At 45.3% G+C, this 117,949-nt stretch overlaps 1 protein-coding gene, 2 long non-coding RNA genes and 1 pseudogene across 4 annotated transcripts; 3 read left to right on the forward strand and 1 right to left on the reverse strand.

Annotated features, from left to right (window-relative positions):
• Window positions 1–777: 777 nt before the first annotated feature.
• On the forward strand, window positions 778–16,369 carry LOC129626207 (uncharacterized). The gene is made up of 3 exons (XR_008701826.1): window positions 778–839; window positions 10,968–11,123; window positions 14,026–16,369. It is a non-coding gene; the product is annotated as an uncharacterized LOC129626207 (long non-coding RNA).
• A 4,914-nt stretch (window positions 16,370–21,283) lies between these two features.
• ITIH5 (inter-alpha-trypsin inhibitor heavy chain 5) lies at window positions 21,284–112,519 on the reverse strand. Its single transcript, XM_055543502.1, has 14 exons — window positions 112,330–112,519; window positions 95,373–95,417; window positions 81,886–82,049; window positions 80,584–80,685; window positions 78,321–78,571; window positions 62,163–62,332; window positions 61,336–61,452; window positions 43,160–43,328; window positions 38,434–38,743; window positions 37,056–37,621; window positions 33,309–33,362; window positions 31,208–31,324; window positions 29,055–29,432; window positions 21,284–26,934 (listed from the first exon to the last, which is right to left on the reverse strand). Exons 1-14 carry the CDS (start codon window positions 112,417–112,419, stop codon window positions 26,645–26,647), a joined length of 2,823 nt encoding a protein of 940 aa, XP_055399477.1. The 5' UTR covers window positions 112,420–112,519; the 3' UTR covers window positions 21,284–26,644.
• On the forward strand, window positions 64,829–65,713 carry LOC129625443 (dynein light chain 1, cytoplasmic-like; annotated as a pseudogene).
• LOC129625340 (uncharacterized) lies at window positions 72,247–74,568 on the forward strand. Of its 2 annotated transcripts, XR_008701357.1 has the most exons (4): window positions 72,247–72,314; window positions 72,614–72,781; window positions 73,935–74,153; window positions 74,447–74,568. It is a non-coding gene; the product is annotated as an uncharacterized LOC129625340 (long non-coding RNA). The 2 variants fall into 2 exon arrangements; XR_008701356.1 differs by having other exon boundaries at window positions 72,280–72,781.
• Window positions 112,520–117,949: the final 5,430 nt, after the last annotated feature.

The raw sequence follows: 117,949 nt of genomic DNA on the forward strand, positions 1-117,949 counted from the left end.
TGATGCAAGTTTATACCAACTATCTATTCATGGATAGCATTTTTTTTTTCTTGCATCCTTAGTTGACAATTAACAGCTATGTGATTGATTAAACAGTGAGAAACTGTTTATGCTAGTAGGCTAGACAACCATTTCACTCCCTCTATATTTTTTAAAGCAAATATTGAAGTTCACTTTTGAGGATAACACCTGAGTGCTGAGACAGTTGCTCTCTTGGGAGAGACCCACATGGCGTGTCCTATGACCCCGTGCAAATAGTGTGTGTGTGTGGGTAGCTGGTGGTGAGCACTCAATAAGACCATATAGAAAGAACAGGATGAAAGTCTGACATAAATTCTCCCCCTTGTGTAAGGATAAAACTGTCTATTATATTCAGATGCAGGCTGAACTGAATCAAGTCTTGTTTCTTTGTGGCCCATGATTATCTCTGTAGATATGCCCCTTGGGGTTGCAGTCATTCATCATCCAAAGGACATGGAGACTTCATTCCTCCCTAAAATAAGATTAATTCTGGATATGGCTGGTCCTCTGCCCTCCTGTCTTAGACACACATCCTGCCGGCCACGGAGGCAGGCGTGGAGGATGCTGTCCATTCCGTTACCATGACACCAGGCAGTGTTTCCAAAACACAGTCTTCCTGCTTTCTGGGCAAGCCGATTTGGATGGTTTTCCCTGCATGATGCTAGTCAGGCTGGAAAGGGCTCAAGGGCCCTTGGGGATTGCTATGCTGATCTTTGTGTGTGAAAGTTTAACTCCGGCTCAAGCCAGGCTTGTACAGAAGCACAGGCTCAAGATCGAAAGGAGATGATCATGGAGACAGACACGGGGTTGAACGGAAGGTATTGAATGCATTGACTCTCTCCCTTCTTTCCTTTTCTTTGTGGGGAGGGCTGAGTGTCTCAGCTGCAGGGTTTGCGTGTCCGTGAGATCCAGGCAGCTGCAGAGAGCAGGGTGAGAAAACGAAAGATGAGAAGCAGGCAGGGAGCTGATGACTAGACGGCAGGCAATGGCTAACTTCCACAGCTCAAGGTTTGAGGCTTTTCTACCAAAGAACAAAAAAGATTTCAGGAACATGATTTGTTCATAAATTTTATTACTATTTCTATTCGTTTAATTGGAGGATAATTGCTTTACAGTGTTGTGTTAATGACTGCTGTACAGCCACAGGAATCAGCTATATGTATACATATATCCCCTCCAGCTTGAGCCTCCCTCCCACCCACCCTGATCCCACCTTTCTAAGTCATCACAGGGCACCAAGCTGTCCCACTAGCTATCTGTTCTACACAGGAAGGTATAAGGGAACGTAATCCAAACTCAAGTTTAAGGAGAGCTTTCTGCTTCTCGGCAATGGCAAAACACCGCCATCTGGGGCTTGTCTATGTCACTGAAAAGAGGATTCCTCCCGTCGTAATTGGAGCATGGTGAGGCAGCTTGGAATCTGCATGTGGGCTCAGACCTTACTTAAATCACCAGTTTTATCAGAGTAGCAAGTATCCAGGCAACAAAACTCACTAACTGCATATACTCAGAACCAGAAACAACATTGCCTTGGGCTGAGAGGGGTCCTCCTGCTGGTGACTCAGCAGACCAAGGGGCATCTGTGAAGACAGGTCACCCCACGGCCACTTCCACCGCTGCTGTCACGGGCTGTGCTTAGTCGCTCAGTCCTGTCCGACTCTTTGTGACCTCATGGACTGCAGGGCACCAGGCTCCTCTGTCCATGGGATTCTCCAGGCCAGAATACTGAGTGGGTTGCCATGGCCTCCTCCAGGGGATCTTCCCGACCCAGGGATCAAACCCAGGTCTCCCACATTGCAGGTGGATTCTTTACCACCTGAGCCACCAGGGACAGGCACCCCTTCTCAGGCTGTTTTTGAGGAGCCTCCATACTGCTTTTCGTAGAGGCTATACCATATTGCCATACAACTCTGGGAGTTGGTGATGGACAGGGAGGCCTGGCGTGCTGCGATTCATGGGGTCGCAAAGAGTCAGACACGACTGAGTGACTGATCTGATCTGATACCATATTGCGTTCCCACTGTGTGTGAGGGTTCCAAATCCTCCACGCCCCTGCCAACACTTGCTTTTTGTTGTGGTGGGGGTTGTTGTTTTGCTAATAGCCATCCCAATAGGTGTGAGACAGTCTCTCACTGTGGTTCTGTTTAAGATACTTTTTTAATTTGGATCCTTTTCTAAAGTCTTTAATGAATTTATTGCGATACTGCTTCTGTTTTATGTTTTGGTTTTTTGGCTGTGAGGCATTTGGGATCTTATAGCTCCCTGACCAGGGAACAAACCCGCACCCCCTGCATCGGAAGGCAAAGTCTTAACCACAGGACTGCCAGGAAGTCCCTTGATTTGCAACCATGTATGATGGACATATTTTTGTTCTTTTGACATGGTGGATTATTCCTGTGCCTTCACAATATGTTTTGATAACCTGCAAATCCAATTCAGAAGAAATAGATTGTGAACATTCCCATTTTTCACAATAGTTTTTGAGATAAAATTCAATATCTTGATACCAAAAGGGCCAAGTCAGTAACTATTATCGGCAGTAAGTATTCTCCTACTTTCCTGAAAGTCTGAGCCCCCTGTCACCCCACTGCTCACTTCAGGGCCTTCGACGCTGAGATCTTACAAATAAAGAGTTTTCATTTCAGTTGCCGTGTTGCCTTTTATTAATTGAGGAAGGTTTATAAAGCTTAAAGGAAATCAGCCCTGAATATTCACTGGAAGGCCTGATGCTGAAGCTGAAGCTCCAATACTTTGACCATCTGATGAGAAGAGCCAGCCCTTCGGAAAAGACCCTGATGCCAGGAAAAGTTGAAGGCAAGAGGAGAAGGGGGCAACAGAGAATGAGATGGTTGGATGGCATCACCGACTCAATGGACACGAGTTTGAGCAAGCTCTGGGAGATGGTGAAGGACAGGAAAGCCTGGTATGCTGCAGTCCATGGGGTTGCAAATAGTCGGTCTTGACTTAGCAACTGAGCAACAACAAGAATAAAGCTTAGCGGAGTGCTGTTGGTCATTCATAAAGTCCATCCACTCATTGCACTGAAGACTTCATTTGTGCAAAATAAGTCTTCCTTCCTTGGTTTAGCACGATCTCAATTGCTTTTTAAGGATTGTTGGTGAAACTGGAGAGAAAGTTCCAGTGCCAGATTCCATTTCACTTAAGCAAAGAAAATCAGATTAAAATAATGAATGACACTCCAGGAACTGTGAGGCTTCCTGGGGCAGCGAGTGACTGTCCATAGGGTCTTAGCCTGAGACCCCCTCTGTGGCATAAATAGGGATGCATTTCATCGCAGCTAAGCGTCAGGAAATATGCTTTTAATTATCACTTAAGATGTAACCTGTCAGAGGTCTTAGTATCACTTGTTTTTAATGAGAATTGATTTTCAGATTGCATTACCCTGAAAGCCAAGGATAATGGAAACCCCTGGTTCTTTCCTGAGACCTTTAGTCACCACATGTTCCTTCGTCGATCTCGCCGGCATCGCCAGCCCCTAGACATCTGATCTGCCCACATGGGGCCCGGGCAGAGGGGCCAGCTTGTTAGCCTTAAAGTGATTCTGATGAATGAGATTCTACAAAGCTGAGCCTGGCTCACGAGTCTTGCTGCAAAGTGAGTGAGCCCCAGGGAAAACTAAAGAGGGGTTGAATTTTTCACTGTGGTCCACAGGCTGGCCTCGCTGATGCAAGATGCTGGGCAGAAATCATGTATTGATGGAGAACCCGTTCGTCTGAGTGAGGCCTACCTCTGCATAGACCTTCGCACTGGTATCCTAACCTTTTCTGAAATGGCTGAGCAAGCCCTGAAAGGCACACCAGGAGGATGTGCAGAAAGGCAGCGAGAGGAAGGACGAGATACCTGGTTATCTGGTTCCCAAACCTAAGTCATGCCCATACCGTCTACCACCGTCCTGTTCTTCTTGCCATAAACTGGTACTGTCTTTACAATGATTTACTTAATGTTTTCCCTTAAGTTGACTCAGAAAACTTTATGGACTTAATTTGCAAAGAACATCAACATTGAAAACAGATTAGTCTTCCGCGTTTGGCAATAGAACCTTTTCAGTTACAAAAGGATATTATTGCCTGCTGTTGGTTTTCCTTGTGATGTTTGCTTGTGATTTCTTTGTTAACATGGATATTTGAGAGGTGTTAATGGCAGAGTAATGTGATCTAGTTCCTTCTCTTTTTCATTGTCAGAATCAAAAAGATTGGAAGAGAATTGGATGGGGAGTAACTTTCTCACCCTTCAACACTGCATTATTGCTTTATGTGTATAAGACCTAAAAGAATGGTGGCATGTGTCCGTCTGTTTGGGAAATGATGGTAGAATGCATTCATGATTATGTGCAGATCAGGTAGGAAGATGATGCAGAGGGAAACTGGAGGAAGGGCGGAAGAAAGGAGACAAAAAAAAAGCAAAAGCAAGCAGGCTCTGGCTTCTTTCCACTAATAGAGAAACATAGTGATGAAAAGAAAAATGATCAGATTTAACATCAGTCTTAGCCAAGTCTCTCTGTGTTCTTTCACTCAATCCATGTGTATTAATCACCTCCCACATACCAGTCACCATGCCGTGTACTCTGGAGCCATGAGGACAAAACCCGGTGTCATGCAGGATTCAGTTCCGCAGAAAACAGGTGCGTGCAGAGCTGTGGCAGCTACTAGGAAGCCACCTGCCTCAGATTCTGGGGACCAGCAACAGCAACGGAGAGAAGGAGGTCCCTGGCGTGTCGCCCTGATGGAGTATTCTAACATCGAGGGGAAGAGAAAGTAATCCCAGCCAAACCAGAGCATTTGGGAAAATAGAACGCAATGCCACGGCCGCTTAGGCCTCCTGACTTTCTGGGTCAGTGGGAAGGTATTGTTCCTGCTGCACTGTGGTTTGCTGACTGTAGAAGGGGGAATATCAGTGTTGGACACCAGGTGGCACTGGCCATTAAATTTCCAAAGCTCAGAAGCAGTGATGGCTCAGTCATCTGCAGAGATGTGGATGGGCTTAGAAACTGTCATCCAGAATGAAGTAAGTCAAGAAGACAAAAACAAATTCATATATTAGCGCATAGAGTTGGACACGACTGAGCGACTGAACTGAACTGAATTGAAACTAAAAAATGGTATAGATGAACCTATTTGCAAAGCAGAAATAGAGACACAGAGAACAAATGAATGGACAACAACAGGGGAGGGGTGGGATGAACTGGGAGACTGGGATTGACACATACTTGTTATTGTTCAGTAGCTCAGTCATGTCCGACTCTTTGCGACCCCATGAATCGCAGCACGCCAGGCCTCCCTGTCCATCACCAACTCCTGGAGTTCACTCAAACTCACATCCATTGAGTCGGTGATGCCATCCATCCATCTCATCCTCTGTCATCCCCTTCTCCTCCTGCCTTCAATCTTTTCCAGAATCAGGGTCTTGTCCAGTGAGTCAGCTCTTTGCATCAGATGGCCAAAGTATTGGAGGTTCAGCTCCAGCATCAGTCCTTCCAATGAACACCCAGGTCTGATCTCCTTTAGGATGGACTGGTTGGATCTCCTTGCAGTCCAAGGGACTCTCAAGAGTCTTCTCCAACACCACAGCTCAAAAGCTCAATTCTTCAGCGTTCAGTCTTTTGACAACATGTGGTCCACTGGAGAAGGGAATGGCAAACCACTTCAGCATTCTTGCCTTGCGAACGCCATGAACAGTATGAAAAGGCAAAAAGATATGACACTACAGACACTATGTATAAAATAGATAACTAATGAGAACATAGTGTGTAACACAGGGAACTCTCCTCAACACTTTGTGGTGATCTACATGGGAAGGACACCCAAAAAAGAGGGAGTTATAGGGAATATATGTGCACATATATTAATAGCTAATTCACGTCACTGAACAGCAGAAACTAACACAGTATTGAAAAGCAACTGTCCTCCAATTTAAAAAAGAAAAAGTCGAGCTTAGGACTCACCAAAAGTTTTGCTGAACAGCCTGCCCAGTGTGATTCCCACAGATGTCTCCTGGGTGGGTATTAGTGGCTCCTATTGGGCTCATCCTGGCCTTCAGGTGACTCTCTCTGAGCCAGGCTTGCTGACCGTGGCGTCTGAGCAGGTGGCCACCAGCCTGGTTCTACTCTTCCTGGGCTGGACCAAGGTAAGAATTCAGGGGATATTCCTGGTAGTTCTGTGGGGTGTTGTTCACAGGAGTGGCGAGGTCAGGAGCCAGGGTCAGGTTTCGGTCTGGCCGACTCTGAGCTGTTCAAGAACTGATGATAGTTGTCCAACCTGCCTCTCACACCTGAGCCATTTCTCTGGTCTTCCAGGGGAACAGAACCTGGCCCTCTGCTTGCATCTTAAAGCAGCTTTGGCCAAACACTTATTGGGCAGAAAATAAACCTCAGCAGAGTCCCCTTGAGGCTGGGAGGATTTTACAGATTCATGACTTAGCTCTGTGATCTCCACTTGAAAAATCGAGAGTTGATTTCAAGCAACTGTCCCCAAAGTGTCCCTCCTCCCTTGGCCATATATAATTGTGCATGTGTGCTCAGTCATGTCCAATTATTTGCGACCCCATGAACTGTAGCCTGTAGCCAGGCTCCTCTGTCCATGGGGATTCTCCAGGCAAGGACACTGGAGTGGGTTGCCATGCCCTCCTCCAGGGGATCTTCCCAACCCAGGAATCAAAGCGGGGTCTCCTGCATTCCAGGCTGACTCTTTACCATCTGAGCTACCAGGGAAGCCCATATAATTGTCAACCATATGCTAATAATGATTTTTCCTTCATGTTTCCTAATAGTGAGGAAACACAAGTGGGTCTCCAGTGTTCAGGAGATGCCCAAACTAAGTTCACAGCTCTGCGGGAAAAGCCAGGTCACCTTGATGCTCATTTCCTGGCTCTTGACCAAGGCTTGCTTAGAGTTCTGACCACTTCATAAGGTACATTCCTCCCCAGGTGACTCAGTGCTAGAGTCCAATGCAAGAAACGAAGAAGATGTGGGTTTGATCCCTGGGTTGGGAAGATCCCTGGAGTAGGAAATGGCAACCCACTCCAATATTCTTGCCTGGGAACTTCCATGGGCAAAGGAGACTGGTGGGCTACAGTCCATGGGGTTGTAAAGAGTCAGTTATGACTGAGCATGTACGCATCCCTCTTAACAAACAGGGTCAAACCTTAATAGTGTTGCCATCTTGTAGAACTCTTAAAACATTAATTGCCGCACTAGTGGTCTCCATCCAAGGTTAAGGAAATCTAGTGGACCCTGTGTCTACTGCTAAGTCACTTCAGTCGTGTCTGGCTATATGTGACCCCAGAGATGGCAGCCCACCAGGCTCCCCCGCCCCTGGGATTCTCCAGGCAAGAACACTGGAGTGGGTTGCCATTTCCTTCTCCAATGCATGAAAGGGAAAAGTGAAAGTGAAGTCTCTCAGTCGTGTCCGACTCTTAGCGACCCCATGGACTGCAGCCTACCAGGCTCCTCCATCCATGGGATTTTCCAGGCAAGAGTACTGGAGTGGGGTGCCATTGCCTTCTCCAGACCCTGTGTCTGAGACCTGCCTAAAGGTTTTCTAGTTTTGGTGGATAAGACAGGAACCCACGCTTCCTCATTCTTTCCTGAAGACTTTCTTCCCATGGTTAGTTGCCTAGAATGTTGTCTGATTACTTTTTCCATGAATGGCATGGATCTAGGAATGTAGAGACTAAGTTATAATGATATGCAATAGACTGAATTGTGTCTGCACAGATTTCCAATGCTGAAGCCCTCACCTCCAGCCTTTAAAGTAAAGAAGGATTTAATGTCATGAGGCTGGAGCCCTGATTTAATTGGATTAACACCCTAAAAAGGGGTGACACCAGAGAGCTCTCTCTCGCTCTCTGTCCTTCATATGAAGATATAGCAAAGAGGTTGCAGTCTGCAAGCCAGGAAGTGGGTGTTTGCTAGGGTCCAAATTGGCCAGCACCTCGATCTGGGAGCCCCAGCCTCCAGAACTGTGAGAAATAAGTGCCTGCTGGTTAAGCCCCTTAGTCTTCTGTAGTTTGTAATGATGGCCAGAGCTGACAAAGACACCATACAACAAAATCAGGAAGTCTCAATGCTGCATATGAGAAATAAGCAGGGGTTTCATGGAGGCATTACAACTATAAGAACAGGGGCTTCCTTGGTGGTTCAGGGGTAAAGAATTCCACCCCAATATTCTTACCTGGGAAATCTCATGGACAGAGGAGCCTGGCAAGCTACAGTCCATGGGGGTCTCAAAAGAATCGGACACGACTCAGCGACTAAATCACCACCACCATAAGAACAAAACCGAGACAGGGGTTCAGTGTCGTTGCTTATATGATAGAAAGGGTGAGGTCAATGGCAAGTTCAGCGCAGGTGGCAGGGGTCCTATCCATTCCACTCTTGTCAATTACAGCACCAGAGGGGATTGGTTTCAGCCGCCGATTAGCAGACAAAGGGTCAGCTCAGTCCTGTTAACCGCACTCGTGTTTTCTCCCGCTGGCAGGAGTCGCCTTTTGAACAATGTGTGGGGATAAAGTGTCTGCCCTAGAATTCAGGGCAGGAGTGCAGCATTCACTCTCATCCTTGGAGAGGAGCCTTCTAACTCTCTGGCATATAGTCCAGGGCATTGCACACTTTTTACTCCCAGCAGAGCAGAAAGATAGAAACATGATGAGATTTCCCGCACACCCTGCAAAGCCCAAGAGTCTCATGGCAACCAGGCAGGCTCATGGCATCAGAAGCCAAGTAAACAGGAAAAAAAAGATCACTTAGGAGAGAGCCAGAGAAGGCAATGGCACCCCACTCCAGTACTCCTGCCTGGAAAATCCCATGGACGGAGGAGCCTGGTGGGCTGCAGTCCATGGGGTCGCTGAGGGTCGGACATGACTGAGCGACTTCACTTTCACTTTTCACTTTTCACTTTCATGTATTGGAGAAGGAAATGGCAACCCACTCCAGTGTTCTTGCCTGGAGAATCCCAGGGACGGGGGAGCCTGGTGGGCTGCTGTCTATGGGGTCACACAGAGTCGGACATGACTGAAGTGACTTAGTATAGTATAGTATAGTATAGGAGAGAGCTGGCCACTCTGTGTGTGTATTAGTTGCTCAGTCATGTCCAACTCTTTGCAACCTCATGAACTGTAGTCTGCCAGGCTCCTCTGTCCATGGGATTCTCCAGGCAAGAATACTGGAGTGGATTGCCATTCCCTTCTCCAGAGGATCTTCCCAACTTAGGGACTGAACTCTGGTCTCCTGAATCGCAGGCAGATTTTTTACCATTTGAGCTACAGAGAAGTCCTAACTGTCCTAAGGCCACTTCTTGGATAAATCCAAGTCTTTCTTGTCTTATTTATAAAAACTAGTGTCAGAACCAGTATTCTAACTTTGTTGTCATTGTTCAGTCACTAAGTCGTGTCTGACTCTTTGCAACCCCATGAACTGCAGCATGCCAGGCTCCCATGTCCTTCATTATCTCCCAGAGTTTGTTCAAATTCATGTTTATTGAGTCAGGGATGATATTCTAACCATTTCATCCTCTGTCGTCCCCTTGTCCTCCCACCCTCAATCTTTCCCAGCATATGGGTCTTTTCCGATGAGTTGGTGCTTTACGTCAGGTGGCCAAAATATCAGAGCTTCATCGTCATAATTTCAAGGGGGGTTGCTTTGTAGAAGAATCCAGTTGCTTGGCTATTTATTGGATATGTAACTATCTTTTTTTAATATTTAGTATATGCCGCCTACAGCCCCAGATTCTCTCTGTGCATCAGCTCCTTGACTCTTCTCAACCACTGGGAGGCAGTCACTACGATCTCCATTTTACACAGGAGGGAACTTTAGAGGGTCTTTGTGGATCTTCCTGAGGCCACGTGGTCAGTTACAGCCCAGAGGACCAGGTCTTTTGGTGCGCGCTGATTGCTCTTCTCAATTTGTCACCTTGTCTTTCTTGAGGGTCAGAGAGACATTCATAGGAGAGGGACAGGATCCCTCCCACACTTCGTCACAACCAAAAAAAATCCAATAATACAGGACTATGGAGACCCAATCCTTTTTCTCAATTTTGGCTAAAGAGCCTGAATCTTGCTTCAAAGAATACACTTTCCTGTTGTTTACGGGCATGGCTTACCTAAACTGTCAGAAGAGGTGTTTCATTCCTTCTAGATAAACTCCTGGGAAAAAATCTCTTTTGAAAACATTTTCCCCTTAAAGGACCCCAAAAAGATTTTAAAAGTCAAAAAGAAATGGATCCTTTGTGGTCTTATTTTCCAAGGTATTCTCTCTTCTTTTTTTTTTTAACAGTGAAAGTGTATTATTTTGCAATCAGATAACAGTTGTGCTTTGTTTGTAATTGAAAATGGAGGACTTCCAGCCCAAAGGCCAACGGGAGCACAGAGGGGCATTTTGCACTGTGTCCTCTCAAATCTCTCTCCCATCCCACTCCTCCTCTTGGAGAACTTGTTTCATGGAATGTTCCTTTCGACGCTCTTCCAGTGAGGAGGTTAATGCAATGTCTCCCAAAGAACAAAGCACTTTTACACTCATTATCTATTGCCAGCTACCCACAAGTGAAGCAAAGTCCTTCTCAACAGTTGGCAACTTTAATAAAAGACTAGAAAGCTGAATATATTTGCATTTATTTTATTTTGTTTATGGGCCATATCATGCAGCATGTAGGATCTTTGTTCCTTGACTAGGAATCTAACTTGTGCCCTCTGCACTGGAAGCTTGGAGTCTTAACCACTGGACAACCAGGGATGTCCCTTGCAATAATTTTAGAAGTAATTTTGGAGTGTTCTACTACTCATCTCACAAACCCACCTCAACCTAGTAACTTCCTCCTTCTTTGAAAAAAAAAAAAGGTGTAAAATTGTTGAAGCAATGGTATGAACAGTGGTCCATTTTGATTACTTTGAATTACAATAAATTCTGGTCATTTTAAAAAGGTTTCTGTCTTCAGGGTTTACCTTCTTGCTGTGAGAGAGGCCAGTAGGTGTCCTGGGTGTGTAGATGGGAAAAGGAGGTGATGGACACAGTGCCTGCCTTGCGTCAACACAGACCATCCTGCAATCAGTCACATGATCCCTGGAGTGTGTCAACCTGAGCATGTCTTCAGGTAGGAAATTAAATATATGTGTGTATATATTTAATTTATATATATGCTGTATGGCTTATGTATAAACACTTTTGTGACATGAAGAAACATGGGAGCAGATATAAAGGATGCATGTGGTAAATAGCAGGAGGAGAAGAAGAAGAGAGAGAAGAAGGAAGAAGAGGGAAGAAAAAAAGGAGGGAAGAGAGAGGAATCAGTTAACCCTATCCCACCCTACAGAGAAGCTAGGCATTTCTTTTGATAATTAAAACTAACATATTTTGGGCTCTGTATTCCACTTGTGCTTTTTCTCTTTGCTTCCTTCTTCTTAAGAATCTTTTCGTTGGTACCCAACCCTCTTGTTGGTACCCAAGGCCCCTCTCCTGAGGGACCTGGGCTACCCTTTCATCTGCAGATATTCGCCAGTGATTGGCCGAGCTAAACCCCGAGTCACAGACATCTAGGAGCCTGTGAGCCCCCGGGCCTCACCCCGTCCCCAGCCGGCTGTGCCGCTGACCAGGATCCAGCGCATCCTGGCGCCAGTCTGGGACGTCCCACAGCCGTGGCCTGGCCTTGATGCCCAGCCGGCCTCCCCTCTTTGCTTTGGAGCCCCATAGGGTTTTGTTCTTCAGCTTGGAAACCACTCAAGGCTGTTTTTTTTTTTTTTTAATTGTGGTAAAGTACAGAGAACATAACATTTACCGTTTAGTTTGTATGTTATTCTTTTAACGTAGTTAGAGTCTCTAAGCTAACATTATTGAAAAGTTTTACATCCATGTCTACAAATGTTTTGTCTACAATTCTCTCATTGGGCAATTTGTCAGGTTTTTCTATCAATGTTGTGCTCACTATTTTTTTTTTAATTGCAGCAAAAACCACACAGCACTTTGGGTGACGATATATTGGTGAGGGGTCATCAGTTGTAACAAGTGTCCCGCTCTGGTGGGGGCGCTGATCGTGGGGGAGGCAAGGGTATAGGGGGCAGCAAGTCTGTGGGGAATCCCTGAACCTTCTCTCCACTTGGCTGTGAACCTAAAATTGCTCTAAGTCTAGCCTATTAAAAAAACACATGACATGAAATTGGCCACCTTAGTCACCTTTAAGTGTGCAGTTCCGCGGCGTTGAATACATGTACAGTGTTGTGATGCCTATCTCCAGGGCTCTCTGTACACATTAGGACACTCTGGACACATTAAACAGCAGTCCCCGCCCCTCTTCCCCTTTCCCAGACCCTGGTAACCACCAAGCTACTTTCTCTTCCTGTGATTTTATTTTCCATACGTCATATAAGTGGACTCTACAGTATTTGTCTTCTCATGGCTGTTTTATTTCACTCGGCCTAAGGTCCCCAATGGCACCCCACTCCAGTACTCTTGCCTGGAAAATCCCATGGACGGAGGAGCCGGGTGGGCTGCCGTCCATGGGGTCACAAAGAGTCGGACAGGACTGAGCGACTTCACTTTCACTTTTCACTTTCCTGCATTGGAGAAGGAAATGGCAACCACTCCAGTGTTCTTGCCTGGAGAATCCCAGGGACGGGGGAGCCTGGTGGGCTGCCGTCTATGGGGTCGCACAGAGTCGGTCACGACTGAGGCGACTTACAGCAGCAGCAGCAGCAAGGTCCTCAAGGTTCATCCCTGTTGCAGCCAGTATCAGGACGTCCCTTTCAAAGGCTGAATCTTATTCTAGGAAATGGGCGGGCCACACTTTGCTCATCCATTCATCCATCAATGAACACTCAGGTGGCTTCCATCTCTGGCTTATTGTAAATAATGCTTTAGAGTACTAATATCTCTTCAAGTCTCTGTTTTGATCACTTTTTAGCACAAATTTTACTTTTCAGCAAATTTCAATTATATGATACAATGTTATCAACTATAGTCACCATTTTACACATTAGATCCTCAGACTTTATTCATCTTATAGCTGAAAATTTGTACCTTTACCAAACTTTCCCAATTTCCTGCCTCCGGCCCCCAGCTACCTCTGTCCCTGGCAACCACTTTTCTACTTTCTGTTTCTATGAAAACTTTTTTTTTCAATTCCACATGTAAATGATACCATGCAGTATTTGTCTTTCTTTGCCTGGCTCATTTCACTTAGCTCTCCAGGTTTGACCATGTTGTTGCAAATACAAGATTTCCTTCTTGTTCAGGGCAGAAGAATAATCCTGTGTGTGTGTGTGTGTATGTGAGTACCACATTTTCTTTATCCACTCACCCCTACAAATCCGGAAGTGGGATTTCTGGATAACTTGGTAGTTCTTCTACATTTGCCCCTTTTTAAATGTATAATTCAGTGGTATTAGGTACAGTCACCTTTTTGTGCATGGATACTGAAGATTTGTGGATCAAGCACACGAGTACTGGTTTTACCCAGCAGGGCAGCCGCCCCACCTCCAGGCCTAGAAAAAGAACCCTGGGGTGTTTCTTAGGTGGGCTTCTCACTGGCCTCCCTTCCAGCCTCTGGTCACCCACTGTGGTTCCAGCGCAGCCCTTCTGTACTCCGGCCCTTCTGCTCCCCCTCCAGCCGGGTCCCTCCTGGCCATGCGCTCTCCCCCCACCCCCACTAGCCCCGCAGACCCCATTTGTCACCAGACCAGCGCTGAGCAGCCTGACCTGAGCACAGTCAGCCTCTCGCTGCCCCTCTGGAAGTGCAGAAAGCCCCTCCCTGGACCCCCAGCAGCCTGCCTCGCCCACCCCTCCGGGCTGTCTGCTCTCCGTGTGACGCTAAAGTTTCCGGGCCAGGCGGGGAGCAGGCGGGGGTGGGGAAAGTGCCCGGGGTTTATCAGGGTTCATCTGACTGTCTCACAGCAGGCGCCGCGCTGCCAGCATCCGCGCGACTTGGGTTTCAACCGTTTGCTCCGCTGGACACCTCGCCGCCCCCTCGTCTCCGCGCATAATAAGCCTCATTCTTTCCACAGCAGCGGCCCCCGGGACCTCCCGCGCGGGGACCCCGGCTCTGCGGGACCTGCTCGCGGCTCTTCTCGCCTTTCTGCAGTCGGTTCAGCGGAAACCCGAGCTGTCGGGCAGGGGAGCCCAGCCTGGCTCCTGCCGGGGGTGAGAACGCCGCCGGGCCTCCCAGACTCTGTGGCCAAGGGCGGGTCGGCGAGTCTCAGCTTCCACCGTGACCCCAGAAGCAAGAAAGAACAGGCTCCCCTCTCTTGACCTTGCAGAGAGGGCTTGGGAACCTTTAGTCTAAATGTGAAAGTCCCACGGAGAAAAGGAGTTGCAGAGCTGGTGGGAAAACACAATTCTAAGTATTTTTCTTTGTTTGTTTTTGTTTTTTTTTCTTTGATATTTTTATTTATTCAATTTATTTTTAGCCAGTTATGACATTGTAATGGTCCCTTGGACAGCAAGGAGATCAAATCAGTCCGTCCTAAAGGAAATCAACCCTGAATATTCGCTGGAAGGACTGATGCTGAAGCTGAAGCTCCAATAGTTGGGCCACCTGATGCGAAGATCCAACTCATTGGAAAAGGCCCTGATGCTGGGAAAGATTGAAGGCAGGAGGAGAAGGGGGCAACAGAGGATGAGATAGTTGGATGGCATCAGTGACTCAGTGGACATGAGTTTGAGCAAACTCTGGGAGGTAGTGAAGGACAGGGAAGCTTGGTGTGCTACAGATCATGGGGTGGCAAAGAGTCGGAGATGACTTAGCGGCTGAACAACAACTTAACATTGTAGATAAAAGAGAATACAACAAAAGGGTCTGTAAGTACAATTTGACATTCAAAATCCTTAATATCCATTATTTATCAGTCTCTTCAGTGCCCCCCCCCCCCCCCCACAGCAGGGGTTTGTCATACTGGCGCATCTTGGCTCAATATTAACTCCGACTAATAAACAGTAACTGCTGTTAACCAGAACAATGAAAGACTTTTCATAATATAAAAATTGGATTTTGTGATTCAAAACTTATATTGTCTCCTTTGAGCATCAGTAGTTATATTTGATACTTTTTTTTCTCTAGAATTAGGCACTGCTCCCTCAAAGGGACCGGCAGTTAGGAGCAGACCAGGGTAGGGAGGGTCATTTAAGGACCCGTCCTGGATTAATCAGAGTGAAATCAGAGCACCAGGTACTCAGGCTTGACTGGAGTTTGACACTTGAACGTGACTGCAAGCGGCCTTCTGCTTTGAAGAGCTTTAGTAAAATGTTAACCCAGAAGTGAGCTTCTTTTTTTTTTGGAGAGGGGGAGGGAAACAGATTTCATATTTTAGCTTTCCTATTTGATCACATGCTCAGAAGTGCCCTTGACTCCAAAGATGTTAAACATGAAGGTGTTGTGAACTGTTGGCTTATTCTGTACAGGCTATTGATCCATTTGGTTTTTAATTGCATGTATGTTAGACAGCTTTCTATGTGAATATACATGACATAATACATCGCTCGTTTCATTAATAACAGCTGTAAACTGAGGTATTAATTAATATGCCCTTGGTGGCTGTTTTCTTTTTTTAGGTCTTTTTTTTTTCCCCCCAATGTGGACCATTTTAAAAGTCTTTATTGAATTTCTTACAATATTGCTTGTTTCATGTTTTGGTTTTTGGCCTCGAGGCATGTGGGATCTTAGCTTCCCGACCAGGGATTGAATCCGTACCCCCTGCACTGAAAAGCAAAGTCTCAAGCCACTGAAAGTCCTCTGATGGTCCTTTGCTGCTGCTACTGCTAAGTTGCTTCAGTTGTGTCCGACTCTGTGCAACCCCATGGACTGCAGCCCACCAGGCTCCTCTGTCCATGATGGTCCTTTAGTAGTATCTAAAGAAAAGATGGCCAGTTCTTAGTATCTATTGTTATTGTTACTAATTATCTATTGTACTATGTATTATCTATTGTTACTAATTATCTATTGTTATTAGTAACAATATATTGTTACTAATTATCTATTGTTTCTTAGTATCTTTATTGTTAATAGAAAGCGGTAACATCCTGTACATGCAACTTCGAATTTCTGTGAATGCTGCTGCTGCTGCTAAGTCGCATTACTCGTGTCCGACTCTGTGCGACCCCATAGACGGCAGCCCACCAGGCTCCCCCGTCCCTGGGATTCTCCAGGCAAGAACACTGGAGTGGGTTGCCATTTCCTTAAATTCATAAAAGTAAAATGAAAGAAAAATCTAGCCGTTGTGACCTGTCAAGAGGCTTTTGGTTCTCTAATGAGTGGCAAGTTGCAGCCGCACTTCTCCAGCCTTTCCCCACTCGTCCTCCGGACTCTAGGACGGACGTGTCTGTAGCAGAAACAGCTGTGGGTGACGATGGGCACGGGCAAGCGGATCAGGCAGTGGCGATAGGACCTAAATGCCCTCATGGGTCTCAGGCCGTGTGGTGGGGGTGGGGGGGAGTAACCCAGGCAAAGGGCAGGGAAGCAAGAGGGGGCGAGGTGGAAAGAGAAGCCAGCGCTTGCCAGCAGGACCTGCGGAGAGCCTCATCCAGTTGTGCGTGGCCCACGTGATCCGCCCGATGAAGGATGTGCACGTGAGGTTGGGCAGGGACCCGGGAGACTTCTTTCCCAGGTCTTTGACCTCCGGGCCAGGGGAGTACTCCCAGCAGAGCACCTCCCACAGTCCGCTTCTCCAGCCCACAGACTCTGATCTGAGTCTGTGTCGGCTCTTTGGTTTCTTCCTCTCTGCATGTCAGCCTCGCTTATCGCCTCTGTGGGCACGCCGCCGAGTGTCTGACAGAGAAAAGGGAGGTTCCCGGTGCTTCCACCGCCTCAGCCCGAGTCTCTCTCCGCCAGGTGCGGCCAGAGGCTCATTAATCACGTCAAGGGCTGCATTGTCTGCGCCTCTCCCAAGGAAGACGAGTGACATTTAACAGCCACCGGATGTACACATGAGTCCTGTCTCCATTTCTGTGAATTTAAGTGGCTGGGGGGTGGGGTGGGACCCCCTTCTCCAGAGGGCTCTCCTTGCCCCAACTCCCCAGATGTGTGTCTATGACCTTCGCACGGAGGGCAGTTTGTTTCAGGGAGCTACTTGACTGCGAGATGTTTTCTAAGATGTCGTTTCTAAAGAACAGAGAGAAAGATGAACTTGGAGCAACCCTGTATCTCCAGCCCATATAATTCCCAGCCCACTTCAAGCCCAGACCGGCGGCAAAAGCCATGAAAAGCCCTTTCCATGAAAGGGACACCGGCTTTTAGAGAGAAAAAGCAATCTTGAAACCAGTGCATTCAGAGACATGTAAAAGAGCCCCCCTTCCCCAGCCTTACTTCTTGCCCTGTGATGCTCAGCCGATACACACAGGTGGGATCCTGCTCCTGTGGTCCAGCATCCTGGCTGTCTGTGGAAGCTGCTCCCGATTGGTCCAGAACATCTCAGGATCATGAGAAGAGCAGAGTTCCTGCATCCAGGCTAAGCCCAGATATTAGCGCTGTGATGAGGGCTGGTCAGGCCGTCTCCCTGAAATTTTAGTTCCTTTACACAATTTATTTCCTTGCCTTTATAATGTTTTTATTATGAATGTTATTGTATAAAATACTCCTAGACATTTCGCCCTTCTTTCCTCACCTGTTTTGTGCAACCCAGATCGAATGCCAGCACCTCTTCTACTCAGGTGTCTTCTTTTTAAAACCCCTTCCCACCCGCATTTTTTCCCTGAATATTTTAAGGACAGACTGCTGCCTGTGTCCGTAACTAATTACATACAAAGTTATCTCTAGGGCAGGCTAGGGAGGGCCCTCTGTCCCCTCCACATGGTTAGCGCCCACTTCCATGAGTCCAACGAATGAATAAGTGAATGTACTTGCTTTGAAGCATTTTCTCTTCTGGGAAATTTGCAGGAACAATTTAAAGTGTTATTGTCTTTCAATAATATACACAATTTTATCCTATATTTTCATCACAAGGTCTTAAAGTCTTATTTTTTTTTCTCCACATTTTCTACCTTTCCATTTATTGCCCAACCTCAAAATTGGGACATAATATCTAATTTAAAGTTTCTTGCAAAAGCTGCACAAATAGTATTTATACCTTGAGAATTCATTAATACAAGCATCATTACTTACAAAGTCTTACCCTGATGTCACACAAGTGAATGTTCCTTGGTTCTTTGTCTCATCACAACAAAGATTTGGAGCAACGGACATTAAAGCCCTCAGTGCGTCACAGCTCTAGGGTCTTGGATAAACCGTGCTATAGCTCTTAGGCAAATCAGTGTTACAGCTCTATTTTATTTAGAAGATAGCAGGAGAGTGAGAGAGAGAGAGAGAGAGAGAAAGAAAAGAGCGCATGCACGCGGGAGACAGAGTCCATCAGAAAGCGCTTTGCTCCTTTTATATGTTTTTTCCTCCACCTGGGCCTGCCCTGTGCAAATTGGGGTTAGCCAGGAGTGCTGTTTGTTCTGCCTGAAGTCTTCACTCTGGTCGTCGGACCTTCCTTTGACCTTCCTTGTCTTTTAGCCATCGCCATTTTGGACTCCTTTTCCCTATTCTACCTACCTAACATTCCCCCCTCAAGAGATGGGAGGCCCAATTCTTTGGGAATAGGGGCGTCCAGGTCTTTCTGGCTACTTCCTGCTTAAAGTCTTATTACATTTTCCAGGCCAGGACAATGAAGAGATCAAAAGGATAAATAGTTACTTCCAACTTAGGAGAACGTTTAGTTTATAGAATATTCCTAGAATCCAGCCTTTTCCAAAAGCAAATACACTTCAGGTTGGAGCTGAGCCTTCAGACATACTGTTTCTGCTTTCCCCTGGAAAGTTTGTTTCCTTTATAACATTCCATAACAGGTAGATGGGTTATGTTATCTTCAGGAGGAAGGATCCTAGCGCCTGAGAAGACTTTGGGTAGGAAATGTCCCAGATGGAGCAGTGTGTGTCTACCATACAGACATTTATTCACACTCAAGTTATCTGCAATGCTGTATTTTCTACATCACCCCATACATTTCAAACAAAGTGTATTCATTTCAAAAAATCACACACATTTAGGATGCATTTCGTACTTATACTACAATGAAGTGACTTAATTGATGCATTGATAAACTTAGGACCTGCGATTTTCATCTTTTTATAAGTAGACATTCCCAGTGAGCAATCAGGACATGGAGTCTTCACTTACACAAACACAGCTGTTGTTTTGAAAAAATAATATGGTTAACAGAGAATTTTCAGGAAGAACTCTGTGTCAATAAAAATAAATGTTGAATTGGTCTAGGAAATGTACCAAAGACACACACACACACACACACACACACACACACACGCACGCACACACATAGACATTTCCACCTTTATTTGCAACAATCAAAATTTTAAAATATTGTGCCAGAACTTCTTCCCGTCCTCCCAAATCTCAAATCTCTCTAATATATATACAGACACTTTGAATATGGCTTCCTTGATGGCCCAGTTGGTAAAGAATCCGCCTGCAATGCAGATGTGGGTTCAATCTCTGGGTTGGGAAACTCCCTTGGAGGAGGAAATGGCAACCCATTCAAGTATTCTTGCCTGGGAAATCCCATGGACGGAGGAGCCTGGTGGGCTACAGTCCATCATGTTGAAAAGAGTCAGATACGACTTAGTGACTAAACCACCAACCACTTTGAACATGGAAAGTTTGTTTTTACTCCTGAATTTGAGCTGATGCCAGAATAACAGAAGGGAAGTGTTCTCAAGTCCACGTCAAGTCAGATGCTGAGACCAAGAAGTGAGACTGTGAAGAGGGAGTGGGGACTATAAAGGACCAGTATGGGGACTTGCCTGGTGGTCCTGGGGTTAGGGCTCCACACATCCACTGCAGGGCCACTGCAAAGGGTCTGATTGCTGGTCAGAGAAAGCCACATGGCTTGGCCAAAAAACAGAAAAAAAAATTAAAAAGGACCAGTATGACCTTGGGGAACATCCACAGGTTGGTAGGAGGAAAGACAAGTAGCAAAGGAGACTAGGAAGAAATTCTAATCAGCTAAGAGAAACAATGGGATCTAACATTTTAAAAAAGAGGAAGAGGTCGACATGGTCACGTGGTAGAGGCTGGAGATACCCATCACAGGAACTGGACATCAGAAGCGGTAACGTGACATGTAAGACAAGGTTTAATGAATGTGGTGAAGACAGAAGCTAAATTTGATGACTTCAGCAACTAGGAGGTGAAAAAACAAGGGTTCAGGACTTCCTGGTGGTCCAGTGGTTAAGACCTCGTCTTCCAACGCAGGGGGTGCGGGTTGGATCCCTGCTCAGAGGGCTAAGATCCCACATGCCTTGTGGCCAAAAAACCAAAACACAAAACAGAAGTAATATTGTAACAAATTAAATAAAGACTTTAAAAATGATCCCTGTAAAAAAAAAATCTTAATAAAAGAGGGTTCAAACATCGACCGTTAGCACAAGCTTGACAGTGAAATAAGAGACCAGCAGGAAGCCCCGTGGAGCCCGGCCAGCGACAAGCACTGGAGGAGACTTCTGGAAGGATACCCAAGAGGGAAGAGCCTCTGGGGAGTAAGAGTCTAGAGATTCTAGAAAGACAAGGAGTCACTGAGACAAGTGCGCGGAGGGAGTGAGAAGAATGGAGCCCAGAAGAAGGCGGACCGTTACACGGGGAGATGGAGATGTGATGAGACACAGCAATAATGGAGGGAGCGCCCACTACAGTTTCCTTGGCATAAAAGGGGGCAAATTTCTGTGGAGAGCTGTGGAGTGAGGAAGTCTAGAAAGCTGAAGCAGAACACAGGCGCCATGGAGGCCGATGCGCTTCAAGGAAAACAGATTAAGTTTTGCTAAAATCCAGCAGGAACCGGCTGGTTGAAGTGACCTATGGCAGAACTCTGTGATTTCCCGGTGCATCCATACCTGGGGGCACAAGTGAAGGATGCGGGGCTGGAGACAGACCCAGCCAGGGTGCAGGGAGAGAGGAGTCTGCAGGTTCACCCAGCATCATCCACTGTGGGGTCTCAGTAACCCCCGAATCTACAGGGCACTGGTCAAAACTGAAACTGAACGGAATAGGAAGATGACTTCAAGTCATAAGTCGTCCCCAGCTGCTTAACATTACAGAAAAGATATTTCCTGTGGGAGCCTCTGAATATGCACTTCTTCCTTGCAGCTGAATACACTCCACCTTTGGAATGTTTTCCCCACCTCCTTCCTCCCTTCACAGCTGGGCCTCTGCAGAGTTCTTTGGCAGGATTTCCATGCCATCAGAAGATAAAGATCATGGGATGTGAGTACGTTACCTTGTTCAGTCCCTTCATTAGAGACGAAGCCAGAGCCAAAGCCGGGAGAGGTTGAGTTCATGCCCTTGAGATAAGGAGTTGGCTGGTTTTCTGTTTAACACAGCCTCCCAGTGATGTCTCACTCCTTCGGTAGGTCTGCTCTGGTTCTGATTCAGAATCTAACATCTAAGCAAGATCTGGCAGGACCTGAGGAACTGGAGGTAGCAATGCCAGAACCACAATCGACAAATGCCCTGAGCCAGTGGAAGAAGTACTGAGCAAGGTGATGGGCAGTTTGGGCAGGCGAATGACCCAAGAAGAAGGCGATAAAAGGGTTGGGATGCCCACACCCCTGGAAGGTAAGGGACTGACGCTTAAGGCACTTCTCTATGAATTTGACTGTTTTATAAAAGGTCAGAGATGGCTGATATACATTGGCTGTTTCATATAGCAGTTTGCCCTGTTTCCACATGATTCTTCCAGCATCAAGTCACTTGCTCGATTTACATATATTTCTATGGAATTCAGAAATTCTTACAAACAGTGTGGTTAGAATCAACAAGTTTTATTCTCTCTAGTCATTTCCCCTCAAAACAAATACACCAGGGTGTTGTTTGTTTTTAGATGTTATTATTTTACAGATTTTTTGTGGAAGGAAAATGCTTCTTGAAGGTGAACTAGCTCGTGCCCTACTTGTTATTTCAAACTGAACAGAATAAATATTTAAAGTCACAATTCTAAGTGTTTGCTTAGCTGTGTTATTTTATTTGCTGTTTACTTTAGTTGGATCATGCATGAATGGATCCAAGAGTCCTGTGGATTTAGTAATAACATTGTTTGTATACATTCGGGGCAGCTTGAAGGAAAGAAAAGGAATTCGCATCTTAAATGAGTCAGAGTCTCAGTCAGCTCAGGTTGCTCTATCAAGAACACCATAGAGGCTTCCCTAGTGGTTGAAGATCCACCTGCCAATGCAGGTGACACGGGTCCGATCCTCAAGCTGGGAAGATCCCACATGCCTCGGAGCAACGAAGCCCATGCACCGCAACTACTGAGCCTGTGCTCTAGAGCTCTCAAGCTGCAGCTACTGAAGCCCACATGCCCCAGACCCTGTGCTCCACAACAAGAGAAACTACCACGGTGAGAAGCCCGCACACCACAGTGAAGGGAGACCCCGCTTGCCACAACTAGAGAAAGCCTGCTCGCAGCAATGAAGAACATGCACAGCCAAAAATAAACAAATATATCTTAAAAAAAAAAGAAAGAATGCCATAGACAATGTGGCTTAGACAACTGACATTTATTTCTCCCAATTTTGGAGGATGGGAAATCCAAGATCAAGGTGCCAGCTGACTTGGGTGTCTGATAGGAGCCCAGTTCTTGATTTTAGAAGGTGTTCCTTCTAGTGCTCACAGGGTGGAGAACAGAAAAATCATCTCATGTCTCACTAATCCCGTCACAAAGGGCTTCCCTGGTGGCTCTGGTAAAAAATCTGTCTTCAATGCAAGAGACTCAGGTTTGATCCCTGGCTCAGGAAGATCCCCTGGAGAAGGAAATGGCAACCCACTCCAGTATTCTTGGCCAAAGAATCCCATGGACAGAGGAGCCTGGTGGGCTACAGTCCATGGGATCACAAGGGTCGGGCGCGACTGAGCGACTAAACCACCAGCCACCAATCCCATCACAAGGGCTCCGTCCTCACGCCCTCCAGCATCCCCCCTTCCTTCCCCTGCGCCCCACCTCCTAGTGCCATCACCTTGGGGTTTGATTTAGGCTTCAGCATATGAATTTGGAGGGAAACAGACTTTCTGCCCATAGCATTCAGCACAGCCAAGATACAAACGTAAAGAAAACGAAATCTGTCCCTAGGCCACCTGCGGGGACACATGATTCAACTAAGGATCTAATGTTTCATCTGATAGAAACAGAGATGATCTCTCCCATTCCAGAGACCAGCACTGAACGCTCCCCAGGGTGATGGAGGTTCAGGAAGGGTTGTCCTCCTGACACATATGCCCTGGATCCTAAACTAGTAAACCAGAGAAAAGGCAAACAGAAGATAAAGCATCTAATGAGTACAGAACTTCAGCCCGTTTTATTCAGGGAATGTGAAACTACATCTACTACTACTAAGTCGCTTCAGTCATGTCCGACTCTGTGTGACCCCACGGACTGCAGCCTACCAGGCTTCTCCATCCATGAGATTCTCCAGGCAAGAACACTGGAGTGGGTTGCCATTTCCTTCTCCAATGCATGAAAGTGGAAAGTGAAAGTGAAGTCCCTCAGTCGTGTCCGACTCTTAGCGACCCCATGGACTGCAGCCTACCAGGCTCCTCCATCCATGGGATTTTCTGGGCAACAGTACTGGAGACCCTTAAAGACAACACATGGAGATGCCTCTCTTTTTCAGATGAGGGTGGGGATTAGGAACCCAGGGGTGGATACTTTCTAGAGAGCCCAACCTAGCAACAGTGAGGACTCATTGACATTAGTGATGTCGTAACTTGAGGTTTAAACCCTCATTATCACAACAGACTTCTCAAGCTCATTGAACTGCTCATTGAGTATCCCTGATCCCAACTTATTTTTACATGCTCAAGGACAATAAATGACTGTCCAGACGACAACATTGTGTCAAAGCTAATGAATGCATTCTGGAGACTCAGCCTGGTCCTGCTCTAGGTCTCGTATGATGTGGGGGAAACCGCCCACCTGCCTCCATGTCCCCCCCAGAACAGAATCCCTCCTTGCCACTGCATTTACAGTAAGTCCTCTACATACAGACCTTCAAGTTGTGAGCTTGTGCGCCTTCAAAGATTCACACGTGCTTCTGTATGCCAGCTGTACTACTGTGCTTTTCAAGGTACTATTCTGTAAGATGAAAAATGTCTCATTTCTTTAAAAATTAGTTTTAAAATTAATTTTATTGGAGTATAGTTGCTTTATTTTTTGTGTTTGTTTTTTATGTATTATTTGCATGAAAAGCATTATAAATCTATTACAGTACAGTCCTATACAGCCAACTATGTAGGTTGGGTACCTGGGCTAACTTTGTTGGACTCACCTGGACTGATGAACAAACTGGACTTACAAATGCCCTCTCAGGATGGAACTCGTTTGTACATAGGGGGCTTAAGTTTATTTGAAAAGATCTTGCTCTTCACGACACACCTGACCAACAGAAAATATGACATTTTTTCGATCAAGTTTAAAAGAAAAAAAAACCTGAAGTATGACTTTGGTGTGGAGTTTGGGGCCCACAAATCTCATAGTCTCTGGCTGAAACAGAAAATGTCCTGGTACATACTTTTTGCAAAAAAAAAAAAAAAAAGGATATACAATGGAAGAGAAGAAAGAAAAGTGGGATGTGTCTAAAGTAAAAATGTTAAAATGAAAGTTTAACCTAATACTTTTGCAAAATGGATTTTTTTTTCCCCCTGAATAGGAGAGTAAGGGAGGGGCGTCTCATTGTAGTAGCTAGTCCTGTAGGAATAGCTTCTCGTCTTGTCTGCAGCTGAGGCCACGCCTGGAACACAGAGCCTGGAACACAACCCCGGGGCCGCAGGGTCGTCTGCCCAGCTGGGGCTGAGGTCTACAGAACAGGAAGGACCCTGCAGAGCCTGCCCAGGCCCCTGCCGGCCTGCCTCCTGCTCCTCCTCTCCTTCTGAAATATGGAATCAGCTGTCGGCGGCCTGGACTGGTGCGCTCACACTGCGGGCACGACAATAGGCAGCTGAGTTGAGTCAAAAATAACAGCTGCCTGCTCTGGTCTGGTGGGTTCCCAGAGTGGAGAGGCACGGAGACTCTGAGACACAACCGACCACCGCCCCCAGCCCCCAGCCCCCGGCTCAGCCCGGCACTGCCTTCACCTCCTGCAGTCGCCTGGTCCACAGAAACACGGGCAGGTCGATTTGCTGCTCACATGTTTCCCACGGGAGGGCCAAGATGATGAACAATTTTCTTAACTCTGATTTCTCTCCAAGTGCTTCCGGCTTCCACATGGCACGGAAGTTCTAGAGTCACTCCCTCCTGGACGGGACCTCCATGAAACCAGCACAAAAGCCTTTATTCTATTCAGTCTGCCATTAAAATATTCCATTTCTCTGACCCAAGTCTTTCCTCCCTCGCTGTTGGCTGGCAGGCCCTCTGTGTCCATGTGCGCTCCAACTGCTGTGAGGGTCAGACTTACAGGATGACCTCTGTGGTCCAGAGAAGACCAAGCAGAGCACAAGCTGGGGGCAAGAAAAGAGATCCCGAGACCACTACCCACCTCCCAGCCCCTTGATGACGCAGCAGGCTTCACAGCTCCCGTGAGGAGGGTGATGTCACTGACTTCTGAGATCACCCCCGACCCCTGACTGTAACCTGTCCTGACAGAATCAGATCTGTCGCCAGCCCCTCGCTCATACTGACTTCCAGCCTCTGTGTCTGGGATGTGGGCCCCTTAGATCTGTAAGTCCATCGTCCATGCTTCCTGCTGAGAGTTTGATCCCTGTAGGTCGGCTCTGTGCTGATCCAATCCCTCCCCCTCCCAGTTCTGCCGGAGCCTGCCTCATCTCCTCCTGGGGACCTCGAGCGAACCAGGCTGAAAGCAGGACCAGGCTGGAAGAGCCAAGTGGAAGATTCATCATGCAGCTGGCCGGCACTCCAGCTCCGAGACGGGCCAGTGAAACACTCCCACGTGGGCCGCGCTGTGTATTATCAGCTTTCCGGAATAAATAGAATCTCACCAGCAAAAGATAAGGGGTTTACAGAGCCTGTTAGAAGAATGTTGGTATCTGGAATGCAGCGTTTCTATTTTGAATCGATTTTTTTTTTTAAATGAAAACAAATTTTCAAGGGCAAGACATCACGGCAGAATAAAATCCTCTGCTAAAGCCAGGTCAAGTGGTTTACAATGATCCAGTCTGTGTGCTGTGTGCAATACCAGGGGGTGGTGAGGCCAGGGAAAGGCTCCCCTGAGGCAGAGGTTGGCCACATGTCTGGTGGACGCAGCCAGGCTAGGAGGAGAGATCCCTAAGCATTAGTATGAGGCGCAGAGAAGAGTGCCCGAACTTGGCCATTTCCACAGAGAAAACAGACCAGACCTTCCTTCATCAGTCACCTTAGGGTCAGCGGTGAGATGGACAAGCCAGCTGGGACAAGATAGAGACTTGCTTTTAGCTGTGACTGGTCCCTTGGTGCCACCATCTTTCACTACTGGAGATGAGGGAGAGGGAGGAGAGGGGGAAAATCCCATCCTCCCTTCAAGGTCCTGACCCCACTCTCGTTTCAAGCAGACGGCAGACCTCCCTGCCACTAGGGCTGAGGTCAGGGTGCTGGCTACCACCCAAGAACCAGACCACGGGGTCCCCTGCCATGCACTCCTGTGTCACGGCTGCTGCTGTCAGAGTCCCCGGGAGAGGCCCGGGCCGAAGGCGGTCTCCGAGTCGAAAGGATGGGCCGCCAGGTAGCCCTTGTACTCCCCGTCGATCAGGCCGGCAGCGTTGTTCCGGGCAAACCAGCAGTCCACCTGCTCCTCCCCGTTGTAGATCCTCCTCTGCTTCCAGACCACCGGGACCTGGCGACCTTTCACCTCAAGGACGGCCTCAGACCTCTCTCCTGCCTCGGGAACCGGAGGATGGGCAGGGCTCTTGCTGAGCCCTATGAGTCTGGCCTCCTGGTTCAGGAATTGACCTGAGAGGGCACAAAAGACATCAGGTCTAGGTCAAGCGCAAGCAATGCAAATTCAATTTGGGGGCTGGTGACCGACATATGCCCAGGTGTGACCCAGAGGAAGGAGATTATGACATCATTGTCAAGGTGATGCCTGCGATCCTGGGCTGGACCCCCCCAGAGGCACCTGCACCAGGGTCCAGAGGGGTGTAGGGAGGAGAGACCTGAGGCTATGTTCATCTCAGCCTCCACTTCTGGGAGCCAACACAGGAAAGATGCCCCGCCTGCAAACAGAGATTCCCCGGGGGGCGGGGGGCATCCCTGGTGGTCCAGCAGCTAAGACTCCGCGCTCCCAATGCAGGAAGCCTGGGTTCGATCCCTGGTCAGGGAACTAGATCCCAAATGCTGCCATTAAGACCTGGTGCAGCTAAATAAATATTTAAATAAACAAAACCAGGGGCTTCCCTGGTGGCTCAGTGGTAAAGAATCCGCCTGCCGATGCAGGAGACATTGGTTTAATCCCGGATCCAGGAAGATCCTGCATACCTCAGACCAAGTAAGCCTGTGCTCCACAACTATCGAGCCTGTGCTCTAAAGCCCGGGAGCGGCAACTCCTGTAGCCCACTCTCCCTACAGCCTGTGCTCGGCCACAAGGGAAACCATTGCAATCAGAAGCCTGAGCACTGCAACTAGTGAGTAGCCCCTGCTCACTGCAACTAGAGAAAAGCCCAAGCAGCAACGAAGACCTAACACAGCCAAAAATAAACATTTAAAAATTATAAAATAAAAACACAGATACCCAGTCTCCTACTGAGGCAGGAGGACGAGATGGGGGTGAACAAATAGAGAAGGAGGGTCCAGTCTTCCCCGCCCTCCTCCCACCTGGGGACCTCGTCCGTGCGTGCACTTAGTGGGTGTGGGAAGCAGTGTCAGAATTCTCCAGGTTAAGCTAGGACATCACAAAGGCTGAGGGACCCGAGCTCTGCGTCCACAAGAGGAGCTCACACTTGGCAGGCAGGCTGCGCTGAGACATCCAGCTTGAGCGCCAGGAAATCCTGCTTTCTAAACCTAGCCCTGGCAGCGGCTCCCTCCTTACTTGTGGACAAAGGGCCCACATGAAATGGCATGTGGAGGGAAGCCAGGCAGAGCGGGCCCACCAGGTGCTGGGCCGTGGGCTGCCCTGTGTTTGCATGGTCTCCCTGAGAGTAAAGAACCAGAGAAGGATGAAGAGAAGGATGCCCCACTTCTTTGCGCCCTTTCCCTGAAGGTGCGAGAAAATTAGTAAAGTTCATTCCTACTCTAGAAAGTAGTCATGAAGGAAGAAATGCACTTTTCCCACTAATTTGAAGAGATATGTGCACCCCAAAGTTCACAGCAGTACTATTTACAACTGCCAAGATAGAGAAGCAACCTGAGTGTCCATCACCTGATGAATGGATAAAGAAGATGTATATATAATAGAATGGGGTGTATATACAATGGAATACTACTCAGCCATGAAAAAGAACGAAATTTTGCCATTTGCGGCAACTCTGTCCATGGAATTCTCCAGGTGAGACTACTGGAGTGGGAAGCCACTGCCTTCTCCAGGGGATCTTCCCGATCCAGGGACTGAACCTGGGTCTCCTGCATTGCAGGCAGATCCTTTACTGTCTGAGCCACCAGGCAAGTCACAAAAAAGTTGTTAAAAAGAGAAAAAAAAAAGAGAGAGAAAGAAATAGACTTTTCATAAGCTACATAAAGACCACATTCCTGGACTTCCCTAGTGCTCCAGCGGTTAAAAATCCTCCTGCCAACGCAGGCGACACGGGTTTGATCCGTGGTCTGGGAAGATCCCACACGCCTCGGTGCAACCAAGTCCACGTGCGACAACTACCGAAGCCCACGTGCCCAGGGCCCGTGCTCCACAGCGAGGGAAGTCACCACAGCGAGAAGCCTGAGCAACGCCGCAACTGGAGAGCAGCATCCGCTTGCCACAACTAGAGAAAAGCCCAAAGACCCAGCACAGCCAAAATATAAATTTAAAAAGGAGACCACATTTCTGTGGAATTTCTCAGCCAAGTCAAGGCAGGGACAGCATCAGGTTCACCTGGGGAAACTTGAGCTCTGTGCTGTGACGGGCATGGGGATCAGCCACCCACCTAACAGGCCGTGGCAGTTGCCGGAGAGGCCTTGGCCATTGGCGACGTAGAAGCCCAGGTGGTTGCGCTGGTAAGGGGCTGGCTTTTTGTAGAGGTGGAGGAGGACGACAAAGGCCACGGTGCCGTGGACGCTCACGGTGACACTGGCATTGGCGGACACGGACACCTCCAGCCCCCGGCGCCCCGCGACCGCGCTCTGGTTGCAGGGGAGGACCAGCCTGTCCCCACCATCCATGATGACCCTGCTGGGTGTGATCTCCAGGTAATATCTCTCCGGCTTGTTGACGAGAATGGTGATGGTATGGAAGTACGTGCGCTGTTTCTTGTGGCCGTTTGGAGGAGCAGGGGCCCCAATCAACTCTCCGTTCACCGTCACACCTCAAAGGCGGAGGGGAAGAGAGCAGCGGTTAGACAAACTGCCCCCACTGCCACATGAAGGGATCTCATTAGAATTTCCTTCTTCTCCTGTGTTTCTAGAACCAAGAACTTCCGCTGTCATGCAGGGACCACTCAGTGCGTAGTGAATGAATCAATGCATGCATGAAGGTGTAAGTGATTTTTGACCAATGTCCTGGGTAGAAGAAGCTGATGTAAAATATACACACTACTATATATAAAACAGATAATCAACAAGGACCTATTGTAGAGCACAGGGACAGGGAACTCTGCTCAATAATCTGTAATGACCTATACGGGAAAAAGAAGCCCAAAGTAGGCTAGGCACCGAAGAATTGATGCTTTTGAACTGTGGTGCTGGAGAAGACTCTTGAGAGTCCCTTGGATGGCAAGGAGATCCAACCAGTCAATCAGAAAGCAAATCAACCCTGAATATTCATCGGAAGGACTGCTGCTAAAGCTGAAGCTCTGATACTTTGGCCACCTGATGGGAAGAGCCGACTCATTGGAAAAGGCCCTGATGCTGGGAAAGATTGAGGGCAGGAGGAGAAGGGGATGACAGAGGTTGAGATGGTTGGATGGCGTTACCAACTCAGTGAATATGAGTTTGAGCAAGCTCCGGGAGATAATGAAGGACAGGGAAGCCTGGCGTGCTGCACTCTATGGGGTCGCAAGGAGTCAGGCACGACTTAGTGACTGAACAACAACATATGGGAAAAGCATCTAAAAAAGAAAAAGAGTGGATATATGTATATGTAGAACTGATTCACATTGCTGTACACTTGAAACTAAAACAGCACTGTAAATCAACTATACTCTGATAAAAATTTAAAAGTGAAAAAAAAGTTAAAAAATAGAAGATAAAAGGGGGTTGACATGTTTGTCTGCTTTTGTTCCAAAAACTCTCATGTGGCCCTGACACAGTATTTCTGATCCACTAGTTTCCACTACTCCTGATCTGAAGACCCCAGGACACCATGAGCAGTGGGGTAAAATACAAAGATTCGGTTCAGTTCAGTCACTCAGTCGTGTCTGACTCTTTGCGACTCCATGGACTGCAGCATGCCAGGCCTCCCTGTCCATCACCAACTCCCAGAGTTTACTCAAATTCATGTTCATTGAGTCGGTGATGCCATCCAGCCATCTCATCCTCTGTCGTCCCCTTCTCCTTCTGCCCTCAGTCTTTCCCAGCATCAGGGTCTTTTCAAATGAGTCAATTTTTCCCATCAGGTGGCCAAAGTATTGGAGTTTCAGCTTCAGCATCAGTCCTTCCAATGAAGATTCAAGACTGATTTCCTTCAGAATGGACTGGTTGGATCTCCTTGCAGTCCCAGGGACTCTCAAGAGTCTTCTCCAACACCACAGTTCAAAAGCATCAATTCTTCGGCACTCAGCTTTCTTTATAGTCCAACTCTCGCATCCATATGTGACTACTGGAAAAACCATAGCTTTGACTAGACAGACTTTTGTTGGCAAAATAACGTCTCTGCTTTTTAATATACTGTCTAGGTTGGTCGTAGCTTTTCTTCCAAGGAGCAAGCGTCTTTTAATTTCATGGCTGCAGTCACCATCTGCAGTGATTTGGGAGCCCCCAAACAAAGTTTGTCACTGTTTCCACTGTCTCCCCATCTATTTGCCATGAAGTGATGGGACCAGATGCCATGACACCATGAAGAGTGGGGTAAAATGCAAAGATTAGGATTTATGTATTTCTAGTCCACAAACGCAAGATCTTCTACTTTCTAGGCAGAACTCACCAGAGTCCGCGTGATCAGAGACCAGCCTCAGGATGTGCCCGGGTTCTCCATCGATGTTGAAACAGACGGTGAGGTTGCTCAAGGGGAAATCCACGACAAAGTGGGGGTCTCCATCCGCTGCCAGGCCAGGGCAAGAACAGGAGAGAAAAAGAAAGAAGAGACATTTATTGGGCACCTTCCCTGTGTAAGCACTCTTTTCGTATTTTCTCTTGCGTTGTTGACTTAATCCTGTCAACGGCAGGTCCTCCGTGTCAACACGAGGAAGATGCCTGGGAGATGCAGCGATGCAGCGGTCACACAGGTAGCTTGTGGAAAGTCAGTATTTGAATGCAGGGCCCCTAAACTCAAATCCAGTGCTCCTGTGAGGACACTGCAGTCAGCTGCAGGGGTGAGGGGGCCTCGCCCTACACGCCCACGACGACTGAGTCCACGTTCTTCAATTCCCTCTGCGGCTGCTCCTAACCCTTCTGTCACGCTTGGGCCAGCCTAGTTAAGTGATGTGGATGAGAACTTCCTGTCCTGTCTCTGGAGAGCCACGGCCCTAGAGACGTTCCCAGCGCCAGTCAGACACAGCCCTCGCGTGAGTGGCAATGACTGAGCCCAGTTTAGAGCTGGTGACAAGTGAAGGACACAGTCAGCAGGAGGCCAGTCAGCAGTGACCACGGCAACTCCTCCTCTGGGTCCCACTGACTTTACTGCTTTCAAAATTCTGTCCGCAGATAAGACCACAAAGCTTGGCTGGCCCCTGCTCCTCGCCTGTTCCCCTCATTTTCACCTCTGCTAAAGATGGACGGTCTTGCCTCTCACTGTACAAAATATTTCCCGAGAGTCTACATCAGTTCTCTTTTCCCACAAGATTGGAGGGTTCGTTTCTCTCTCTACACCAAACACAACATGTTTCAGAATTCCCCTCTACTTCATGTGTACACGCATATGCATGTACAGGACTGAGTTTCCTGTATACGTATATATTCCACCATTCATATATGGTGAGGGGTGGTGGACCAGGAGTTCAGTGTTTTCAAGCTATGAGCCAGTTAAGGGTCTTGGAGGAGATGCTGAGAAACCCCTTCTGTCCCTAGCCTGACTCAGAGGGGCCTCTGGAAGAATCTGGTTGATCTCACTGTAAACTGCCTCAAGCATCCAGTGAAGGACAATGTAATAAAGACATACAAGGTACTGGTCTTTTGTAGATGAGAAAATGACAACCACTGGAGATAAAAGTGCATATTTTTGGTGCTCTGTGGGCACGCATATAATTATGTGACAGTTCTCTGAGAGCGTCTTGTGCTCACACCACATCATTTGTACTCAAATCTTCCAAATTCCTTTACAAGGGAAGATGTTGCTTGCTCCAAAAGAAGAGAGGAGAGGTCTGGAAGTCATTACTCTGCTCAGTATCCAAGAGGAAAGTTTTCTTGCATTCCATAATGCGTGTGTGCTCAAAGGAATGACACCCTACCCACTGGGGACGATGTGTTTCCTGTACCCAGAGCTAATCTCCAGACTCCCTGGCTCTGCGAACCTGCATGCCCAGTACATCAGCAGCAAGGCAATAAGGAAGGCTTACAAAGGCAGATGTGTTCATTTGAAGAATAAAACCCAGCCAGTGGGTCATTATTCCATCCAGATTTTTATTATAATCCCAGAAAGCTGGCCAAGGGAAATTTTATGGTATCGTTATCGGCTCTTCCCTTCTAAAGCCAAGGATTATGAAAATAATAGAATAATAATGTTTAAAAAGTGTGCACTGTGGCAGATAACTGTAACACCAGAAGCTGGAAGCGAGCATACTTCAGATCTCTAAAAACAAATGTCTTTTCAACTCAGTCATAATGAACGTGTGCCTCTGTTCAATCCATCCTTCTACCAGGGCTCCTGCTAGGGTCCTAAGGACTGTGTTATCTGTGGAGTTTAGGTGATGGTGTAATGACTATCGGGGTTTTGAGAACTGCCCCCAGGCTGCAGACTTGAGCTAAATAAATATAGGTCCTCACATCTTGTTCTACGAGCTGATCTAACTGGCTTCAGGGAATTCCTGGTCATCTTAGTCCTAAATATCTCAACTGTCAATCACACACAAGCATATTCTTTCCTTTACCTGATGTTTTGGAGATTTTAATCCTTGGGTTGTATGGTTTCTTGACAGCAGGTCCTAGAGAGGAGAAAGAAGAGACCCACCATTGTTATTTATTAAAGAGGAGGAAGTGAGAGGTATAGAGAGTTGAGATGAGTCAAATACAGCTTTCAGATACCTTTGTGACCATTTAAAAACATTGGTTTTACAGGAGGAGCTTGGCCTCCTAACACAGAGTGAGGGTGTAACATAAGGAGGGGAAACTATTTTATTTCTTTATAAATTAAATAATATTCTTCTTGCCTGTGATTTCTGTGCATATGATAGGAGAAAATGCAGAAAATATTCTATAGTTATGGGGGAAGGGGAAAGTAGAATTGTTTAATGGGGACAGCGTTTTAGATTTGCAAGATGAAAAAGTTCTGGAGATCTGTCTCACAATGATGTGAATATACTCCACACTACTGAGCTGTACACTTAAAAATGGTTACAATGTAGAGGCCAGAATGGGGGTTGCCAAGAGGGAGGGGGTCAGGGGAGGGATAGTGGGAGGTTGGGGTCAGCAGATGTAAGCTTTTACAAATAAAATGGAAAAACAACAAGGCCCTACCGAATAGCACAGAGAACTACATTCAATATCCTATGATAAACCATCACGGAAAAGACTAAAAATAAAGAATGTACATGTGCGACTGAACTGAACTGGGCTGAACTATGTGTAACCGAATCACTTTGCTGTTCAGCAGAAAGCAACACCACATTGTAAATCAACTACACTCAATTTTAAAAAAAGAATGGAAAAACGGTTATGATGGTAAATTTTATTTAACATTTTTTTAATAAAATAGCACTTTACAACAACCAAAAGGCTACAAAAATGTAAAAGAAAAAGATATCATGGCAATCCAGGTTTAGAGTCGTGAGTGTAAACACAATTCGCAAAGCAGCAGCAAAAATAAATATTAAAAAATAACCCCAAAGTAAATTACTTTCTGTCAATAAAATAAAATTAATATCTTGTTTCAAGCTGTCTGTATTAACAAGATTATGCTCCTCTGATGCTTGTGTTTCATTGATCTTTGCACCCAGAAAATGAAGATCATAGTATCTGAATGCTTTTAAGTGCCCCCTTCTCTAACTGGTCCCTCACAAGCAGGACATGGACAGAATCAGGTCAACCACACGGGAGAAGTGACATCTCAGTCTGGATGCCTGTTTTGGGAGCCTTAAACTATCACAGACACTCAAAAAATCTTAAAATTAAAAAATCACCGGAGCTTTAAACAAAAGGAGGAAATTGTCCTGAGTACTAACTGATGCTTCAGGAAAATTTTACATCTAACGAGCCTTTTGCTCAATCAGTTGGTTATTCCCCATCTGTGTTCTTGGCTCTCTGAGTCCTGTGTCGTTTATGAGTTTGCTATCTCCTGAAGCTGCAGAAATTTGAGTTACTAACATCAAATCAAGATATTACTCAAAACCATTTTCCCTGAACGTGGCACAGATCTTGAGGCGTGAACTCACAGCACCATGCGACTTACTTATTCTTCATCCTTTTCACCAGAACGAATATTGTCCTAGGTTCGCCAAGACAAGCTCCACTCTTTCTAAAAATGCGATGTAGCATTTTTCACCTCTACATCAGGCTCTGCACTTTTTGATAAATTTCTAGTTCTGCACTCCTCATGGGAGAGGGTACCTAACATGTGTAGAACACTCATTCTGTACTTAAGATGCTGCACATTAATCCTTGCAACAGCCCTTCAGGAAAGACACCACTATCTACATTTTACAGGTGAGAGAACAGAAGCTCAAAGAGGTTCAGAAGCCTGCCCCAGGCCACAGCTGGCGAGGAGGAGCCACGAGCTGAAAGCTGGATCCTAAGGTTGTGCTCTCTCCACCACGCCCAGGTGATTCTCCGAGTTTAGAATCTGAGGATCACGCAAGACCTGGGTTCACGTCAGTTCCCTCACCTCAGGACACGTGAACCTGGCAGGAAGCTAATAAAAACGTCACATATGAAAAAAGTGCTGTTTTCCACAAGCAGATATTACTGAGAATATAACCCTTTGCTTTGGTTGAATTACTTTTCCTGCCGTTTTCCCTTTTTTTTTTTGGCTGCACCTCGAGGCATGTGGAAATCTTAGTTTTCTGACCAGGGATTGAACCTGTGCTCTTCGCATTGGAAAGTGGATTTTTAATCACTGGAGCACCAGGGAAGTCCCTCTCATTCTTGTTTCTACTAATTCCCCCTGAAAAATAGCACTGGGACAGATAATAAAAAATTTCTGTTTCAACTCTGGATTCTCTTATATAGAAGAACTTAATGTCTCCTATATAATTTAAATAATATCTATAATAAAATAAAATTTCATTTATTTCATTGTAAACAAAATCATTAAAATTTTAAAAATACAATTTTAATAAAAACATGAGGAGTAAAATTCATAAAATATATAAAACATGGGCTATAACAGACCTAGACAGCGTATTAAAAAGCAGACATCACTTTGTTGAAAAAGGTCTGTATAGTCAAAGCTATTGTTTTTCCAGTAGTCATGTACAGGTGAGAGAGTTGGACCATGAAGAAGGCTGAGTGCCAAAGAACTGATGCTTTCAAACTGTGGTGTTGGAGAAGACTCTTGAGAGTTCCCTGGACAGCAAAGAGATCAAACCAGTCAATCCTAAAGGAAATCAACCCTGAACATTCATTGGAAGGACTGATGCTGAAGCTCCAATACTTTGGCCACCTGATAAGAAGAGCTGACTCATTGGAAAAGACCCTGATGCTGGGAAAGATTGAGGGCAGGAGGAGAAGGGGTGGCAGAGGATGAGATGGTTGGCTGGCATCATCGGCTCAATGAACATGAGTTTGAGCAAACTCTGGGAGATAGTGAAGGACAGGGAAGCCTGGCAGTCTTATGGGCTCAAAGAGCTGGGTACAACTGAGTGACTAAACAATAAAATACAATATACAGTAAAATTTCATTTTATTTTACCTATAAAATTTTATCATATAACTTTTATTTTTATCTATATAAAATCAAGCATATGCATCAAATGACATAACTGAAGTATTTAAAAATTTAGAAAGGTGGGCTTCCCTGGTGGCCCCCTGGATAAAAATTAGACTTGAAATGCAGGGGAAACCACTTTGAGACCTGATTGGGAAGGATCCCACAGGCCGTGGAGCAACTAAGTTCGTGTGCCAAACTACTGAGCCTGTGCTCCAGAGCCAAGGAGCCACGACTACTGAGCCCACGTGTGGCAAGTACTGAAGGCTGTGTGCCCTGGAGCCTGTGCTCCACGAGAGAAACCACTGCAAGCAAGCCTGCACGCTGCAACTAGAGAGGAGCCCCCACTCTCCCCAACTAGAGAAAACCCACGTGCAGCAATGGGTTTTCTGGGAAAACCCAGAAGAAGTTGTGGTGGGAAGACCCACCACAGCCCAAAAAATAAAATAAATAAATCTTTAAAAAATATATAGAAAGGCACTTAAAAATGAATATTTGTTTACTTGTCTGTTCATTCCTGTAGGCACTCAATATTTATGATTTATCGATAGACTGACTTTACCTTCTTGAACTCTATAGGGATCCACGGTTTATAACAACACAAACACAGGCTAACCCACTGTTGGCTAGGAGCTGCAGGAATAGAACATTGTTTGTAAAAATTACGACACAATAAAATAAAAGAGATGACCTTGGCCTGAAAAAGCAGCCAGAAAGTGCCATGCGGGTCCCCACACTGAGCCCCATATGCGCTCACCTGGCTGCAGGTGTGTGCCCCGCAGGCTCTGCATCACCGTTTCGGGTCCAGTGGCCATGGACGTGCTGGACATGCCGTAGGCGGCCTCTGGGGCCTCTGTCCGCGGTGCTGACTTAAGTGTCATGGATGTGAAAGGGGTGAGGAAGTGGTGGTTCACGGCCAGAGCCTGGGCCTCCTGCCTCAGCCTCTCCCTTTCCGGCTCCTCGATGCTCTGCAGCCAGGCACTCAGCAGTTCCTTCAGGGTCAGGTAGCTCCAGAGACGTTCCAGGTGGTTGGGCTCCTCCTGGCCATGTCCCCGGGGCCTGGGGCTCTGTGAGACGTCGATCCCCACCTTCCGGGGCTCCACGGGCACGTCCTTCTTGAGCACCACAAACTTCTTACTGTTGCTGGCCGTGACCTCCACGTGCAGCTGATCCATTGCCCTGTCCACCAGCTTCCCTGCGATTACGATCTCCGAGCCATTGAAGTAGTTGGGGAACAGGGTCCTGGTGGCATGCTCCACCAAGCTGGGAGGATAATCCACGCGGATGTCGGAGAGGAGCGGGGTCCTGATCTCATCATAGAACCTGGAGAGGAGGAATGCAGGGGGAGAATCAGGGCCTGCCTGGGCGGCAAGCAGGACAGGGCTTAGAGGAAACCATGGGCTGTTGGGGAGGCAGTTCTGATCTTAGAAGCAGCCAAGTCCAACATTCCACCCAGAACATCTCAGACAGGAGGCCATGCAGCAGAGGCTTGAATACCACTGGTGATGGGGAACTCACTACCCCACAAGCTCCCTCCTCTCTTGTCCACTGCTCTGAGGAGGACCAGGGAGCTTCTGGCAGTAAATCACGATTCTCCTTCCTGCAAGTTCCACCCACTGGTCTCAGTTTTGCTTCTGGAGTAACACAGTGTGAATGAGGGTAATCCACCTTCAGTATTTAGATGCTGGAAGACACTGACCTTCAGACGGGTATAGACACTGCTGCATATTCCGTGAATATGCATACTCCTTCTTACCTAGCCTAATCCATCTTAACGAGTCTTCACAGAATATAATATCAAGAATCCCTAACAGTCCTGCCAATACATCACGTGGTTTTTCTCATTAAATTCTATCATCCAGCCAGAATCCTCCTGTCACAGGAGAGAAGGCTGAGGCACAGAGGGTCTTAAGGCCTGAAGTCATGAGGCAGGGCCAGAATGTGAACCCAGATCAGCCTGATTTTAAGATGCATAGATCAGATTCGGGGTCCAGCCTCACGTCCAGGCCTCCTGCTGAGCCTGCCTTCCCCACCCCAAGGACACAGGCAGACTTGGGGTCCAGCCTCACGTCCAGGTCTCCCGCTGAGCACCCCCTGCCCTCCCCTTGCCCTGAGGACACAGGCAGACCACAGACCCTATGAGCTGGGCGCGGGCGTCGTGGTCTTCGTGGACTCGCCGTGTGAGCCCGCAGTTCTCCAGGGACAGCTTCTCCAGCAGCTTGAAGTCCACGTCGGCCCCGATGCCCACGGTGAAGATGCAGACCCGGCCCCGGGCGGCCTCCCGGGTGTTGTTGAGGATCTTGAGGGTGTGGGTCTCCCCGACGGTGGGCTTCCCGTCCGTCAGGAAGACCACGAGGGACACGCTGCGGTCCTCGATGTCGTTGTGGGCCACGTAGTCGTTGAGCAGCTGGATGCCCCTCAGCAGGGCCCCGTTGATGTCCGTGCCTGCGGGACACAGAACACGATGCTGGAGGCTCGCTGCCTCCCTCACCTGGACTCATCTTCACACCCCTCCCATGCACCTGCAGGGGTGACAGGTGGGGAGAGCAGCCCCTGCACTCACTCCAGGCCACACAGGCAGCCTAGAAACTCCGCAGATGCACAGGAAAGGTGCAGAGTTATATAACCTCGTCCTGAAGGTGTCTGATGGGCGTCCCAGGTGGCTCAGTGGGTAAAGAATCTGCCTGCACACTCTTTATAATAGCCGGGACATGGAAGCAACCTAGATGTCCATCAGCAGACAAATGGATAAGAAAGCTGTGGTACATATACACCATGGAATATTACTCAGCTATTAAAAAGAATGCATTTGAATCAGTTCTAATGAGGTGGATGAAACTGGAGCCTATTATACAGAGTGAAGGAAGTCAGAAAGAAAAATACCAAGACAGTATATTAAAGCACATATATGGAATTTAGAAAGATGGTAACGATGACTCTATACATGAAACAGCAAAAGAGACACAGATGTAAAGAACAGACTTTTGGACTCTGTGGGAGAAAGCGAGGGTGGGATGATTTGAGAGAGTGGCATTGTAGCATGTATATTATAATATGTGAAACAGATCGCCAGTCCAGGTTCGATGCATGAGACAGGGTGCTCAGGGCCGGTGCACTGAGATTACCCTGAGGGGTGGGATGGGGAGGGAGGTGGGAGGGGGGTTCAGGATGGGGAACACATGTACACCCATGGCTGATTCATGTTGGTATATGGCAAAACCACTACAATATTGTAGAGTAATTAGCCTCCAATTTAAAAAAAAAGAATCTGCGTGCAATGCAGGAGACATGGGTTCGATCCCTGAGTCAGGAAGATCCCCTAAAGGAGGAAATGGCAACCCACTCCAGTATTCTTGCCTGGACAATTCCGTGGACAGAGGGGCCTGGTGGGCTACAGTCCACGGGGTCACAGAGCAGGACAAAGACTGAGCGACTGAGCACACGTGAGGGGGTCTCTGATGGTGCCTCAGCTTAGGGGTCTCCATTCCCTTAGCATGGCCGACCTGCACCTCTTTGGGAGAATTGTTTTGCAAAGGCAGGAGGGTGCTGGGTGCAGGGACTTGGAGAAAGAACGCACCCCAGAGGGAAGCAGGGAGCACCGAGTGTGGAGGTGGGAATGTGGAGACCTTCGCGGGGATGTCACGTATGGCCTGGGGCTGGAGGATGAGGATTAGAGAACTCACTCATTTTTTTCTTATTGCTGGCATCGCCTTTCTGGCTTCCTGCCTCTTCAGGGTCTCCCCTGTCCACAAGGACCCCACCAAGCGAAGGCTGTCCAGTTTACACCTCCCGCCACCGCTGCCATTTCTAATTCAGACACGCTTGTCACTAGCAGCTCTGATTAAAGTCAGGGGACACTGCCTGCCACGGGTGCTGGACAGGTTTTTTGCTTGGGGTAAGGTGAGATGGATGGCGGGTGGAAGTTAAATCTCCCAGCCAACACGAAGCTTCTAGGTCCTAAGAGTTTCCTTCAACTCTGCTGCAGCTGCTCTATTATTACCAAGAAAAGCCGAGAGTTCTGACAGCAGACATGAACACCCATTTCCTTTTTCTGACCCCAGGGGTTAGTTTTTTAAGTGGTCTTCTTGACAGACCAAATATTTCACTCATTTTAAGTACACAGTTAATGATTTTTAGTCAATGTATAAAGCTGTGTACCCATTACCACCATCCTGCCACCTGACTGGCATGCTTTTTAATCTCTCTGCAAAATCTACCATATTTGATTGAACAGAAAATTTCCCCCATTGCTTCACATCCTCCAGAATTTGTGGCTGAAAATATAGATGTCTGTGACTGTGCAAACACATCACTAATTCGTTCTAAGATGCACACATGGTCCACATGTAAGGGAAACTTACAGCTGAGACAGCACGCAGCACTTCTCTGGGTTCGCCCACTTGCCTCTCTGGATGCCTCACCTAGCTTCACTGCCTCTGAAGGTGTGGACATGGACCAGAAGGCAGGTGTTTATTTCCTCTTTGATCCAGAACTTAAGCGATGATGCTAAATCTCTCATTGCACTTTAAAGCCAGGGACAGCCCCAGGCAAAGGATGTGCTTAGCTTTTCTCACCCCAGGCACAGCAGGGCTTGGCATCGAATCTCTGTTAAGTCGAGGCATCTCCTGCACGCTTAACAACGGGGGTGGGCAGTGGGGGCTGGGACTTCCCCGGTGGTCCAGAGGCTAAGGCTCCAGGCTCCCAAGGCAGGAGGCCCACTTTAATCTCCGGTTGGTGAACTAGATCCGACATGCCCACACTGAGAGTTGGCATACCACAACTAAACGATGCCTCGTGATGCAAGTAAGTCCTGGTGCAGCCAAATAAAAACAAAAAGTGAAAAAACAACGGGAGAGTTCCCATGGAGCCGCCCAACCATCCCACTGAGAGCTCCCCCAGGGATGTTAAAGGACCACAGTGCACCAGCAAGAGGGACTATCTGGGTAAAAATGGCCATGTGTGTGTGCGCTTAGTTGCTCAGTCGTGTCCAGCTCTTTGCAAAACCTGCCAGACTGTCCATGGGGATTCTCCAGGCAGGAATGCTGGAGTGGGTTGCCATGCCCTCCTCAGGGGGATCTTCCCAACCCAGGGATCGAACTCAGGTCCCCCATATTGCAGGCAGATCCTTTACCAGCTGAGCTACCAGGGAAGCCCCAAAATGGCCATATCTGACAGCTAGAGAAGATCTCCTGTGTGAGGCCACTGTTCTAAGTACTTTAAATATTTTAACTCATCCTAAAAAAAGTCCATTATATGCTCATTTTACAGATGAAGAAAAGGAGGTAGAGAGAGATTAAATGCCTCATAGCTGGTGGGGCTGGATTTAAATCCAGGCAGTCTGGCTTCAGAATCCATGCTCATCTCCTGATGAGGAGAGGACACTAATTTTCTGTTCATCTGCAGAGGGTTGGGTCAATGAAATGCTGAGACAAAAAAAAAAAAAAAAAAAGGAAACCAGTGTGGTTTCTAAGGTTTAGATTCCAAAAGGGCATAACACGCATTACCTGTTTTCTAAAGCTTTATCCTGCTCCCCCCAGCACACACATAGCATTCTAATAGTAAGCAGCATCTTTAAAATAAACTCCTTTTAATGCATATTCTTTAAGTGGGTACTGTATGTCAGGAGCTATGCCAAGTTGTTGCTCAGTCACTAAGTCGTGTCTAGCTCCTTGCAATCCCAAGGACTGCAGCATGCCAGGCTTCCCTGTCCTTCACCATCTCCTGGAGTTTGCCCAGACTCATGTCCTTTGAGTCGGTGATGCCATCCACCATATGATCCTGTCGTCCCCTTCTCCTCCCACCTTCAATGTTTCCCAGCATCAGGGTCTTTTCCATTGAGTTGGCTCCAGGAACTACAGGCTAAACAAAGATTAAGGGAAGTCTCTTTCCTCAGAGACTTCCCAACTTCCTTCCAAGGATCATCACTAAAATATTAACTCTAAACTTTCATTTCTCGCTTCAACCAGTAAAACAATTCCTAGATCACACTGTTGTGGAAACTGGTAGGAAATCCCATTGTATCCATAAATCAAAATTCCATTCACACAAGATCAAGTTCCAAACAAATTTCATTTGGGAAACCAGAGCTTTGCCTTGGAGGGAAAGTAACCAATATGAGTGATGAGAAACTCAGACGGAAGAGGATGGACAGAACTGGGTGTTTTCTGTCTCCAGATCTCGAAAGCAGAATCACCTGAATCCCCCAGGAGACAGTGTCTCTACGGGCCTTTAGGAAGGATGGTAAAGGTCCAGTCAACATGCCGATACTGAGCTTCCACCAGGCGCACACTGTCCTCGGGACAAGTTGACAGCGGGAGTAAGCTCTGGGCCCAGGGTTGACGGGACTGACAGCCAGCACAGGTGGTAACACGCTGTCCTGAGTCTCAGATCATCTCAGAGCTCTTTCTGGCCTTTCCCCTCATCTGCGTCCTTACCTAGTCACCGCCCCCCAGGCGAGGGTGCAAAGGCTCCATCGCCTTTCCACCTAGAGCATCTCCCAGGCCATCCATAGTCCAGGAGGACCGACAGCTCAGGGGGGCGGCTCCATCTGCTGCCTTAAGGTTCTCACACTCAAGCACACAAAACACTGAATCAGCCACTTGGCTTTCACTCCTGGCCCTGAAAATCAGTTTACAAAAAGAGCTGCATTGTTTGGGATCCGTGAGATAAACCAGGAAAGGCTCCAAAACCTATCAGGTATTTCCCCCGTAACTTATTTGACCATCTTAGTTCGGTGCCCAGAAAAGGAGAAGCAAGCTCCTGGGGAAAGTGCTCACCTGTTATCTCCTTTCCTGTGATCAGCGTCAACTTTCAAATCCCTGTATCGTGTCTCAGCAAACAGGCCAAGCAGGACGTACTTACCTCCGCTCGGCGACATGTGGTGGATGTAGACTTTGCCATCTCTGATGCTGTTGGGAGTAACTGACACCAAATGGTCCTTCCACACTTTGATCCGGTTGGAAAACCCAACGATATTGAAATGGTCCTGGGGTCGCAGGTCATGCAGAATCGTGAAAAGGGCATCCTTGGTCTAGGCAACACAAAAGCAAGGCCAGTCATGTCCCATTGCATGAGTCTACACATCTCCTGGCTTGGAAACTGCACGCTGGGGACAATCCCAGGGTTATAATGGAGTGCCTGCTCTGTAAAGGGACTTGGATAAATGTCAAGGAACTTTATCACCTCGCCAGAAAAAAAAAAAAAGAATGGCTCAGTGGGAATGAATTTTCCTGCAATACAGGAGACTTGAGTCTGATCCCTGGATCGGGAAGATCCCCTGAAAGAAGAAATGGCAACCCACTCCAGTACTCTTGCCTCGAGAATCCCATGGACAGAGGAGCCTGGCGGGCTACGATTCACTGGGTCACAAATGAGTCGGACAAGACTGAGCAACTAAACAACAACACGTTTTACAACTTTATATAAGACACGAATGTTTTTCATATACGAAATGTCCTGTCTGCTCTGATCCACATACATCAAGCCTCAAGCCTCTGGAACTTCACAACTGCTGTTCTCGAGACCTGAGGTGTTCTTTCCTGCTGCCTTATGCCCCTGTTTCATCTGACAAGTCCTTAGTCATTCTTCAAAACCCAGCTAATGCGCTATATTCTGTATTTGAAACATTTTCTAGCTCCTCTAAAGAGAGTGGACCTTCTGTCCTCTAGGCTAGCAGTGCCCTCAACGTACTTATAGAGTAAGTGCATCACCCGTCTCAACTACAGTCTGCTCCATGTCTCTTTCCCTTCCTCCAGTGAAGGCAGGTTCCATCTATTTTTTTTTTTTTTTTTTTTTGGTTGTGCTGGGTCTTCGTGGAGGCACTTGGGCTTTCTATAGTTGAGGAGCAAGGACCTGGTTGCCCTGAAGCACGTGGGATCCCAGTTCCCTGAACAGGGATTGAACATGTGCCCCCTGCATTGGCAGGCGGACTCTTATCCACTGGACCACCAGGGACGTCCCTCCGTCTATTTTCTTATCACCCAGAGCAGAGAACTCCTGACACATCCTAGAGAGAAGTTCAGAAGATGAAAGAACACAAGGACAATTCATGAATTACAGAGAAAGGGTACGAATCAGAACTACCGCTGGGTTTTAAGAGAGAATGAAGCACCGTGGGCTGCAGTGATGTGAGAAGGCGTTTCAGAGAACAGAGGGGATCGGAGGATGAGGCCCGAAGGACCTGGGTAACTTGAAATACAAGGGAGAACATCCTGGAAAGAAGCCAAGAAGGTCATATGTTACTATGTGTAACACAGATCGCCAGTGGGAATTTGCTGTATCCAACACAGGAAACCCAAAGCCGGTCCCCTGGGACAATCGAGAAGGGTGGGATGGGGTAGGAGGTGGGCTCTAGAGGGAAGGGACATGCCTCCGGCCCATCCATGTGGATGCACGGCAGAAACCATCACAATATTGCAATCACCCTCCGATTTAAAACAAAATAAAATGTAAATAAATATTTAAAAAACATTACACTGCACACCTTAAACCTACAGTGCTGTATATCAACTGTACCTCAATACAACTCGGGGGAAAGCAAGTGACAAAAAAAAAAAAGACACAACAGCCCCCTTCTCTGAGATCCTCATTCACGTGACACACACACACTTTTCTGGCACTCATGACATGGCAGTGTCGTTATTTCTTCCAGCCCTTGCCCTTGCCAGGACCCCTGCATCTGCCGTTCCCTTGATGGATGCTATGTCCCACCGTCAGCGTGCCTGCTGCCCCCTCCTCGTCCTTCCGTCCTGGGTTCACTCGCTCCTCTGCTGCTCCTCAAGCCGGCACCCTGGCCCCTGCCTTCCCAGCGTCGATAGAATGTGATGACATATTTGAGCATTTACTGGACGGTCCAACTCAGCCCCACGTCTCCGAGTGCAGGAGCTTTTTCTGTTCCGTCACTCTTGGGTCATACCCAGCTGAGCCTGCCTGCGTGGCAGATTCTTGAAACAGGCTTGCAGAAAAAAGTGAGTGCTGGGAAGACTGTCCATCTGTGACACCAGACTCCTCAAAACAGCTGCCCCCTTGTTTCCTCCCTGCCCTCCCAACAGAACAGTTGGCACATTATGGGCTGTCAGTAAATAGCTGCTGAATGAGTAATTGAGAGAAAAAGAGGGAGAGAGAGAGGGAGAATTCTACTGAGTGAATACAAAGGGAGGAGGAGAGACACAGCCCCCATCCTTGAGAAGCTAAGACAGAACATTGAGAAGGGTGACGTGCAGGAAACACGGCTGAAAGGACGGACAGCATTAAAGCACGAATGAATAGATCAGATCGCGACAATAAACAGATGTGGGTGGAGGGTCCTGAGCGCGCTGCTGATGGAACTCCGGGAAGCTGGCCCCACCTTGACCCCTCTTGACCCCTCACCCTTCCACCCGCTCAGAGCCAGCAAGACCCCAGTGTGAGCAAAGATGGGCTCGGCATTGTTCCCCATCCGAGAGGCTGGACCTCTGGGAAGCCTGAAGGTCCACAGCTGGGTGGTGACAGACAGGACCCACAAGCCGAGGCAGTCCCTGGGACGGTACAGTCGGGGGCCCGATGCTAAGGCAGCCACTCGGACATGTTCCCGCTGCTGGGGCTCAGAGCTGGCAGGGCCCCCCAGGGTGCAGGCTGGGGCCTGGGGAATCTCCTCAGAAGGCTGCTGTTTGTTTAGCAGCTGGCATCCCTAGGGATCCTTAAATAGTGAGCTCAAGCCCTCGAGAGGGGCTGGCCTGGCTTCTTGGCTGCTGTTTTCCCCATCGTGAAGGATTCTCTGCTTTAGGAGCAGTCCTTCAAGTCTCTCCACCCTCCTCCCCTGAGCTCAGCGATGAAGGGCTTCTGATGACCTTGTAAGGGCACAGCTCTGACTTGTCCTCAGGAGCACTGGGGCAGGCAGACCCGCTGGCTCCCGGGAGTTCCACTTCCAGTTGCCTCGGGACCTTTGTGCTGGTCTCTGGGTCCTTATTCCCAGGGGCGGGGGCGGACACTGCCTGGAGCCACCACCACCCATTAACCCTTCCTGAGCTCCGACCAGCGAGGTCTGGGGCGCTCTGCGTTCTGCAGAAGGCTGAACAGGCAGGAGGAAGGTGGTTGCCCAGATAGAAGAGGGAATGTGAGGTGGCTTCAGCTGGTGTTTCTGCACCCTGTGTTTATATGCTGAAGACAGACAGAAACCTGGGCAGGCTTTTCCCAAGAGTACACCCTAGAGACCAAGGTAAGCATATTCTAGAAAGATCAGAAAGGAAAGGAAAGTGAAGTTGCTCAGTCGTGTCCGACTCTTTGCAACCCCATAGACTGTAGCCTATCAGGCTCCTCCGTCCATGGGATTTTCCAGGCAAGATTGCTGGAGTGGATTACCATTTCCTTCTCCAGGGGATCTTCCCGATCCAGAAATCGAACCCGGGTCTCCCGCATTGCAGGCAGACACTTTACCATCTGAGCCACCAGGGAAGCCTCAAGAATGATCAGAGGAAGCCCAGAAAGATAAGAATGGACGGTGCAAGCTGGTTCAAAGGCCTGAGCTACCCTGGAGGCACTGACTGGTCATATCCACTCCTTGGTGGCCCCAAAGGGCACTCGGCAAACACCAGCCTCTACACATCACCAGAAGGGCTCCTTACGATGTTCCAAGTTGTGTCTGAACTGAAGGGAGATACGAAAGGCACACAAATACAATGGAGAGAGGAAAAGGAAATTCTTCTCATTATTCAAATAGTAAAGAAGCACCCTGGCCTGCATGAAGCATTCAGACAAGATTCCCTTTAATCCGAGCCTCGTAGAAACAAAGAGAATCGGGATGACTGGCTCCTTGAAACTGCTCGCTAGTGAGGAATCCTTCTGCTTGTAGGTATGTCCCTCGGGTTGAAAGGAGGGGGGAAAGTATTTCCTCTGAAAACAATGTCTTAGAAGTTAATTCCAGCTCTGCCTCTGGTTTATTATTAAGTAAGCCTTTTCATCTCTGTCCACTTAAGTTCTTTCAGGAGCAAGGAGAACGTAAATAAATAAAGAGGAGCTCTCGGTTTCAGATTCTCTGTTCATCCAACTTGGCTGGCGATGGTCCCTCTTGGTCTAGTGGGTCTTCAGGAAAAGGAACTGTGCAACCTTCCTGGCGGTGTCTGTCAGGGAAGGGGCAGGGCTGGGCCCCGGGATGTGCAGCCCCTTTTACACGCTTACTGTCTGTCTCCTTGTTAGGGCTGCTCCCGGGGCGGGCAGTTTCTGGGAACTGCTCTGTCTGGTGGGCTCAGAGCCCCTGTGTTAAGCCAGCCTAGAGGCAAGATGGACCTTCCTTTCCCTTCCCTACAAAACTGAGCCCGAGCAGCTGCAGGCTCTTGGCTCAGCCCTCGAGGGGGTGAGTGTTCCAACTACACACGCTTTGAATCACACTCTGAGACATTCCCCGAGGAGAGAAGACCCTTAGGGTGACCCATCAGTGGAGCCCATGGAAAACCCAGCTGCCCACCCACTCCATTGGGGTACCTGCTGACTCTCCTCAAATCTTTCTGTGTCCCCGCTGAACCACCCGCACCAGGAACCAAATCTGACACAAAAGGTTTTTGTACCCCAGTCCCTGGGTGGTTACGAGCCCATGACATCATAGAGGAAATCCAAGGTCAAGGGTCTTAGACACCAGACATGCCAAGCTTTCAGCAGAACGGCCCTGCTGTGCTCTGAAGCAGTCCTCTTGCTCACCCCATTCTAAAATGTTTGCTGAGGAGCTGACATTTTCCCTTTCCACACATTCCTTCTGGATGAACCCAAGAGAAAATCCTCTGTGAGTCTTCTCATCAAAAAACAAAAGCAAGCTAAGAACTCCTACAAGTCCGGCTTGAGCCACGACAGAATTGTGCTCAACAGAGAAGTACCCTAGAACCCCCTAAGTTTCTGAGAGGTAATATCGGGAAGGGGAATACACCCATCGGCAACTGGACACAAGTGGGCCTTCTCCCTTCGCAGGTGGGTGGAGATAAGGGACCCGGGCGGGACCAGAAAGAGGTGTGTGACTGTCCCCCTGTGCGGTGCAGTCCCTCTTGTGGCCAGCAGGGGGAGCGCTCCATCCCCAGGACTGGCAATGGAGTCCTGCGACTGGAAGGACAGACAAGAGTCAGTGATCCCATCAAAGTCTGCAATGTCAGGCCCTCCTTGCAACCTCAAACTACCCGTCTAAGCCGTCACTGAGAAGGATGGAGATGTCCAGCGCCTCGGCGTCTGTCTGCACCCTCCACAGACATCCACCCACGTCACCCTGCAGTCACCGTCACGGCTAAAACCAGGGCAGCCATGCTGAGCCAGCCAGTTGCTGCGGGGCCCTGGGCACCGATGATGCTTCAGTGGGAGTATTCCAAGACTGGCATTTCAAGGGCACAAGCATGGATTCCATAAAAGGCAGCGTAACCGTACTTGGACACGCTACAGGCCTTTCAACGGTTTGAAGTTTTTTGAAATCATATCCAGACGGACCCACCAAGTAATTTTTTAAAAAATCCCATCTTTACCAGCAAGGCAATACATTGAGTGAGAAAGACCATTTCTCCATAATATATTCGTGTCTCTATCATTATGTTTTCCAGAAAAATCTAGTAACAGATTGGTTTCAAAGAAGAACCTCAAACATTAAAAAACATCACCCTAGTGATGACAAAGTAAGCACAGTCCAAGAGGTTATACAGACTCATAAAGGAAAACGCTGGTCACACGAGGCCTGGTGCGTGCTGTCGCCTGTGTCGTGACTCCCAAAGTGAAACACATTATGTAATTCACATTAAAAATAAAAAATGGAACCTGTAATGCAAGAAACATAAAACATCAAAAGGTGTCTATGTCCAATACAAGGAACTGGTTGAAAAAAACCAAAAACTAGTTTTCTACTGGCCAAAGTCTTCTTTTTAGAGAAAGAGCAGAAATTCAGAAGCTTTCTTTGCATCATTGGAAAACTGGGGCTAGACGTCATCAGATCTTCCAATATTTTAAAACAGTTTGCGTGCACCCTTATGGAAGAAAGTGAAGAAGAACTAAAGAGCCTCTTGATGAAAGTGAAAGAGGAGAGTGAAAAAGCTGACTTAAAACTCAACGTTCAAAACACTAAGATCGTGGCATCCCGTCCCATCACTTCCTGGCAAATTGGGGAAACAATGGAAACCGTAACAGATTTTATTTTTGAGGGCTCCCAAATCACTGTAGATTGTGACTACAGCCATGAAATTAAAAGACACTTGTTTCATGAAAGAAAAGTTATGACCAACCTAGACAGCATATTAAAAAGCAGAGACATAACTTTGCCAACAAAGGTCCATCTAGTCAAAGCCATGGTTTTTCCAGTAGTCATTTATGGATGTGAGAGTTGGACTATAAAGAAAGCTGAGTGCTGAAGAATTGATGCTTTTGAACTGTGGTGTTGAAGACTCTTGAGAGTCCCTTGGACTGCAAGGAGATCAAACCAGTCCATCCTAAAGGAAATCAGTCCTGAATATTCATCAGAAGGACTGATGCTGAAGCTGAAACTTCAATACTTTGGCCACCTGATGCGAAGAACTGACTCCTTAGAAAAGACCATGATTCTGGGAAAGATTGAAGATGGGAAGAGAAGGGGAAGACAGAGGATGAGATGATTGGATTGTTGGATGTCCACCGACTCTATGGACATGGGTTTGAGCAGGCTCTGGGAATTGGTGATGGACAGGGAAGCCTGGCATGCTGCAGTCCATGGGGTCGCAAAGAGTCGGACACAACTGAGCCACTGAACTGAAATGAACTGTGCGTGTGTGTGTGTGTGTGTGTGTGTGCTAAGTTGCTTCAGTTGTGTCCAACTGTTTGCGATCCCATGGACTGTAACCTACCAGGCTCCTCTGTCCATGGGATTCTTCAGGCAAGAATACTGGAGTGGGTTGCCATGCCCTTCTCCAGGGATCTTCCTGACCCAGGTATCGAACCTGTGTTTCTTACACCTTCTGCGTTTGCAGAAGGGTTCTTTACCGCTAGTGCCACCTGGTAAGCCCTAAAACAGTTTAGTAAATACTAAACATTAACTTGAAATTTTACCTAGAAGGAAATAGAAAGTAATAGTATTTCTTAGGTCTCTACACTGTTCAAACTATCACGAAGAGCATTATTTTTGAAAAACAAAATCATAGGGCTCCTGTATTTTAAAATACATTATTATAAGCTATTATAATTTTATTTATTGTTTGAATTCTAATTTCAAATGCTCCTTCAATGCAGCACTAGATTATAACTCTAGTTCTGATTACCCAATCTGTGCAAAAATATTATTAAATGGGTGCTGCTTCACAGCGAGAGAAAAGCGCTGCTGCTGCTGCTGCTAAGTCGCTTCAGTTGTGTCCGACTCTGTGTGACCCCATAGACGGCAGCCCACCAGGCTCCCCCGTCCCTGGGATTCTCCAGGCAAGAACACTGGAGTGGGTTGCCATTTCCTTCTCCAATGCAGGAAAGTGAAAAGTGAAAGTGAAGTCGCTCAGTCGTGTCTGACTCTTAGTGACCACATGGACTGCAGCCTACCAGGCTCCTCCATCCATGGGATTTTCCAGGCAAGAGTACTGGAGTGGGGTGCCATTGCCTTCTCTGTTAGGACTGGTTCTAAAAGAGAATAATTTCTAACTAAATTCTGGCTAAATAAAAAAGTCTGAATATATTTAGATGTTAGAGCATCTTCTGCAATATAAACATAACTATATTTTATTAGTCTGTGTTTGGATTAATGTTATTCTAACTTGAGAAGCAAAGTCTCTCTCATATGAAGGCTCTGGTTATTGTTACAATCCATCACCAAATGTTTTGACTTTGCTCTGACAAATGTACCAAGTATTTACCTAATAATGTCATGGTACATGTTTGTAAAAAGTTCTTTGCCAACAATATTTCTTTGATTCTTTATCATGGATTAAGGACATCGATTTCTCTTGCTTGATGTAGAAATAACTCAAGACTCGAAAGAGATGATATTTTCCACTTCTCTTCACATGGAAGGTTTGCAGTTATCAGGACCTGCTCACAAGGCTGATGCCAAATCTCTTATTCTGGGAAAGAACTTAGTCTCACCACCTGCATCCAGGTGGTCCTGGGCTACAGGTAGTCATCCCTAGGTGCAGCTTCCTGCTCACAACAGTCAGTGGACAAGAGGATGCTGATCAAGACAAGGTCCCCTCAGGCCACAGACCCTTGCAGCTGGTGTGCTTCACCCGCATGCTCACACGCTGCTGCCTGACATCGTTGAGCTTGGTTCCCAGTGCTGTCCAGGGTCTGAAATCTACATCGCCTAACTGCATGCCTGGATTCTGGAGGCCTGCCCGTTTCAGTCTACAGATTTTTGGGGTATCTGACTCTCTGACCGCCCTTTGCCCCATTCAACTTTCCCTTACATGTGAGTTCTCATGACTCCTGTGTCCCTGGCAGAGGTCCACCTAGGCTACTCATTGCAAACCCCCAGGGATGTGCCTTGACGAACATAAAGGATGAGAGAAGGATGTGGGGAGGCTCTGAATGAGCCACGGTCAGAGTGAAACAATGGAACAGTTACGGAAGAACAACACATGGCACGTCAGCATGGGAGGATCATACATACAGGAAAAGAGAAGGGCTTCCTTGGTGGTGCGGAGGCTAGGGGTCCACCTCTAACCTGCTTATTATAAAAATATTAAAAATATATTCTCCTGCTTTCACTGCAGGAGACACAGGTTCGTTCCCTACTAAGATCCCACACACTGAAGGGTGGCCAAAGCAAGAATGTTCTTGGCCTCCCTTCTTGTCCCATCCATTGAATTAACTTCTGAAAGACTCACTCACTCTCCCCTCCCCGAGGAAGCCCTGGTTGCCCCTGCTCCACCCTGAGAAATCTGACCAGCACCCCGGTTACTCTGTGACCGGATCCTACATTCACATCTATCCCAGGGAGCACCTTGCATACAGTTTTCTCCATGACTTTTTCTTTTCCTCTGGACCGCTTGGGAAAAAAGGCTCTGTCTTGCTTATCTTTGTATCCCCCACGCTTTGTACCTCTCCCACAGTACATAATCAACGTGATGTTCAACTTTGGAGAACTGAAGTCTGGAGTCAAAGCCAGGATGCCAGCCTGGGGGAGCGTGGGGTCCTAAGCAAGAGAGCGAGGTGGCTGTGACGTCAGGCCCAGGCAGCTCTTAGGAACTGCACCCTCTGCAGCTTCCAGCAGCCACCAAACAGATGCAATCCAACAATAACAACACTCGCAGGCATTCTGATAACCCCTTCCACATTTCTCATCTCATTTAATCCTCTTTGACCGACAGAGGTTATCTCATTTTGACTGGTAGCATAAACTTCTAGCCCTTTATTGAGAAAGTTGGCTGATGGCAATGCCCACTGGAGAAACTTACGGGCAAGATCAGGACACCAGGAAGGGCAAGTAAGGCTCTTGGTTATGGGATGACCATGCTTCCAGATGCCGTCTGCCAGGCCTGCACTCTGAACAGACAATGCAAGAGAACTCAAAGCTCTGTATTGTTCATTTTTCCTTCCCTCGATAACCACACAGTACCTTCATTTAGAGATCCTCAAAACTCATTTTTATTTTTAACTGCGCTGGGTTTGCTGCTGTGCGTGGGCTTTCTCTAGTTGCAGGCAGAGGGGGCTACTCTCTACTTGAGATGCACGGGCTTCTCACTGCTGTGGCTTCTCTTGTTGCAGAGCACAGGCTCTAGAGCTTGGCTCAATAGTTGTGGCTCATGGGCTTAGTTGCTCCACAAATGTGGGTTCCTCCCCGACCAGGGATTGAACCCGTGTCCCCTGCACTGGCAGGCAGATTCTTTACCACTGAGCCACCAGGGAAGTGCCCCTCAAAAGTTTTTAAACATGACCTCATTTGGCTCAATCTTCACTGTTTCAACATTTTAAAAAAATGTGCTTAGTTGTTCAGTCTTGTCCAACTCTTTGTGATCCATGGACTGTAGCCTACCAGGCTCCTCTATCCATGGGGATTCTCCAAGTCAGAATACTGGAGTGGATAGCTGTTCCCTTCTCCAGGGGATCTTCCCAACCCAGGGATCGAACCCAGGTCTCCCGCATTGCAGGCAGATTCTTTACCAGCTGAGCCACGAGGGAAGCCCAAGAATATTGGAGTGGATAGCTGTTCCCTTCTCCAGGAGATCTTCCCAACCCAGGAATCGAACCAGGGTCTCCTACATTGCAGGTGGATTCTTTACCAGCTACCAGGGAAGCCCTTTTTAAAAATGGGTACCTCCAATTTATTTAAAATTTTCTTTATGATTTTGTTGAAGAGCAAAATTGTTTTTTGAAACAAGAAGTCCAAGTTTTCATGAGTGGCCCAGGGTAAAAATATTTTGCCCTTTGTCCATCATTTATTTTCTCATTTTTCTGAGTTTGAGCCAAAAGACACCAGATTCCCTCGCTGCCTTCTGTCCATGGCCCCAAGGCCCAGACTTCTGTTTTGCAATATATTTCTAAGTCACATGCTTGCTAGAGGTACTGTTTGGACAAGAGAAGCTCAGGGGATGAGAATAAATAGTATTTATAAACTGAAACAGTATTTCTAGCCAGCACCAATTAGCCGTCACTATAGCCAGGAGTCCACCAGCCACGGCCTGGGGGCCAAATCCAGGCTGCTCTCTGTTTTTAATAAGTGTTGTTTTATGGGAACAGGACACACCCGTGTCTTTGCACGTTGCAGCAGCTGCCTTTGTGCTACAACAGCAGGGTTGAGTCATCACGACAGGCTGCAAAGCTTAACATATTCACTGACCTGTCATTTTTTAGAAAATGTTTGCTGACCCCTGTCCTGGAAAACTGGAAAGAGGGAAGCTGGACACTGTGTTAGGAACTGAAGCTATGCTTTCAGAGGCAGGAGGATCCAAACCTTATATCGTCCATTTTTCATTTGCAAGACAGCCACACAGTGCCTGCTCCTGAGACTCTACAAGTTTCTTAGACGAGATCTCCTTTGGCGCGTGTGCTTGCCTCCCTCCTTTTGTGCAGGGAGTTCTCTCTTCCAACCGTGTCTCCGGCGGTGCGCAGCATTCAAGAGATCTCCTCACTTGGCATAAGAACAGGTACTATAGGGACTTCCCTGGTGGTCCAGTGGCTACGACTCTGTGCTCCCAATGCAGGGGGCTCGAGTTTGATCCCTGGTCAGGGAACTAGACCCTACATGCCGCAACTAAGAGTTCACATACCGCAACTAAAGATCCATGTGCCACAACTAAGATTCAGCACAGCCAAATCAACAAATAAAAGGAACAGGTACTATAAATAAAATAATCAATAAGGACAGGGAACTACACTCAGTATTTTGTAATAACCTTAAAGGCAAAAGAATCTGAGGAAAAATAAATATATATGTGTATATGTGTATTTGTGCATGCACGTGTGCTCAGTAGCTCAGTCATGTCCAACTCTTTGCAACCCCATGGGTCGTAGTTCACCAGGCTCCTCTGTCCATGGGATTCTCCAGGCAAGAATACTGGAGTGGGTTGCCATTCCCTTCTCCAGTGTATGTGTGGGTGTAACTGAATTACTTTGCTGTACACCTGAAACTAACACAGCATTGCAAATGAACTATAATTTATAAAAAGAAGAAAGGAAGAGAACAGGTAAAGCTTAAAAGCTTGAGAGCTGGTCTGAGGTTATATCTGATGATGCAGTGAAGAATGTTTGGTGAAGAGCTTCAGAGTGGGGTGGACTGAGCTCGACTCCAAACTTTTCTACTTGAAACTTGATGTATTTTGGTGCACTATTATCATTGCAGATGGTGATTTCAGCCATGAAATTAAAAGACGCTTACTCCTTGGAAGGAAAGTTATGACCAACCTAGACAGCATATTCAAAGGCAGAGACATTGCTTTGCCAACAAAGGTCCATCTAGTCAAGGCTATGGTTTTTCCAGTGGTCATGTATGGATGTGAGAGTTGGACTGTGAAGAAGACCCAGCGCCGAAGAATTGATGCTTTTGAACTGTGGTGTTGGAGAAGACTCTTGAGAGTCCCTTGGACTGCAAGGAGATCCAACCAGTCCATTCTGAAGGAGATCAGCCCTGGGATTTCTTTGGAGGGAATGATGCTGAAGCTGAAACTCCAATACTTTGGCCACCTCATGTGAAGAGTTGACTCATTGGAAAAGACTCTGATGCTGGGAGGGATTGGGGGCAGGAGGAGAAGGGGACAACAGAGGATGAGATGGCTGGATGGCATCACTGACTGGATGGACATGAGTCTGAGTGAACTCCAGGAGTTTGTGATGGACAGGGAGGCCTGGCGTGCTGCAGTTCGTGGGGTCACAAAGAGTCGGACACATCTGAGCAACTGAACTGAACTGATTATTACCTTCCTGCCTCTCACCATCTCATCTATTAAGCAGGGATAAACATGACTATTCTGCTGGCTGGCAGCTGAAATGAACAGATTTGTATGCAAAATCCTTAGAGTGCTGGGTATGTGCTGGTCACTCAGGGGCTAAAGCTACTGTGCCTTTAAAAAGTTACAGTTCATAATTTATGGGCTCGTGGGTTTTTTGGCAAAAATCATTACCGGGTACAGTGCTAGGAGCTGGAAATGTGTACTTTAATGATCAAAACCAAGATGGTTCCCAAATTCATGGAGCTCATGGACTACTTGCCTGTAAGGTTACACATAAAATGTTCAAACAGCACTTGGAAGCCCAATTTTGCACAGAGAAGAAGAAAGTGAGGTTTTGGAGGGTGAAGTAAGCCCATGAAGGAAGTGCAAATGAAATTCAGATGCTGGTTCTCCAATCCACTAGCTCACATTTGCCCTCATTTTACTTTGAGAATTACAGATAAGAAACACTGTGCTTGTCCTGGGAGTTTGGGGTTGGTAGATGCAGACTATTACATTGAGAAGGGATAAACAACACGGTCCTACTGTGTAGCACAGGGAGCTATCGTCAATATCCTGTGATAAACCATGATGGAAAAGAGTATAAGAAATGTCTACATGTGTATAACGGAGTTGCTTTGCGGTACAGCAGAGATCGGCACACATTGTAAATCAACTACACTTCAATAAAAAAAGAATCCCTATGCTTGTTCTTTACCCTCTAAAACTGTTGACTACATTAAGCAGAAAAAGGATGACAAGCTTCCAAAGCCACACTGGAGTCGAGGATTGGCACAGAATGGCACCGATTACGGGAATAAACCCGGGAACAGGTCCGCAGAAAGTTGCATCATGAAAGACATCTGGAAACTGATATATTAGCCACTGCTTGGTCACCAAGGCGGGTCCCTTAGCCAACGGCAAATGTGAGGGCAAAAGTGATAGGAATTATACTGAATGTCCCAAGTGCTCAGTTCCGTCCGCCTCTTTGCAACCCTGTGGACTGTAGCCCACCAGGCTCCTCTGTCCATGGGATTTCCCAGGCAAGAATACTGGAGTGGGTTGTCATTTCCTACCCCAGGGGATCTTCCCAATCCAGCGATTGAAGCTGTATCTCTTGTGTCTCCTGTATTACAGGTGGATTCTTTACCTGCTGAGCCATTGGGGAAATTATATAGATTAGGGGAAAGAAAGGAAAGAATGTATAGACCCTGTCAATGGAAACTGTATTTAATAGACATCTATTAGCTGTGAGAAATTTCAATAACCTCAGATATGCAGATGATACCCCCCTTCCTCAATGGCAGAAAACAAAGAAGAAATAAAGTGCCTCTTGATGAATGTGAAAGAGGAGAGTGAAAAAGTTAGCTTAAAACTCAACATTCAAAAAACTAAGATCATGGCATCTGGTTCCATCACTTCATGGCAAATAGATGGGGAAAAAAAGGAAACAGTGACAGATTTTATTTTCTTGGGCTGATGGTGACTGAAGCCACGAAATTAAAAGACACTTGTTCCTTGGAAGAAAACCTATGACAAACCTGGGCAGCGTATTAAAAAGCAGAGACATCACTTAAAGGTCCATCTAGTCAAAGCTATAGTTTTCCAGTAGTCATGTATGGATGTGAAAGTTGGACCATAAAGAAGGCTGAGCGCCAAAGAATTGATGCTTTCAAACTGTAGCATTGGAGAAGGCTCTTGAGAGTCCCTTGGACTCAAGAAGATCAAACCAGTCAATCCTAAAGGAAATCAACCCTGAATATTCATTGGAAGGACTGAAGCTGAAGGTGAAGTTTCAATACTTTGGCCACCTGATGCAAAGAACTGAGTCACTGGAAAAGACCCTGATGCTGGGAAAGATTGAAGGCAGGAGGAGAAGGGGATGACAGAGGATGAGATGGTTGGATGGCACTACCGAGTCAATGGACATGAGTTTGAGCAAGCTCTGGGATTTGGTGATGGACAGGGAGGCCTGGCGTGCTGCAGTCCCTGGGGTCACAGAGAGTCAGAAGTGACTGAGAGACTGAACAGCAAGCCTTCACACTCCCAAGCACACGTATGTTTGCTTGTGTCAGTGCCTTTAGCAGGCAACTAGAAAGAATGAAAAAAGATTTACCCCGCTCACCGTTTTTTTGTTTCTCTTCAGATCCCCTATCTCACTAAGTTTTACAAACTCAAGCTGGGAGGCAGAAACCCTGCCTGACTCAGCAGAAGAGCACGTGGAGAGAACACGGAGCCGAGCCCGGCATCGACGGCTGCAGCGTATGCTGAAGCTGCCCCCAGGCTGGTGAAGTCCTGCCTTCCAGGCTCACACTCCTACCAGGATCAGGACAGAACCGGAAGATGCCAAATGGTTGCTTTGGTTGCTCCCAGGTACTGACAGACCCTTGATTAAGAACACATTTTCAGGGGACTCCCCAGATAGTCCAGTGGTAAGGAATCTGCCTCCTATTCTAGAAGACGCTGGTTCAATCCCTGTTCGGGGAACTAAGATCCCACAAGCCATGGGGCAACTAACCCCCTGTGTCACAACTAAGCCTGACGCAACCAAATAAATTTTTTAAAAAATTGAAAAAAAAAAAAAAAAAAAAGAACACATTTTCAACTCAAATGATCCTTACAATTCCTTACAGATCAATTGTTCAAGGACTTACTCAGTAGCAATTATGTGCCTGAGATTGTGATAATCACAGTGAAACATCTCAGGCCCATCAAAGATGAAGGGAGCCAAGAACATTTGGATAAGAATGCAAGAAAGACGCTTCATGGTCTTCACAGCATTCAAGGGACCCATTCCAAATGTCTGGTGTTGCCAAGCCCGTAGACACATCATGAAAGCCCTTTGCTTGGGGCAAATTTTCCTCTTCCAGGGAACGTGATACTGTGTACAGACTCCACTGAGAGCCAGCTAAGCTGCTCACTCAGGGCTGTGGCCTTAGAGAAGCTGAGAGCTGCTCAAAGACTCAATGGTTTTCAAAACCACTTAAGGTAGCCACAGGCTTTAGAAATTTCCTGGAGGCTTCTGACATGTGTTTGCTGGTCTAGGGTGGTTCTCCCTGGAAAGAGGCCATGCTGTGGTTTAAAAGCCAGCAAGAGTGCAGGCCAGATGCTCAGTGCCTCGCAAGGAATGGAGTTTCCTACCCCAGAATAAAGCCCCACTGCAGTGTTCTTGCCTGGAAAATGCCATGGACAGAGGAGCCTGGTAGGCTACAGTCCCCTGGGTCACAAAGAGTCAGACATGACTTAGTGACTAAACAACGACGAATCCAAGAACGAAGGGAGAGGGGAGGATAACAAACAGGGTGACATCTATCCTTGCTCTGCTCTTGGCAAGGAAATCCCTCCTCCTGAGATGTAGCCTTTGCCATGGAGTCTTGAAACATCAAGGCATTGACCTTGTAGGCACCTGCACGCCTCTGACTGCACACGAGGATGCTACCTCATCACTATGTTACTCGCCCTGCGACCCCACAGTATCTTGGTTTGATTCATGGCCTTCAGGGTCAGACCTGGCTTGAAAGCCTGGCCCTGCATGTACCAGCTGTGTTATCTGCCCCTGCAAAGCCCCAGTCTCTCCACCAGTAAAATGCAGATAACAACCAAATTATTATAAAGATTAAATATCCCTTAATTCAACAATCCATGTAATACCCTTAGTGAAATGCCTCAGCATACTGAAGATGCTCTAGGGACTTCCCTGGTGGTTCAGTGGAGAAACATCTGCCCGCCAGTGCAGGGGACACAGCTGTGGTCCCTGCTCCGGGAAGACAGCACATGCTGCAGAGCAACGAAGACCATGGGCCGCAACTGCTGAGCCTGTGCTCTGCAACAAGAGAAGCCGCTGCAATGAGAAGCCCACACACCACAAAGAGCAGCCTCCATCACCGCGTCTAGAGAAAACCTGAGCGTAGCAACGAAGACCCAGCACAGGCAAAAAAAAAAAAAAAAAGGAGATGAAGGAGTTGGCAGGCTGACTACAAGAATGCAATGCTAAAGAATGACGAGAATCTGGCTTAGAGAGTATCCTCCACTGCCAGTTAGAAATTATACTTATCTATCCTTCAAAAAAAAAAGGGCTAAAGCAAATCCTTGTATCAGATTTTGGAATGTAGTTTTCACTATATTGCTGCTGCTAAGTCACTTCAGTCGTGTCCGACTCTATGCAGCCCCATAGATGGCAGCCCACCAGGCTCCTCCATCCCTGGGATTCTCCAGGCAAGAACACTGGAGTGGGGTGCCATTGCCTTCTTCATTCACTATATTGGGGTAGGGCAAAATCAGACATCATGGGAAAAAGATCAGTATGTTATAGTGGGAATTCCTTGGTGGTCCAGTGGTTAAGACTCTGGGCTTCCAATTCAGGGGACCCAGGTTCAATCTGTGTATGGAGAACTAAGATCTGAACAACCATGCAGCACGTTGAAACAAAGTACATATATATACATATATGACACGTTAAAAAATGTGTAAACTAAATATTTACATATGAATGGCCAAAGTAACTACAAAGTGATAACTGAGAGAAAATATTTGCAAGGGTTTATGAGCTAAGATCAAGTTCAATTCTATGTGGAGGAGCACTTAAAGGGGAAAACAGGGGGGACAGAGGGTCTGTAGGAGGTATGAGATGCTATTTTACTCATCAGACCACATATTTATTGTTAATTGATAAAAACGGATAATGAATTGAGAAAGAAAATCTAAGAGGCCTAATTTTTTGTTGACCATTGAGATATTTGTTGGTATGGCAACCTGCAGTTCTTTCTGTTTTCCACTCTGTAAGCTGGAAATATAAATGCAAATTTATGACATTTCTGATATCAGAGTAAGACAAGGAATAGCCTTTTCCTGTGGTTTGTGAAAAAAAAAATGTAAATGGCTACATTCGGGTGATAACTTAATTTTTCAGCATAGATTACATGTCCCCTTAATGTCCCCCATCCCTAGAATGTTAAGATTCTTCCTAAGTACTGTGAGAATATGAGTCCTGAATTGTGCTATGCTGTACTTAGTCACTCAGTCGTGTCCAACTCTTTGCGACCCCGTGGACTGTAGCCTGCCAGGCTCCTCTGTCCATGGGGATTCTCCAGGTAAGAATACTGGAGTGGGTTGTCATGCCCTCCTCCAGGGGATCTTCCCAACCCAGGGATCAAACCCAGGTTTTCCACATTGCAGGTGGATTCTTTTACTGTCTGAGCCACCAGGAAAACCCAAGAATACTGGAGTGGGTAGCCTATCCCTTCTCCAAGGATCTTCCCGACCCAGGAATCAAACCGGGGTCTCCTGCATTGCAGGAGGATTCTTTACCAGCTAAGCTACCAGGGAGTCCTGAATTATTGAGATACAGGTCTTTGGTTCTAATCACAGGCCAAGGGGCTGCCAATGACTTTATTCTGTTATTCTCAATGGACACCATCAGTGAACAGAATTATTCCATCCACAATGGTGCTATTCAGTGGCCTCCTCATTGTATTCTTATCTCACTCGCATTATCCCCCAGTTCTCTTTATTTCAAGGTGTTTCTGCAGCCCTCTGCTCTCCTAAAACCCCCATGCTGAAATGACAGTTCATGTCAGTGGCTTCCCTGAATCTGTTCAGGAATGTTCCCCACAGGCAGGGACAGATGAATGGTAAAGCAGACATTTCGCGTCAGTTGAATCCTGCTCACCGAGAACATCGCTGTCCTGGACGAACGTGAAAGAGGAAAAAGAAGCCTGGACTCACCTGGCGGAGTTTGGTTCCCACCATGGAGGCGCTGCTGTCAAGCACAAACACCACGTTCTTAGGTAAAGGCGGAAGGTCTTTGGGGGCAAAATAGTGCACAAAATAGCCGTCTAGAACCTGGTGGAGGGAAGAGAAAGCAAAACGGGTAGTGCCCAGGTTAGGCAGCAAAACAAACCAAAATGGAGATTCCACGGAACGTCTAAAAGTCAAAGACAGCATGAAACAGAGTCTCGGGCCAGATGCCAGAGCAAAAGCATCCATGGTCCTGACTCCTCCAACTACTTGCTAATTTAATTTGGATAAGGGTAAAATCATTCCTTAAAAGTGTATCAATTACACTGACTCAACTTAAATCATTCATCTCTTCTCGACCCTTGTCACTTGAGAATCCTGCTTCCTGCATTATGTTTTTTTCCTAAGCATCTTTCATGTTCCGACATAAAGATTGCCTACATGCTGGATGCACATTAATACATTTTGAAAATCCTACCCTGTCTCTGGACAAATATGACTTACAGGAAATTGAGTCATGGGCCAGTTTCTCTAAATTAAAAAGATAGACTAAGTTCTAATTTCATCTAAAGCACCTCAGGGAAAATTAGGTTATACGTTTAATTTGCCTCTAGATTACTGAAGCAGGAAATAGATATCCCCAGCCTCTAGCAAGGGAACATCACTGGTGGACTCAGAGACACATTTTGTGTTAAAACAGATTTCCTAAGAGTCGGTAGTTCTCACTCTTTCAGGTGAGTACTGAAATCCCTCATTCTGGGTCTAACTAAAAGTGTCATGGAACTAATGAGAAACAGCAACAACAAACCCATTACCTGGATGTCCCCAACGCTCTGTTCCCTATTGACATCATATCTAACGATGAAATCTCCCAAAATGCCATTCTGGGCGATCTTGGCTTGCTGGACCACACTAGGCTTAAAAACAACTTTGGCAAAAGTTTCATTTTGGTTGATAACAGTAGAAGGAGGTGGCCCAGAATCATCTGTAGGCAAGATAGAAACATAATGAATAACTGAAGCTATAACTTTTTCTTAAAAGAAACAAGATCTATTTTGCGTGGACACATAAAGTTAGCCTTTATTTCAGGTCTGCATTTCAGATGAACTCCCAAAACTTTGTACTGATAATATATCTCAATGCATGAGATATATTAGCTTGCATTTCATCTCTATGTCTTCTTCTAAATCCTTTCTTACAAGAATTTTAAAAACACACAAAAGGAGAGAAAATAGTAAAGTGAACTCTCATGGAACCATCATCTGACCCAACAATTATCAACATTTCACCAGTTTTATTTTATCTGTTTTTATGGATCCTCTCACCATTTGTTTTTAATCCTTTGGATATGCCACATGGCATGTGGGATCTTAGTTCCCTGACCAGGGATCGAACCTGTGCCCTCTGTATTGGCAACACAGAGTCTTAAGTCAGTGGACTACCAGGGAAATCTCCCTCTCACTATTTTTTTGCTAGAATTTTAAAAACAAATATGAGGCATCATACTTCATCCATAAATGCTTCTTTGTGCGTGAGTGCATTTGTGAAGCACAAAAATACTTCAGCCGTGTCAGACTCTTTGTGACCCAATGGACTGTAGCCCACCAGGCTCCTCTGTCCATGGGATTCTCCAGGCAAGAATACTGGAGCGGGTTGCCATTTCCTCCTCCAGGGGGTCTTCCTGACCCAGGGACTGAACCCACATCTCTTAAATCTCCTGCATTGGCAGATGGGTTCTTTACCATGAGGGCCACCTGGGAAGCCCAAAATACTTCTTTATGTATCTCTGCAAGAACTTTTTTCAGCCTAACCACAAAACTGGTATCAAATGTAACAAAGTTAATGCTTTGTGCTTTAACATCATCAGATACTCAGCTTGTATTTAAAGTTTCCTGATTCTCTGGAAAATGTCCTAGAACGGCAGCTTTGTTTGACTCAGGATCATAACAAAGTCCCCACATCACATTTGACTGACATTTCTGAAATCTCTCTTAATCCACAAATGTCCTCTCTACACTTTTACTAGTGCTACACACACATCTTGTAAAACGCCGGTTCTCTCTTCCATGGAGCTTCTCACATTCTGGATGTCATGATGGTTTTTCTGTCCTGTCTTTTGCTCCCCTGCTCTCCTGGTCCCCAACTCTGGCTTGAACGTAGCGTCACAGGGAGCAGAAAACATACCAATGCCCAGGCCAAGAGCTCATTTAACTGTTCTGGGACACAGTCCGGGTGTCGGGTCTTTCCAATTCCCCCCATGATCTAATGCTCAGTCAAGCTTGAGGCTCAAGCTCAGTCCCCTGCATCTCCTTGTGTTCGGAGGGTAGAGCTGGAGGCTGGTTAGATTCAGGTTCAGTGCTGTGGACAAGAACACTCCTGGTGATGCTGAGTCCTTACTTCTTTACCACATCAGGTAGTACGCAATATCTAGTTGTCTGCTTTTAGTTTCAGTAAGAGCGCTGGACGGTTCTGATCACCCATGATGAAATTCCTCATCAGTCTTTCCCTTAACAGATTTATCAGTCACTGATGATGTTTGTTCAATGTTTCATCAGAGTAGCAAAAGGGCAGTTTCTGATTCTCTCATTCCTTTCATACGCAATTCTTCCATAAGGAGTGCTTTTCCTCCATCAGTCATTTGGTGCTCTTCACGTGCTGCTTGTCCAGAAGGTTTATGATTCTTTAAAAAACACTACCCAAAGCCTTCCCCAGCACGAAACTTAGGATGTAAATTAAAATTCCAGAAAGAGGAAGAGATAAATGATTTTTTTCTGTGATTTAAGAAAAATGAGTGAGATGATACACTAAGTAAAGAACAATCTCGTTTTCCTCCTAACTTTCATTTCCTTCAGTAAGACACACTATGGAGAATTATTTCACAGACTACCCACCTTTGTAAATCCAATCAAAACTGTGTCTATGTGTTAAGCAACTAGCTTTTTGAGATTTTCATGCATTATGAAGAATAGGAAAATGAGGAATTCCTAAACATCAGTATGTGGAGACTTTTAATCCAGATACTGAATCAAAGGCTGGCTTGAAATTGCTGCAAAGCATCAGATTCTCTTTTTAAATCTATTCAAGTTGATACCATGGAGTAAACTGACCAACAATTTTCCATCCTTAATTAGCAAAACAAAAAAGGAAATGAGGCATCATTTGCCCACGGTAATTTGTGTCTAAGAATAAACTTCCTTCTGCTAAGGACTTATTAGACAAAAGTCAAAGGAACTTTAAACATTTCCTTCACCAAAAGAGACAATTAATTTTAAGACACCATTTAGGTGTAACCTTAACAGGAACCACAAGGCAGAACTGATTCTTCTGTTTTTTATACTTACCAAGGGCAGGAATTTCAGGACTGACCAGAGAGGTAGTAAACAGGGAAGTCTGTTCTTGCAGAAAGTCAGTTGTAGGTAAGAGAATACTTCCAACAGAACTGCTCATGAGAAAAAGGTGCTGGGAAAATCTCCAGGGGACCATGAAGAGTACCAGCCTGTGTTCTCTGGAGTCGTCTCTCACTGATGATCACTGGTCAAGCACCAAGAGTGAGAGGTATGAAAATAACCTCGCTAAGAACTTGAGAACACAGGTGAATCACAAGGACCTGCACTTGATACCGGGTCCACCTGTTATCTATGAGATTTGGGGCAGGTTACTGAGCCCTAGTTATCTCATCTGTAAAATGGATTAGTGGTCTACCAAACACACTCTTGACATGGTGGTGATATGATGTACTTAGCACCATTCTGATTCATGGGGAGCAGTCATGCTTGCGAACATTATCATCAACCAGAAACAGGTACAAAATCAAAGTGCCAGTGAATAGACATGAATAGACATGAAACAATACATTGTGTCAAACTTGGGACACTCTATGCAAGGAGGAGGAAAGGACAACTGCTATTGGCAACATGGTTGAATCAGAGTCATTTTGAGTGAAAATATAAGATACAGAAGAAAGTATTCACTATTTCCACTTACACGAAGCTCAGGAGCAGGCAAAACTCACAGCAGTCGAAAGAGCATACTGGGGCCCCTCTCCGCGGGTGGGAGCCTCACCAACCCCTCCCGCAGGGACCATCGCAGCCGGTCAGCCCCTGCTTCTTGGTGACCCAAAGGCCGTGATCAAGAATGCTGACATGTCAGAGGAGATGCGACAGGACTCGGAGGACTTGCTACTCAGGCACTGGAGACACATAATATGCAGAAGGGCATCGCGGCCCGTATCAGGAAGGAGTGTGGCAAGAAGCCCACCCCCACCTGGCGCTGCTTCGTGGGAGGAACGAGTTACATGACACATGACACCGAACACTGCATCCACTTCTACCCAGGCCGAGTGGCCATTCTGTTCAAATCTGGTTAAAAGCATGGACTGTGCCACACACCCAGTGGTCCATCCAAAAACCGGGACTGCAGCCTCAACTCCAAATTCCAGAGACTGAAGTCTTCAGCTCTGCTTAAGGGAACTCCTCCATCTCTGACCCTTTATTGTGTTTTGTACCAGGCATTCTCTGTACTAGTGTGCTGGGATTATAAAGCAATGGGCAAAATAGCTTACATCTATTTCATGCCTGTCTGCCCAATGGTTTTTCTTTTCAAAATCCATTCCTTGAAAGAAATACATCTGTTGGAGGAAAAAAAAAAAAAGGGAAGCGCATACTGGTTCCTTTGGGGAGGAAAGAGGAAAACACTGACTGGGAAAGAGGATAAGGGGACATTGTGGGGTGCTGAAAATACTCTACATCTCGACTTGAAAGTAACTGCTGGGTGTGTGTGTATATATATGTCTGTGTGTGTGTATATATATATATATATATATATATATACATACATATATGTAAAACTTCCTTAAGCTACACACATAAGGTTTATACACTTTATTCTATGCATACCCCAATTTTTTTTTAAAAAAATTTAAACTTGTTGAAAGTTGCATAGCACAAGAGACTAAATAAGTAACTCCCAGGATGGAACATAGTATTATTTGTCAAGTGGACCTCTGCCTTAGGGTAAATCTTTTTGTGTGGCCATTTATACATTCAGGGTAATACTTGGTGGTATTACACAGTGTACTAGCCGGCAGAACGAGGACCAGGGACAGAGGTACAGGGGCACATTTCCTGTGTAGCGTCCCTAAGTGTGCAGGCTCAGTTGTGTCCGACTTTGTGACCCCATGGACTGTAGCCACCAGGCTCCTCAGCCCATGGAATTTTCTTCTCCAGGGAATCTTCCTGACGCAGGGATCTGAACCCAGGTCTCCTGCACTGCAGGCAGTCTGCTGCTTGGCAGGCAGATTCTTTACCAACTGAGCCACCAGGGAAGACCTCCGCATCCCTCAGCTCTAAGAAAGATGTCCTGTTGGCAGAGGCAGTTTCACAACTCGTCTCTCTAGCAGTGCTCCAGCAAACCCTAGATGAGTTCATCATCTGCCAGGTGATACAGACCAGCTCTACTGTGGTTTTGGACCAGCAGCCATCACCTGGGAACTTGCTAGAAATACAAGTTCTTGGGCTCATCCCAGAAACCCTGCAGGTGGGACCCAGGGATGCGTATTTTCACAAGGCTTCCCAGGTGATGCTGGCCCCTGCACGGACAATGGTGGTGTGCCTTTGACGTATGTGAGCGGGCAGCATTAGATTCTCTCTAACCTTCCAAGTTGACACAAATGAGATTTCATTATCTTTACACTGTGAAGGGGAACAAACCAATCAATCGTAAAGGAATCAACCCTGAATGTTCACTGGAAGGACTGATGCTGAAGCTGAAGCTCCAATACTTTGGCCACCTGATGCAAAGAGCCAACTCATTAGAAAAGACCCTGATGCTGGGAAACACTGAAGGCAGAAGAAGGGGGCGATAGAGGATGAGATAGTTAGATGGTATCATTGACTCGATGCACATGAGTTTGAGCAAGCTCCAGGAGACAGTGAAGGACAGGGAAGCCTGGCATGCACAGTCCATGGGGTGGCAAAGAGTTGGACACGACTGAGTGACTGAACAACAACGCTGCCAGGACGTACCTACCATTTCATGTTCCAAGTCTTTCTTGTTGAAATGGTCTTTACAATTACCCTGAATTAATACCATTCATAGTTGAATGAAAGCACCAAGGATTAAAAAGTATAATTTCTCTCTTCATAATCAATTTGACTAGCCTCTTTGATATAAGCCATGAGAAAGGATAGTGTATTATTATTTTAGTTTCCTACTGACCTCTGATGTTTGCTAGTGCGTGATGAAAATTCATGAGATTCCTATAAATGGGCTTCTTTTATGTGCTCAAAGAGTGGGTTGATTCCCAACTGGGTTATTCACCAAGAAGCCCAGTTCCTGAGGTTGACCTCCACCCACTAAGTATCAGACAGTCAATGTGACCCAGAGAATTTTCCACTACCTATCAAAAAAAATATAAAGGCCCACTGGGAAAACTTCCAGAGAAGTATTTCTAGAACATAAAATCCTCTTTTTATTAGAGAGAGAAAAAAATCAATGAGGCTGCCCTAATGACTGACCAAGATCGAAAAGCAGAATAGAACTATTTAGCTTTTCTTCCGCGTGAACAGGGGTCCTGCTGCCTGCCGCAAAATCGGAAGCACAATGAGCTAATTTATTAGCAGGGCCCTCAGCAATCATGGGATGTGTCCTAAACATAATGAAGAGTGCAAGGGAACAGGTTGGGAGCAGACCAAGAGAATGAGAATCTGACCCACTTTTCTCATGAGAACCCACATATCCTGGCTTGCCCTTCTTCACACCCACTTGGTCAGGGCTAGCAGTGAACTTCGTGATTACTTTGAATTGGAGGAAGCTGTGTCTTCTCATGCCATCTCCCTGTTTTCAGCCAAGCAAGAGTGGTCTCCTGCAAGGTGACCTTCACGGGCACAGGACTGCCTCGAGGGCAGCCCCTGAAGATGCACCAACTGGTCTGTCTCCACCCACTCTGCCCTGCTTCTCAGGTCATCAGCATCCCCACAAGGCCTTCTTCTTGTCTGAAGTCCCATATTTTTTAACTGGAAAATATGTGTTTTTTAGAACCCATACAATATCAAGGGAAGTGGGCTCCAGAGTTTGATAGACTCAAAAGACTGACTTAACATCTCTGAGCCTTAGTTCCATGTCTTTCAAATCCACATCATAGAATCATGGTCAGAATCAAATGACATCACATCTAAAAGGAACTAAGGATGGTGCTGTTGCTAAGTCGTGTCAGACTCTTTGCGACCCCCTGGACTGTAGCCTGCCAGGGGGTTTCTGTCCATAGGGTTTCCCAGGCAAGAATACTGGAGCCAGTTGCCATTCCCTTCTCCAGGGGATCTTCCTGACTCACGGATTGAATCCGTGGCTCCTGCATTGCAGGTGAATTCTTTACTGTCTGAGCCACCAAGGAAGTCCCACCAGACACACAATAAATGCTTAATACATACTAGCCCCCAGCCTCTTTCCCTCAAGAAGCACTTTGTTATTCTGTCTAGGATGAAAGGCAACTCATGAGAAAAAAAAGACATTTTGGTAACATATAGTTTACATTTTCCAATAGCGGGTTTCTCTATACCACTGAAAACTTAGTAAAAAAATATTCATTATTGGGAGGAAAAAAAGGCACATCATGTAGAACATTCATAACAGGGAATTCAACAATGTCTGGCTCCGTTGGTAAAGAATCTGCCTGCAATGCAGGAGACCCTGGGTTTGACCCCTGGGTTGGAAAGATCCCCTGGAGAAGGGAAAGGCCGCCCACCCCAGTATTCTGGCCTGGAAAATTCCATGGACACATACACGACTGAGCGACTTTCACTTTCACTTCACATACAGGGAATAACCTTTATAAAGGTTGTGGAGGTAGTGGTTTCTCAAGAGTTCCCTGAAATTATATACAGAATTTGGCATGAAACGGTACTTGTATACTTTTTTCGGGACAGATGTCTGTAGCTTTCACCAGATTCTCCAAGGAGCCCTCTTAAGGTTAAGAACCACACATACAAGTGGTATGAAGTATTCCTATTCTTGGGACTTCCCTGGCGGTCCAGTGACGAAGACTCCCAACACATGGGGCCTGGGGTTCGAGTCCTGGTCGGAAAACTGGATCCCACACGCCACAGCGAAGAGTCTGAGAGCTGCAGCTAAAGATTCCATGCGACACAACTAAGACCCAGCACTGCCACATAAACAAATAATCTTTAAAAACTCCTATTTTCCCCACCGATTCTATCTTGTAATGATAAGACATTGTTTATTTTGCATAAAGGGTGAAAAGAACAGGATGTTATTTACAGACAAACATTCCCCTCCTAGACAACCACATGGGGGGAAAGGAAAGCCAGTTGCTATGTACAGTATCTAAAGGTGAAACAATTTAAGAGCAAAGAACCACAGTCAAGGTCATCAGTTGAACACTACTCCCCTTTCGATCAACTGATGGGGGATTTCCTGGCCTCTGTTTCCTGTGGGCCTTGGGTTTGCCCACTGTCAGGGAAAAGCAGCCAACACCCGGGGATTTTACACAAGCATTTCCAAACATCTCATTTCCCCTTGGAAAAGAGGTCAAATTGCCTGTGTTTGTTTATGTCACCTGCTCACCTGGGCTCCAGTGGGGAGATTTCTTCAACAGAGGGAATGAATAATTGGGCAACCACCCTCCTGTCATCGACAAAAAGACAAATTCAGGCCAATCGGCAGAGTGTTAACGGAAAAAGTGATGGGGATATAATTACGCCATGGTGACTAAGGTTAATAATACAGTCATACTCTTGCCTGGAAAATCCCATGGACGGAGGAGCCTGGTAGGCTGCAGTCCATGGGGTCGCTAAGAATCGGGCACGACTGAGCGACTTCACTTTGACTTTTCACTTTCATGCATTGGAGAAGGAAACGGCAACCCACTCCAGTGTTCTTGCCTGGAGAATCCCAGGGACGGGGGAGCCTGATGGGCTGCTGTCGTGGGGTCGCACAGAGTCGGACATGACTGAAGTGACTTAGCAGCAGCAGCAGCAGCAGCAGCAGCAGTGCATATTTAGGAGTTGCTAAGGGAGCCAATCTTAAAAGTTCTCATCTCACACATACACACAAATTCTGTAACTGTGAGGGATGTCACCTAGGTTTACTGTGATCATCATTTTGCATCATACACAAATATCAAATCAGACACAGAAAACAAACTTATGGTTACCAAAGAGGAAAGGGGAGAGGGATAAATCAGGCGTTTGAGATTAACATATATACTATAAAATGGGGTGTCTCCGACAGCTCAATAGTAAAGAATTTGCTTGCAATGCAGGAGATGTGAGTTTGATCCCTGGTTCAGGAAGCTTCCCCTGGAGGAGGAAATAGCAACCCACTCCAGTATTCTTGCCTGGGAAATCCCACAGACAGAGGAGCCTGGCGGGCTACAGTCCACAGGGTTGCAAAAGAGTTGAATGCGACTTAATGACTAAATAGCAACAATATATATAAAATAAATAATCAAAAAGGATCTCTGCTTAATATTCGGTAATAAACTATCTGGAAAAGAATCTGGAAAAGAAGGTTGCGTGCATGCTAAGTCACTTCAGTTATGTCCGATTCTTTGTGACCCCATGGACCACAGCCTGCCAGGCTCCTCTGTCCACGGCAAGGATACTGGAGTGGGTTGCCATGTCCTCCTCCAGGGGATCTTCCCAACTCGGGGATCAAACCCATATCTCCTATGCTTCCTGCATGACAGGTGGATTCTTCACCACTGAGCCTCTGGGGAAGTCCCTGAAAAAGAACAGATATGTGTAGACGTAAACTGAATCACTTTGTCGTACACCTGAAACTAACACAGCGTTGCAAATCAAATGCATGTCAATTAAAGAAAAACACTTTTGTTAATTTTTTAAAACTGTCCACTCTAAATTCTTCAAGGGCCGTGACAAGGGCGGTGGACATCGTAGCACAGAGCAGGAACACGGTGAGGACTCGCTGTGAGCTCTTGGAACGTTTAACGTGGACATGGCTCAACACATCGGCACACACTCGGGCAGGTGAACGGAGGGGCCCTTCAAGAGGATCATCTTGAAAGTGTTTTGATGGGTGTGGCAGTGCTCTAGTCGAAACATGGCACATGCTTCCACCCCTGGTTTCAGTCACACCTGTGGCAGACAGTGCCATTTGCCCGGACAACATCCCACCTCGTATAGCAAACTAACACAGCAGGGAAAAGGAAGAAGCAGAGTGAGGCATCCTGAAGAAGAGGACGATGCTCACCAGTATTAAGTGAAAGAGAGACGGTCACCCTCCCGGGTGGCTCCGAGCCATCCTGTTCACAGCTGACCCCCACCCAGCTACAGCCAACGACCAGACGAGATAGCGTGGGTCCACCTATTAGCATTAAAAACAAAACAAAACAGACCTGACTGTGGAGCCAAATGATTCATACATCAGTGATTTCTGCACCGAACAATGTTGGAAACCCTCACGTAACAGCCAGATTGCTTCCTGGCAAAGGTACAGAGGCCAAGTGGGGCCATACCCTTCCAGCTGCAGCCTGGAGACTGGATCCCGGGGAGGGACACACGCAGCGGGGAACCAGAGCTGGGAGTGAACCGTTAGTCACAATGCAGCCTTTAATAGCGCAGGGTAGCCAGATTTAGCAAAGAAAAAGGATGCCCTGTCACATCTGAATTTCAGATACACCACCAGTGACTTTCTAGGATAAGCATGTCTCAGATACTGCATGGGACCCGTTGTTTACCTGGAGTTTCAAATTTAAACCCAGCATCCCCTCTTTTATCTGACAATTCTGGAAAAGGGAGGGATCTATATTCTTGTAACAAGTCTTCTGGAACCAAACTCTGCCTCCGAATCCCTCCTTCACAACAGAATAAGAGCCACACCCAAGATCTGGAGAACTTAACCAACTTAAACCAGGCAGGGAGTGACAGAGGATGAGGTGGTTGGATGGCATCACTGACCCAAGGAACATGAGTCTGAGCAATCTCCAAGAGGTAGTGAAGGACAGAGAAGCTTGGCATGCTGTATACAGTCAGTCCATGGGGTTGCAAGGAGTCGGACATAACTTAGCAACTGAGCAACAACAAACCAGGAAGGTGCTGAAACCCCAATGGCATCTTCATTGCTGACAGTTATTTATTCTTAAATTCTTTTAACAAATACTTGCTGACCACCCATTCTATGGCAGGCACCATGCTAGTTGCCTCCATTACAATCCCGAGAGCCATCAAATGGCAGGGTCAGGAGGTTACCAGACCAAGCAAAGGAAAAGAAAAATATGATCTTTAAACAGATTCAACCAACTCCTCACTGGTGTCTACGGATACACAAGACACTGCAGATACACACAAGTCTAGCCTGCAGTCAAAGGTGACTTGAGCTTGCAGGACTCAAGACTGGTCATTAAATTCATCCTCAAAGACCCCGGCAGAGTTGACAATCTCATCTTCCAACATCAAAGGTAATGAAACTGTATTTTGAGTGCTTCTCTTCTTTCTAATGAAGCTTTCTTGGTTCTTAGGATTATTTTATGGGAAGCTGACCTAGAAGTGATACAATTAGAAAGCACGCTGTAGGCTGAGTTCCTGGGCAGTTAAAGGGTAATGAGCACACATTCCTTGCAGAGCACTTGGTGGGGGCGGGGGCGGCAGTGCGGGTATGGGTTCTAAAAACCTTTTTTTTCCAGAAAAGATACAAGTTAACTTACATACAAACCAGAAATACACCCACAGACATGGAAAACAAATTTAGGGTTACCAAACGGGGGAAGGTGGGGTAAGGGAAGAAATAAATTAGAGTTTGGGATTAACATATACTACTATATATGGGCTTCCCTGGTGGCTCAGACAGTAAAAAATTTGCCAGCAATACAGGAGACCCCAGTTTGATCCCTGGGCCAGGGAGATCTCCTGGAGAAGGGAATGGCAACCCATTCCAGTGTTATCTCCTGGAGAATTCAATGGACAGAGGAGCCTGGCTGGCTAAAGTCTGGGGTCACAAAGAGTCAGACACGAGTAAGCGGCTAAGCACAGACAGTACATAAGGGGAAAGGATCTGAAGAAAAAGATACACGTGTACGTATAACTGAATCGCTTTGTTGTACACCTGGAAGTGACACGACACTGTAAATTAACTGTACTTCAACTTTTAAAATGGTTAAAGATAAATGAATAAAATAATTCATCTAAAAAAAGCTGCTTCTATGGGTCAGGATCCTAATAGAGTTCATGTCCATACATTCTGCTGGGAGGTCCAAAATAAGGCTCCTAACATTTACCAACTGTCAAAACCACCTGGGGTGCTTTGAAAAATGCAGCTGTCTGAAAAGAGAGACAGAAAGTGGATTAGTGTTTGCCTGGGGCTGAGGCTGGAACAGGGAGTGACTGCAAAGACGCACAAACAGCTTTTCGGGGTGATAGGAATGTTCTAAACTTGGATTGGGCTGATGGTTGCGCAACTTTGCAAGTGTACAAAAATCACTGAGTTAGAAGACTTAAAATGAGTAAATTTTATGCTATGCAAACTTAGCCTCAATAAAACTGCTTTTTTAAAAAAAAGCAAAGCACAGGACTTCCCTGGTGGTCCAGTGGTTAAGAATTTGCCTGCCAATGCAGGGAACAAAGGTTCAATCCCTGGTTTGGGAAGATCCCACATGCCCCGGAACGACTAAGCCGGTGAGCCGCAGCTACTGAAGACCGCATGCCTAAAGCCCGTGCTCCACAACAAGAGAAGCACAGCAACGAGAAACCCGGACACCCCCACTAGGGAGCAGACCCCATCCACCGCAACTAGAGAAAGCCAGACGCAGCAATGAAGATCTAGCAAAGCCAAAAGTAAATAAATAAAAATTTTAAAAGGAAATAAGCAAAGAATATAAAGGATAAACTATGCAAGTCACAGAGCCATATCTGTTTAGTGGTGGGAAAAATTTTGAGCATTATTCTTGAGCATTACAAATAAATAAATTAAAAGCACTCATTAAATTTTCAGTTTCTCATAGAATAGACTCAGAATATCACACCTCAAAATACAGTTATCGAGGCCTTAACCTGGGTAAATTCTAATTCAAGTGTTTGAATGAGGACTCAGTCATCTGTTTTTTTGTTTTTTTTTTTAACCTCTCCAGGTGACTCTAGGGTATAGCCAGGTTTGAGCATCACTGATACAAAGCCAAAGGAGATGAAAAAGGCAAGGTACCTTATTTCTAATATTGTTTATCTCATTTTATTTTACTCTGAGCCATCAGGGATCTGATCATAAAAGAAAATTTTACGGCCCCAACCAGTTTTTTGTTTTGCTTTGTTTTTTTTTTTTTTTTTTTTGAATCATGGAAAGGGCAATAGGTGCCACAGGACCACAAGAAGTTTGAGATTTTAACCTAGAGAGTGAAGTAACCAGCTTTAAACCAATCACATAGATGGAATATTTATCCAGGTTATAACTTAAGATCGTCAGACATCCAGGGATGCTCCAGAAAAGAATGAATTTCAAATACTCTTGTTCCATTGAGCCCCCAAATCATCAAGTTACTGAGGGAGAAGGAAGCAGGGTGAAGGAAGAGAGAGGGAGTGTGGTCTTGCACTGAACACCAATTTGTAACCTGTTAGAGTTTGAACCACACACACAAGTTAACTGTTTTAATAATCCAGAAAGTAGAATGCTTTGACTTGCAAATTACGTCTCACAGCATTGGCTTTCACATTGAGACAAAGTTCATTCATTTATGGTTCAATAGCCATGGGCCGAACACATCAGACAAGGAAACTGAGGCAAAAGTAGGTTCCACAGCTTTTAGGCTTTCTCTTCTTTTTATGGACCTAGGGGGAGACATGGAATCTGAACTCACACCCTAAGTATTTTACAAAAGCTCCCAGGGAGGGCTGTCCTAGAAGTCTGGTGTGCACAAGCCGAGTCTAGTAGCTAGCACACAGTCATTCTTATCTAGAACTGCTTCCCTAACGATATCAGAGGGTCCAGTGGCTAGAGATTTGCTCAGAGAACATCCAGAAGTCTGACCTCAGCGGCCCGCACTGGCTCCAGTCCACATTCACACGCTCGCAGCCCACGTCCTGGTCTCAGTTCTATTCTAGCTGCATCTCTGCCCGGGTGCTTTTGGAACACATGCAACAACATCCAGGCACAATCACAGTATCCTGTGCCTCTGGCTCCTTCCTGCAGCGGCTGTTTTGCAGGAACAGCAGCAGCTGAGCTCTGGACCGGACTGAAGAGCAAAAAGGGCCCCAGTCCACCGCACCTGGTCCAGGGAACGGCCCGTGAGATCTCTCGCTCTGCAAGGCCAGATATCTGGTCTGGTGCAAAGAGCCAGGAAAACAATTTTCTTAAAAATAAACAAATTCCCAGGAGATCAATGGTCTGGAAACATTCCTCAGAGATTCCCACAGGCCCTGCTGATAAGCAGTGAGCAACTTAACAAACAACCATCAGGATTCAGACCTACCCCTTGCAGGATGACCCACACACCACCACACAGACACATCTTGGAAGAGTCATGGTGGTTCTGAACCCAGCAGGGCACACAGGCACTTCATTTCTAGAGCAGGATAACCATCCTTCCCATGTGGGATAATTTCCTGATAAATTATGATTAGGAAAAAATGAAATTTTAAAACATTCTTTGTTATTAGTTTAGGTGTGTATTTTTTTCATTTCTTTTTTCGCTTTTCTTCTCTACTTTGCAGACACCTAATCAGCTATCTACTCTTTAAAAGGCATAGTGTTTGATACCGTACGGAGGGACTTTCCTGGTGGTCCAGTGGCTAAGACTCCATGCTCCCAATATAGGGGGTCTCGGTTCCATCCCTGGTCAGGGAACTAAGATCCCACATGCCACAATTAAGACTGGATGAAGCTAAATAAATAAATGATAAATATTTTTTAAAAAACTATTACAAGACGACAAAGGTTAATCTGACAAAGTCTTGTTTCAAAATCATTTATGATCTAATAGGAGAGATAAGATTTGGAGAGGAAAAACTAAATAGAAGGTAATTGTAATAATGATGATGATTAAGATTTTACTTGGCACAAAAGCTTCTCAATGACCCTGAGAGACGGTTATAATCCCTATTTACAGATGTGTAAGCTGATCTCACAAGGCCCAAGTCATTTTTTTCAAGGATATTAACTCTTAACTGATCACAAATCCATTAACCCTACCTATGGTGACCTCAATGATCTAAGAATGATGTCTTTTATCTCATATCATTTCTGAATGTCAGGTCTCTTGACAATATCTTTAACTTTTGATGAGATCAGGACAGACTGCAAACTCAATGCTTGGAGTTAACTTCTAACAAAGACCTGCATCCACGCTCCAGTCTTTGAGAGCAAACTACCTCTCTTATCCAGAGTCGTTCACTGAACTGTGTGCTGGGGGCGGCCAGGTTCCATTCCATTTACTCTTCCCACTAACAGCTCCAGGTCTTCACTATTTTCCCCTCAAGTAAGATTAACGACATTCTCTTATTCCTCGTGTCAAGGCATTTCTCTCGTCTCCTTGCAAACTCATCCCTAAATATTCTCGTACGAGAAGGCTTCTTGGGCGACTCTGCACCCTCCTGCAGTCACAGGGGTTGAATTCAGGTTCTGCATTTTCTGCGATCTCTTATCACTCAGCCTTTCCCTGACCTCAGTATCACAGGTACCCAAAGTCTTGTCATTTTAACCCTGGTGCAATTTGGGGGTCACATCTGTTTCATTATCCAACTTGATGTTAGATATATTCAGGATATATAAAAATCCTTACAGATATATTTAGGATAAGGCTGAATGCAAGTGAATATTAAATATAAACTATTAGTTGACGTTAATATAGCAATTAGATTGAATTTTTCATGATCATCTCAGCAAAGAGTGCTACTTAAAAAATTAAAATATAAGGGGACTTCCTTGGTGGTCCAGTGGTTAAGAACCCGCCTGCCAACCCAGAGGACATGGGTTCAACGCCTGGACCCGGAATGAAGATTCTACATTCTCTGGGGCAACTAAACCCTCAAGGAGCAACTACTGAAGTCTGCTCGCCCTAGAGTTTACCATCTACAAGAGAAATCCAAGTATCACAACTAGATAAAGCCCACACGAAGCAATGAAGACCTAGCACAGTCCAAAATTAATTAATTAGTTAACTTTAAAAAAATTAAAATCTGAGAAAAACTCAAATTAAGTGATCCTGCTGATGAACACAAATATCTGTGTCTAAATCAAATTTCCAGTACATATCTTTCTCTAATTTTAGAAAGAATATAGCACATTATTTAGATATTTCTGTTAATGTTAAATGTTTGTTTTGATAACACAGTATTTAAAAATAAGGTAAAATAAAACAGTATTAGAAAATGACCCCATCATCCCTCACCCATAAATGATTATTTTATATGACTTCCTAGTCTTTGGTCAGCTTCACAGTTACAATATTTAACATTAAAGTGTACATACAAATGTGTCTCTTTTTTCTTTATCATATGACGAATTGTTTTTACAACCCCAATTTACTAATCACATCCATGTACTTGAATATTTAGGATGAAGGAATGCTTTTGCTACTACAAACATTATCAAACACATTCGTATATATAATCATCCCAACATTTTAGATGTCTCACCAAGGGTAGAGTCCCAGAAGTGACACAACAGTGAGAGATGATTAGAACATTGTAAAACCTCCTGATAGAGCATGGCTTTAAAAAAAGGCATTATTGGAACTTTACTGGTAGTCCAATGGTAAAGTATCTGCCTGGTCAGGGAACTAAGATCCCACATGCCTCGGGACAACTAGAGAGTCTATGCCACAGCAAAAGATCCCCTGAACTGTAATCCAGACCTGATGCAGCCAAATAAATAAATCTTCTTTAAAAATGCACAGGGCACTGTCTTTGCTTGGCTGTTGCTTTCAGATCCTTGCTTCACCCTGGGCCTGGATGGCAGGGGCGCCATCGGCTTTAACACCGGGACCCCTGAACACACCTGCCGGCACCTCTCACCTGGCCCCCGGCCGCTGCCCCTCTGCCGGCTGTTCTGCAGCCCCAGCACCTCCAGCTCTGCGATGCCCGGCCTCTCCAGCACGGTCACCTCCACCGTCAGCCGCCCCACCAGCTGCTGGGGTCGCACGCTGACCACGTGCTCGTACTTCCCCAGCCGTCTCTGTAGGAGCTCCTCGTAACTCAGGAGGAAGGCAGCCTTGTCCTTGCTGGGAAGCACCACAGAAGCTCTGAATGTCTCCGTCCCCTTCTCCCTGGAAGGAAGAGAAAAGGCGACAGGGGATCGGAGAAAGCCAGGAGCCCTCGGGTCCAAGACGGTCCCAGCAAAGCGGTCTCAGTGAGAACCCTCAGCATTCCCTACCAACAAGCCACCAGCCACTGCAGCCGTCCCCACGATGCACCCTGAAGGGCTTAAGGATGGAGGGAAATAGGAGCCTGACCTATAGTTAGTTATAGGTTATAGTTATAGGTCGCTAAGGTGCATACTTACTAAGGACTTGTTTCAATGAGCCCAGACTCCTGCACCTTCCCATACACAGAAAAGCACTAAAACCATTCACCTGGATTTTTTTCTGATTAGCAGGCATGTTCTGATGTTCGACTACATTTATTTTTTCAGGAGAACCTCCTCCATATCCTAGTCTTCCCTTACCTCTCTGGGACAGTCCCTCAGAGCTACCTGAGATATGGTCTCCAGGGCTATGGTCCTCAAAAATGCCTCCAAGAAAACATAATCCTTGACTTCCAGGTTGCACGTAACTTTTTCAGTCAACATTAGAAAGAAAAACTAGAATTTAGCTTTGGGAGGAGAAGCAAACGCCTGCACTAGAGGAATGTTATACAGGGTTCGAGGAATCCTGAAGAGCAGAGAGTTCAAAGACCATGGAACCCTTCTACTTCTTTCTCCCTGACGCAGACCTGAGGGGGCAAAGGGGAAGATGACTGACACAGGTGACGTCAAGGAAAAACACACAGGGCCTTCCCTGGTGGTCCAGTGGTTAATACTCCACACTGCCAACGCAGGGCTGCCGGTTTGATCCCTGGTCCGGGAACTGAGATCCCACATACCACACGAGGCGTGGCCAAAATAAATTAATGAATAAAGTAACATTTTTTAAAAAAGGAAAGCAGATACATGCTGTGATCCAACTAAACAGAACTGTGGCATGCTTCTGAACAATTTGTGAAGTGTAAAAAAAATTAATAATAATCCTCATAAAGCCCACACCATTTTCTCTAGATCCTGTGATCAGAATTTAAATGTTGATAATTCTGACAATGCAAAAGTAAATGATTAAGTAGGAAAAGAAAAGGTCGGGTGACATTCAGGAGAGAGAATACTACCATTGAAGATAACAGGGCTCATCTAGGATGGTATAACTCTGCTTATGCTGAAGAATAAAAAGAAATAATACAAAAATTTGGAATGCAGAGAGGAAGTGGGAGTATTATAAATCTGCTGAATCCTCTTTCTTCACAGCAGAGAATCAACAATCAACATCTGATTTTTATCAAGAAATTTTTTTAAAAAGAAGATAGTCAAAGTTATGGTTTTTCCAATAGTCATGTACAGATGTGAGAGTTGGACCATAAAGACGGCTGAGTGCCCAAGAATTGATGCTTTCAAATTGTGGTGCTGGGGAAGAATTTTGAGAATCCCTCAGAGAGCAGGGAGATCAAAATAGACAATACTAAAGGAAATACTCATTGAAAAGACTTTTATGCTGAAGATAAAGCTCCAATACTTTGGTCACCTGATGAGAAGAGCTGACTCACTGGAAAAACCCTGATGCTGGCAAAGATTGAGGGCAAGAGGAGAAGGGGGCAGCAGAGGATGAGATGGTTGAATGGCACCACCAACTCAATGAACATGAGTCTGAGCAAACTCTGGGAGGTAGTGAAGGACAGGGAAGCTTGGTGTGCTGAACTTCATGAGGTCGCAAAGAGCTGGACATGACTTAAGTGACTGAACAAGAACAACAATCATAATATTTAGAATAAGGGAGGTAACTACCATACAACTACAGAAATATCAGAAGTGGATCTTTCTAGGACAGGAGAACTGGGAAATGGGGGTGAGTGGGTTTTTGATCATAAACCCTCAGCTACTATATTGTTAACCAGTTATATTATATATTATTAATATGGTAAAAATAAAAAGATAAATCCTTGAAACAGGGTGAAAACAAGATGAGAAGTCAAAGAGGTAGAAAACTTGACACTTGGCTGTAGTGGACTTTTAATTCTTGAATTCAATGGTACTTACCCATTATCTTCTATGGTTTTATTCCTCTTCTCTTTTACCTTATCACCATTTCTCTTTTCTCTCTCTGTAATTTCTCCCTGATACACCTTGTCTCCAATAAGCCTGAAACACAAGAGACAGCTGTGTTGACTTAAGAGAACGAACTTATGGATGTCGGGGGGAGGGATGGGAGGAGGAATAGTTGAGTTTGGAGGGGACATGTACATGCTGCTGTATTTAAACTGGAGAACCAACAAGGACCTAGTGTATAGAACAGCGGACTCTGCTCAATGTTATGTCACAGCCTGGAAGGGAGGAGAGTCTGGGGGAGAATGGATACTTGTATATGTATGGCTGAGTCCTCTCACTGTTCTCCTGAAACTATCACAGCATTGTTTATTGGCTATACCGCAATACAAAGTAAAATGTTTAATTGAAAAGAAAAAAAGAGAGACAGCTGTGCTGCCAGATTGCCAAGACAAACTCAAGCATGGAGCTCATAACCATGACAACCCTAGAAAATATTTTTGTTTACCTCTTGGGTAGGCACTGAGAATGCATTCCAGACTAGGGCACTACCCTTGCACCACTCATTTCGTTCTAGGGCAAATTTCAACAGGTCTACGTGTTAAAAGCCAACCCATGGTGTTTCTGATTCTCCAGGAGGGACACAGAAGACCTGCTCAAACAAACTTCCAAGAAGATGCACCAACTAGAATCCTGCCCAGACCTAAAATTAAACCCACACACCTATTTTGCATCTCTTTACCTCTTAGTTCAGGTGAAAAGAAGAAATATATGGTATTTAGTTATCAAAGGTTTATCATGCTGGCTGGTCCTTCAGATGTCAGCTTCAACACTGACTCCTCTGAGCCACCTCTCCAACTTCCCGACCAAAAAGAGCCCCCTCAATCCTACTTGTCGTCTCTATAGCACTCACTACTGTCTGAAGGCAATCTCATTATTCATCTGTTTGCTTATTTGTTCTCCCCAGAGGAATTTCTAGAGCAGAGCAACACTCATCTTTTTCAAAGAAGTAGACTGATCACCTTGAAGTGTGCCTGGCCCGGGGTGGGGAGCCATTTGTTGGAGGGAAAGAAAGAGGAAATGAAGGGGACGGAAGAAGAGATAATAAAAAAGAGGAAGGGGGAAATGGGGATGGAAAGAAGAAGGCAGAGGGGAGGGAATCAACCTTCTTTCCCATGGACAGTCCTTTGGGTTGAGAATTTATATATTCTCTGGGTCAAAGGCTGTGGTCCTCACAGCATCTCAGGCTCCCCCTGACCACTCTACAGAGAAATCTTCATTCCAGGGTTCACCTACACAGTGAAGTTAGTGATGAAAGCTGCAGCTGGAATCTGCATCTGAAACGTGACTTGCTGGTCCTCAGAGCCTCTGTTGAGCATCCTGCAGGCAGCTGTGGTGAAGGCGTAACGGGAGATGATGGTCGACTTCACTGAGAACTCCGTCATCAAGGGTTTGGTTTTCTGTTGGAATCAAAACACACAGTATGCTGTGCACTTGAAAGAATCACAACACTGTAAATCAACTATACTTCAGTTTTTAAAAAACACAGTATTTTCCACACACATAGCCCACAAAAGCATGAGTCAACCATTTGGGGGTAGGGGTGGTCTTTTTTTTCTGTAAGAGAAAATCATCTTCAATTTGGGAGTCCTTGAACTTGTGATTGATTTCTTTCTTTGTCTTGTCCTGAGTTCCTGTGATTTCCCCCTTCACTTGTAAGAAAACCACAGCTGAACAACAAGCACATGACAGAGAAACAACCTGCTTAGCCCAGCTTTAAGAAATGAACCCAGTAGGATGGATAAATTAGAGACTGGGATTAACATATACATGAAAATGAAAGTGAACGTTGCTCAGCCGTTTCCGACTCTTTGCGAACCCATGAACTATACAGTCCATGGAACTCTCCAGGCCAGCATTCTGAAGTGGGCAGCCTTTCCCTTCTCCAGGGATTGGATCCAGGTCTCCCGCATTGCAGGCAGATTCTTTACCAGCTGAGCCGCCAGGGAAACCCAACATATACACACTACTATGTATAAAATAGGGATTCCCAGGTGGCACTAATGGTAAGGAACCTGCTGGCCAATGCAGGAGACCTGGGTTTGATCCCGGGGTCGGGAAGATTTTCTTGGAGGAGGACATGCAACCCACTCCAGTATTTTTGCCTAGAGAATCCCATGGACAGAGGAGCCTGAAGGGCTACAGTCCATGGGGTCACAAAGAGTCAGACACGACTGAACACCTTAGCACACACACACATGTATAAAACAGATAATCAACAAGGACCTACTGCAGAGTACAGGGAACTCTACTCAATACTCTCTAATAATCTATATGGGAAAAGAATCTGAGAAAGAACGGATATATGCATGTATATACCTGAATCACTTTGCTGTACACCTGTAACTAACACAACATTGTAAATCTACTTCAAAAAAAAACTTTTTTAACTGTAAAAAAAAAAAAACAGACACATGCAAGTTTTCCAATTTAACAGAGTTAACTTTGCTTAAAGAATTTAATAAATTATTGGAATTTTATAAATATGTGAAGCACATAACACTTTTATAAATTTTTAGATCACATTTCTAGGATCACTGAATTGATCACAAGATCACAGCATGCCTAAAGAAATTCTCATACTTCCAAATTAATTTCAATATCCACTTACAGAAACTATACTGTGGGGTTTTTCCATTCAGATGACAATCCCACTATTATACAATGAGAATCAACACTGAGCTCAAGAAAGTATTTGGGGAATTAGAACCCCCCAAAAGGAAAGTGTATGCTAATTACATTTATCCCTAAAGCTTCTGATAAAGGCCAGTGGCTATAAAGTGCAAATTTAAAAGCTGGTTAAAATTATTCACTGTTCTCTGTGCATCCATAATATGCGTATATGCTTCTATCTCATTGTATTATAATTTCAGCAAAGTGTCTTCATCACAAGCATTGAGCCAAGCCAGAGTAGGGGCAGGGTTGAAGGCAGAGTTTTGGAGACTATGCATCCGGTGGCTGAACTTAAAGTAGAAAAAAAAAATCTAACTGCATTTGAAAGATTTACACCTAAAAAGAAAAGAAGTTCTCTCATTTGGTCTGAGAAGGAATTATTTCAAAACAATGGTTCTCAAGATGTGGTCCACAGATCAGCAACAACAGTATTACCCAGAAACTTTTGTTAAAAATGCAGAAACTTTAACACATATATGTGGAATCTATAAAAATGGTACTGATGACCTATCTGCAGGGCAGGAATGGAGACACAGACACAGAGAAGGGACTTGTGGACATAGTGGGTAAAGGGGAAGGTGGAACGAATTGAGAGATTAGCCTTGACCTATATACTGTACTGGGCTTCCCTGGTGGCTCAGCTGTAAAGAATCCACCTGTCAATGCAGGAGACCCAGGAGAAGCAAGTTTGATCCCTGGGTTGGGAAGATCCCTTGGAGGAGGAAATGGCAGTCGACTCCAGTATTCTTGCCTGGCGATTCCCCTTGGACAGAAGAGCCCGGTGGGCTATAGTCCATAGGGTCCCAAAGAGTCGGACACGACTGAAGCGACTTAGCCTGCACATATACACTACCATGCATGAAACAGACAGCTAGTGGGAAGCTGCTGAATAGCACAGGATGCTCGGCTTGGTGCTCTGTGATGAGTAGAGGGGTGGGCCGGGAGGGTCAGAGGGAGTCTCAAGAGGGAGGGGATATATGTATACATACAGCTGATTCATGTTCTTGTACAGCAGAAACTAACACTGTAAAGCAATTATCCTCTGATTAAAATATAAAAAATTTTAGAAGAAGAAATGTAGTTTCTCGGACTCCACCCCAAACTCAGAGCAAGAATCTCAGGGGCCAGGCCAGCAATCTATGTTTCAACATGCCCTCTAAGGGACTCTGATGTTTGAGAAACACTTTTTAAAAGTAATATTGCTAGATGACACTTCATGTATTTCTGTTATAGTTTTATAATATCTCTAAATTGAGAGGGCTTCCCAGGTGGCTCCATAGTAAAAAAACTGCCTGTCAAGAATGAGACATGGGTTTGACCACTGGGTCGGGAAGATCCCCTGGAGAAGGAAATGGCAACCCACTCCAGTAGTCTTGCCTGGGAAATCCCATGACGGAGGAGCCTGGTGGGCTATAGTCCATGGGGTTGCAAAGAGTCGGACACGACCTAGCAACTAAACAACAATATAAATTGAGAGGGCTTGAATAAATCACCAAAATTATGTCTTCTTTTGAGATCCAAGAATATAAAGCAAAGCCAAAAGTAAGGAATAAAGCTTTGGATTTTAAGAAATTATTCCTGAAATCAGGAATAACTGACAACAAAATATTCTTTATGTACATCTGGTCTCTTTAGGACAAAATCTGCTGCATGATGCCACAGTGTCTGGAGAGAATTTGATACAACAGTAAAAACTGCACACCCTCTTTGTCTCTTTAGATGTTTGAGTTTACAACCCTGCTTTAGTTGGGAGTTGCCCTTGAGCTGCATTTAGATATTGGGTTAATTATTCCAAACTCTACGCTCTGTCTCATCATGACACATTTTACTGGTTTTGTTTTGGGAACTAGACTTCTGCATATTAGAAACACCCCTAAAATGAAGAAGTTATAGTGTAAGCTGCAAAGACAAATATGAAGAAAAAAAGAAGAAACTCAAGTCCAATCCCATCACTTAATCAATGTAAGATCAGGATAGGGTACTTGCCTCCAGTCACACAGGGGGACCTAAGAAATCCAGAGTAAAAAGAAATGAGCTATCAAGCCATAAAAAAACACAGAAGAACCATAAATGCATATTCCTAAATGAAAGAAGTCCATATGAAAAGGCTACATACTATATGACTCCAACCCTACAACGTTCTGGAAACGGCAAAAGTACAACTATTGCAGGGAGGGGCAGTCTGTGAACACTCGAGTTCAGGATTTCTAGGGCAGTGAAGACACTCAGTTTTGTTGTTGTTGTTCAGTTGCTATGTCATGTCCCAACTCTTTGTGACCCTGTGGATTAGAGCCCACCCGTCTCCTCTGTCCATGGAACTCTCCAGGTAAGAACACTGGAATGGGGAGCCACTCCCTTCTCCAGGGAATCTTCCCAAGCCAGGGATCGAACCCTGGTCTCCTTCATTGCAGGAGGATTCTTTACCATCTGAGCCACCAGGGAATCTCAAATTCATGTCCATTGAATCAGTGATGCTATCTAACCATCTCATCCTCTACAGCCCCCTTCTCCTTTGATATGATAACGATGGATGCATGCTAAGTCGTTTAAGTTGTGTCCGACTCTGTTCGACCCTATGGACTGTAGACCACCAGTCTCCTCTGTCCATGGGATACTCCAGGCAAGAATACCAGAGTGGGTTGCCGTGCCCTCCTCCAGGGGATCTTCCCAACCCAGGGATCGAACCTACATCTCCCTCGTCTCCTGCATTGGCAGGTGGGTTCCTTACCACTAGTGCCACTTGGGAAGCTCCAATAATGATGGATATATGTCATTAAACACTTGCTCAATCCCATAGAATGTACACCACCAAGAGTGAACCCTAAGGTAAACTATAAACTTTGAGTGATTATGATGGGCGAATACAGGTTCATCTTGGTTAAAAATGTCCCATTCTAGAGAATGATGGTGACGATAGGAGAGGTGATGCCTGTGTCAGGGTAGGTGTATATAGGAAATCTGCACTTTTCTCTCAACTTTGGTTTAAACCTAAAACTGCTCTAAAAAATAGTCAGAGTCTTAACGATACTTTAAACAAAACCCAGCGAAAGTATCGGGAGTCCCTAACTTCCAATCCTGCCTCTTCTGCTAAAGGATTGCAGAAGCTGGCCGCTCAAGGCTTTCACAGTGGTCACTGTTAGACAGCCAGTAAAATACAAAACTGCCAAAACATCGTAAATACAATGCTGATTTAAAAGTTACCTGTGAACCTCATTGTTATCACCCCATCAGATCATGAGCACTCCAGACAGAGCAGGGAGCTGAATGCCTTCTGCACTGGTGGCATCTTCTGACATCCCCCTCCCCCATTTTTTTCTTATCAATTTATCACTTCTTTACACAAAAGTTGAGTACTAACATAGAAAAAAATCTTGTTAAGTTTACGTCTTTGATAAGCAGAGGACAATTCTAGCATTCCAAACAAAGCTGAGCTTCTTTTGTAGAGGGTCTCTGCCCTGTACTGTTTCTGATGTAATGAAAGATCGGTTACACTCGGTACCCTTGAGACTATCTTTGATGTCACACTGATTTGTTCTCATTTATGAGATAATGATCAGTTAGAATTTCACTGCGACTAAAATGTGACAAAGCACAGTTCATGGCTCATGGCCCCAAAAGATGAGCTGAAAAAAGTTTCAAGAAACTATTTTAGTGTTTCTGCACCTGCCTTGTTACTGGTTTCCCACAGGAGGCTGTGTTATTGACACGAATACCCCTTGTCTGGCCGTGATGGCACTGTCTGCTGAAAATCCATTAACATCAATTATGCACTCCTGTATCCCCATCCCCGAAAGCTTTCCCTGCCCCTCTTGGACTGCAAACACATGGAAAAGAGGGCTCGTGACCTTTTTCTTTTTTTTTTTCATGCACAGCTCTCAGCATGGAGTCAAAATCAAAACCAATTACAAAACTGAATTTTCTGAATCTCGAACAATTAAAGAAAAATATATATCCCCCCAACAGGAAATGGTAAGAAGTAGTATTTACTTAAGTGCAACTCTACATTCTAGGATGGATCAGGAAGAAATATTAACATACAATCTGTTCTCTCAAGGCACAGGGGGGAAGAAAGCGCAAAACAATAGGAAGAAACACAGGAAGATACAAGGAGGCATATGTATTTATTTATTGGTTAGAAGACTTTCCACAGTCCAGAAGGAAGAGAAAAACGGTGAAGACCGTAGGAGTAAGAAAAAGCTTTTTAAAGAGATATAGAATTTGTATGGAGTGAAAGAGAACAAGAAGAAATTCTAGAAACGTAAAAGACATAGAAACAAGAATAAACCAGAGCCCATTCCTGGCATGAGAATAGAGCAGTTTAGTTAGAGAGGAGGGCGCGTGGGGTGAAGAATATTGGCCAGGTACATAAAATTGTGAGGGGGTGAACCACCCCAAGGACAAGCACAGAACCTGGAATGGCAGAGGTTTACAAAAATGTGTCGTAGAAGAAAGGATATAAAACAGTGGCCTCAACCTCTGCCAAAGCACAGTGCTTAAAAATCCAACATGCTTTCCATATTTGTATTCGACTCAGTATTTTCTTTAGGAATGTGGGCAGAAACCAAGCCTTCCTGTGACATAATTATTTCTTCATTATTTTTTCCTACAAAAGCTAAACAGATGGAAAAGTGTTTTGAGGCAGGGAGGGTCTTAATTAGTCAGGGATCAGAGGTTTCCGTGTGACTCATGTGAGCCGTTTAAGATCAAGCCACACAGAAGACATCCCAAATCACCCACGATGCCAATTGGAAAGGTGACCGGGAGTGTCTGCCACGGGCAGTGCCAGAAGCCAGGCCGCTTCCCAGAGGGTTATCCTCCTGCTGTTTTATTCTGGGCTAACAATTCTTCCTCAACCACTAGAATAAATTATCTCAGAGGTGGAAGAGAAGCTCAGAAACCACCTCATCCGCTCCCCTCACTTGATGGAGGTTGGCAGTTGGTTGACTCCAAGACCAGAGAGGAAACTGAAGTTGCTCAGCCGTTTTTGACTCTTTTCAACCCCGTGGACTGTAGCCTGCCAGGCTCCTCTGTCCATGGAATTCTCCAGGCAAGAATACTGGAGTGGGTTGCCAGTTCCTTCTCCAGGGGATCTTCCCAGACCAGGAATTGAATCTGGGTCTCCCGCATTGCAGGCAGACTCTTTACCATCTGAGCCACCAGGGAATCCCCAAGTCCAGAGATCTTAACTATTAATAAACCTCAATGCTGCTGCTTCTTTTTTTTAATGCTTCTTCTTATCTAGAAAAAATTCATGCTGCTATTACATGAAGCAGAAGACCTCCAGACATGGCACCTCCCTGAGGACTATATTTACCACCTTGGGGAAATAATTTCCCCTCTGTAGACAGAGGGTGTCATCAGCTCTGAATTGCCTATTTGCAGTAATACATTCTATGGCGTGATATTTCATTTTGTTTAGAGAGGAAACACAACAGGCAATTACCACCTTTGTTCAGAAAAAAAAAAATTCTATAATCTCTTAAGATAAACCATGATGGAGTTCCCCTGGCGGTCTGGCGGTTAAGACTCTGACCTTCCGGTGCAGGGGATGACGTTTCAGTCCCTGATCGGGGACTAAGATTCTGCATGCCCACGTGAGTCGTTTAAAAACATAAACGACTCACTCATGTTTTTGTGGCCAAAAAATAAAAAAAAAAAATTTTAAAGATGAACCAAGATGGCCAGTGTTGGGAGTAGGGAGACAGATACATACATTACTAGCTTTCAGCGAAGTAAAAGTGCCAGAACCATGCTACCTGCTCAATTGACTGTATTTTCTTCTTTTCTATATCCCTTTTTTTAACACCAAGAAAAACAGTAATGTTTTAATACTTAGAAATACCACAGAAAAATTAAATTACTGAAAACTGGGATTGTAGTCAGCACACAAATATTAGTATATAGGTCATTTTTATAGATTATAAAGTGCTTGTTACTACATTTTATTAGCTGTGTATACTGACATAGTTGCTGTTGTTGTTTAGTCACTAAGTTGTGTCTGACTCTTTGCGACCCCGTGGACTATAGCCCACTAGGCTCCTCTGTCCATGGGATTCTCCAGGCAAGAATACTGGAGTGGGTTGCCATCTCCTTCTCCAAGGGAGCTTGTTGGCCCAGGGATCAAATCCACATCGCCTGCATTGCAGGCAGATTCTTACCACTTGGCCATCAGGGAAGCCCTATATTGACATTACCTTCTAAAGAAAAAAAGTGAATGTTTAGGCTGAGTGTAATTTTAAAGATTAATAAGACAAGGACTTCCCTGGTGGTCCAGTGGTTAAGAATCTGACTTCCAACGCAGGGCATGTGGGTTCAATCCCTGGTCAGGGAACTAAGACCCCACATGCCAAGGGGCAACTGAGCCTGTGTACTGCAATGAAAAATCCCAGGTGCCAACACAGTCAAATAAATAAATATTTTTTAAAAAACTTAATACAATAGAAGAGGTAGGTTTCTGCTGAGTATGCAATTGAGTTATGCTGGTGGCAGTAGGGGTGGGGTGGGCCCTTTGTATGTCCTTTCCATTTGTCTTCTGGGGTAGCAGTAGGGATTGTGTGCCTGATTCACAGGACATCACTTTTACGTTGTTATAGTATTTGCTATATTCTTGATGCTCCGGCATTTGGGGATTTGATCTTGGAGAGGTTACTCCGCCCCTCCCAGGGTCAGCTGATTCCTGGAGATAGCCAACGTTGCCCTGTGAGCACAGCTTCAAGATACAACCAATCAGTAACAGCACCACCCCCAACCCAGCCACCTACTTTGCCAAGCCCTTGCACACCAGCCAATATTCCCCCTGCGCCAAATCACCCCATGGCCAGATGCTGTAGCCCAGAGCTTGCCAAAATTATTTCAGCTACCCAGTCCTACAGTCCATGGGGTCACAAAGAGTTGGACACAATGAGTGACTAAACCAGCACCCAGTCCTACGGTTACTCGGCACACCTAACCTGATTCATCAATTCCTTCCTGCAAAAACCCCAATAAAGGCTCCTGGCCATGCTCTCCCCTCTGACCCTGCTTCCCCGAGTGACCTGGTGCTTCTCCACGTGGCCCTGCGTGCCACTCGTCCCTGGGGACCTGTGAATGTAAACCTCCTCCTTCCTGATGGTCAATTCTGTGTCGGCGTGTCTCACCACATCCGCTCAAAACAAATCTTTGCTGCAAATTTTAGAATCTCTGCTACAAAGGGGATGCCAAGACATGACTCTGCCATTGGGAGGTTAAAGTATGACAGCGAATTATTCTAGGAAAACCAGGCCAGTAGTTGTGAAGCACCAAGGAGACTCCAACAAAAAGATACTCCTGCTTTTCAAAAGGTAAACACTGTTGGTATCTGTGATAGCAGAGCGCTTCCTTAAAAGGGTATCTAATTAATTCAGAATAAAATCAAAGCGTGTCCCGGGGGGGTGGGGGGTCCATGAGCTGGGAGTGATAGGACATTCCCAGCTGTTGCCACCACATCCTCTTCATTAATCAGAGTAGAGAACGTTCGGATTAGTGTGGCACAGCTAGAACGTGAAATACAAGGAAACTTCGGGTAAACTAAGGCTACAGAGCCAGGCAGGAGCCAGATCACGGAGCAGGGGTTGGGTGCCGGGTAGGCTTAGACGTCTTCATAGTTAATCCTACACATGATACAAAGTCACTGATTTTTTTGCTTTCATTTTAGTCACTAAGTCGTGTCCAACTGGTTTGCGACCCCATGGCCTGTAGCCTGCCAGGTTCCTCTGTCCGTGGAATTTTCCAGGCAGGAATACTAGAGTGGGTTGCCATTTCCTCTTCCAGGGGATGTTCCTGACCCAGGGGATCAAACCCAAGTCTCCTGCATTGGCAGGTGGCTTCTTTACCCCTGAGCCACCAGGGAAACCACAAAGCCACTGAAGACATTTGTAAAAGACAGTGATGCACCAGACCCATGCTGGAAAGATCATTCTGGTACTGTCTGGATGGGTAAATTAAGTCAACATTAACAAATTTATATGATACTTGTTAAAGAGAGGCTTTCAACATTCCTAGATTTCTAGAGAAAAATCTGAGAGATTATATGAAACAGTCAAAAGGTCAAGAAAATCTTTGTAACTACGAATGAAAATAAGAAAAGATAAACTTATTTATTACTCAGGAACTTAAAGCCTTTATAACGACAAATATTTCATAAACAAAGTTAATAGACAAATGACAGATTTAGGGAAGAACTCTTCCAATTCAGAATACAGAGTATCCAAACACACGGAGATCGCCCACATACTGATAAGTGCATGCGTGCATGCTAAGTTATTTCAGTCATGTCCAACTCTTTGCGACTCTATAGAATGTAGCCTGCTAGGCTCCTTCCTCTGTCCACAGGATTTCTCAGGCAAGAATATCGGAATGGGTTGCCATGCCCTCCTCCAGGGAATCTTCCCGACCCAGAATCAAACCTATTTCTCTTTGTCTCCTGCCTTGGCAGATGGGTTCTTTACCACTAACACCATTTGGGAAGCCCATACTGACAATCAGGACATAAAAATCACAAAACAGGGCTTCTCTGGTGGGTTAGCCATAAAGAATACGCCTACCAATGCAGGAGACACGGGTTCTACTCCTGGGCAGGAAGATCCCTTGGAGAAGGAAATGGCAACTCATTCCAGTATTCTTACCTAGGAAATCCCATGGACAGAGGAGCCTGGTGGGCTACAGTGCATGTGGTCACAAAGAATTGGACATGACTTAGGGACTAAGCAACAAGAAAAATTTGAAAAGAAATCACAGTAGAAAAATGGCTGCAGGACCTGAAAAACAATTCATGGAAGAACAACTCTGTATGGAGAAAAATCCAAACTCATAAGTCAGGGGAATACACACTGAAGGACTGATGTCACTTTATATTTCAGAGACTGACAAATCAAAGAGAGTAATTCTATCATTGCTGGCGGAAATGTGCATATTCGTCATTGCTGATAGAAATGGAATTAAGACAGAAAGTACTAGGAGTATTCAAAAACTAGTCTGACTACATCTATCAAAATTTTTAAAAATGTATGTGCACTTTGATCCAGCAACCCTCCTATTGAAAATCTTGGCCACAGAATTAAAAGCATCTACTTACGAGAAAAAGCAAAAAGGTTTTTGCAGCAGCATTTACAGAGGCCAAAAAAATGGAAACCATACTGAAAGCTCGATAGTAGAATGCTTGATAAGCTATGGTGTGCCAACGACATGGTATATTTTTCATCATTAGAGAAGGGACAGATGTAGGCCAGCTGAGGCACTGCTGAGTGAAAATAAGAAGAAACAAATGCATTCAGGTGAGAAGGCAGTTGGGTGTATTAGTGATGAGCACAAACTCAGAAGCCAGGCTGTTGGGACTCAAAAGCCTTGTTCGATCACCTTTTATGGAAAGCGTAATCCTGGATAAGTGACTCATTTTCTTGTCCGTAAAATGTGTCTGTATTTGGCTGAGCTAGGACACAAGAGATACTCAGGACAACACCTGGCCTGTGGTTAGCATGCAGGGAACAGCAGCTGTATTTACATGGTCCCACTGTCTGATAGCAAATATGAAAAATCTCAAAATGTATACAAGGGTCCCCGCCTTCCTCTGCTGGTTTTTTTTCTCAGTGGTACGTATCTTCTCCATTCCTAACACATTTAACCATTTATTTATAGACTTTGCCTATCTCTGCCCTCTTTAGAATTCATGCTCTATGAAAGATAGTGTCTTTTGCCTGTTTGTCCATTGCTGGATTCCCAATGCCTTGAACAGTGCTGGGCCGACAGTGAGGACTCAACAAAATCCTTGAATGAATGAATATGTGCATCTATGTCTTGCTGGGAGCAAGGGCTCCTCCCTGTTTTATGAATTTTTACTGAAGAATTGATGCTTTTGAACTGTGATGTTGGAGAAGACTCTTCAGACTCCCTTGGACTGCAAGGAGATCCAACCAGTCAATCCTAAAGGAAATCAGTCCTGAATACTCATTGGAAGAACTGATGCTGAAGCTCTAATACTTTGGCCACCTGATGTAAAGACCTGACTCATTTGAAAAGATCCTGATGCTAGGAAAGATTGAAGGCAGGAGGAGAAGGTGATGACAGAGGATGAGATGGTTGGATGGCATCACCGACTTGATGGACGTGAGTTTGAGCAAGTTCCGGGAGTTGGTGATGGACAGGGAAGCCTGGCGTGCTGCAGTCCATGGGGTTGCAGAGTCAGACGTGACTGAGCGACTGAGCTGAACAGAAGTATGGTTGATTCATAATGATGTGCTAGTTTGTGCTGTTATATACATACATATATCCACTCCTTTTTAGATGCTATTCCCATATAGGTCATTATAGAGTATTGAGTTCCTGTGCTATAAGGCAGCAGTCTCCAACCTTTTTGGCATCAGGAACCTGTTTCATGGCAGACAATTCTTCCATGGACCAGGAGGCTGAGGGATGGTTTCAGGATGATTCAAGTGCATTATATTTATTGTGCACTTTATTTCTATTATTATTGTATCAGCTCCACCTCAGATCACCAGACATTAGATCCTAGAGGTTGGTGACCCCCTCAGCATTCAGCACCCCTCTTGTGGTCAAACCAACCGGGTACCAGGTGTGTAGGTGTTGCCTGGCCCCCCATTTATGTTCACATATTGAAGGAGTCTGTGGGCCTAGAAAAGAAAACAACAGTCTCAAAGGCCCTTGCTGAATCATCTAACTTTGGAGAAAACAAAACCGAACTTTAGGTCCCGCCCTGAGGCTCCAAGCCGATTGTATCTATCTGGGACTTATCACCCCCTGTCCAGAAACCTTCCACCCCCTACACCTGCCCAGAAGACTTATCACCCCTGCCCAACTACAAATGCCATCTCAACTAAAGAATACCCAAAACATCCCACCTGACTAATGTTTTCCTTATCGCTTCCCCAAACCTCCCTATAAATATGGAGCCTCCCTGATCCCTCTGGGCACTCAGCCTGGTTGTTAGGCTGACTGTTGCCCCTCCTTGCCTGAATAAAGGTAACCTACTTCCGTTGAGGTCGTCTCTCCTTCTTTTCTGCCTCAGCCCGAACTATACCTTACACATATGTCTGCCTATGATTATGTGAACATGCAGAAAAACAGAAAAAGACTGAGGGTAATAAATTTGGGGAGGCAGGATTGGGAGGATGGGGGTGGGCAGGGCAAAGGAAGCCATGCAGAAAATGATGAGAATATAAAGTCCCGGTCCAAATAAAGGTGGGAATGATTGTGACGTTGGTCATGAGCAATTCAGCAGGAATTCAGACACCAGCCAGGAGCAGGGAGTAAACGGCTTGGGCTTATGGCTTATCCCTGAGGGTGTGCAGAGGATTCCGTATCCTCAGAGCCTGAAGACGTGTCCCCACACTTGGATACATCACAGTACACATCGTGGGAAGGAAGGACTGAGGTCATTTCAAATAAACACTTAGAATCCTGAACGTCTTCCCAAGTTCCATCTGGGAGCCTGCAGCATACACCGAGAGCCTGGCCCAACTTCCATCACACAAAGCTTCAGTCTACAAATGGGAATACTCTGCTTTCACTGTTTACTTCCTAACACCATCTTTATTTCTTGTGTAAGAACATTATTAAAAAAAAGGAAAGGTTCACTTAGCTGTTAGCTTTTTTCTAAGAAGGTCTTTGAAAATTTCATGCTTTGTCCTTATACTTTTACTGGAATAATCAGGTCTCTTTTCAGAAAAAACATCCACTTAAAGAAAAAGTTTATCAAAGAAAGGTTTATAAAGCTACACTGAGGACCTCGTGGTGGTCAATTGGATAAGACTCCATGCTTCCAATGCAAGGGGTGAGGGTTCAATCCCTGGTCAGAGAACTAGGATCCCCCATGTTGTGAAGTCAAAAAAAAAAAAAAAGAACATGACAATATCATCATAATAAAGATTTTTTAAAAAGCTATGCTGTTTCACGTTCAATTTCTTCTACATGCAACTGTAAGGTTTGGAGTAGCTGCGAGCATAGCTGTTACCTGGTTCCAAATCCACAGACTTGTGAGGGGTACAGACTTTTAAGAGAATTTATGTGAATATACGTACCAGCCTTTGCAACAGCCTGACTTGCCTTGGGATCCTGAGTCCAACCTAGAAGGAAGAAAGAGACATGAAATATGATTGTGAGGTCATTCTCATGTGACTTAGTTAAACAAAGAAGGTTAAGGCCCATGAAGGCACATGAAGGGTTATCCACCACCTGAAAAGCAGTTTTGACTTTGAACCAGGAAGCACCCAGAACAAGATTAGAATTCATGCTTCTCAGACCTGGCTGGCTGCTTAACCCACAATATCACATCACCTTCTCATTTGAGGGTTCTTACATCTGTTAGGGGAGCAGATGAAATGATCAGAACAGAGTTCACTAGAATATCTGTATTCAGGGACTTCCCTGGCCGTCCAGTGGGCAAGACTTCACCTTCCAATGCAGGGAGCTGGGGTTCAATCCCGGGTCGGGGAGCTGGGTTCCATATGCCTTGCAGCCAAAAAAGCAAAACATAAATCAGAAACAATACTGTAACAAATTCAACAAAGGCCTGAAAAAATGGTCCACATCAAAAGAAAAATCTTAAAAAAAAAAAAGAGTATTTGTGTTTGGTTTCCATTTATTTTTGGCTTGAAAATCAACTCTTTGCTGTTGTGTCTGTTACAATGAGTAAACATGTCCGCTTGCCTCTGATGGGTTCATTCATTCCGCTCAAAACCCCAGGAAGTTCTGGAGGCAAAACTGAACTTGCCATGAACTTTCTTACTGTGTTTTTTCTGGATGATTTGCTATACTTTCCCACAGGCAGAGAGGAGGGGCATGGGGAGGTGATAGCATCCTTAGTTTTAAAATTCATCTAATAATTAACCAGCCCCTCCGGACTCATGTAGAAGTCCTAGCCGGTTGCCAACCATTTCTCAAGATAAATCACTGTTTAAAGAACACAAGTGTGGACTCCACTGCTGTGAGTATTAAGTCGGCGTTCCTGGAGGGCAGTATGACAATGTCGATCCAAACCTTGGAAAATATGCTTAGACTTTACACAAACCTTTTTTAACAGCTTCGTAAGGTATAACTTACAAACAATAAAATTTGCTCTTTTAACGTGCACAATTCAATTTTTTAAAATATATTCACAGAGCTGGGCAAACCATCACCACAATCAATTTAGAACATGTTTATCCCCAAAGAAACCCTGCTTTACCTGTCATTTCCCAATCCCAGCCTTTCCCTGGTCCTAGGCACCCGTTAATCTACTTTGTCTCTATGTATTTAGTCATCCTGGGCATTTTGTATAAATAGAATCATACAATATGTGGTCATTTTTTATTGGCCCTTTCCACTTAGCATAATCTTGTAGATTTATTAGCACTTCATTCTTTTTTACGTCTGAATAATAGTCTATTGTGTGCATACATCACATTGTGTTTATCCACTTCCCAGTTGTCAGACTCTAAGGTTATTTCCACCTTTTGGCTATTATTTATACTGTGGAACTTGCATGGATATTCACATAGATGTCTCTGTGTTTTTATTTCCTTTATACGTGGAATTCCTGGGTCATATGGTAAATTTAACTTTTGGGAAATAGATACATCAGTTTGCAAAGTAACATTTTTACATTCCCACCAGTATGCAGGTCTTTTAATTTAGAAATCCTACTTTCAGAAAAGTATCAATTGGGAGGGAGGGGAATATCAATACCAAAAAAATGAAAGCATGAAAAGACTTCTTTGCAACTTTTAAACAATTGTTGATCCTTGGAAAGAGCCTAACATATCCTTTAAAAGTGGTTTGGTTAAATGTATTATGATATAGTGATTAATCAGAATACAGCTATTACAAATAATGGTATGGACCTATATTTATTGACATCAAATGTTAGTTTTACCTGACTTCTGAGCTGTTCACTAAATATTTCTCTAGCTGTCTGCTGGAAGGATTGCACTTCCTGGCCCTTGGTGGGAAGACAGAGCCACATGACTGGTTCTGGCCAATAACTTATGAATGTAAGTGGCCTCTGTCACTTCTCCACCAAGGACTTGACGGAAGGTATGAGATTCTCCAGAACTGCCTTTTCTCACCTGCACAGTAAGTAGTAACATTTGAGAGGCTGCTGCTCCACCAAGCCTAAGGTCACACTTGGTCCACTGACACCCCAGGATGGACGTCATACAAGCAAGAAACAAACGTTCGTCTAATTTATGGTTGCTAGGTAGTGGGGACAAGGATGGAGAGAAGGGATGGTTAGAGCCTTTGGGATGGATATGTACACACTGCTGTATTTACAATGCAGAACCAACAAGGACCTACTGTATAGCACAGGGGACTCTGCTCAATGTCACGTGGCAGCCTGGATGGGAGGGGGGTCTTGGGGAGGATGGATACACGTATATGCATGGCTGCGTCCCTTTGCTGTCCACCTAAACCTATCACAACATTGTTCATCAGCCATGCTGCTGCTGCTAAGTCGCTTCAGTCGTGTCCGACTCTGTGTGACCCCATAGATGGCAGCCCACCAGGCTCCCCTGTCCCTGGGATTCTCCAGGAAAGAACACTGGAGTGGGTTGACATTTCCTTCTCTAATGCATGAAAGTGAAAAGTCAAAGTGAAGTCGCTCAGTCGTGTCTGACTCTTTGAGACCCCATGGACTGCAGCCTACCAGGCTCCTCCGTCCATGGGATTTTCCAGGCAAGAGTACTGGAGTGGGGTGCCATTGCCTTCTCCATAATCGGCTATACTCCAATACAAAACAAAGTTTTTTAAAAAAGAAATACATGTTTGTCATTTAAATCATTGCAGTTTGGGGGTTCTTACCCCAGTTCAGCCTGGCCTGGCCTCACTGATATAGTCAGACACACTTTGAATGATTAAATCAGGTAACAAAATGCTGTCATTAACGATCTCATTTTTTAAGTATAAGTGTCTGTATGTGCAGAATGCACCCAAAATTTTAATGGCAATTACCTCTGGATGTCTGAATTTTTTTTCTTTAAACCCTTCTGTAGTACCTTAGTTTTGTATCACCTGCAAATAGAAAAAACAATAAAGATATTTCCATTCTGTAAACTAAAAATCTGGTTTAATCATGATCCTCTTCTGATCCCTTCTGAAAATAGATATGTGTTACTATAAATTACAATTGTAAGTCATCGTAGAGTCTCCTATGCTACAGAACATGGAATAGGAAGAATTAGTAAAGGATTTCAGTTGACATATGCTCTGACACCAAATGAGAACCAATCACTAGGAGGCCGCTGGCTTCTATTTCTAAAATGAGGTGGAATGATATGAATGGTCCAAAGGAAAACAGAATCAGTGTCCTGGGCAAGGTCTCCACTAGTTCTGCAGGTTCGTCTCAGGCCTCTCCCTTCCTAAAATTGTGGAATCGGCTGGGGACCACTTAAAATAACTAACCATGGTCAGAAGGGAAGCCTGGCCCTGCTCAGGTATTATGTTCTCTGGTTGATCTAAAGTATTCTCTTTGAAGTCTCCTCCTTTGAAGAATAGGTTTTCCAAGAAAATAAACAAGTATTCAGGAGAACAAGAGAAGTTGGTTTTTCATTTTTGAGGTGGCTATCTGATAGCTCAGGGGATCACCATGGCAACACTTGAGTCCAGATTTAGACACGGACCAAACCAGAATCAAAACTTCCTGGTACACAGAGACTCCTGGTGCCAGCTAGGATTAGAAGTGGAAATGACACTAATGTCATCTTCATTGTTTTTAGTTAGGAATTCCTGACCCCTTTTATTGTTTGAGAGCTTTCCTGTTCCCCTATAAGAACCTGGAAGTGGGGGTTAAGGACAGGTAACCGAATCCAGCTTAAAGTCAAGGAATGTTCTGAATAATAAATAACCTCAGAGCATGGGCCCCAAATCACAGACTTATGAGATGGCTCAGATAAGACTTTCTACTCCTTCCAGGCTGAGCTTACTTCTCCAGCGCCAGAACAGATGTCCAGACCACAGTATTTAATAAGAAGTATCAGCCACAATCTTTGCCATGAAGGACCGACCATACTACCTAACTTCAAAGAAAATACACTCAGGGAAACTTACCAGAAAAGGTAATTTTTATAAGTTACAAAGAAAATGGGGAAAAAAAGAAGAGTTCACTACACTCTCAAGTGACCACAAGAGGCTCTACGATGGAGGGATGGCTTGAAGTTGGTGTGTAGGATGTTGGTTGGAGTGGAATAAAGGGGGAAGACAAATTTAAAGAGAATCAGGTTCAACGTAAGAACCATGCTGAGAAATCAATCATTATCTGCCTCTTCAACTCACATGAACCAAGCAGCATTTACTACCAGAACGTGCATGGGTGCCTGAAGACTGCCTTTGCACCAAGAATGTAGCAATAACTCCATCAGAGCTGGGGGACTGGAATCCCCATCTATCCCGCCATCAGACGGTCCAACCACAGGTGAAAAACAACTTAATGTTCATCATCTGGATAAAAGAGATGGTATTTTCCCCCCAGGATCAATCACAGGGTTGGATCAAGATCAGGAGGGAAGAGAAAGCATTCCAGAAAGTCCACAGATGGGGAAGAGCATGGGAAGGGAGGAGAGGAGTGAGGGGTATTTGAAATACGAACAATACACACATTCCCTTTAGGGATGGGTGCTTTCATGACCTGGGTCCACTGAACGAGAAACAGAAAGGCTGGATTCAAGCCCTCATTCCTTCCGAGCTCTGCCACCAGCTCTGTCGCTCTAGGTTGCATCACAGAGCCAGGAGTGGCTGCATTGAGGCCAGTCTCAGCCACGCACCATCAAATGGCTGAAGACATGAGCTCCTAGTGGGCTCTGTGCCAGGAATTTATCTACCATTGGCCTGCATCTCCCGAGGACATTCTGAAGCCAAGACCAGGAACCTCAGCTGCCTCAGAGACCTGGCCAGGACCTGACACTGACCCCAGGGTAACAGGCTGGACAGCACGGGAGACGCTACCCATCACCTGGGCTCAGGACAGTTAGTCTTCAAAGAGCCCCATTCCGGGAATTCTCTATCACCGGCACAAAAGTTTTCTTTGGGAGAAATGGGGCTACATGTTGTTCAGCTAAGTGCCATGCGCCATGTGGGCTGCCCATAACCTCAGCAATGGGAGAAGAAACTTCATCTGGGGTTGGGTCGGGGGTTGGGTGGGCTGAAATTTCAAACAATTTCCAGGCATCTGGGATAAAAATAACAAAACCCAAACCAACCAGCCTTAGGTGAATCACCCTGTTGCTTTCAATCTGTGAGAAACAAGGGACATGGACCTGGCTTGTGGGAAGATAATGAAGAGGTCGGGGACCCTCCCAGCAGAAAACAAAAAAAAGCTCAGGTCTCCATCCGATGGCTCCATCTTCCTAAACCGATCATCTGTTCCTTAGATACTGAAAGCTTGCAGGGGACTTCCCCGGTGGTCCAGGGGTTAAGACCTCCAATGCGGAGGTGTGGGTTCAATCCCTGGTTGGGGGGCTGAGATCCCATGTGCCTCATTGCCAAAAAACCAAAACATAAAACAGAAGCAATATGGTAATAAAATCAATAAAAACTTAAAAAGAGAAAGCTTGCAGGACTTCCATCTGGACCTCTGACAGCATGTGGGCAGGGCTCCTTTACATTAGAGCATCCAGGACTTTGGGAGAGTGTGTGTTAGGAACACAAGGTCACACAGGACTCATTGTCAGGTCTTAGGACTCCCCCCTCTTCTCCCCAGTCCCACCCCCAGAGAAACCAGACACGGCTAGTTCAGAAGTGAGCCAATCTCTGGAATCTCTGCCACAATATCCTTCTTCCCCATCCAGTCTTACAACTCCACTGAAACAATCACAGCCATGCACATAAGGGAGATATGATTGAGTGGTCTGGGGCTCACAAAATCTTGCCTTGACTTTATTTTTCAAAGAATTAAAAAAAAAAATTGTCTTGATTTTCTGTGTTTTCCCAAATGCAAAGTGGTAGATTACAAAAGTTAAAAGTGCAGAAATGCTCAGTTCAGGGACTTACAAACGGATCACCACAATGAATGTGTTACCGGAAGCAGAGGCTCAACACTATCTGTGTGCCAGGAGATAAAAGTTAAAGTCATCCTTAAACAGACCACATCGAGTTGTAAACATGAAAGTGCTGCAGTCTTTGGAGGAGTCACTGAGAGCCCAGCTTGGCATTCAGGGCACTTGGGTTCTAATTCAGGCTCTGAAATATCCCCTTGGGCGCATCACTTCCCCTGGGGGGATTTCCAAGGTTCTTCTCCTGGAGAGGAAGCTTGATGAGGCTTTCCTTGCAGTGGTAGGGATTCAACCAGGCTGTTCATAAATAATAAAAATGGCTCATGAGACCTGAGTGTTACTATATGTAAGTGTTTTACCTGACAGAGTGGGTTGATTATTTTTTATTTAATAGTTTATTATTACTTAGAAGCTGATGAAAGGTAAGTGTCAGGATCCCTCACTTGCACAGTCCCTTAACAATGATGATACTGGGCTTCCTTAGTGGCTCAGTGGAGAAGGCAACAGAACCCCACTCCAGTGCTCTTGCCTGGAAAATCCCACGGACGGAGGAGCCTGATAGGCTGAAGTCCATGGGATCGTGAAGAGTCAGACACGACTGAGCGACTTCACTTTGACTTTTCACTTTCATGCATGGGAGAAGGAAATGGCAACCCACTCCAGCGTTCTTGCCTGGAGAATCCCAGGGACGGGGGAGCCTGGTGGCCTGCCGTCTATGGAGTCACACAGAGTTGGACACGACTGATGTGACTTAGCAGCAGCAGCAGCAGCAGCAAGCCGTGGCTCATTGGTAAAGAATCTGCCTGCCAGTGCAGGAGACACGGGTTCGGTCCCTGGTCTAGGAAAATCCCATGTGCCACAGGGCAACTAAGCCAGTTCGCCACTGCTACTGAGCCTGTTCTCTGGAGCCCATGCTCTGCAGCAAGAGAAGCCACTGCAGTGAGAAGCCCTGACACCAAACTAGAGAAAAGCCTGAGCAGCAATGAAGACCCCATAAATAAATAAATTACAAAAAAAAAAGTCTGAGAAAAAACAATTATTCTAAAATTATGTTGCTTGTCAGAATGTGTCCTTTGTTGTGATTTATCATTCTAAATAACTGTTCAAGGTCACTCAAAGCCGGTGCACTGGGACAACCCTGAAGGATGGGATGGGGAGGAAGGTGGGAGGGGCGTTTAGGATGGGGGCCAGATGTACACCCATGGCTGCTTCATGTCAGTGGGTGGCAAAACCACTACAATATTGTAAAGTAATTAGCCTCCAATTAAAATTAATTAATTAATTAAAAAATAAATAACTGTTCATTTTAGCACAGAATTTTGTCCAGAAGGCTTTGCCAATTATGTAAACTTGATTCCCCTCTCAAAAATTTAGATCCGAGGGGAGGAGCCAAGATGGCAGAGGAGTAGGACGGGGAGAACACTTTCTCCCCCACAAATTCATCAAAAGAGCATTTAAACGTCGAGTAAATTCCACAAAACAACTTCTGAATGCTGGCAGAGGACATCAGGCACCCAGAAAAGCAAAACTCTTCAAAAGGAGAGAGAAGAAATACAGCTCCATCCACCAGAACATCGACACAAGCTTCCCTAACCAGGAAACCTTGCAAGCCACCTGTACAAACCCACATACAGTGAGGAAACGCCACAATAAAGAGAACTCCACAAACTGCCAGAATACAGAAAGGACACCCCAAACTCAGCAATTTAAACAAGATGAAGAGACAGAGGAATAGCCAGCAGATAAAGGAACAGGATAAATGCCCACCAAACCAAACAAAAGAGGAAGAGATAGGGAATCTACCTGATAAAGAATTCCGGATAATGCTAGTGAAATTGATCCAAAATCTTGAAATTAAAATGGAATCACAGATAAATAGCCTGGAGTCAAGGATTAGATGCAAGAAAGGTTTAACAAGGACTTAGAAGAAATAAAAAAGAGTCAATATATAATGAATAATGCAATAAGTGAAATTAAAAACACTCTGGAGGCAACAAATAGTAGAAAAACAGAGGCAGAAGATAGGATTAGTGAATTAGAAGATAGAATGGTAGAAATAAATGAATCAGAGAGGATAAAAGAAAAACGAATTAAAAGAAATGAGGACAATCTCAGAGACCTCCAGGACAATATTAAACGCTACAACATTCGAATCATAGGGGTCCCAGAAGAAGAAGACAAAAAGAAAGACCATGAGAAAATACTTGAGGAGATAATAGTTGAAAACTTCCCTAAAATGGGGAAGGAAATAATCACCCAAGTCCAAGAAACCCAGAGAGTCCCAAACAGGATAAACCCAAGGCGAAACACCCCAAGACACATATTAATCAAATTAACAAAGATCAAACACAAAGAACAAATACTAAAAGCAGCAAGGGAAAAACAACAAATAACACACAAGGGAATACCCATAAGGATAACAGCTGATCTTTCAATAGAAACTCTTCAAGCCAGGAGGGAATGGCAAGACATACTTAAAATGATGAAAGAAAATAACCTACAGCCCAGATTATTGTACCCAGCAAGGATCTCATTCAAGTATGAAGGAGAAATCAAAAGTTTTTCAGACAAGCAAAAGCTGAGAGAATTCTGCACCACCAAACCAGCTCTCCAACAAATACTAAAGGATATTCTCTAGACAGGAAACACAAAAACGGTGTATAAATTCAAACCCAAAACAATAAAGTAAATGGCAACGGGATCATACTTATCAGTAATTACCTTAAACGTAAATGGGTTGAATGCCCCAACCAAAAGACAAAGACTGGCTGAATGGATACAAAAACAAGACCCCTACATATGTTGTCTACAAGAGACCCATCTCAAAACAGGGGACACATACAGACTGAAAGTGAAGGGCTGGAAAAAGATTTTCCATGCAAATAGGGACCAAAAGAAAGCAGGAGTAGCAATACTCATATCAGATAAAATAGACTTTAAAACAAAGACTGTGAAAAGAGACAAAGATGGTCACTACATAATGATCAAAGGATCAATCCAAGAAGAAGATATAACAATTATAAATATATATGCACCCAACACGGGAGCACCGCAGTATGTAAGACAAATGCTAACAAGTATGAAAGAAGAAATTAACAATAACACAATAATAGTGGGAGACTTTAATACCCCACTCACACCTATGGATAGATCAACTAAACAGAAAATTAACAAGGAAACACAAACTTTAAACGATACAATAGACCAGTTAGACCTAATTGATATCTATAGGACATTTCATCCCAAAACAATGAATTTCACCTTTTTCTCAAGTGCACATGGAACCTTCTCCAGGATAGATCACATCCTGGGCCATAAAGCTAGCCTTGGTAAATTCAGAAAAATAGAAATCATTCCAAGCATCTTTTCTGACCACAATGCAGTAAGATTAGATCTCAATTACAAGAGAAAAACTATAAAAAATTCCAACATATGGAGGCTGAACAACACGCTGCTGAATAACCAACAAATCACAGAAGAAATCAAAAAAGAAATCAAAATTTGCATAGAAACGAATGAAAATGAAAACACAACAACCCAAAACCTGTGGGACACGGTAAAAGCAGTCCTAAGGGGAAAGTTCATAGCAATACAGGCACACCTCAAGAAACAAGAAAAAAGTCAAATAAATAACCTAACTCTACACCTAAAGCAACTAGAAAAGGAAGAAATGAAGAACCCCAGGGTTAGTAGAAGGAAAGAAATCTTAAAACTTAGAGCAGAAATAAATGCAAAAGAAACAAAAGAGATCATAGCAAAAATCAACAAAACCAAAAGCTGGTTTTTTGAAAGGATAAATAAAATTGACAAACCATTAGCCAGACTCATGAAGAAACAAAGGGAGAAAAATCAAATCAATAAAATAAATGAAAATGGAGAGATCACAACAGACAACACAGAAATACAAAGGATCATAAGAGAGTACTATCAACAATTATATGCCAATAAAATGGACAACGTGGAAGAAATGGACAAATTCTTAGAAAACTCGATCAGGAAGAAATAGAAAATCTTAACAGACCCATCACAAGCACGGAAATTGAAACTGTAATCAAAAATCTTCCAGCAAACTAAAGCCCAGGTCCAGACGGTTTCACAGCTGAATTCTACCAAAAATTTAGAGAAGAGCTAACACCTATCCTGCTCAAACTCTTCCAGAAAATTGCAGAGGATGGTAAACTTCCAAACTCATTCTATGAGGCCACCATCACCCTAATACCAAAACCTGACAAAGATACCACAAAAAAAGAAAACTACAAGCCAATATCACTGATGAACATAGATGCAAAAATCCTTAACAAAATTCTAGCAATCAGAATCCAACAACACATTAAAAAGATCATACACCATGACCAAGTGGGCTTTATCCCAGGGATGCAAGGATTCTTCAATATTCGCAAATCAATCAATGTGATACACCACATTAACAAATTGAAAAATAAAAACCATATGATTATCTCAATAGATGCAGAGAAAGCCTTTGACAAAATTCAACATCCATTTATGATCAAAACTCTCCAGAAAGCAGGAATAGAAGGAACATACTTCAACATAATCAAAGCTATATATGACAAACCCACAGCAAACATTATCCTCAATGGTGAAAAATTGCATTTCCTCTAAAGTCAGGAAAAACACAAGGGTGCCCACTTTCACCATTACTATTCAACATAGTTTTGGAAGTTGTGGCCACAGCAATCAGAGCAGAAAAAGAAATAAAAGGAATCCAAATTGGAAAAGAAGAAGTAAAGATCTCACTGCAGATGACATGATCCTCTACATAAAAAACTCTAAAGACTCCACCAGAAAATTACTAGAACTAATCAATGACTATAGTAAAGTTGCAGGATATAAAATCAACACACAGAAATCACTTGCATTCCTATACACTAATAATGAGAAAACATAAAGAGAAACTAAGGAAACAATTCCATTCACCCTTGCAACGGAAAGAATAAAATACTTAGGAATATATCTACCTGAAGAAACTAAAGACCTATATATAGAAAACTATAAAACACTGGTGAAAAAAATCAAAGAGGACACTAACAGATGGAGAAATATACCATGTTCATGGATTGGAAGAATCAATATAGTGAAAATGAGTATACTACCCAAAGCAATCTATAGATTCAATGCAATCCCTATCAAGCTACCAACAGCATTCTTCACAGAGCTAGAACAAATAATTTCACAATTTGTATGGAAATACAAAAAACCTCGAATAGCCAAAGCGATCTTGAGAAAGAAGAATGGAACTGGAGGAATCAACCTACCTGACTTCAGGCTCTACTACAAAGCCACAGTTATCAAGACAGTATGGTACTGGCACAAAGACAGAAATATAGATCAATGGAACAAAATAGAAAGCCCAGAGATAAATCCACGCACATATGGACACCTTATCTTTGACAAAGGAGGCAAGAATATACAATGGATTAAAGACAATCTCTTTAAGAAGTGGTGCTGGGAAATCTGGTCAACTGCTTGTAAAAGAATGAAACTAGAACACTTTCTAACACCATACACAAAAATAAACTCAAAATGGATTAAAGATCTAAACGTAAGACCAGAAACTATAAAACTCCTAGAGGAGAACATAGGCAAAACACTCTCTGACATACATCACAGCAGGATCCTCTATGACCCACCTCCCAGAATATTGGAAATAAAAGCAAAAATAAACAAATGGGACCTAATTAACCTTAAAAGCTTCTGCACATCAAAGGAAACTATTAGCAAGGTGCAAAGACAGCCTTCAGAATGGGAGAAGATAATAGCAAATGAAGCAACTGACAAACAACTAATCTCGAGAATATACAAGCAACTCCTACAGCTCAACTCCAGAAAAATAAATGACCCAATCAAAAAATGGGCCAAAGAACTAAATAGACATTTCTCCAAAGAAGACATACAGATGGCTAACAAACACGTGAAAAGATGCTCAACATCACTCCTTATCAGAGAAATGCAAATCAAAACCACTATGAGGTACCATTTCACACCAGTCAGAATGGCTGTGATCCAAAAGTCTACAAGTAATAAATGCTGGAGAGGGTGTGGAGAAAAGGGAACCCTCTTACACTGTTGGTGGGAATGCAAACTAGTACAGCCACTATGGAGAACAGTGTGGAGATTCCTTAAAAAACTGGGAATAGACCTGCCTTATGATCCAGCAATCCCACTGCTGGGCATACACACTGAGGAAACCAGAAGGGAAAGAGACACGTGTACCCCAATGTTCATCGCAGCACTGTTTATAATAGCCAGGACATGGAAGCAACCTAGATGTCCATCAGCAGACGAATGGATAAGAAAGCTGTGGTACATATATACAATGGAGTATTACTCAGCCATTAAAAAGAATACATTTGAATCAGTTCTAATGAGGTGGATGAAACTGGACCCTATTATACAGAGTGAAGTAAGCCAGAAAGAAAAACACCAATACAGTATACTAACGCATATATATGGAATTTAGAAAGATGGTAACAATAACCCTGTGTACGAGACAGCAAAAGAGACACTGATGTATAGAACAGTCTTATGGACTCTGAGAGAGAGGGAAAGGGTGGGAAGATTTGGGAGAATGGCATTGAAACATGTAAAATATCATGTATGAAACGAGTTGCCAGTCCAGGTTTGATGCACGATACTGGATGCTTGGGGCTGGTGCACTGGGACGACCCAGAGGGATGGAATGGGGAGGGAGGAGGGAGGAGGGTTCAGGATGGGGAACACATGTATACCTGTGGCGGATTCATTTTGATATTTAGCAAAACTAATACAATTATGTAAAGTTTAAAAATAAAATTAAATTAAAAAAAAAATTTAGATCCACCCCTGCCTATGAGGTAGGAACCATTAACAATGCTATCTTGAAGATGATGAAACAGACCCAGAGATGTTAAGTTACTTGCCCAAGTACACACAGCCAGTAGGCAGTGGGATCCAGATTTGAACCCAAGCAGCCTGGTTCCACTTGGAATGTTAACTATATACTTTATTACTTCTTATAATTTTTACATAGAGCTCCTAGAAAACTCTCTGTGACACTCAATACCTGGTAGCTACTATTACTTTGTAAATTAAAAACTGTTTTTGCAATAATGGGAATGCAGCCCCATCCTTATTTAAAGAAAGCATATCAATCTGAAAGCAGACTGATTTTATACAAGATATTTGCTTTTAAAAAAAAAATTGCAGTTAATTTTATTTTTAAAAAGTATTTATTTATGGTTGCGCTGGGTCTTCATTGCTGCACAAGCTTTTTTCTCTAGTTTCAGCAAGCAGGGGCAACTCTAGTTGCGGTACGCAGGCTTCTCATTGTGCTGGCTTCTCTTGTGGTAGAGCATGGGCTCTAGGGAGTGCGGGCTTCACTAGTTCCAGAACATGGGCTCAGTAGTTGTAACTTTCAGGCTGTAGAGCACAGGCTCAATAGTTGTGGCCCAAAGCATGTGGGATCTTCCCGGATCAGGGGTGGAACCCTCATCTCCTGCATTGGCAGGTGGATTCTTTACCACTGAGTCACCAGGGAAGACCAAGACTTGCTTTTTAATATTAATTTCCTGAAAGATGCTTTCAAAGCTGTATCAGTCTCAATGTGGTCCATGCATTGCCCGCATCAGGACCACTGGGGTCCCATCCAAACCTAGTGGATGGAAATTGATGGGAGTAAAGGCTCAGGGATCTGAATTCTTAAAGAGCCCTTGAGTGTCCTTCTGCAAGATGAAGTTTGAAAACCACTGCAGATAATGGATTTGTTACACTATGGGTAATACTGTTTATAGATGAGGTGTGGGGGAAGAAGCATCTTGAATCTAGCATATATTAGTAATATTTTCAGTTAAAGATAAGTAATAGGAATTATAATGCAGGCTAAAAGGAAAATTCAGGTACATTAAAATTTACAAGTTCACTGACATCTAAAAATTGTTTGTGCTCAGTTGCTCAGTCATGTCTGACTCTGCGATCCCATGGACTGTAGCTCAACAGGCTCCTCTGTCCATGGGACTCTTCAGGCAAGAATACTGGAGTGGGTTGCCATTCCTACCATTTCTTACTCCAGGGGACCTTCCCAACTCAGGGATCGAACCCGAGTCTCCTGCATCTCCTACTTTGGCAGGCAGATTCTTTACCATCGAGCCACCTGGAAAGCTCTGACAGCTGTTCACCAAATACCACGTGTAGAATTAAAATATGACAAATGCACCTGTCTATATGAAACACCACCAGAGTCAGGGACATAGAGAATAGACTGATGGTTGCCAAGGAGGAGGGGGGTGGGAGAGGGTTGGATTGGGAGTTTGGGGTTAGCAGATGCCAACTATTAGCTATAGAATGGATACACAACGGGTCTTACTGCATAGCACAGGGACTGTATTCAATACCCTGTGACAAACCATAATGGAAAAGAATACGGAAGAAGAATACGGGATTTCCTTGGCAGTCCAGAGGTTAAGACTGTGTTGCCAATGCAGGCGGTGTGTGGGTTCGATTCCCTGGCTGGGGAGCTAGGATCCTTGTGGTGTGGCCAAAAGATTAAAAAAAAAAAAAAAGTAAAATACAAATAAGTCACAGTACAGTGACCCAATCAAATTAAAGAATGTACATATATATAACTGAATCACTTTGCTATACAGCAGAAACTAATACAACTACAACTGTATTGTAATTCAACTACAATTCAATAAAAACAAATTTTAAAAAATGGTTCACATATAATTTTGAAGGCCATAATTATTGAGACCACAGCATTAACTGCATTGCCAGGCACTGTTCAAAGCATATTAATTAATCTTCAAAATCCTTTAATTAAGTAATCTAGTCACCCCCATCCTCAAGATGGGTAAATAGAGGCTCGTAGATGTGAATTAGGGCTTCCCAGGTGGCGTTAGTGATAAAGAAACTGCCCGACAATGCAGGAGACACAGGTTCGATTCCTGGGTCGGAGGGCATGGCAACTCACTCCACTATGCAAACCTGAAGAAGCCCATGGACTAAGAAGCCTGGTGGTCTACGACCCATAGGGTTGCAGAGTCAGACATGACTGAAGTGACTTAGCACTCACACAGATGTGAACTAACGCTCCAGTAAGCACAGAGACAGGATTCGAACCCAGAAGTCTGGTTCTGGAGGCTGTGCTCTCAAGTCCTACATCTTATACACATAAAATTTTTTTTTAAGAGGATAGGGATAAGAAGGTAAAATCACAAATTTTCACAAAACTTTTATATTCAGAGTTTTCTCCTGATTTAGTCATTTTCCAGAAGAATAAATGGTGCCTTGGGCTGACGACAGCATGAAATCACTAGCATGGGCCAAACCCATGTTCTTATAAGCAGGAAAGTTCAGTGTTAAGCCTACTTGGACTTGCAGATGTCAGAGCTTTAATCCCTCCTCTTAGCTCATAAACAGAATCTTTGTTTCAGTGCTTCCCACATCTTCTCCCTCCGCCCCGTTAAAAGTTTTCGGATCTTTACCCTAGATTTCTTCCCTCAGCACTTCAGCTGCCCAAGCCTAACAGCAGGCTCCAACATCAAGTACTGACCATTCCCAGCACTTTTAGATGTATTACCTACCCAACCCTCATAACTCTGTTCTTTCCCACTTTGTACAAAATTGGAGACTGAAGCACTCAGGACTGTGCTCAGCATCACAGAGCTGAAAAGCGCCTGAATCAGGAATTGAGCCCCAGTAGCCGGCATCAAGCCCCCGTCCTTAACCAAAACATCTACCATTTCATATACCACAGTATACGAGGTCCTTTACACAAACTAGCAGCTGGATCCTGTAGTATGCTCAGGAGGAGGTGTGTGCCCTGCTGTAAGGGACAGGAAAAGAAGGCATAGAGAGGCACAGAGGAGCTTGTCCAGGCCACACAGCTGGAAAGGGCAAAGGAGAGACCAGCCTTGCTCTCTGTATGCCAAGCTTGCACATTCCTCCTCCACCACACAGCCTCCTGGAATTTTTATGGATTATTCCTCATGGCAGTCCTACAAGAGAAGGATCGTTCCATTTTGTAGATAAGCACATCCTTAAGGCAGAGTTGACGTGAAAGTAACCATGGGATGTTTAGGCAGATTCTGTTTTCCAGATCTGCCTTCAAACCAAGGTGCTGGGAAAGGGGTCAGAAAGTATACCTGCTCATCTCTTCTTCTCATCCTGCAAAAGCATGCTTTCAGCTAAACAATTTAAATACATGTGTGCAAACAGCACCAGAAGATGCAGAAATGCACCGTCTACGTTTATCAGGACAGAGCCCTTTTTCCCTATAAGGTCTATGCATTGATATTTGTGGGAACCTGTTTTATATTCTTTCGAGAGCCTTCCTATCCATCAGACATTGTATTGAGAGTTCATATTTGCAGGTTTCATTCACTTGTGAGGTTAAGCCATTTAAAAAATCCTGGCAGATACACAGAGTATTAACCAGGGGAACTGAGACCCTTTGGTTCTTCGTCCTCCGCCCATCATTTGGCCATTTTTAAGCTACTAAAGCTATAAGATATGAAAACTGTGTTCTCCCGGTTTTCAGATGAGAAAAGTGGAAGCTTCCACGAGTTTAGAACATTTTCCTAGACGTGCTCTCTCTCTCGAACAACTGGAAACCAACAGCAACCTGCCAACACTCTACCCCCCCAGGCGCATCTGAAAGAACCTTACAGTTAACTTAGGGCTCTGGCTCAGAAATGAACAAAACCAGCAGAAACCCGCGCAGGTAACAGGAGCCGAAGAGGTTTGGTTCCGCAGGACCTTGAAGTGCAGACACAGTTCTGCAAGAAACTTCGTCATCCAGACTCTCTCCTCGAGGGAACAGTAGATGAGGAAGCTCCCAAGCAGAAGACCAGGGACGGAGAGAAGAAGAGGGGACGGTGTGCCAGGACATGGGGGTGATCCCACCCTCCTTCGGGTCCAGTAGCCTGTCCCGCAGCCACGCGCCCGAAGGCGGCGGTGGGAAGAGACTGAAGCCGGCACCCGGGGCCCACCCGGGGCCCCCTAGAACTCCACTTACTTGATCCGATGTGTCCCCCCAGCTCCTCGCCTCTTCCAGCAACCCGGCGCAGAGCGGCAGCGAAAAGCACAGCCCGAGCAGCGGGAGCATGGTGAGGCCGGGCGGCAGCACCAAGACGCTGCGGGACGCGCTGATACAGCGCGGGACTCAGGGCTGCGCTCCGAACTGGAGACGCGCGCGGCCCCGCCTCGCGCCCCGCCCCGCCCACTGAGCCCTCCGGACCCGCCCCTTAGCCCTCCGGCCACGCCCCCACGCCTATTCGGGTCCCGCCCCCGCTCCTTCCGGCCCCGCCCCCCGAACCCTCCGGTCGACCCATAGCCCCTTCTGCCTCGCCCCCACGCCTATTAGGTCCCGCCCCTATGGCCCCGCCCCTTATCCCCTCCGGGCCCTGCGCCCCTCCTGCCCTGCCCCCGGCGCCGTGTCGCGGCTCCTCACTCCTCGCGGGTTCAGACTCCTCACTCCCGCGAGGTCCGCTCTAGGTCCGCTGCATCCACGCCGGGTGCCCCCAGCCCAGAGCGCACGGTTCGCCCCCCATCGCTCGTCGCCTTCCCGCCAGTACCTTCAGCAACCCCCCTCCTGCCCCGCCCCTCCCTCGCCTTCTCCAACCAGCGCTGCGGGCACCTGCCACCACCTGCATGGCCCTCTCCCGCTCCTTCGTGAACTCGCACCATTCTTGTCGCAGGAGGACACGGTAAGGGCCAACCTGACCCTCCATGTAGAGTCCGCCCCCTTCACCTGCTATACAGACCTCGCTCCCGCGCCGCATGTATACCGCCCGCCCACTTCCAATATATACCACCTCCCACCTACTATATGCACCACCACCATTCCCACACCTGCCACCTGAAAGCATCTGGAGACCTTCTTCTGGGAAATAGTGCGTTCCCCTTGACATCCAGCACTGATGCTTACAAGCCCAGTTGAGGGAATGCTAAGTGGTCTAACGCAGAAAGTACCAGCAATGTGGTCCCCTTTTATATGGCTCTGGCATAAGGGAACAGAAAGGAGGAAGCTAGAGCTGGCACCACGTCGTAGTACTTCTGATTTTTTTGGTTATTAATCATAAAAATGAATGTCACTGTTATCATAGTTACAGACTATTGGTCATGTTTCTGTCCTTTCATAGGAAGAATTATTAATAACCTGCCAACCATTCACCCATGGGCCTTTTAGAGTCTGGGATCCATCTTTGTACCTGGCAGATACACAGTGATCTGGAGCTGCTTGTTTCCAAAAGGCAATCACCTCAAAGACACTTAAAAAATTTTTTTTGTCTTGATACTGCTGCTGCTAAGTCGCGTCAGTTGTCCAACTCTGTGCGACCCCATAGATGGCAGCCCACCAGGCTTCGCCGTCCGTGGGATTCTCCAGGCAAGAACACTGGAGTGGGTTGCCATTTCCTTCTCCAATGCATGAAAGTGAAAAGTGAAAGTGAAGTCGCTCAGTCCTGTCCGACTCTTAGCGACCCCATGGACTGCAGCCTACCAGGCTCCTCCGTCCATGGGATTTTCCAGGCAAGAGTACTGGAGTGGGTTGCCATTGACTTCTCCTTGTCGTGATAAAAATCACATAAAATAAAAAGTACTATTTTAACTATTTACCCTATTTACCTGTACAGTTTGGTGACACTAAGTATGTTCACATTATCATGCAACTTTTACCATCATGCATCTCCTGAATTTTTCACCTTAAGACATTTTTTATGTCTCTGTAAAAATTCCTTATAAATCAATACACTGAGTAATCAGTTGGCATCCATCTCAGTGGCCAAAAACAGGGAAATGGTTAACTCAAAAGACAGAAGTTGTTAAATAACAATCATTAAGTGCATGGAAACAGGAAAAATGTTTACAGCGTAATTTAAAGGAAAAATCAGATCACATAACCATATCAAAAGTATGAGTTTAATTAGGTAAAAATACATATGAGTGGTCATTAGAACTAGGGAAGAATGAAAACAGTGGGTGTGTTAGCTTATGGCAGTATCTCTTTTTAAAATATTTTGTTTTCTCTTGTTGAAATGTTGATTGTTAAACAAAGACATTAAGGGGCGGGGGGAGTGTTGTTTTGGTGAAATAAATGGAAGGAAAATCATTGTCATTAGCAATTAAACATGTAATAGCCTATCCATGGGCTAATTTAAAAAACATGCCCCCACCATGGAGTGACAGTAGCTGGTACAACAAGGTTTCCACAACAAAAGCACCGGTAAAGGAGAACTTTGAAGTAATCAGAGGGTTTTTATTCTTAGTTCTTTACTAACCAAGAATTACAGGTGCATCCTGGGCACACTTAGAAACTTCACAGCATGCCAAGTATGTGCAGTCCCTTCCTCATTTTAAAACTAAGGGGGAGAAAAACAATAGAATAAAATAAAAAGGAGGAGAGCCCCAAATCTTCTGGAGTTTTGCCCCCACCACCTCCTTGCCTCTAAAAGGAAATGCCTGCTTAAAAACTGAAAGTTGAATTTGGACAAAACTGGTTTATTTGAAAGTAAACATTAACAGCTACTGTTATTTCAATCTGTCAATCCTCCAGCAACACTGGGGACCTTGTCTTGGTCTTTCTCTTCTCCCCTCTCCTACTCAACTCTTGTTTTGTTTGACCTTATATCTGCCCTTTGTCCCATTGTGTCCCAGCTGGTTTCTGCAGAGGTCAAGTCGTCCAGGGAAATGAGTTTTCTTTTCTCCATCTGCTAGGACTCTCCAATTCTACTCTAGGTGGTGGTGCTGGTTCATGGTTAAATTTGTTTTATGGCACCTTTGACCTAAGGGATCAGAACTTCCTTGAGGGCCCCAAGTTTTCTTCCACAAATTGTAACATTGTGCTCAATGCATGCCTAGCCTTTAAGGACCGTTTGATGAATGGAATTAGGGGACAAGAGGCCTGGTGGGGCAGGGAGCTAGCTGTGCTGGAGGAAGACTGCTGGGCTGTATTCTAAACTTGGTCCCTTTCTAGCTATGCAACTTGGGAGTTTCCGAACTTACCAGTATTTACAGAACTTCCTAAGCTTCTGAGTGACATCAGAGCGTCTGTGTGACCAAGAGGAGATGGTCTTTAAACCTAGGGAGGTGTCATACAAATAAAACCCAGTGAAAGGTTTCCAAAACTCTCCGTAAGCATAGGTGATTATTTCTATTAGCCTTATTAGTCAGAATGAATAAATTAATGATCCCCCTTCAAAGGAGCCGAGGTATCCCCACACATATGTCCTTTGATGTCAGGAGTTACTGGTTTTGCTGTGTGAAACCACCAAGCTCAAAGAACCTCAAAGCTGGAAAAGACCTAAAATCCAGTTCCGATTTTTCCAATGAGACCTGTAAGGGGTTTGCAGGGCCCATTCTCTAGTTAGACACAGAGCTCCAGTCAGGACCCATGTGTTCAAAGACAGGATCTGGATGCAGGGCTCAGCAACAAGGGTGTCTTAGTACAAGAGTGAAGAGGATCTGCTGGTCAGGGAGGCCCCTGTGCCAGCTCTTGCCAGGAAGTGGCTCCCGTGCGTGACTAAATGATGGGGCAAGGGATCCAAGATTTTAGAATCAGGCTCATTGGAGTTAGGGGCTTTCCCCTGGTCCCCCACGTGAGACCACCAGTGGATGGGCCTGGCCAGCGTAGCCAGGGCAGAGAGACTGAAGAGGGAAGGCAGGCTCTGCCGTTGGTTTCTTTTCTTCTCCCTCGAATTTACCCTTGGTCACCTTCTGGTCCCTCTATCTAGCCGCTCTGATACTCAAGCTCCTCGTCTGCGCCTCCCCACCAGAGGCCCCCTTACCCAAGCTGCTTTCTGAACATCTGCAAGGCCACTGTTCTATTCTGGGCCAGCTCTTTCCCACCTCCTCCGACTCACCTTTTTATCTGCTTATATGGTGTTGTGTTTCTCCTGAACCCTTGACAGCTTTGTGTACTCACGACAGTTTCGTTTTTTTAGTGACTTTTTTTTTCTTTTTGATCAAAAAGATAGGAAGAGAAAATGGATTCCTCTGGCTTTGCCTCCACGATTTCTCAGGGGCCCTTGGTACCTTGGGAGTCATGTGGTTGTTGCTCAGTTGCTAAGTCATGTCTGATTCTTTGCAACCCCATGGACTGCAGCCCGCCAGGCTTCTCTGTCCTTCCCTATCTCCCAGAGTTGGTCAAAGCCAATTTTCACCTAGTTTACCGATGGTGACTCTTACCCAGAGAGATTTATGAGAGAGGAAGCAGAGAATACAGTTTTCCTATTTCTTTTGATTGATGATTTGCTAAATATGTCAACACTCAAAAAGTGTAGCACAGCATATTCTATTTCCCACTCCAGTACTCTTGCCTGGAGAATCCTATGGACGGAGGAGCCTGGTAGGCTGCAGTCCATGGGGTCGCTAAGAGTCGGACACGACTGAGCGACTTCACTTTCACTTTTCACCTTCATGCATTGGAGAAGGAAATGGCAACCCACTCCAGTGTTCTTGCCTGGAGACCCTAGACTTGATTTGTTCATGGACAAGGATTGTCTCAGGCTCATTTTTATATCCCCTGGAATATAAAAATATCCCCTGGAATATAAAAATATCCCCTGGAATCTCTATTCCAGTCTGCCTGGAATAGAGTCAGCATGCAGTGTGTTTGATGGATTGGAAGACTGTATCTGTGTCATGAACCCCTGTGCTAGCTGTGTGCCATGATATAACAGGAGTTCTAGACATGATGCTGGAAGAATTTAACCATTTAGATATGAAGCTGGAACTTACAGTGTAGTTTGAGCTCAAGGGTGAGATGCTAAGTGGAGAGGAGGTGGAGATTATGATTGTGGTCTAGGATAATTAGAGAAGGCTTCGGGGAGGAAGAAAAAGTTATTCTTTGCATGAATCAGACTTGAAAGCCAGATGGAGAAGACAGGATGTTCAGGAGAAAGAAGAAGGAGAGGGTGCAAGCATGGAAAAGGCATTAGACATCGTGGAAAATTCACAAAATGCTGGGGGAAAGGTCCAAGTTTGGGGAGTTACCTGTAGAATGTTCTTGAGCGAGTAGTCCCCAAGTGCAAATCTGCCAGCTTTTTCCATCAAGCTAACTTTTAAAAAGAACTGTCCTTTACTTCAAGAGTTTTGTCACTCCCACCAGTGATGGTGTGTCTCTCTGGGTCCCTGGGGGGAGGATGAGAGGAGTATGTTCCCGGGGGGGCCGTATATACATTGAGGAGAATGGGGTGGGTGGAGGAGGTGGTGAACCAGAGCCTCAGGAAGGCATTGAGAGGAAAACATGCCCGGGTGATTCCAAAATTCTGCCCACATCCCCCACAAACATGGTACCGTATGCCTAGGTGGTATAAAAATTACTACTATTTCAGTGACCCATACTTACTGCTGTTATTAATACTATAGAGTAATTAAATATGCTGTTTTGAACAAGTCTTTTCCATTAATAAAACTTTAAAAAGTAATTCTTGCTTGATAAATGTAAGTGATCTAACCTAATACAAGCAAAAAGTACAACTGCAAATCAAATAAACTTGAAATTTCAATGCAGCCATGTAAAAGTGAGCAAGCAGTGATAAATCAAGTAAGTTGTTCTTAAGAAACCATTCGAGTTAAATGAAGTGGCTTGTTGCCAGATGCTGTCTTGATCGGTTGGTTACCTTGTTTAGGATTCT

The sequence above is a fragment of the Bubalus kerabau genome, chromosome 13, assembly GCF_029407905.1.
Source record: "Bubalus kerabau isolate K-KA32 ecotype Philippines breed swamp buffalo chromosome 13, PCC_UOA_SB_1v2, whole genome shotgun sequence".
Classification (NCBI taxonomy): Eukaryota; Metazoa; Chordata; class Mammalia; order Artiodactyla; family Bovidae; genus Bubalus; species Bubalus kerabau.

Coding starts and splice junctions, on each gene's coding strand:
- ITIH5 (XM_055543502.1), bottom strand. CDS start 112,419: ATGCTCCCGCTGCTCGGGCTGTGCTTTTCGCTGCCGCTCTGCGCCGGG. Junction 61,453..62,162: donor AGAGCGTTGGGGACATCCAG/GTAATGGGTTTG, acceptor TCCCTCCACCAG/GTTCTAGACGGCTATTTTGT. Junction 43,329..61,335: donor TGGGAACCAAACTCCGCCAG/GTGAGTCCAGGC, acceptor TGTGTTGCCTAG/ACCAAGGATGCCCTTTTCAC.